Genomic DNA, 141,339 nt, shown 5'->3' with positions numbered 1-141,339 from the left:
TCACATTGATCTGACGGAGACGAGGAAAACATGAAACTTTATTCAAAAGCTGAAAAGACAAAATGAGAAAAAGAAGTTTAACATGTGTCTCTGTTGCTTAGCAACGCATTAGATTAGCAGAGGGTCTGAATTGAGCTTTTAGATTAAATCTTACATTTTAATCAAAGAAAGAACTGAAGGCTTTTCTTTGAACAGTGTTGAGCTGCTGAATAACACAAGTTATTAATGGCTCATTTAAACTTACAATGGGCAGCATCACTCCATGCGTGTTCAGCTTCGGCTCTTCTGCTCGGCTCCTGGTCGTCACTTCACTTGCAGCTTCTTTGGAGGCTTCAGCCTGTCTGGGTTCTGCTTCAGTTGTGCTTTTAGCCTTTTCTTTACTCGCTGTGGTTTCACCCACTGAAGCTTTGACCGCTCCTGTCTGAGAAAAAGAAGAAAAAGAAGAAACAAAAGTTTATTTGTAAGCATTTAATGTCAACAGTTCACCATGCTCTTCCCCACTGAGCTCTAATAAAAGAAGAAGCTCCAGTTTCTTCCATAAACTAGAGGATGAGGCGAGCCATGGATTGCTGGTGTTCTCATGAAGGTGTGTTAGAGCAGAATGAACCAGACACTTTTTTCCTGTTGCAGGAAAAACTGGAAAAAGCCTTCAAAGGCGGTGACGTGAGCCCGAGACCGTCGTCCACACAGATTTGTTGGTGCTTTGGAAGCTTCTGCATGGGAGCTTCAAGCTTCAATTCAATCCTCCAATTTCGAGCACACAGAGACGGATCTCCGTCGCCCTGCTTTACTAATCTATATATCCAGAAAACAGGAAAATATCCACAGAAATATCCGCAGGTGCAAAGCCAAAAAAACAATATCAAGCAAAACCTTTATTCTCTCTCCACTGTAGGTCCACGTCATTATCTGTGATCTACAGATGCAGAAATGTGCTCAAATCTCCATGAAAATGTTTAATCTGTGACATCCAACTACTCCACAGCATCACCCGTTGAGACAGACACTGATGGACACATGGATGGGATAAACATTAAGAAGATGAAACTATTCTACTTGTGTTTATGTCTCGAGTTTCCCACATCCCCCTCCTCTGCAGACAACTCCTCCGTGCTTCTGAATCCCCCCCCCCAAAAAAAGAAAGAAAAAAAATATATATATATTTTTTAAATATATATAAAATATATATAAAAAAAATTATATATATATATATATATTTTTTTTTTTTCCCCTCACTTTGCAGCTTTCAAGTTCAATCTCACAACAGACAGTGAAACACCAGCACCCAACAAGGAGCTTAATCCTTCTAAATCCCTCCCTGCAGCACACTCTGAGGATGTGATTTTTCCAAGTTCACAGAGCACATACAGAGTGGGTCCAGTGCTCCACAACCAGGATGGTAACCCTCACTGTCCGACTGACAGGCACCATCTCCAGCCCCCTGGTATAGTTGTTGCAGGGAGGCTGAGAGACCCCAGAACCACTGCTGAACCACTGCCAGTCCAGAGGCCCTGTCTCCAAATGGAACAGCCCCACAGCTTTAAAACATTTAACCTCTCACCTCTTTGTCTGTCTTGGCCAAGGCGGTGCGTTCACCTGCACTCCCTCCTGCAGACGGACCGCCGCTTGCCGACCTTCTGGTTCGAGCAGTCGCAACGGTCTCTGCAGTGTCTGCAGCAGGGGTGGAAGCCTGCTTGGACTCCTCACTTTGCTCTGCAGCCAATCTTGATGAAACTCGTGTGGGAGTTTTAACAGCAGCTTCCTTTTCGCCTCCTGTGCGCCGCCTGTCGGCGGCAGCTTTACTGGCCGACTCGGATCTGCTGGGGGAAGATTTAGTGACAGCGCTTGGAGTTGGACTTTTAGCAGCAGACGTCGGTTTAGAGGGTGTAGATTTGGTCGCTGGTGCGGACTTGGCAGGTGTAGCCTTGGGTGATTTGGCAGGTGTAGTTTTAGGTGCTGGGGTTGGTTTAGCTGGAGTAGCTTTGGTTGCAGAAGCCGGTTTTGCTGGTGTACTTTCTGTGTTTGTCTTCCCCGGTACCTGAACAGAAGATAGAACGAAGAACCTTTATTAGAACCGAAACATGCCTCACTCATGGGCTATAAACATTTATGAAGCAGAGGTGCCAGCAGTGTGAGAAATATGTTGGAAATAGCCTTTAAAGCCCCCTATCCATGCCTTTGACCCTAGTCTGTTCTGATTGGTCAGCTTCCAAAACAAATGTAACTAGTTGAGATGATGCTGCACGTGAAACATTTACTCTTTCATGTCTGTCACATGAGGTCATCCTGAACCTGCTCACATCTGTGAAGAGAACCAGCCCACCTCTGTGAAGAGAACCAGCCCTCACTGTTGGACCTGTCACTTCAGGTGATGATCTGACCCAACTGGACAGACTGATACTACTGAAGTAAAGCTGTGCCACATCAAATCACCCAATATAATTGTTTAGGTGATGTAAGAGTGTCTGATCAATCACAGCAGCTAACTGGAGAAGGTGGAAAATGCCCTGAATTCACTGACATTAATAAAAGCGGCAGCATCAATGAAAGCATCAATAAAACACTGTTCAGTATTTTTATATACCAGATACATCATCACAAATATAATTTTAAAGCTATATAAGCTTTTTTTAAGCAGTGCGTCAGAAATATTACAAACACATCATTAGAAAATGCTTTTAGCAGTTCATTCATAACCATTCAATTACATAAAAATGAACTGAAGCGATTACGTAGCATTTTCATTGCAACTGATGAGTGATCTTTAAAGAGAGACTGACTTTGAGTTTACTCCCGACTCCAGGCGTGTTCTGGATCTCCCACATGCCCTCGGTGAAGCCTTTGATGCGAACGCCGCTGCCATACTTCATCTTGTTTCCCACATAAGGGACGATGTTCTCCGGCGGCAGGAAGCCTCTGGGGAGGGGAGATTAATCACAGTTCGATCAATGCTGCTCAGAAAATGATACGATCGATCTGCAGCTGCACGTACGTACATCTGATGGGTGCCGAAAAAGAAGACGGGGACTCGCTTCTTGTACCCCTCGTCCGACTTACAGATCTGTAAAACACAGAAGAAGAGTTAAAGCGCGTACACACAAACAGCTGCATGCAGGTATTTACAGCTGAGGTGTGAGCGCACCCTCGCCGGCCAGTGAGGGAAGCCCTTCATCTTGGCGAACACCAGGTCTCCGGGTTTGAACTGGTCGCCGTTTTTTCCCGGCATCCTGTTGCTTCAGAGCTCGGTCGCACAGCAGGAATCAAACACTGAAAGACAAGCAGACCATTTAGACCACAGCAGCTGCTTCACACACTTTACCGTGTTTCATTTAAGGAGGTAAATGTGGGTAAGAGTGAGAGTAAATGAACAGATGTTGATTCGAGCTGTTCTTCAGCCTGTAGTAACCCCACACAGCTGTGACATACGTTGTAGTCAGAGGATTACAAACACTCATTAGCATGAATGTGATGGTCGTTTGGGGGTTTTTAATGACTTATTGAATCCACTCTTTCTCCAGGGTGAAATGACCGTACATCCATCTTTAATAACTTAAATAAAACAAGAAATGGATGCACAAGTTTGAATTCATTTTGGACTCTCTCCAAACAGGGTCAAACATACACACAATCACTTAATCTTTTATTGATTCATTGATTGATTGATAATACTTTATTCATCCTGAGGGAAAGGGTGGAAAGATCTCATTTCTAAACAAATGCAGATTCAAAGATCATCAGTTCAAACAACTGTATTCAAGTACAAGTTATTCAGATCTGTCACCACTTTTGGTCTAGAAGCCCCATGATGTGACCCTCAGATGATGTTCTCAGTTAGGATGTTTGGGAACCACCAAGAGCTGGAAACAGAACACCAGTGAAACCAGTTTTATATCACCATGGACTGAGAGGGTGAGAAAGAAGAAATAAGCCTCCAAATAAGCCTCCAAATCAAACTCCTTCAAGCCAAGCAGCCGTCTCGTCTGAAACTGTGCTCTGTAGCAGAACACAGTTTCAGACGAGACGGCTGCTTGGCCTTGTGTGTCAAACAGAAATAAAGACTTCATTGTGTCAGCTGACGTCAGCATGAAGATAAAATATCTCTGGTAACATTTATAAGGTGGGGATGGGTTTTCTTATACAGGACAAGATCCCTGACTTGAGGTTAATTCCGCTGTGGCCAAGTGGAAGGACGACGAGGAGAACAAATCAGCAAGCACTAAGTCTAAACCACAGCATCTCCCCATCAATAACCAACCACAAATATGTTTGTTTGCATGTGTCTAATAAATTCTTCTCTGTAAGCAGACTGAGAGTCCACAGCTGTGCAACCCAAACCTTTAACTGCCTGATAATAAAATAGTGTGAACTCCTGAACTTCTCTCAGCAAAAAAGAAAACCACTCAAACCTAAGAACACAGAGCAACTGTACAGCACGGTGGTAGCATCACACCCTGGGGCTGTTTAGCTGTGAGTGGTACTAGTAACATTACACATTAAGGAATAAAGAAGAAGAGAACTACCTCAAAAATCTTCACCTTAAATAAACATCTAGGTGGTTGAAACATAGACAGTCAGGTGTTCCAACAGGACAAGAGCTGCTTTTTATGAGATAAAGCAGGTGAACACTGAGCTTCTGGTCTTCTTAAAGCCTTTCTCGAGTTTAAAGAAACGACCAATTCTGCCAAGAAGATATCCATCCTGAATTATGAGGAAGCTTGTTAATCCAAATTGTGCACCCAATTCTCGTTTTTTAGCTGTGCAAAGATTCCACAGTTCAAAGAAATCATCAAACGCCTAAAATTATCATGACATTCATGGGTGGGTGTGAACTTCTGACCACAGAATACATGGACTGTGACATTTTTTTTAAGTATTACTTTGCTCCGTGTTTTGTTCACTGTGCGTGTCCAGCCCTGATCTTACCAAGTGCATAAAATCGTCTGTAGGAAACAATTAAAGCGGAAACCCCAACTGTTTCCTTTCTCTTCTTTTTAAATATGAATGTCAGGCCTGAGTTAGAGGGCTTTTCCACTAGTTGGGGATTTGAATATTTCCTCAACTCAATTTCAAACTCAAACACACCACCACACAAAGAATTAATACATTTAACGTAAACTTGGAGATTAACGATAACGTGGCAGCAATACTTCAATCAATACACCCAACATGTGCTAAACCTGAGAGGATGCATAAGCAGGGCCAGACTTGAAGTCTGTAAGTAAAACATTTCACTTCCTGGACCTGAATCGTCCCACCAGCTGACCTTTGCGTGTGCAAAGTATAATCTTTCACACTAGCTCATCAGTTTCGCTCTCGTCTGCGTGTTTACGCTTTGTTTACAAATACAGGCTAACCACTGAAAGCTCGCGCTAACATGCCGACTCGCGCACCCTTACTCCGTGTTCGTGGCATGCACCGTGGATGTGACGTGGACTCACCTGCACACGGAACGACTGCCGCCTGGCACCGCGGACAAAAAACACGAAACAACAAGGCTTCTTGTTACTAAGCTATCCTCTAATGCACGTCGCCATATTGACCTCTGTGTTCGTGTCACGTGATCCACAATGGTTTTTCCCGCCGCTAGAGGACCGTTCCAACCACACGGGAGCTTTTGGACCGTACCACCTTAGGGTACAAAGGTTTTGTTTGTTTGTTTGTTTTTTTAAATCTGAATTTAGATTCCTTTCTTTATAATCACCATAATGATGTCATCAATGCACACCTTAAGAAATAAAGCACTACTTTGAACTAATAATTCTGTCGTCATTTCCGACTTTCGGCATTGAGCGTCTGCCCGTTGCTACGATACCTCAGCGCGTGGATTGGTCTGCCCTCAATATAAAGTACTGAACTTCGTAATAAGTTCATAACTTCATTCACATATTCACGCGTGCACTAATGTGTTTTTGGGGAAAAATAAATGTAACGAACGTAAAGTTCACTGATAATTATAAATGAGAACTACTCGGTGTATGTTTAGAGTGCAGACAGGTACCACACCAAGGTGAATTTTTCTAATGATTTTTTTATATGGTTACGTCTTGCATTGTTAGTAACATAGTAAATAGTTAGTATCTTTGTTGGGGTCACTGTTAGTAACAGTAACTCCAACAACTTTTAAAAGTCAAAATAAGACACTGTAATTGGCAGTGATCTACTCCATCTTCTCATAGCAGTGACACTATATGAAAAAAAATGTAGATCCTCGTTTTTTTGTATAAATTAAAATTTCATGGTTAAAGTAATAATAAAAAAAGAGAGCTAGTTTCAACAGTTGCTTTGCAAATGCAAAGTGTGCCAGAAATTAAATGCACTACTATATCGTTCTAAACCTTGTGGAAGGCTTTCCACAAGGTTTAGAACTAATAAATCAATCAAGCTTTATTAACAGACTTAATTCGATGCTTACACAGATTAAAAATGAACACAAAATCTAAAAATAATTAGAGCAGTCTCTGCTCTAATTCATCCTGAAGGTGTTTTGTCAGGTTTCGATCAGGACTCTGTGCAGGCCTTTATGGACCTGTCAGTCATGTTGGAACAGGAAGGGGCCATCCCCAAACTGTTGCCGCAAAGTTAGGAACATTAAATTATCCAAAATGTCTTATGTCAGTGCTCTAGAGTCCAGTGGTGGCATGCTGTACACAACTGCGTATGACATGTTGCATTGTGTTTGCTGATATAATGCTTGGATGCTGCTGTTTCTGTGGAAATCCATTCCATGACACTCTCTAAGCTAATCTGAATGCCACGTGAAGTTTGGAGGTCCGTAGTGACTTACTCTGCAGAAAGCTGCTGGCCTCTGCACACTATGTGCCTCAGCATCTGCCGACCCGCTCTGTGATTTTACGTGGCCCACCACTTTATGGGTGAGCTGAAGTATATGTCAGTGGGACTCGAGTGAAGGTGATATGGGCAAGAATGTCCCTGGTCACAGTCAGCTGAGAGTTACCTCATTGGTATCACTGTGATCTAAAAGCTCTAAAAGAAAAAAAAAAATCTTAATACCAGTTGCAAGTGAACAGCAGATTAAAAGCCCTGCTGCTGATCTTCAGTCACCTTAGCGTTGAGGATAACAGAAAACATCCAACCTGCAGTCAGGTTCTGACCGTCTCAAGTTCTGGCAAACTTTTTAATAATTTTCATTATACTGGAGAACGACTGTCAAATTACAGTGTTCACTCTAATATTAGGTTTTACCTAAAGTTTTACATCCATTCACAACTATGAACAATTAGGAATCACTAATTAATTGAACACACTAAGTGCATGTGTTTGGACTTTCGAAGTTGGAGCACACCACATCCACAGATGGTGGTGTCAAACCCAGGAGCTTCTTCTTGTGAGGCAACAGTGCTTAACTGTTTTTTTAAAGTTATTTTTTTATTTATTTTATATTTAAATTGTGTTAAATAATAATAACAATAATAATAATAAAAAAATTATAAATCACTAATCATAACAAATCTAATAAATACAATAAAACCCCTCTTTAATCAGCTTTTGATGTCCATGTTTTAGAATGGTTCGTATATAACAGAAACCATCTAGAATTGTATTTTTTTTAAAATAAGAACCTCTTTACCATCAAACATTCTGTGAAACAAAAAGCATAAACAATTGTGTGTCTGAACTACCACTAACTGTTATGGAAATATGAAATAAATTGAATCACACAAGAACAGGTCGTCTTTGTGAGGTTTAATCTGTTTTGCAAAGAGACAAACGACAGTACAGAGTACTGCAGTCTGCATCACATCTGACCAACAAGAACAACAAGCACCAAATCATTTATAGACACAAGTTATTTATCATGGTGAGAAAAGCAGAGCTGTACATGTGGGAATATTTAGTACTGAAAGATTATATGGAGGCAGAGCGTGACACTGTGGAGCCTTTCATTCAGCCAGGTTAGCCTGACACAGAGAAGAGCAGAAACTTTCCATCACACAACTGGCTACAGAGCTTTGTACACAAATATAGTTATATTAAAAAAATAAATTAAATATAATTTAGAATTCAAACAGTTGTTGTTTTGAGCCACCAGATGTCAGTAAAGAGCTTCTATGCATCCTGCAGGTTCTTTCTATAAAGTGCAGGCAGGCAAACCTGCTGCTACTAACTGTTAGAAACATTTAACAACAGACAGAATTTAACAAAGATTTTTTGTTTGTATTCTTAAACAAAAGGCCTTTAATGTGAAAGGATCGAGAAAGTGTTGAGAGTGCAAACGACCAGAGAGTACTGTAATATTGTAATAATTATTATTTTTTCATTTCTTGTGTTTTAAATGTATTTTCATCCATGATTTCATTTTTAATTAATATAGTTGTTGATCTTTGATCGTTGGATCTAAAGAAACTCTCGTCTCTTTGATGGTGTAACGTGTAGTAACTCAGCCTGGGCTCTGTCTGAGTTTCTCCTGTGGATGTCAAATACTCAAGGATATTATGACACAGTGAGAGTGCATAGCTGGTCATGCACATCACATATGTTGCTGCTTTGTTTGAGGTATTATTACAAGGGTTAATTTGTTTCCAGTGTGGAAATTTACAGGAACAGCAACAGGACCTGAATGCAATATGAGACTGCAGGTCTCTGCTTAATTTCAGGTCAGAAGTGATGCTCTGTAGTGACATCATCATAGTGGGCATCTAATCCCTGCTCAGCCTGACTGGGTTGCATCTTTTCCACTGATGCATGAGGTTCATTTCCTGAAAGATAAGTTTTAAAATGTATCTGCTGTTAACTTATGAGGAGTTCAGACAGAGAGATGAGTTAATCATCACCATATTGATTGTTCAGTGAGTGATTCAGAGTGTTACCTTTGGCTCTGAGTTGATATAAAGATATCATGAGAAGAGTGGACATGAAGTATGGAAAGAACACCACCAGGTGGAGGAGCACTCTGAACGCAAGCTGGAGGGAGCTGTAGTCAGGGGGTAGTGCTGAGGTGGTAGGTGGAGGTGTGGTTGTATGTTTGTCTGCAGAGAGAATCCCACCTGTTCAGGTGAATATGTGGATGAAGTAAGAGGTGAAATCAGAGTGAAGCTCCTCACCTGTGACAGTGATCCAGCTGGATGGAGACTCTCCATGACCGCTGATGTCACACTTGTAGAGGCCTTCATCAGACCTGGAAACATGCTGGATGGTCATGTGACCTGTAGGCTGCTTCCTGATGAGGGAGCCATCTTTATAGAAAGCAGCTGGGAGGTTGGAGGGAGTGGTCTTTGTTTTACAGAGCAGAGTGACGTCATCTCCCTCCATCACAGGGAGGACAGGACTCTGCAGGATCACTGATTCACCTCAACACAGAGACAAACTACAGCATTTCATCCATTTACACACAGCTTCATCAACACTAACTCCACACACTCAGCTTACCAGTGACTGTCAGGTTAACCATGTTACTGATGGGACCCTCTCTGGACTCACACCAGTAAACTCCACTGTCCCACATGAAGATATAGGTGATGTTACAGGATGAACCAGCTGGTTTTTCCCACCCATCTCTACACTGAATCCTCTGTTGTTTGCTTGTGTTTCTCCACAGAGTCCATCCAGCAGAGCTGTCGTCCTCCTCACAGCTCAGAGACACAAAGTCTCCTTCAAAGAACTGAGAGCTGCTGGGACTCACAGTCAGACGAGCTGTGATAGAGAGAGCAGGATATTTATTGTCTATGTTTTTTGATCATGAGACAGTTGCCAGTTGTCTCCTCTGCTGTGACATATGGTCCTGAAAGTAACTGGTTGTCTGTATTCACAGCTTTAAGAATCTCCCCAAGTGTTTCAAATTTGCCCATTTTGAAACAGTGAAAGATGAAACTGTTCAGTTTAGAAAAGATAGTTGGGTTTTAAATGTTTCTACTTTTCAGAGCTTTGTTTTCTTTGATTCAAGGGTGGGGTATCTAAACAACATATGTGCTACACATAAAACATTCTTCCTAAAGAAAGAAAGAAAGAAAGAAAGAAAGAAAGAAAGAAAGAAAGAAAGAAAGAAAGAAAGAAAGAAAGAAAGAAAGAAAGAAAGACGGGTGTAGGTTTAGCTCAGTTGGATGAGCATGTAGTCATATATCGAATCGCTCTGAGAGCGGCCGGCCCATGTTCTAGTACGACCGTTCTTTAAAAAGAAAGAAAGAAAGAAAACTTGATGTTGCTGTCATTTAGGTTAGGTTTTTTTAAACATATAAATTCCCCTCTCGCCCCTGCGGGGGGTCTACCCTTCAAGCTCAGGCGAATGAGGCGTTGACAGATAGTTTTTTTCTTTCTATCAATTTTGTTTTTCTTTACTCAAAGAGATCAAATTATTGGTGGGGACAATTCAATAATCGCTGGATATTGGTGGGGACATGTCCCTTCCATCCTTGCCAAATCACTCTTGCATTTTTTATTCTAACAACCAATGATTTATACAGGAAAATAATGACTATTAGCAAGGTTGCCCAAACTTTTGCATCCCATTGTAGTTGCCTGTGTATGGTGACAACTTTAATAATCTCTTCAAGTGAGTCAAAAAATACTTTCATCTTTAAACAGCCAAAATGTTTATGCAGACTTGCTAATGAAAAGAAAATGGAGAATTCATATCCATGAAAACAGACAAAAAGGTTATTTTTTAAAAACTATTTCACATTTTGCTAAGTCTGCCAGATTTACAGTGTGACAGAAGAAGGTTACTGACCTTGGTTTGTGGTGCAGCTCAGCAGTGAGATCAGAACTAAAGAGAAATTAAACTCAGGTTAGTTCAGAGTTTCACATTCAACAAGACAGCAGAGGCATGAAAAACACAGAGTGAGCTTACAGAGCAGACACAGCAGAGACGTTTCCTCCATCCTGCTGCTCAATGACATCAGACCAACACTGAGATCAGCTCACAGTCATATAAAGTAAAACCCGCCTCCCTCTCCTCCTCTTCCTCTTCCTCTTCCTCTTTGATAGGATGTCAGTATTGTGGTTTCCTTTGTAGTGATCATCATGAAAAGGTTTCTTTGTTTGTTTGTAGAAAATGAGTTTTAAAGTAATAAAAAAAAGTCGTAGGTGAGAAAACTGAACCAGAAAATAAAGCACAATGGATAATAAATTACAGCTGACCCAGCATCTGTAGCTGTGGGATGCTTTCACTGACAATCACTAAGGTAGTGGTTTTGAACGTGCTTTCGTTTCCTTAGACTCCTATATTAAAATCCTATTCCTAATCCTAAAATTTCCATCAAGACTAATAAACCTCACTGACAGACCCTTCTGTAAAGGATGTTAGCGGTAGCTTTTGTTCACCTGTACAGGTAAAAATTCTCTAGTCACCAGGTTTCTGGGGTCGATGAGATTCACCTGTATATCTCATCTTTCGGGTTGGTCACTGGACTGGCACCTTTCAAACACTTTTCATGTCAAATTGCGCTCTCCAAACATTCACCAATCACACACACACACGTTCATACTGTACTTTATTCTCTACCTAAGCACTTTGTCTAGCATTCACACACACTCACTCTCAAGGTTCAGCCACCTTCCCCATGGATACTCCAACATGCAGACTCAAGTAATCGGGAATCAAACTACGGACATTCTGATTAGTATTCAATTGAATTGAATTCACTTTTATTTATACAGCGCCAAATCACAACGACAGTCGCCTTAAGGCGCTTTGTAAGGTAGACCCTACAATAAGACATACAGAGAAAAACCCAACAATCATATGATCCCCTATGAACAAGCACTTTGGCAACAGTAGGAAGAAAAAACGCATTAGGAAGAAACCTCCGGCAGAACCAGGCTCAGGGAGGGGCGACCTCTGCTGTGACCGGCTGGGGTGAGAGAAGAGAGACAGGATAAAGACATGCTGTGGAAGAGATTAATAACAAGCATCACTCAATGCAGAGAGGTCTGTTAATACATAGTGAGTGGTGACTGGAAAGGAAATACTCAATGCATCATGGGAATCCCCCGGCAGCCTACGTCTATTGCAGCATAACTAAGGGAGGATTCAGGGTCACCTGGTCCAGCCCTAACTATATGCTTTAGCAAAAAGGAAAGTTTTAAGCCTAATCTTGAAAGTAGAGATAGTGTCTGTCTCCCGAATCCAAACTGGAAGCTGGTTCCACAGAAGAGGGGCCTGAAAACTGAAGGCTCTCCCTCCCATTCTACTTTTAAATACTCTAGGAACAACAAGTAGGCCTGCAGTAATCTTGTTGCAGCATTTTGGATTAGCTGAAGGCTTTTCAGTGAGTTTTTAGGACATCCTGATAATAATGAATTACAGTAGTCCAGCCTGGAAGTAATAATGAGAATCAGAATACTTTATTGATCCCTACACAGCAAAATCTCCAGTGTTAAATTAACACTGGAGATTTTGCTGTGTAGGGGAAATTCTTTTTCGTTACAGTGCTCCATTATAAAAAAACATTAACAAAGACAGACAATACACAAACTAAGAATAGCACACTATATACAGGCATATATATACACGTAAAGGTCACTTATTAATAAATAGCTGAAAGAGGAAGAACATGTGCAAAAAGGGTGTAGCTGTTGCAGTAAACAATGTGTTAGATGGAGGAGTTGTACAGGGAGATGGCCACAGGCAGGAATGATTTCCTGTGTCGTTCAGTGGTGCTTTTCGGTAATCTCAGTCTCTCACTGAACGAGCTCCTGTGACTGACCAGCATGTCATGGAGTGGGTGGGAGGTGTTATCCAACATTGTCTTTATCTTGGACAACATAATAAATGCATGAACTAGTTTTTCTGCATCACTCTGGGACGGGATATTTCTAATTTTAGAGATGTTGCGCAAATGGAAGAAAGAACTCCTACGAGTACAATAACCTCAGTTTTATCTGAATTAAGGAGCAGAAAGTTAGCGGCCATCCAGGTCTTTGTGTCTTTAAGAAATTCCTGCAGCTTAACTAATTGGTGTGTGAATAGGGAAGCATGTATAATGTAAACAGAACTGGTCCTGGCACTGCACCCTGTGGAACTATGAGTGGAACTAATTAACTTTAGTATGTGAAGAGGACTCTCCATTTACACGAACAAATCAGAGTCTGTTAGATCAGTGATTCTCCAACTGTGGTACACGTACTACTAGTGGTACTTGGGCTCTCTCTGGTGGTACGCAGTTAATCTCCAATTTCTTTAAGATTAAACAATATACTATTGTGGAATTATGCAAAGACGAGTTCCCGAGGCTCTTCTGGGAGCCGGAATCAACCAGAAAACATCTCCCCGAGCGTGAGTCCTCTATGAAGAGCAGCCTTTCCTAGTACAGAGCAGTACTATCACCCAGGTCCGAGAGAGAGACGAGTTTCTCGGCCGCTCTGCGTCGGAGAGGGAGTAGCCCCACACCAGCAGCGCCTTCAGAGCAGTTTATTTTATTTTATTTAATTAACAAAAGCTGACTCAACACTTTGATTCAGCAAAGACAAAAGTCACTACGTCTGATTACCTTCCTCTTTCTTTTGTGAAGGATTTCACTGGCAGGGTAGGTTCAGCTTGCCATGTGAAAGAGGTGGCGTTCCTTGAGGGTTACACAGGAAACCTCTGACATATGCCTTTTTTTTGCTGAAGATAGCTCCCATCAACACTCTGTCATGGTTTTGGCATGGGTAACACCAAGATGGAGGTTGCTTCCAGTAGCGGCAGGTATCGACCACCCTGTTATTTCTCCAGAAAGTTCTCACAGACCCACAGAAACTACAGCACTATTGTTGTTGATGCTCTGTCTGACATTTATGAGTGCCATCACCTTCATGACGATGAGTGTTACATCCTGTTTTATTTTAGAGTTTCCTGTTTCCCTCGCCTTCTTGATGAGATGATTGGCTACAGAACGTTCTGGCTCATGGGCTGTTCTGATATCAGTTTATCTTTTGTTTGCAGCTCTCCATCCTGCTGCAGCAGAGGGTTTGAAGTGCATTGCATATCATTTTCAGTTATTGGCTCATTTACGGTAAAATTAATCTTGGTGCATTAAACTTTCAGTCTGGTGTTGTGTCCAGTTGTTTGCTGACCTGCAAAAAACTCAGAAAGAACCAAACCCACAGCTGTGTTGTTAATGATTTAGGTATAGTGAAGCCATCACATCATCTCAGTGGGTGTAGTTTGATGTCATTTAACCACAAAGTTTATTTCTAACAACATGTTAGAAATAAACTTTGTGGCTAAATGACATCATTTAGCCACATCATGTAACAGAAGCTCAGACACCCCAGCACCTCCACCACCTCCAGCTCTCTTCCTCTCAGCTGACCTGCTGTCAGTAACAGTAACAGTCTTTATATTTAAGATTTGACACCTTCAAAGAAACTCCTCCATCTTTCTGATGAAGCCTCAACTTTACGTTCACATGGAGGAAACATCTCTGCTTTTGCTGCTCTGTAAGTTCAGTCTGTGTGAAGATTCAGCTGAGGAAATCTAACAAAAAACCCTCAAAAAACAGTCTGTAGTTTGTTTTTAGTGATGTTTGTCTGTAAGATGAATCTTCTGTACATGTTTCAGCTGAACAATCTTCCTCCTTTCTGCTCCGATTCTTAGCAAACAGAGATGTTGCGTCTGCTCTGCTCTCTGATCACTTCATTAAACACCACAAACCCTAAACTAACCTGAGTCTTGTTTCTCTTTAATTCTGATCTCACTGCTGAGCTGCAACAAAAACTAAGGTCAGTAACCTCCTTTACTCAGTCTGAAACTCCCTGATTGTGTCTGCTAAACTCAGGCTACATCCACATGTATAGAGGTATTTATGAAAAAAAAAAATCCCATACACATGTGCAAAGATGTCTCCGTCCACATGTAAACGCTAAAAACCCAGTCAAATGCTGTCATTTAGCCGTGTAGAAATGTTGGCCAATTAGAAGTCTAGAAGCATGGGAGGTAAAGAGTAAACAGGGTTCTTAAGTACTCCGGAATAGTTTTTGTATTTTTCTGGAAAGGCAGCTAATTTTGTGTTACTTTTGAAGTGCCTTTGTAGAAATTCATCTCATGTAAACAATGACGTGTCTTAGACTGGGATAGTAAAAAAAGGCGCACACCTTTGATGTTGCATGACTAAATCCCCATTTTCCTTGTCCACATGTAAACGCAAAAACTGAGTTTTTAAAAAGCAGTTTTTAGTGATCAAAAACGCTGTTTAAGTGTGGATGAAAGGTAGGAAAAACTGCGCTTTCAAAAATACCCATGTATGTTTGGACGTAGCCTCAGGCTTGGTTTGATTTTGTGTTTGCAGGTCTCCTCCCTGTTATACTCTGGTGGCTTTTAATGTGGGCACAAATATAAAAGATCACTGTTGTATCATTTTAACCCTCACAGCTCGTCTGTGAGTCCCAGCAGCTCTCAGTTCTTTAAAAGGAGACTTTGTGTCTCTGAGCTGTGAGGAGGACGACAGCTCTGCTGGATGGACTCTGAGGAGAAACACAAGCAAACGACAGAGAGATGGGTGGGGAAAACCAGCTGGTTCGTCCTGTAACATTAGCTACATCGACCCATTGGACAGTGGAGTTTACTGGTGTGAGTCCAGAGAGGGTCCCATCAGTAACATGGTTAACCTGACAGTCGCTGGTAAGCTGAGTGTGTGGAGTTAGTGTTGATGAAGCTGTGTGTAAATGGATGAAATGCTGTAGTTTGTCTCTGTGTTGAGGTGGATCAGTGATCCTGCAGAGTCCTGTCCTCCCTGTGATGGAGGGAGATGATGTCACTCTGCTCTGTAAAACAAAGACCACTCCCTCCAACCTCCCAGCTGCTTTCTATAAAGATGGCTCCCTCATCAGGAAGCAGCCTACAGGTCACATGACCATCCAGCATGTTTCCAGGTCTGATGAAGGCCTCTACAAGTGTGACATCAGCGGTCATGGAGAGTCTCCATCCAGCTGGATCACTGTCACAGGTGAGGAGCTTCACTCTGATTTCAGCTCTTATTTCATCCACATATTCACCTGAACAGGTGGGATTCTCTCTGCAGGTAAACCTACAACTACAGCTTCATCTTTCATTTCTTCTCCCTTCAGCCTTGTGTTCAGAGTGGTCTTCTACCTGGTGGTGCTCTGTCCATACTTAATTTTCGCTGTCCTCACAGTGTCTTTATAATGACACGTACCCACAGGTGACCCACAGACACCACATGTTCATCAGGTTTCACTCACCACAGAGCATCACTTCTGAAGCAGACCTCATGTTCTGTCAGATTTCATATTTCTTATTAATGATTCTATTGTGTCTCTGTGGTTCTCACTTGCCTTCATCTGTCATCTTTATTCTGGAGATGATTCAGATACATGGACTCTAAAGTACTCTAAATGTACTTATGTGGTCAATTGAACTATATTGGTATTTACTCTGTACTACACTATACTGAAATCACATATTGGGTTAAATTGAGATATATACCATAAAATTATAGTGAAACACGAGCATTCTGTTTTCAATATTTTTAATCATATTATAAAATTATTAAAATTTTTAGTCATGTTACTGAGAAATTATTCTTTATTAGCCTCTCTGATTCTTCTTCATACTTGTTCAAACTCTGCAGAAGAATCTATTCTGTAAGTCTCTCTGAGGCCTGTACAATAACTCAGAGATAAGAAATTCCATTGTTATCACGCTGCAATTGTTTTTTCTGTATTTGTTCTTTCACAAAAAGTTTACTTCTGAATATAAACTTTGAACAGCAACTCTGTGGCTCTTCAGTACTCCTCTTCATTCTCGTTTCTCCTCCGCTCCACCATCTCTCTTTCTATTTTCACTGGCATGCTTGACTTCCTGGGCTTCTTCTTTGGCACGGGGTCAATTGACTCCGGCTGCCACTGATTTCCTTCGTAGTAATGGGATGCTCTCGGAGTGTCACAACTTTCTTGGGAAATTGGGGTGGTGCTGGAAGAATGGTTAGTCAGAAGGGGGTGTTTGATTTTGTCTGTTGCAGAACTGACTACAGGGATCAGAGAGGGAGGGGAACCTAGCGAAGAAGCAGTATGAACTGAATGGAGGTGGGGTGGAAGCGGAGGCAAGACCTGGGGGTTATTTAGGGCAAAGGTGGGATTGGTGTGTTGGTTCTGGTGCTGAAGAGGGGAAGAAACAGGAGTTGAGTCAGAGTGATGTGGCATGCTCTGGAGAAAGCAATGTTGGAGGTTTTTGTGACCATTTAAGCCACTCCCCACAATGTGCACATGTGCCTGTGAATCCTTAGTATGTTTCCAAAATGTGTTGGCATTTCCCTTTTTCCTATACACATACATGTGACTGTCTTGTGTGCTTTTGCGAGCCTGTTTAGAGCCATGTATCTGTGTATCAGTGTGAACGCTTGTGTGGTCAGAGTGTAAGCTGCTGTAGGTGTCTCTGCTGCTGCTCGTGTGAAGTCTTGGGTTTGGGTTGGCGCTGTGTCGGTTTCGACTACGCAGCGAGCTGAAGACCATGGTGCAGCCTGCCACTGTACAGCGATGTTTGATCTTCAGATGGACAGCGTTGTAGTGGATCTTCAGTGTTCCTGCACAAATTAAAATGGGATTTTTATTAGGTTGCTACCGAGCTACAAATAAAAACTTTTCAGGGCTGAAAATTAAATGGTATTAAATTAAATTCAAAGTTTCTTTTCATTAATGCTGGTGTATGATTCAAAAATGAGATCATTAATAGACAAGAGTAGTAGACCTTGAATTAAATCTTCTGGATCTCCATCGGACAGACACAGGTCATTTTTATAGGCTGCTTTACTGGCAGAAAAAAGACTCTCTAAGTATACCATGAAGTAAGGGATAGAGTCTAAAGATAGAGTAAGGAAATAGAGAATATTCAATTGGAGTAAGGGGAACCACAAGAAAACAAGATAAACTATATAGGACCCAAAACAGAACCCTGTGGTACTCCAAAAAATACTTTGTTATCCAAATTTATAACTAACTGCATGTCTGTAGCAGTACTTGTACATAACCCTCACAGACATGAGTAGAACATGCAAACTTTACAAAATGAGGCCCCAACCAGATGGTGGATTCAAACCAAGGACCTTCTTGCTTGGAGATAACAGTGCCAACCACCACACCACCATGCTGCAGTTAGCGGGGTTAGGTTAATTAGCGATTCTGAATTGTCCAAAGAGGGTTAGGGTTAGGGGAATGGTTGCCTGTCTCTCTGGGTTTGTCCTGTGACAGACTGGTGACCTGCCAAGGGTGTGCCCTGCCTCTCGCCCTAAGAGAGCTGGGATAGGCTCCAGCCCAACCCGCGACTCTGAATTGGATAAGCAGAAGAAAATGGTGGGATGGATGTTATACGTAATACTATCATGTTTAATGTTAGTCTTGTTTAAGCTGTCAGTAAACCATTTAAGGATGCATAACTAACATTTACTTTCTATAGTAACAGCATAGATTAGGCAGTTAGCCAGCTAGCTGTAACTTAGTTACACAATATCCATCTGATGTTTTTAACTTTGTCCAAGTAAATTTTGTTATCAGTATAGTGATACTGAGGTATACATTACACATTCTGGTCTCTCATTTTGCACAAGACACTTGATATACAGCACATATAAAAGTGCAACACAAAAATTAAGTCCTATATTTATACTATAGGATAATTTATAGTATATATATACATATATATATATTTTTTTTCTTTCAGACTCTATTATTGCACACACACACTCACAAAGGCCTGAGGATCCATACCTTTGTCATAGAAGCTTTTCCCGCAAACGCCACAGCAGACCCTCCCTTTCCGACCTCCTGCAGCAGATGAAGGGACAGAGCAGAGGGTGGAGGGGAGTGGATGGAGGGTGGTAGATGAGGAGGGGGGAGGATGCAGGGAGGAAGAAAGTGAGGCAGTGGGAAGAGGACAAAGGAAAGATGAGGAGAAGGAAGGGAGAGGATGTAGAGAAGAAGAATGGGAGCCTGGCACGTTTTGGGAAATCTTCAAAGGTGAGGACGGAGAGGGGGAGATGGGTGAAAAGACTGAAGAGGAAGAAATGATTGTCGATGGGTTTAAGGTAGGAGAAAGGGAAAAGTCACTCTCGTGTTTGGCTGTTCCCCTCTGAAGGTCATAGTCCTGCTCACTGTGGAAGGAGGGATACCACAGCGAGCGAGGCGGGCTTGGCTTATCGGGGTCTGCTTTGACTTTTACGGCCAGTTCTCCTATACACTGAGGTAAGATTGGATCAGTCTCTTGGTCTGTTCTTCCTCCTTCTGGCTTGTGCTTCTCAACCAATTTGCTGCAATGGGACTTTCGTAGAAACTGTGTCAGCTTACTGGGAGGAATAAGCTCCTGATAGAAAAAAAGATGGTAATTGTAAATGTAAGAAGCCTAAATCTGGAGGAACTTTAATGTAAGAGGTTTCGAGTATTTAAAAAACTTAATATCATTTGATTACCTTAGTGGGAGAAACCAAACAGTGGAAGGCCGAGCTTGGAAAATGGAATGGCAGCAGAAAAGAAAGTCCACCAGCAAACTTTTCAAAATGGCGGACATTATTGTTGTGGTCAGCAGGACTGCTTTTTTCTAAATGACAGACACTGGTCACCAGTCGTGAATCTCCTCTTGAACTCCTTAACATCATCATCGTTCCTTCTTTCGTGCTTGACTGGCAGCTGCTGTGTGTGGGTTTCAGCTCAGGATCAGAGAGGATTTCAGCACCGTCTGCAGTCTGAAGCATCAACTCGACTATGGGTCGCGTCTCTCCAAAGCGAAGGAACTGTTTGAAGATGAGCACTTCTTCTTCTGGAGTCACCATAAACCAGCGGTCCAAAACTTTTCCACTGGGAAACTGCAGAGAACGAAAGCTCTTTTAAGTTTGGTTGTTGGAAAACGTCCATCATGCACTGCTTTTAATCAGTTAATTACTGTAAATCTAAAGTGATGCTTTGAGAGCACGTGAGGAGAGGTTCCTACTGGCACGAAAAGTCAAAAAGCTTGCTAAGCTGGATGGACTTATTTTTAAACAGTTGTTTTCTAGTCTTACTGACTACTCAAAGTATTTTAGGCTCAAGTCATATTTACACTGACATTCATACTTTTTACACATTTCAGCACTTCTTCATCTGAGGACAATTTAAAATCGACATGCAACAGTTGTTTTATAACTTCAGCAGAATGAGTGTACATTACGTGTGAATAGTGAAGAACTAGTCCAAATCTGCTAAAACAGAAGCAGGAGCAGTTTTAAAAACAGAAATTCAAGTTTTAGTTTTCTCATTAGTTTCTAAATATCATCCACCTTTTAATCCGAGCCACAGTTATAAAAGCAATTCTTGTTTGATTTTTCCTCTGGGATCTGGTGAAAGGTGTGTACTTCTTCTTACCTGGGTTTAGTAAATGCTTACATCTAATTGGTGCTTTTTGAATGCCCCCAAACTACAAACTCAATTTTGAGAATCCTTAACTTAAAAACCAAAAGGTAAAGAATATACTCATGCTTGCTGGTTTACAATTAATTTGTAATTATTTAATGTTAATCATATATTCGTTTTAGCTGTTACTTCTTCATATGGTATCACAAAGTACAGGTTATTTTAATGTCAGACATTAGATGTTCATATTCACTCAGTCACTACTGTGAGTAGTTTACCTGCAGCATGTAGCCTCTAACATAATCCCCCAAATTCCAGCCCAAAGTGTGAAGTATGTGTCCGACCTGGAAAAGAGAAAAAGCAAATTCAAACGGCTTCTCTGCATTACTACCAATCACAGAGGTGCACTTACTTACCTGCTCTGGGGTCAGGATGCTGTAGAGGCGGTCCAGCAATATCTTGAGACGAACAGGAATGGCCTGAGCTCCGTACAAGACCAGGGAGCTCAGGTCGAACACCACCCCAGGAAGAGCCACCTCCACTGGACCACAGCTGGAGGGAGGCTGGGCCTGGAGCTTCTCCAGTGCTGAAGGGGCAAATACAGTTTCCAAGTTTTGTATTTATACAAATGAAAAATGAGTTACATCAGTGATAATCTGGTGATTAAAAAATATACAAAAAGGTCAACAGTGATAAGATGCCTCTGAAGGCCAGCCACAGGTACGACTCACCTGTTTGTCAAAGCAACAGATGTGTGTTTACCATCTACACACTGCAACATTTGTGTGTGCGAGTGTACAGATGCTTACTCCAGATGCTCACACTGATGTGATGACAGCGACACCTGACTCCATGTCACCATAGTGACAGCACACATCTGCACTCTGAGGGCTAACATGACTACTGACATTTTGTCAAGAAGTTTGTTTTCCACAACTTCACGTTACAAAAAGAAGCCGACTCTGACTCAATACTTAGCTTCGTCAGACACATGACCTCTGTTTTACATATCAAAAAGCACAGTTTTATTTATTGAAATTTATTTAACACAGTTTAATTAAATATTGCCATTTGGGGACTCAAATTTTATTAAACCTATATAAACATTTTTTTTCAGTCTCCAGGACTTTGCAATACACACATCTGTTCGAATACCTGCATCACGGGGACATTAACCTGTCACCTATATTATGGAGACAGTTTTTTATTATCAATAATCATTAAGGCTAATGTTACTGTCCTCTCAAATACAAACAGTGTATGTAACAGTGTAATATAAAATGTGTATCCATGGTATTACCATGTGCCACCCAGCCGTGTCCACAGCAATCACATGACCTGAGCTGTACACTTCCTGGTCTGAAACACACGCAGCTGCAGCAGGATAAAGTGCACCTGATGGACTGCCGAAGCACGACACATTTGAGACTTAAACATTTGCATTTTCCACTTTGACATATTTGTAATAAAACACAAACGTGTTTGCCTCATTAACAGAGTCGGTACCTCCTCTGGGTCTGGAGTCATCCTCACGTCTCGGTCCTGCAGTCAGAACAGAAACATCAGCTCAGGCCTCTGATTGGTCAAATACAACGTAACCTCTATCTGACTGGTCACTGTGATTATTTAAAACTTTTATGAATATTTATCATAAATGTGCTGATGACTTCTTTTTTGCAGACATGATTTACCACTGTTTTAAGTACCAATGCAATTGGGAGTAATTGTGAGTGTGATTAATGATAATCAGTTAGTGAAATTCCTTTTTGATAACTGGGTTTTGATCACAACTTATTAAGATTCATATGAAGTACTGTTTTAACATAATATATAATATTATATAGCATTATATAGTAATATCTTTATTATTATTATATTCTTATTAATCATTAATGTACAATTTCTTTTCCTTCTTTCTCAGAAATGGTCAGACTTATTATATATTTTATTTTGTTATATACTTAATATAATTTTAAATGATGTTAAACAATCTGTTTTAAAAAATATTTCTATTTTATGCTCATTTAAATTCATTTAATTTAGTGTGTTTCCAACTTTCTTGTTTAACAAATCAGATTTTTTTTTATTATTGTTGAGTGAAATCGTTTTTATATATTTGAGATATAATTTTTTCCCTGATATAGACACTGTATATTTTCTTGAAAATGTAGTGAAATTAATATTTAGATGTTCTTTCTTCATGGTTTAAAGTTATTAGAATGTTTATATTATATAAAAAAAAAGACATACTGACCTTTTTTGCCGATGTTAAATTCTCCACTGATGAACAAAAAAAGCTCTTCTTTCTATTTTGAACCTTTTCCTTTTTTTATTAGGATTCTTGGTTTTTATTTTCCTTTCCTTGTGGTTCTTCTTGTCTTTTTATTTCTTCATTTCTTTTTTCCGTCTTTCCCTCCTCCTACTCACTCTGTCTTCTCATTTCTTTCTATCTCTCCAGTACAAAACTCCACTTTTCTCTCTCCCTCATGTATTTATTTTCCTTTTTAGGGCGCTCCATCCTTTGACTCCACCCTCTAGCTACACTCACTGGATGTGATTGGGCCCTTTTGTTCTTTGTCTCCCACCCTGACAGAATATCATGATTATAATAATGGCAATGATGCTGATGGTAGTTTCATGTTTCTGATGCTTTTCAAAACAGAAGTTGGAAAACTATCTGAAATAAGCAAATAATAATAACAATCATGTGTTGTTGTTTTTTTGTTGAAAACCTGTAAGCCACACACCCAGCATCCCCACCACAAAAACAGAGGTTAGAAGTTTCAAATACAAAAATTAAACAAATTTGGTATGGATAATCAGAATCATAATAATTAATTAATCCAAGGAGAAATTGTATTATTACAGACACTCAGCCCTTTAAAGCCCAAATCATGATATAGTTGCCAAATTTATTGAAATTATTGTGTTTATTGAATCATCTGACATTTTTGTAAAATAATGTAAGTCATATATAAAAAAAAATAGGGCCAAATGGAAATGAAATATTTCAAAGTTAAAAAAAAACCCAACAGTATTTACAAAATGTTACAAGTGAAAACAATCCAGATGTCACAAGGAGGAGTTAAACTTTGATACTCACAGGTGGGAATAATTTCCTGTGATATTTTGTGATGCATCACATGATGTTGATTGAGTCTTTTACCGAATGCGCTTCTGTGGCTGTCCAGCATGATTTTAAGAGAATATGAAACAGTATCTACTGACTGACGCTTGGACAGCTTCCTCCTTTCTGAAACCTGGTGCATTACTGGCGTTGGGGATCAGTTTAATTAGTCTGTTGTTATCTGCTGCACCACCACAGCCTCATCAAACATCCTGAGCATCATCTAGCACATGTTAAAATACCTCGGTCACATCAGAAAATGATTTTTGCAAGTGTTTTTCTTTTTGCAGCATTTTTCTTTTTGCAAGTGTTTTCTGAAGTTGCAGTCCGTTTGGCTTCTCAGGGCCACCGTAGAAGAGGGCCATGTGACACATCAAACTTATTGGTAATGTCACAAGAAAAACAATGGTGTGCTTGGTTTCAACGTAACTTTATTCTTTCATGAGTTATTTACAAGTTTCTGACCACTTATAAAATGTGTTCAATGTGCTGCCCATTGTGTTGGGTTGTCAATGCAACCCTCTTCTCCCACTCTTCACACACTGATAGCAACACCGCAGGAGAAATGCCAGCACAGGCATCCAGTATCCGTAGTTTCAGGTGCTGCACATCTCGTATCTTCACACCATAGACAATTGCCTTCAGATGACCCCAAAGATAAAAGTCTAAGGGGGTCAGATCGGGAGACCTTGGGGGCCATTCAACTGGCCCACGACGACCAATCCACTTTCCAGGAAACTTTTCATCTAGGAATGCTCGGACCTGGCACCCATAATGTGGCGGTGCACCATCTTGCTGGAAAAACTCAGGGAACGTGCCAGCTTCAGTGCATAAAGAGGGAAACACATCATCATGTAGCAATTTCAAATATCCAGTGGCCTTGAGGTTTCCATTGATGAAGAATGGACCCACTATCGTTGTACCCCATATACCACACCAAACCATCACTTTTGTTGCTCCAACAGTCTTGGAGGGATCCGTCCAATGTGGGTTAGTGTCAGACCAATAGCGGTGGTTTTGTTTGTTAACTTCACCATTCACATAAAAGTTTGCCTCATCACTGAACAAAATCTTCTGCGTGAACTGAGCGTCCTGTTCCAATTTTTGTTTTGCCCATTCTGCAGATTCTGTGCCGATCTGAGTCATCCTCGTTGAGATGCTGCAGTAGCTGGAGTTTGTAAGGCTGCCATTTGTGAGTAGCTAATATCCGCCGAAGGGATGTTCGACTAATGCCACTCTCCAGTGACATGCGGCGAGTGCTACACTGTGGGCTCTTGCTGAATGAAGCTAGGACAGCCACTGATGTTTCTTCATTAGTGACAGTTTTCTTGCGTCCACATTTTGGCAAATCCAACACTCAACCAGTTTCACGAAACTTAGCAAGCAGTTTGCTAACTGTAGCATGGGAGATGGGTGGTCTCGTAGGGTGTCTTGCATTGAAATCTGCTGCAATGACCCGGTTACTGCGTTCACCAGATATCGACACAATTTCGATCCGCTCCTCACGTGTCAACCTCTTCGACATGTCAATGGCTGTGAACAAAGAGAAACTTGTAAATAACTCATGAAAGAATAAAGTTACGTTGAAACCAAGCACACCATTGTTTTTCTTGTGACATTACCAATAAGTTTGATGTGTCACATGGCCCTCTTCCTATTGAAAAAACAAAAGTTGTACCCAAGATGGCCGACTTCTAAATGGCCACCATGGCCACCACCCATCTTGAGGAGTTTGCCCCCTCACATATACTAATGTGCCACAAACAGGACTTTAATATCACCAACCATTCCCATGTTATTACGGTGTATCCATATAAATGGCCCACCCTGTATATTTCTGCATGTGCAAAACAAACAAAAAAAAATTAATTGCAAAGAAACTCAGAAGCTAGTCAAAAAGAGAATAAAGTACACAACAGTATGTGCATTTAGAAAGGATAAGCAAGCCATGTAGTGCTTGCCCAGAAATCTAAAAATCAATTAAAATGTTTTATCTGTTAAAACGAAAATTGTTTCCACCTTCTTTTAGCCATAGTCCTGGTTGCAGATTTAAAAACTGATTATTACTTTGTTTCTTTCACAGGTCATCTAATGTGAGAGACACCGCTCTAAGACTACTAAATAAATAAGGCTGCCCTTGGTGTGTCCATCAGCATCTGTGTCCCCTGAGAAACAGCTTCCCCCAGGGAGGAAGGTTCCCCACCCGAGGGTCAGATTGAATCAGGGTGACAGTGGGACTTCTGCCCTGCAGTTAGAAACAGCAACAAGGTTAAATTGATTATATCGTCCTGAGAGTTTTGTTCTCTCAGAGCTTTAATGAAGCAGTCAAGTTCTCTTGTGAATAAAAAGAAAGAAAGAAATGTCACACTGTTCCAACTAAAGGAAGTTAAAGTGTTTTTCTTTTTAAAGAATCTGATCTGATCGTCAGCTAAATCTGAGGCATTGGGAGATAATAATAAATGTTTCTGCTGCACAAATATGTAATTTTCTCTTGTTAAGGACTAAGTTTAGTTATTACCTTTCTCTGTGCGTTTCTCAATAATCTTATCTCTGTATAGATCTTTAAAATAACTAAAATTTTTAAATACTTTCCTCTGTTGAGGAAACAGTGAAGGTAGGGCTGTTGGACAGGCTGTCTGTCTGCTGGGATCCAATGGACCTCTTTCCCGTTTTGATGTCGTACTAATTAAAATATCAGACGATAACTCCCCGTTAGCGCGTGATCATCGCCGCTCCCTGACATACTTCCTGAGCAGAACCTCTCTGAGGGGTGGTGTTTGAAACACAGCAGCGGACCACCCCCTCTTTCTCCTCGTCCTGATGTGTGTTTGTAAGTCCTGGTCCTGTACTCTTGGCTCAGTCTACAGGAAACTCAGTGAACCAGGTTACACTGGCTCTCCGACACTTTAACATTAAAGTATGTTTGAAACAACACTTTAACTCAAGGTGTTTAAAAATACTTTAGGTGCTTTTGTGAATGAACTTTTTGGTAGTTGCAAATGTTGCTTTTACAGCTTTTTGTTGCCATGTCCTCCTAACTTGTTTGAGATGTGTTGCTGCCATCAAAGTCAAAATGAACTAATATTTTTCTTTAAAAGGCTCATTTTCTTAGTTTAAACATTTAAAATGTTTCATGGATTCTATTGTGAATAAAATGTGGGTTTATGAGATTATTGGAAATTGGCCGGCATTTGTATACGCTGCACTAAGATGGCCTGTATTTGTATAGCGCTTTACTCAGTCCCTAAGGACCCCAAAGCGCTTTACGCTACATTCAGTCATTCACACACACACATTGGCAATGGCAAGCGACGTTGTAGCCACAGCCACCCTGGGGCGCACTGACAGAGGTGAGGCTGCCGGACACAGGCGCCACCGGGCCCTCTGACCACCACCAGTAGGCAAACATGGGGTTAGTATTTTGCCCAAGGATATTCGGCATGCAGCCAGGAGGCAGCCTGGGATCGAACCACCGACCTTCTGATTTGTGGCTGACCTGCTCTGCCACCTGAGCTACAGCCACCCAAATTGGTTTTGGTTTTTTTAATTCACATTTTACACAGTGTCCCAACTTTATTGATTACTTTAGATCAATTCATCTCTAAACATGTGATTCTGAGACGATGCAAATGCATGACGAAGTTGACATTCTGCTTCAAACTCAATTCAAATGATCTAAACAGGAATGAAGAATGTGTGGCCCCTTGGTGTGATCCAACCTGACTTTCAGTTGTTCTAAAGAGTTTATTCAAACTAGCTCTTTCCTCAGGCCCCCTGCACATGTTTGGGTTTAGTATTCCTGATCTCCATTTAAACAGCTAATACATTAAAAATTTGCTCTGCTTCCAGCATGGCTTTTCCCCGTCTGTCACTTTTCTGCCATTTGTCACCTCAAACGTTGAGTTCAGCGGGCTCCAGAGGTGAATTTTACATGACACTAAAGACTCTGTGTGTGTTTTGTGGTAAACATATATTTAACAGGACATGTTGAGTGCCTGAGTGTGTCCTCTCTTTCCATCTTCGTTCCTCCCCCACTCTTTGCAGTCCCTTATCCCACCCCCTTTGTATCTGTGTCATTGCTCTGGAGAGTGAGAGGGTTTCTCTTTGTAGCGAGTCCAACTTGGCAGCAATGCAGTCACTGCTGGGAAAGTGTGTGTTTAAGTGTGGGCTTAAATGAAATGTGTGCGCTGTCACAGGTGGAACTAGGACAGCATGCTGGGAGGACTCGGAGATGGAGAAGAAAAGTTTGTGGAGTATTCATATGGGAGATCGAGAACAGAAACAGGACGCTGACACCTTTTAATTCATTCTTTTTGTACTGATGTTTTGTTTTCTTTCAGTGTTCCAGCCTTTAGTCGTATTATTATTTAATGAACAGGAGGCTCAAACTTGGAAGAAAGTTCCTATGATGTTGATAGAAAAACAAACCCATGAAAAGGCGGCTCTTTCAGGTCTTTAATCCTGTTACAGTTTGAGGATCGCGCTGTGGATTAACGTCTGTCATGTGTGTGAAAGGATAACATGGGATTAAGTTGCTGTTTGACATTTCGCGGTGTCACATCAGACTTCAGAGCAGAGGCCGATTCATCACATGAAATAAGTCAGGGCTTATTATCAATACTTTAATGTGGTTGCCGATGGGTAACGATACTCCACCCATCTGCAAACGGCAGGTTTGCAATCCTAAAGTCATCCTGCAAATGAAGTAGCTGTATTTACTGATCTTTAACAAGTTTCAGAGGAACGACTATGGTTAAGAAGAAAAACTGGACAGTTTTACAGATGATTTAAACCATTTGAGAAGGTAATTACCACACAGTTCTAGTGTTCTCTTGAATACTAAGGGCTTCGATTTTGGCACTCTCTAAAGAGAGAAATGGTATAACCTTCCAGAACCAAATTTCCACGACCAAAGAACAAACACAATCAGAACGAACTTGTAATATTTGAACCTCAAAACTGCAAACCAGTTACTTACTCAACAAATATCCAGATCACCATGAACAATATACCCAAGCACTTGGACTCATAGTCCATCAAACACCATTGAAACACTACTAACCATTATAGGCCTGGGGTTCTCAGATAATTCTTTAATATACCATCAAGGTGCACCTTTTGATTTGCCTTTGACTCTCTGGACTACCATTGAGCCAAAACAATTTTCCCCTTTCAGATCTTCACACCTGCAAATGTCTCAAACTGACTGTAAAGATAAAGTTTGTCAGTTTGTTTAGTTTTTGAAGTTCCTGATCTCATACACAGTATATTCTGCTATATTTCATGCATTTAAACATGAAAGTAGTCCTTAACAAATTTGCCTGAACTCTGTAGAGGTTTAAGAATTACAAATAAAAAGCGCAGAAACATTTTGCTTCATTGAAAACCTCCTGGATATTATTCCATGGAGGTTAGTGTTCTGTTATTGACATATGGCCACTCCGTCACATCCTTCCTTTGTAGACTGTGACATTTTAAAGCAAAGGCTTTAACTATGAGAAGAGCCAATATTGTGGATGGATACTATCAGGTTTTCGTCCCCAGTGGAAATACTTTTACTTCACAGATTCTAACAGTCACAGGAGACATTGTGTTTGTATGTAATTTTCTGGGAAACGCTGAGATAAGCAGCCTCGAGTGCAGCTGCTGGTCACTGTGGCACGAGTCGAAGCGGTTAAAGCTGGCGATCCTGTTGTGTCGCTGCATGCCGGAGCTTATCTTTGTTTCTGGATTACATTTTTTATCCTCTGAGGGAATTCACAGCTCCTCAGATTTGTCATTTGAATCTGGTTTTCTATGAGAGAAGCTGCTGCTTCATCAGGAATTAAACTTAATCTGTCGTTTGAGAGCGGGACAAACTCTGACCGCTGCCTCCTGTTCAATGAACCTGTCACTTTTCTATTGGTGGAAAACACTAACCCAGCTGTCCTCTCTGTGATGCTAAGCTAAGCTACCCACTCCTTTCAAAGCAAATGACAGAGGAGTCAACAGCTGAAGGAGGGAGACAGCTTTTACCCGATTCCAGTGACTGTCAAGGAAAAAGCTTTCTGTGCACACCAGCAGTTTCTTTGATAGAGACTTTAAAGCTTGCATGCTAAATAAAACTAAAACTGTGTAATCTGTGACAAATAAATACTCTAAAAAAAGTAAGCTGGGAAGGACTGGCCACCAGGACTCATAACTGAAAAGGTGAGAGCAGGTCATGTTACGCCCACTGAAAACGGTCTTTGTATTGATAAGAGCTGAAGTTTCATTAGGACTGAGTGGCACTTATGTGTATTTTTTCTTTTCTCTTTGAGTTAATTTTGTTTCTCTTTGAGTGCAAAGAAGAACTCAAGACAACAGTAAAAAGCAGAGAATATAAGTTGGATATAAGTATGAAAGGAAGAGTGTAAGACAGGAGGGGGAGCTCAAAGGGACTCCTCAGAGACAGAGAAAAAAAAAACGACGAACTCCTCCAGAGGAAAGAGAGTCGCGTTCAGCTGAATCAGCGCGGCTCTCTGTGTGTCAGCAGCTTAAGTCGCTTTGTAAAGACGTCACACACTCAGAGCCCGAGGACATTTCTTTGGCCGTCTCATGGTAATGCCAAATAAAAAAAAGAAGCACACACCGCCTGAGGCTTCACACACACACAGAGTTATTGTGCTGATGCAGTAGTTATGAAATGTTTGTCTTGATTGCTTTTCCTGCTGAAAACTTTTGTTTTCACAACTTCAGTTTTGATCTTTAATGTTTTTTATTTTTGCAATATTTTGTTTGGAGGAATTTGTTTCTCTCTGAGGTCATGTATGTTTAAACTTAGTGGTCATTCAGTGTTCCTGAGATTATTATTTTTTGCTTAGTTTATTTATTTAATTGTATAATTTTAATTTTCCTTTAAGTCATTTGTTTTCTACTTTTTCCTCTTAAGGACTCATTTTGTGTCTGTGATGATGTCCTGTGTCCTTAGAGATTATTTGGGGTTATTTTTTTGTTTGTGATCATTTTGCTCCTTTAAAAATTATTTGCTGTGTTCAGTTCAGATTAGTAAAATGAAAATGCTGCCGTCACTCCTTAGTGTTTTATTTTTTATTTTTAATTCCTAACAGTGAAAATCTGACAATAAATAAGTAAAAACAAATACAATAAACAAAAAAACATACATTTATATTTCTTTAGTTTTTCTGCTTTAGCTGGACATGTATCTGCTCGTGAGTTCTGTGTGCAAACAAACAAAATTTCAGCTCACACGAGAGTGAAAAAGTAACACGAACAGAAAATCTGCAGTGAGGTAACTGAGTAAAACCGACTGAACACACTAAAGAAGAATTTTCACGCTTTCTCTGTGATGTTTTCTTTCACATGAATCCTTTGAGAACGCACTCGGCCACAGCACACGAGCAGTAGCGTCTGAGTGACAGCAGCTCTGGTGGCAGCGGCAGCTGCTGATCCGTCACCGAGTCGCCGTCGTAACGCTCGACCATCTGGCCTTCAGGCGTCTGTCACCAGACAGCTGTGGAGAGAGCATGTTTGCCCGCTACTGCAGATGAATAAAGTTTTGGTTATTTGAAGGAGAAGTTTCTAAAATCAGAATGCCTCCACAACTTCAAAAAAGTGTTTCTTCTTCTGTGGTTTGTATCATTATATATGTGATCATTTCCGCCCTCCGCTCTTCACGTGGCCTCTGGTTTTTTTTGTGGCTTTCTTCAACTTCGTTTGACCCACGGTGACTTTGCAAGAAGCCGATGTAGGGGAGGAACTTGCTTTTGATGGAGGGGTGGGGTTTACCTTAGAGGGGGAGTGGTTTACAGTGATCATCGGGTTCTTTGACAAATCACAGAGGGGAACAGCTTGAGGTATTTCCAAGTCAGCGACAGGAAAGGTTTCTGTGAAATCAGACACCTGAAGAGAAACAAAGGTAATATTTATTGTAAACAGGAATTGTTGCATGTATAAAAATAATTCATTACACTAAAGATAGAGGCTTATAGAGACCAGTATTTAAAGGAGAGGGAGTCTTACAGGAACAAAGGCCAAGTTGTCACGGAGACAGGCATCCTGCAGCTCGCTACGCAGTGCTGTCACATGACTGCGGTGGGCAGAGACTTCCTGCTCAAGCCAATCAATCCTGGAGCTGCAGGTGTGGCAGAGCTGAGAGACGGCGGAGAGAAAACTCTGCACAGGAAGAGAAACATGAAGGGATGAACTGAGAGCGGCGAGGGGTGGAGGCTAAAGAGGAGAGAAAGGTGTAGAAGGAAGGAAGGAAAGAAGGAAGGAAGAAGAAAGGAGGGAAAACATAAGAAAAGAAAGACACTTCCTTCCTCGCTCTGCTACCTGGCACGCTGTCGCCTCAGGAGCTCCCATGATGCTCTCTGCTCCACTCAACTCTAGGTTCTCGTGAGGTAACAGCAAGGGGCGGGGCTTGGCCTTCAGAGAGTGTTGTGATTGGACGAGACTGTCCCTGAACTGAAGAGCACACTGCATTGTTTCAACAACTGTGAGGCCCAGAGTGAGTTTTCAGCAGTCAAAGTGAGGTCACCTCACTGTGTGTGTGTGTTTGTGCGCATGTGTTCACCTGCTTGCAACTCGCCTCTGCAGCCTTCATGAAGCTGACCACACCGTCCCGACGTCTGAGAAACAACAACGTCAACAACCAACAATCTCACAGTAAACAAACTTCTGGGCGGAGGGAAAGAAGGCCCGCTACCTGCTGGCATCGCTCAGCTCTTCCTCAGCTCGCTGCAGCCTCTCCTCCACCTGCTTCTTCCCCTTCTGAATCCCTGATAGGTGCTTACCCAGAATCCTCAGTGAGCGCTCTTTCCGATTCACCTCCTGCCGAGCCTCTGACAGCACCTGGTGAGAGAGAGAGAGACCTAGAGTTACCTGAAAGTAACCATCACTGCACCAGGGCTAAGGTGTCCACTGTGCAGGCTTGCAGGCATCTTTTCCACATTAACTGTGAAGGTAAATTATTGACAACATCACCATTAAACAGCTCACAGTAAACAACTCTAGGTTCTCGTAAGGTAACAGCAAGGAGTGGGGCTTGCTCCTCCTGTTGGTTATTAATGTAGAATATTAATGCTAGATTTTTGATTTGTACCTTTTTGTATATTTAAAATCCGTGCAGTTTGACATTAAACATGATAGCATCAGAGAGAGCGTCTCACTTTCTAAGTTCCAGTTCACCCAGTTCTTACATTGGTTTTGAAATGTGTTTAAAGCTTTATCTACCCACCTATTTGTGGAAACAGATGATGAATTGTTTTCCACCAAACTCCACTAACTAAACTTTAACTTTTCTCTGACAGGATGACGGGGCTGCGGTCAGACTTTTCTAGTTTGTGTCTGAACCAAAGGATCAAAACACCAAAGTCACGTAACAGGGCAAACTTGCCTGATCAATCGAAGCAGCAGGAGACAGTTCTGTGTTCTGTGAGGTAAAATTACTCTTTTTATGAATGGAGTCTGGTGGACAGCAATTTGGGTGACTTCCTGCTTACTGTAGAAAGGGCTGTTTGACAGAAGGCAAAGTGGTGAACATGTTCTCAATAGAGCGTCCATCAAACCCAGGTCGAGTCAGATTCTGTGTGGGCGTGGCCTAATCCCACCTGCTGCAAGTAACACACTTGTTGATGTTCAAAAAGAGCAGAGTGAATATTTGTGTGTGGCGTACCTGTGTGGTCTGTCTCAGTGTGCGCTGTGTTTCAGCTTGCCCGGCAGCATTTTCGTCGACTCGCCGCTGCAGCGTGTGCAGCTGGTTGGACTGTTCCTGGATCAGCATCTGAGCCTCCTGCTCTCTGCTCAGAGCCTGACGGAGCTCCACGCACACACTCTGGAAACGCTCGTCTGGTACCTGAACACACACACACGTACGTCATGAAGGTGTTTAGCATGCAGGTGTGTGTGTGTTTTGCCTCACCATTCTGCTCGTCTCCTTCCGGAGTCCTTTCCTCAGATTGGCCACCTCCAGCCGCAGGCTCCGCCTCTCCACCTCTGCCGAATGCAGCCGCTGGCTGAAGACCAGGAAATGCTGCTGGAGGACCGACACCAAACTCTGCTGGCGCACAGAGGTCAAAGGTCAGCAGAGGGAGACAGTTTCTCAGATAAAATTGAGTTTCTTTTGTGTTTAGCGACCTTTGTGTCAGACTGCAAAGACGTCAGGCTACTCAGACCGAGCCTCATTCGGCTGCTCAGTGTCTCCTCCTTCACGCCACAGGATGATAGGCTGGACTCTGATTGGTCGAGGAGGAGATCAAGGAGGCGGGACAAGCCTGCGCAAGCCACTGAGAGCAAGAGTGGAGGGGACGAATCTCGAGAAACAAAAGAAACAAGATTTTTTTGAGGAAGTCTGTGTGTGTGTGTGTGTGTTTGTTTGTGTGTGTGTGTGTGTGTGTTTGTGGTTACCAGAGTCTCCCAGAGCCTCCTGCAGGTCAGACATGGAGGTCAGGATGGTGGATGAGAGACGTTTAGATCCAAACAAACGAGCACAAAGACCTTCACGACCGTCAGTCAGCTTTTTGTCTAAATAAAAAAAAAAGAAAAGTTTCTCAGTTTCCTTTTGTTTTTTAAACACACTCCACCAAACATTTATCATGAATGAAACACTTATTAATGTCTGCCAATGAACTAACTGTGCCAAAACTCTAAGGTTTTATAAATCAGGACATGAAAATCCTTCAATCTTAAAATTTGGGAAATCCCAAACCAACTACAAAACACAACATATCACACTGTGTCATTATTTACTTTTTAAAAATGGCGTCTAAATCCAGGAGTGACGTGTGAAAAACTAAGTCCACCCTTACTGCTCCCACAGGAATTCAGAGGCTAAGCAGCAGCCACGTGCTGATAATCAAAAGCACTCAATTAAACTCACGATCATGTGTGAGCGCCTCTATGACAGCAGGAGAAAGCCATTGTTAAACAATCTGAACTCCACCTCTACAGTCAGAACAGATTAATCCCACATGGAAAACATTGGAGGCTGCTGCCAAACTTCCTGCTGCTGCTGCAGTGGACCTCCCCGCAAATTCACTTGAAGGTCGGAGTGTAATTTGAGGCTCTACGGTCCTCAGTTAGCACGCTAAATGCTCGAGTTCTCGACGGTACAATTAGAAAACAACAGAACAAGTGTGGCTTGTTGGGTATTTCAAGACCCTGCCTCTTCTCTCTTAAATAAGGTAGCATGGTTTAATTGCATCTGAAGAAACCGTAAGACTTCTGGAACGATGTGACCGATGGGCACATGAGAGCAAAGCAGAGATGTTTGTCCATAATGCCCAACACCATGTTTGGAGAAAACTAAACACCTCATACCAACTGTCTGTTTGTTATTTAAGATTCAAATGTGAGGAGATGCATCCGACGGCTAAAGCTTGGCTGAAACCAGGTCATACGACAGGACGACGATCCCACCAAACTAACCAAGTCCACACTTCAACTTGATTGAAATGCTGTGGAAGGACTTTAAGAGATCTGTGCACAAACCTCAATCATCTGAAGCAATGCTGTGAAGCAGAGTGGGACAAATTTCCTCCACAGAGATGTGAGAGATCGATAGTCATACAGGAAGTGATGACTTCAACTTCTTGCTGCTAAAGATCGTTCCACAAGCGACTGAATCGTGGGCTGAACTGTTTTTCACAGGACCGCAGCTCCACAGCATGTATGTGAGTCTGGTAGCTTGTCATTACACTGACACTCAGATACACAGTATTTACGCTGCTCTCTCAGCTGCTGCACAACATCAGTGACACACAGCAGTGCAGCACAGTCTGTGTGTGCCTCAGCACCATCTCTAACATCAGTGTGTTACCTTCTGAAGACGGTGTTTCCTTGAGCTGCTACAAACACACTGAAAGTGTTTCCTTTCTTGTTTGTGGAGGTGTGTGTACCTGCTGTGTCTCGACCCTTCTGTGTCGCCGTATCCGCCCCTCCACAGACGCAGACAGCTGGAGCTCCGCCTCCTCTCTCCAGACGAAGCAACACTGTCGTGTTCCTGGCCAGCGAACACCACCTCCTCACTGCCAGCACAGCGCACACAGTCCTCCTCCACCTCTTCGTTGCCCTCCTCGTCCTCTCTCTCTTCTTCTCTTCCTCCTTCTCTTGGTCTTTCTCTCCTTCCAGAGCATCAACCAGCCTCCTCACCTCCTCCTCCAGCTGCTCCCGCTCTGCCAGCTGCCAGCACAGGAATTTCTTCTGCTCAGAAAGCCCACACAGACGGTGGTGAGCGTGCCTCAGCGCTCCACCCAGCAGGGCGCAGGCTAAGAAGAAGGACGAGGACTCCTTGCGACTTCGAGAGAGGAGGCCTCTGAGCTGGGAGAGGTCAGAGGTCAGCGAAGAACAGCGTTGCTCCAGAGAGGAGGTGCGATCACGGAGAGAGTCGCACTGAGAGCGGCAGAGCTGGAACAAAACGTGGAGGCGTTAGCATCCAAAATCAGAAACACGCTGGTTCAGCAAAGAGAAGGAAGTGGGCGGAGCTGATGTGTATGCCGCCTCCAACGTAAAAACACACAAACAAACAAAATCTGCCATTTTCAGATCTTAGGTAACTGTGCACGTCTGGTATTAACACGGAGTGTGAGTATTTATTACACGGCGTGCTGCGGGGAAAAGCCTGTTTGAGTCTAAGGTTTATTTTTTAGCACCTGGCGGCTCTTTTTTGCTTCTCATCCGTAAACTCTCTGCATTCTCTTTTACGTGATTCGGTTTATTTTGAAGCAGACGATGGAGCCACACAATGGTTTTACCGTCGTTGTTGCTAACGACAACGCATAAAAACAGGCGCTTGTCCGTCTGTAGTGTGGTTATATTACATATAAGAGAAAGAGAGAACTTTAAGAAATTAATATAGCCACTACAGTGACCATCAAAACGATAAAAAAATATTGCCGTAAACAGTTTATTTTGCGACACCACGAAACAAACGATAGCGTAAAATGAAACGATAGATGTTTTTATATCGTCATCCGATATATATCGTTATATCGAACAGCCCTAATGCTGGGTGTCACGGTATTTTTAATGGTGACAGTTGTTTACACGGTTAAACAAAGCTACTTATTTTCTTTTACATTAAACATGAAATGTGTTAACATGTCTTTTCTTCTCTGCTTTCGCATTTATTGCGTTTTCATGAGAAAAAACGTGTAAAGTGTGACGCTGCTCAGTGACACAAAGGTTGTAATAACTTTGTAACAAATCCCTATTAAGCTTTGCCTTTTTCTGCTCTTCACTCTTCGGTGAACTTTTTCTGTTGTTGTAAATGTTGCTGCAGAGAATTTTATGCTTTCGGAGACAACAAAGTTGGAAGTGAACAGATGATTTTTGTATCTGTCGTCTCGTCTCTTCGGAGAATCTGACCAAAGGGACTGATAACTGAAATCTTTCTGCTTCCATCCTGCTGATTCAGCTCACAGTGCCTCTGTCGCTGCAGGGCGACGTGACTGACGTACACGAGGCGCCGAAACACCCCAGAGATGAGTGTGTGTGTATGTGTTACCTGCAGCTCGCTCTGCAGCCCCCTCACAGTGTGCGTGTGCTGTCTGCTCCACTCCTCCTCCCTCCTCCTCACGCTCTCCTCCAGACGGGACAACACACACTCCTGATTCCGCTGCAGCTCGCGCACACACACACTCTTCTTGTCGCACACGCTCTGCAAGTGGGCGATCTGCAGCGAGAGAGGAAAGAAAAACAGGGTGGGGGAGGGGCAACATTTTAGCCACATGGGAAATATAATGTTCACAGTCTGTCAGCAAACTGTTGCAGATGTGTCACAGCTGGCAGGTACAGGAAGTGAAACCTTGTAGCTCAGTGTCACCTCACCGGTTTGTGAAAATACTCTGGGGGTCTCAGGCCTCTGAATGACGCCACAGTCCTGGACAAGACCCCAATTTATTCATATAGTCAGGAAGCTAATGTTAGCCGGCTCGCTCCTATATTGCTTATCAACATGTTTGCTAGCATTAAACAAGATAAAGCCACTTTTATCAGATGAAGCCCATTTAAACAAACAGAAATTTGACTGGCATTCGAGTAAAGTTCTTTCACCATCAAAATATCAATTGATTCAAATTCAACACTCAGACTGTCTATATTTTGACTAACATGTTATCAAGTAGGCAAACACATATAAATGCAAGTTATCTACAGCTGTGACCACACAGGAACTGATTCCCTCTGACATGATAGCCAGAAACCATACACACTACGTCACTACTAGGCAGACCCTGGTCTATTACTAGATTTTAGATTTATTAACCTGGCGCAACTTCTCTTGTATTTACAGCACAGTAATTTTAATCTGTAAAACTGTAAAATGTAAATAAGGACAAAGAAAAAGGACGAACCTTAAACTACATCTTTGTGAAAAATAATTAAAACGCAATAATAAATAATTAAACATCGTTGAAATCTTGTAGAATTGTACTTTCTTTGTTTCATTTGACAGCCAGTTGCTGATTGTATGCAGTCACTGATGCAACTGTTAGGCTACTTCAAATTATAACTTGTCATCCTGCCATAGAAGGACAATGACATTCAGCATCTACAGGTGACTCTTGGTGACACAAAGTGGCTCTGAGATGTATTTTCTCAACATCAAGGAAAACCAGTGAAGCAGTGGGATTGACAGATACTGGTGAGTAACTCATGAAAGCAGAGTGAACACGTTTAAGGGCAACTAGAGTTTAAATAACCCTGTGCTGACCAGGTTTGGCACTTGCACCTAAACAATTTACCTTTTTTCTTAAGATCTGGCTGTGAAAGAAGTTAGTCAAGGCAAACAAAGTTCTCACTAACAACAAATTTTATTGGCTCTGTACCAAAGGAACAATCATCAGAGCTGCAGTGATTAGTCAATCATACTTTTATTCTTGGGGTCTGAAGAGTAGAGCTGAACAGAAAACACCTGAAACGAAACCTGGATTGTTTCTAATGACAAGCAGGGGGCGACTCATCTGGACTTCACTTAATCCTGGTTTCAGATTCTAGTTTCAAGTCTTATTAAATAAAACACATTTATTTTATAAATTGTGTTCATATGAAAGTAAAAAATGTTTTTGAGGTGAAGACAGGATGGGTATCAGTGGGTGAATTCAGCTTGGTTTACCTTGTTGTTGGCTTTCTTGAGGTCAGAGGTCAGCTGGTCCACCTGCTCGCTGATGACATCACACAGCTCCTTCCAGGTGAAGTTACCCAGAATGCTCTGAGATTGATCGAGGAGGACGCAGCCAGCCAGCAGGCGCTGGTAGAGGCAGTAGAGGAAGGACAGATGGGCCTGACACACAGACAGAGGCTCAGTATGAGGAGGCTGTAATGCATTTAAGCCTCAGCTGTAATGATATAATGACATCATGCTGCTGAGAGAGCAGGCTCAAACTGTGACTCTGCTGCCACACAACACACACAACACAAGTGTTTAACTGACAACGTTTCACTTTTTTCATTTAAATTGAGTCAACAGAAGATAAAAATAGTTTGAAAGTAACGGACAGATTAATGCAGCACCAGAATCATAACAAATGTTAAAAATCTCGATTCAGCACCGTCGACTCTTTCTTGTAGTGTTCAGTTATCTCCTGGACGTCTGCTGTCCTCTCCTCCCTCTCCTTCTCTAGTTCCCTCTTCCTCTCCTCCCTCTCTCTCTGCAGCTCGGCCTCCTGGCTTTGACTCTGTGTCGACCAATCAGAGCTCTCCTGGCGTAAGCGAGACACCTCCTCCTTCAGTTTCAGCGTCTCCTGCTGAGACTCCTGGAGAAGAAAAGAGAGAGAAAAACAGGTTGAGACATAAAAATGTCCTCACCTTCCAACAAACCAGAAAATGTCTTTGCAGATTACACAGAGATCCTGACCTTCCACCAACGTACTGAGAATCTTTAAATAAACGTCCTTTGAAAGTAACAGTCCCTGCTTCACAGAGACACACTTGTGTTAGTCCCATCTGTCCAAAAAAGCAAACTTGGTGTTTCCACTCTTATGTCTGCTTATATCACGTCATGTGATTTATATACATGCTGGATTCTGTCTATCAAGGAGCACTTTTATTTATTTTTACCATTATTTATTATGTAAAAAAGAAAACTCATCCAGTGCTCCTGACTTTTCCAGCACTGGCAGTCCACATTAGTCCTATCGTTGTCTGGGATTCCATTTAGGATAAAGACCTGTACTTACATCAATCTGACTCCTCTGATCTGAGGTCAGCTGCTGAAGAGTCTGGTTCTCCTCCTGCAGCTTCTCCGACACCAGCAGCAGATCCTGGAGCTGCCACAGAAGAAGAGCAGAGGAATAAAATCACAATTCACCAGAAGAAACGCAGAAATAAACGAGAGGAATCTGTACCTGTCTGTCAGCGTCTAACAGCCTCTGCTGGTATGAGCTGAGCGTGGTCCTCAGCAGCTGCAGGACTTCAGCAGGAAGACTCTGTTTCCCATCATCCTCTGCAGGTTGCGCTGATGGTTCGCTGATGTGCTGCTGCAGAGCGTCTCTGATCTGTTTCACACAGGTCACAAACGCCTCCTCTGTGTCGCACTGCCTCTGAACGGCCTAAACACAGTTCACAGAAATGAGCAAGAAGAATTCAGATATGATCGTAGCGCGACATGCACACGACACACAAACATGAACACACCAAGTTAAAGCATGTGTGTGTACGTTTTACCTGCTCCAGCAGTGAGTGTGTGTTTGCATGCTGTCGTTCCTCCTCCTCAAGTTTTTCTGAGAGGTCGTAGGTCGTCTTCCTCTCCGTTTCCAAAGCAGCGCTCATGACAGACTTGCACTGCTCGTACTCTAACTGCAACCTGTGCACATGTTAGAAATCCCAATTACAGACAACTAAAGAAAATACATCCAGCCTTTAGTGATGTGATTGGTTGATTAGATCAGATGACAGTTTATATATTTTTTTTAGCCGCATTTTCTGCAGTGACCTCACCGCTCCAGAGCGCGCTCAGTGCTGCTGCTCCTCTCTCTCTCCCGGCTGTAAGCGTTCTCCACCTCTCTGAACTGAGCTCTCAGCAGCTCCAGGCTGCTCTGTGCCTCCTGCTGGCCGGACCGCTCCACTGCCACCGCCGCCTCCAGGTCCCGCACACGCAGCTGGTGGTTACATAAACAGGGAGAGATATTGATAAGACTTCATTGATACTTCAGTGATTCTTTATGAGTTCCTTTAGTGAATCGTTTTTATTTTAACCTCCTAGGACCTGGCGTCCACATATGTGGACATCACATTTGGGTTATTTAGACCAAAATACTCAATTTTGCTCTACAGGGGCCTGATATCCACCTACGAGGACATTATACTGCTACTGTTCTATCAAAATTTTAAACGAATGTCCTCATATGTGGCTCTCATTTTTCTTAGAAACAAAAATCAAGTAAAAAACAAATCTGGTAATTCTTTGTTTTTACATTCATCAGGTCCCAATCTGTCCAAATATCAAAGAGAAATTAAAAATGCTGTGGAAGAGTTCGGGTCTTAGAAGGTTAAGAACTTTGGCTAGCACAGATAGATCAGATATTGGTCTATAATTAGTTACAACTGCTGGGTCACCTCCTTTGTTGTGGGAGGCTCTGCCACAAAATGTGCTGCCAGCGTCAAAAAGTAAGGATCTATTAAATCAGTCCTGAAGATTTTCTATGATCTAACACTTTAAGAGCATTATGGACAGAAAAAGGGACAAAGTTAAATGGCTGACTGATGTACACCGTATTGCACTACAAAGGGCCTAACTTTGACTCAAAGTGCTTGCTTTGAAGCCGGGATGTTGTTTTAAACCAAAGCGTTCACCTTGTTTGCATTTTTAACAGCTTCACAGGTTCTGAACTAGAGCTGGTCCTTGATTCGAGTTGTGGATCACACAGAGATTTTATCTGATCCTGGCGTTTAAAAAACTATTGATGTGTTTTCTCTGTTAGTGAAAACCTCTCTGCACTTTAATTGAATATGTTAAAGCTCCGACTCTGCGCGTTTGTTACCTGGACGATCTCAGAGTTGAACTTTGTCTCCAGGTGAGCACCTCGCTCTGCCTCGATGTTCGACTGAAGAGACTTCACCCTCTGCTCCAGCAGCTGGAGAGAGAAGACACACATCTGTTCTTTCTCCCGTTTCCCACCCAATGTTAAAAACAGGAACAGGGTCTGGCCTCACCTCCTTCTCCCTGCGGCTCCTCTCCTCTCTCTCCATCAGCTGCTTTAGCTCGTCGGCACGTCGTCTTTTCACCTCGGCCTCCTTCTCTCGCTCTGTCTGCAACTTGGCCAGCCTCGTCTCTGACTCCTCCAGAGCAACCTCCTGATCCTTGCAGACCAGAAGACACAAACCAAACCCCAAGAAACTTGTTTGAGGGTGAAGAAATACTGGATTCAATCTGTTTTTCAGCCTATTATTAGGCTGGTAAATGACATAATGTTTTAATCATGTTTAAGTTACATTTCTGAGTTTTTCTTTGTCACATGAAGACTAAAAACAGAGCTCTTTTCTGTTGTGACTCTAACCTTCAGCAGTTGGTGCAGTCTCTGGTTTTCAGAGCTGAAACTCTGAATCAGTCGATCTCGCTCCGCCACCTCACGCTGCGAAGCGTGCCGGTCTCCCTCGCTGGCCTGCCGCGTAATGTCCAGAGCTTTCTGCAGCTCCTCGACCGCCTGCTGGAGCTGCGCCGCTCGCTCTAACACACAAACACAAACATTGTCAGAGCTGTCGGTGCTCTAAGCCACGACGTTTATAGAGCAAGGGATTGATGCGGTCCTGCTGAGGACAGGATTTCTTGAGTACAGATGAAGAGTTCTTATATTTCTTTGACTTGTCGACATGAAAAACTCTACAAGGACAGAACTTTGTAGCACTTCATTTCACAGATCACGCTACAATCAAAAAGGAAGGACTATTAAAAGTCTGCTCTGTTAAAGTGACATCATGTGTTGCACTAAACTACACTGCCAGCTTTATTCTAATTGGCCGATTTCGGGAAGCCTGCTCCTGCGGGGGATCGCACGCAGCATGAAGCAGAAAGGTGCGTTGGATTCGTGTACCTGTGAGCGCCTGTTTGTCTCTGCTGAGCTCGGTGATTCGCTCGGCATCTCTGCGGCTCAGAGTCAGTTGGTACTGAAGCTCCACCCTCTGAGCCTCGCCGCGCTCCACCGAACACCGGAGCCGGGTCAGCTCTGCCTGCAGCCGACACACCTTAAACACCACAGTAACCACACACACACACTTACATTATTATTATTTATTTGTAGCTGATTATTTATCATTTGCTAATTATTAATTTCTGTCCAAAGTTTTGTCTTTCTATCTTGAACATTTTGGATTTTCGATGCATTATTTGCACTTTTTTGCCAAAACTCTGAACCTTCTTTCTCACTCCTTCATATCTTTTAATCATAATTATGATTTTCATCTTTGGTCACAATTTCAGGTGACTTTATTAAACGATTCACCTCTGTTTAGACTGTTTAGATGACATGAAGGGGGAAATTAGCTCTTGAGAGCCAAACCGTTTTTGTAGCAGGCTGTAAACATGTTTAAAGTTGGACATTTTGCTGCTGGAGCCTCAAGTGGACATTAGAGGAACTGCAGGTTATGATTGGCTGTAGCTCACCTCCTGGTTGTGGCTCGCCTTCAGCTGCAGTTTCTCTTTCTCCACATCGTTGACTCTCCACCTGAGCCTCCTGCAGTCCTCGCCCCCATCGTGCCCTTCTGACGCCACCCTCCTCCCTCCCCTCCCCCCATGTCCTCCGCTTCTGTCTTTCCCTCTTCCTCTCTCTTCCCACTCCTCTTCCTCCTCTCCTTTCCTCTCAGCCCTCCTTCTTCGTCGGTCTCCTACTGCCTGCTTCTGTTTCTGCTGCGGAGCGTCAAAGCTCAAATTTGACCTGAAGAAAGCAAGAAACTATTTTTTAATTTTTTTTATTAAATACCCACATAACAGCTTAACTTAATCTCAGAAATGTGATTTTTTTATGTAATAATTTTTAAATTTAGCTGATGCTGTGAACACCTTCAAAGAGCAGATTGTTTTTAATCAGCCTTCTGTCCAGATTCTTCAGATTCTTCAAAAAAAAAAAAAAAAAAATCGACATTTTTGTTTAATTTCCACCTTATCTTCTGACTTTTTATCTCAAAATTCACAGAATCTAAAGCTCATTTCCCCACATTTTTATGACTCATTTATACCATTCATAAAAGACTAATTTCAACATTTATAATGTCGTGTTGTGTTGTACGTGGGACAGTTTTCCAATGTACTATTGTACTATGTATGACTGTGCAATGACAATAAAGAGTTATCTTAAGTAAAAATTATAACTTCTTATATAGTAGCCTTTTTAAGATCTTTTTAAAAAATATGTCGAAGTATGCTTTTAACCCCCCCCCCCCCCCCCCCCCCTTCAAACTGTTCCCTTTTTGGCTGTTATTTTAGTTTAAATCTTAAAACTAAAGAAAAAACAGTCATTTAATTCTTCAATCATCCAAAGTTTACATTTTTAAGGCCAACTAGGTCTTAAAATTTGCCTGCACCCACCTTGCCTTGTCCTCCCCGGAGCTCCGGGCTCTGCTGCCCGCGGGTCTCTCTTCGATATCCCGCGGCTCTGCTCTCCTCTCCCCGCTCTCGCTTCGGTCAGGTTGTCTCCTCCTCTTTGCTGTTTCCGTCTGCATATCTGAGTTCAGTGAACCTGGAATTGCATTTAAATGTCTGTTACTGTCACGCCTGAAGCTGTCCGATTTCCTCTTTGTGACCCCGGAGACTCTTTTGGTTGCTTAGACGCTGCTGTTGCCCTGCCAGCAGACGCACACGAAATTACAGCGAGCTCTGTTTACAAATCGTCTAAGTTAATTATTGCCTACAAATAATAAAGCTTGCACAAGTTCTACAAAAACAGTTACGACTAGTGATGAATAAACGGACCAGGTGATCAATTCGGCATCAGTAACAGAGCCCCCCAAAAAACCGTATTTCCGCAAGATTTCTATTTTATAACTTAAATCTCTACGTATATCTTCAAGCGCTATAAATACTTGTCAGGTGTTTCCTGTTGGGATTTTTATCATTTTACATAAGTCTTTGTTGGCTTAAATGTGTACCGAATTATTTAAAATACTGTCTTCATCCTAACCAAATTGTTGAGTTTTCACTTACCTCTCTGACACTTGCTATCTATCGAGTCAGCGACGAACTCCATTGTTTTGTTAATGAAGCTTTGTTCTCGTACGATAAACAGTCCCGAAAAATACTCTTACTTAATAAATAACCAACATTGGAGGGTTTTTTTAGCTTCAAACCCGTGTTTAATCATTATGCGACGCTCAGTGGCATCTTATCTAAGCACACATTTAGAAAGAAAACGTTTAAAACACTGTTATTAACACTTACTGTCGCACTAAAACCGAAGCCGTTTGAATCTGACGCCATCTTTAGCGTCAGTACGTCGCTTCCGGATCAGCGCTGGATTGGCTGGTTAAAGTTTTTTTTATATACGTATTTATTTTTATTTGTTTTGAATGCATTTTATTTATCTTATACTCAATTTTAGAGCAGTTTATCAGATTAAATTATATTTCATTAAATTTAGTAATTTTGGTATAATTTAGTTATTTTTAGATGAACATCAAAGAGTACTCACAGGATTATATATATTAAAGAGTTACTTCATTATATTAAAGAGTTACAAATATTTCCATCAGAACACACAATATAAGCGAGTAAGCTTCAGCATATTTATTTTTAACTCTTGACCTTTAAATATATTAATTTGCTGAGTGTTCTCCTGCGTATGTGTGGTTTATTTAACTACAGCTTGGGGGCGGTATGAGGCTGGTTTTCACCTGCATCGCTTCTTTAATTCAACGTAAAAGAAGAAGAAAGGCAAAACAACATGGCAGCTACCACGGAACACGTTGAAGTAGCGTCAGAAAGTTCGGAAACTGAGCAAAAAGAAGCTCCGGAAACCACCCAAGACCCCGAAACGTCTGATTCTGAGCCGGCCGGCTCCGAGCCAGATCCGGACCCTGATGAGGACGAAGACGAGGATGCGGGCGAGCCGCAAGGACCGAGAATCCGAGATACCCCCATGGACCTCCAGCTGGAAGCGATTGCCAACACGGTTGCTCTGCACCCGACCAGGGACGTTTTGGCCTGCGGGGACGTGGACGGGGACGTGTACGCTTTCTCGTACTCGTGCACGGAGGGCGAGAACCGGGAGCTGTGGTCCTCGGGGCACCACCTGAAGTCCTGCCGCCAGCTTCGCTTCACGGCGGACGGAGAGAACCTGTACAGCGTGTCCCGAGACAAGGCCGTGCACCAACTGGACGTGGAGCGGGGGCAGCTGGTCACACGGATCCGAGGGGCCCACGGGGCGCCAATCAACAGTTTGCTCCTTGTAGACGAGAACATCGTGGCGACCGGAGACGATGGAGGCACCTTAAAGGTCTGAACAGGGTCTCGCTCCGTCTTTACCCCGAATTTGAATCTGTGTTTTTAGAACACACCCAGTTACCAGAAAGAGATTTAAGAGATCTTTTTGTGCCAGATTCAGTCATTAATACACAACAATTCAAAATTTAAACACTGAGGATGTTGAGTGTTGGAGGGGTCATAATTTGAAGAGGTGCACTGGTTCTGATGTTTAGAAGCAACTGAAGCAAAGCCTCTGTCTCCTCTGTTCTTGAGTCTGCTTCTTGGAACAACCAGAAGCATCAGGTCAGCTGCCCTTAAAGATCTGTTTGCAGCGTGCTTAGTTAAAAGTTGACAAAGGTAAGAGGGTGAGACTGCAGTTGGTGACTTAAAACAGACATTTTCAAATTAAATCTAAAATGTACTGGAAGCCAAAACAGGTCAAATATGGTCTCGTTTACCTGTGCCTGTCAGGAGTCAAGTTGCTGCATCCTGAGCGAGGATTAGATGAGAAAGCAGAGCCTGGAAGGTTCCCTGAACCAGACCTCTTGAAGTAGAGCACATTGCACCTCTGCGCCCCCGTCAGACTTCACCATTCTCCACTCCTTCAGTTTGCGGCCGCAGTCATCGCTCTGCTCGCCGTAACATGCCGTGAACCTGTTCTTCACCTTCTGTCGGTTCTGTTTGTAGTGACCCATGAGCTCACAGAGGACCTCTGGAGTAGAAAAGAACGACTACAATTGTAAGCTGCAGTCCAACCATGCTGGACGATTGGGCTCCGTGATCCTTTGACATAGACATGCAGTCTATGGAGCAAGTTGTGTAAAGCACATTCAGAGTTCAGAGTGAAAAACCGTGCATAACAACTAGTCCATTCATTATTTACATCTTGTAAGCAAGTGGCAGCCGTTGTTGCCATTTATGCTTATACTGGTGCATCATGTGCTAATTACCATGTAGTGCTGTCCGGATGTTTCATATGCAGTGCCAGCCATGATGGAAACAAAGTGTTGTAATGTTTGTTCCCTGCAGGGTTCTCACTCTCTGTTGTAAAAAGTATTCATTCACTCATCCAAAACATTACATTCAGGTGTTTGATTCACTTCCACTGCCACGCTGAGGCATACAGACTGCTTCCACAAACATTTGTGAAAGAATGGGTCGCTCTCAGGAGCTCAGTGAAATCCAGCGTGGTACCGTCATGAGATGCTACTTGTTCAACAGGTCCGGTCATAAAGTTTCCTCAACACGAAATATTCCACAGTCAGCTGTTCGTGGTATTATAACAAGCTGGAAGTGATTGGGAATGACAGCAACTCAGCCATGAAGTGGTAAAATGCCAGAGTGGGGTCAGCGGATGTTGAGGCACATAGTGTGCAGAGGTCGCTGACTTTGTGCAGAGTCAGTTACTGCAGACCTCCAAGCCTCATGTGACCTTCATATCAGCTCAACAACAGTGCGTAGAGAGCTCCATGGAATGGGTTCAAATCAGCTGCGTCTAAGCCTTACATTAACCAGCTCAATACAAAGCATTGCAGTGATGTTAAGCACACCGCCACTGGAGCACTGGAGATGGGTTCTGCTGTATTGATTGATGCTGTCGCCCTGTTTCTTCTGGTCTTTGGTGGCCACAATGTCCCCTTTCAGTGAGTTCATTTTTTAAATTCAGGCTTACCTCCCTGTCGTTTGTTTCCTCTCCGAAGGTGTGGGATATGAGGAAGGGGACTGCCATCATGGACCTGAAACACCACGAGGATTACATCAGTGACATCACTGTGGACCAAGCCAAGAGGATCCTGCTCACAGCCAGGTAACAACAACTACTGATCAACTATAGACAAAATCTACTGAACAATTCAAAAATCTCTCTGGATCACTTGGATCTTTTCACATCCAACAACCATGCAAACTTTACATTCACTTAATACTTTATTTTCTGAGAGTCTCTTTTCTGAAGAGCATAAGCTCTGAAAACTTGATAAATACTGGAAATATTCCCAAACAAATCATATTTACACAGCCTCCAAGTGTCACAGTGGTGTAGGTGTAGCTCCGGAGGTAGAAGGTTGGTGGTTCGATTCCTTGATGCTCCAGTCTGCATGCAAAATTAACCTTGTGAAATATACTAAACCCCAAGTTGCAACTTTTTGTCTCTATCCAGCTTTGACAATAAGGTAAGTTTAACAACGTGCATAACTGAATGTAGAAAATAAGAAAACTCCTCCATAGTTTGCTGCTCTAGAAGTTATACCACCGTGGCAGGTCTCGTCTTTACCTCTCAGCTGTGATAGGCCGACGGCGTGACCACCAAAATATGTGAATATGACAGGCCTCAAAAGGTCATGGTCAGAGGTCAAGTTTTTCTAAACATCACCTGTCAAATTTAATAACACAGGTGTGCTGCTACGAGGCTGAGGAGCAGCACTGGTGGCTGTCAGCACTTTGTTTTGAACGTACATTTGACTGAAGGCTCACGTCTAACTTGGATCTTCTTCTGATGTTTTGATAATCACAGTGTCATTGATGTCGAGTTTTCCCAACTTGGCATCAAGCGCGTGTGCTGCTCAGCTGCTACTATAAAGTGAATCAAGATACAGTTCTGTGCAAAGTGCTGAGGCAGCCCTCATTTCTTTATATTTGCCAGAAAAATGGCAAATGTGCAGGCATTTATGAAAATATAGTATAGAAGAGCAAAAGAGTTTGTATGGTTCTAACAAGCTTGCAAGTCAATAGTTGCTATGACCACCTTCTAGATATGTTTTTGCTGCATTGGCAGTGTGCTTAAGATCATTATAATGCTGTAAAATAAAGCTCTTTCCCAAATGTGAAGCGTCTGATTGCTCCAAACTGCTTCCAAAATGACAAGAAAGCCTGACTCATTGGAAGGAAAATATGAAGACGTGACGGGTGACTCAAGACTTCTGTACAGAGCTATAGCAATAAAATGAAGAGTTGACATCCAACTGAAAACAACATTAATTTAGATCCTGGTACAGTTTTCACGAGAAATAAGTTCCACAAGAAGTCAGTCATGGCAGCAGCTCACCTGATGGAATTGGACGACTCATTTAAAATTCAAAAGGCTTGAAGCCTGAGCCAGTTTGCAGCCCACCATCAGCGATCAAACCCTGACCCAGCAGCAACTCTTTGACTCATCTTAACTTAAGCTTCTTTTTTTGTTTTTACATCAGTAAGACACTCAAGATACTCCAAGGAAACCCAAAACCATTACAGACTGTGACGCTTGGGGTGGTTGCAGTTTTTTGCAGAGCTTCGATATGTTTTTAGCCTTGGAGTTTTCACCTGGACGTCACGTGCAGCTATAAAAAAAATCACATGAATTTTAAAGTTTCCCAAATTTCAACCGAACTTTATGCGCTTAGGTGTTCTTAGTGAAAACATAAAGTTTCAGGGTTTTATTAGATATGATGGAGTTAAGGTACAGAAAAAAGCCAGAAATGGTGATCCTGAGCTCACCATCTGAGCTCCAATCTGATTTGCTGTGATTTGTCACAGTGGCGATGGCACCATGGGCGTCTTCAACATCAAAAGGCGGCGGTTTGAGCTGCTGTCAGAGTACCAGAGTGGTGATCTGACCTCAGTGGCGCTGATGAAACGGGGCAAGAAGGTGGTTTGCGGCTCCAGCGAGGGGACGATCTACATCTTCAACTGGAACGGCTTTGGAGCCACCAGTGACCGCTTCGCTCTCAAGGCTGAGTCCATAGACCAAATCCTCCCAATCACTGACAGCATCATGTGCACCGCCTCCACAGACGGGTACATCAGGTGAGTTGTGTTAACATTGAAGGTTTAATACAAAATACAGTGTGATATACAGCTGGAAATATCTGCCAGTTTGAGCAGATTATGAAAGTTCTTCTTGCTTTTGACATTACTATCGATTAAAAGCCCTGTTAGCCGTCTGTTAGCCTTTACTGCAGAATCACTAAAACACAGAGTGTTACTCAGGTAATTTAGCATCTGTGCAACATGTTGGTGACAAGAAAAAATCATCTACCAGCAGGGCTCTAGACTAACTTTTTGCCACAGTTGCACTGGGTGCGCCTAGCACAAAAGTTAGGCGCACCCAGATTTTTCAACCACATTGCTCAACACCGCAGTTTTACATGTGCACATTTTTGGGGGGGAAATTGATGTCAATACAGACAATATTGATTTGTAAATGATTAACTAACAATCTTGTGCTTGTGCTTAAAGTGCTTTGGTATTCTTTGGCAATATTGTAGAAAATCTTAAACTTAATCATCACATCGGCCTCCTCTGTTTGCTGCTGTCGCTGAAAGGCAGTGGGGAGAGGGGACACTTGGGCAGTGCATTTACCACAACATATAGTGTTCTCTGGATACACTGGGCTTTTTCAGCGTTCAGAGGTTGATGGCTCTGTGTCAGAGCAGTGGCTGTGAATTTCAGACTGATCAGGCCTTAAGTTAACAAAAAAGTTAGCAATAGTTCTTTTCCTATTACAGCTACATCCACTTCTCTCAGGCCTAGGCTGCTCACTAGGGCTGGGTATCATCACTGATTTCTATAATCCATTCAATTCCAATTCACAAGGTCCCGATTAGATTCAATTTAGCCTCAGACAGTCAGAAATAATATAATTCTGATCGTTTATCAGTACTGACACATGTGAGACTTCATCAGAGGTGTGAACATCACAGCAGATGCCTTTGTGTGAAAGTAACTGAGAATAAAACACAGAAAAACATGAAGGAGATTTTCCTGGTCTGGCTTTTTATAGCAGATAACCTTGAAAATATTCTACAATGTTCTGCAATTTTGCATAATTTTAAAAAGTTTAAATGTCTTCAGTATTGAACAGCAGAAATTAGACTTTCTTGTCCATTTAAGTTAAAAAAAAACCCCACAGTGGCCGACAGCGCTGTAAACAACGGTAGACTGGTGGGTTACTCACCTCTCTCTCTCCGCCCACCCTGCACTTTCAAACGTACACACCGACTACATGAATATCTGGACCACGACCAATCAGAGAGGTCCCGCCCCTGACTATCTCTGATTGGTTTAGACCACGATAGGGGCACAATGTGTGTCTGCTGTTGACCACACGAAGACTTTCAGAGTTGCAAAGACTTTTTTTTTAATTTGTTTTGTTACTCGAACAGTTGGTCGCACCGTCGTGCCATTGGAAAAAAATTGGTCTCATTTGTGACCAAATTGGTGGCACTCTGACCAATGAGCCCTGACCAATGATTCCTCTGATCTTGGTTTTGGACTTCAGGCCATTTTCAAAAATTATCGTCATCCTAAGTGAAATATTAGCATTTTAAACCAGCTTACTTTCAGTAATCTCGAAGACCTTAACCATCAGTTCCTGGGCTGCTGCGATTGGTCAGCACACCATCTGTAAAGTTGTCAGTACACGTTTGTCTGATCATCTGTGAAACTGCATTGAGTCAGAGTTGTTTTATGTTGAAGCTGATAAACAAATGGTACTCGTTAAGACTCATCAGACATCAGATTGTCAATATAACTTACTAACACACTCTGTCTCTCCACCATCAGAGCCGTCAACCTCCTTCCCAACCGAGTCATCGGCTGCATCGGGCAGCATGTTGGTGAACCCATTGAAGAGCTCGCTAAGTCTTGGGACTCACGTTTCCTGGTCAGCTGCGCCCAAGACCAGCTCATAAAGTTCTGGGATATTTCCAGTTTACCCAACACGACTGTCGATGAGTACCGCAAGAGAAAGAAGAAAAACGGTCGGATGAAGTCTCTCACCAAGAAGGCCCATGGTGACAATGACTTCTTCTCAGGACTTGTAGAGGAAACTGAGAAGGAGGAGGAAGAGGAACAGGAGGAACAGGAGGATGACAGTGACAGTGATTGAAAATGGTAGTCATTAAGCCTTCGGACAGATTAGTCCTAGAGAATGGGTGTGTCTGCTGTTTGAGTCGGGCCTTTGCCTTTGGTGGATTCCAGTATTGTTAGAAACAAACAACCACTGAGGACTAAACAGAGGTTTATTTTCTCTTGAAATGTGCCGGGATTAAATGTGAACGTCTCAGAGGAGAAAATGCTCTTCAACATTAATACTGTACATCAGTTCTGGCTATTTAGTGGTTGGTTGTGCATGTTGAAACTCAGTGCTTCCATGAAACAGTTTGTTAAATGTTTATATACTTTGTGTGAAAATTTGAGGATGTCTGTTGTCAATCATATTAAAATAATTTATAAGAACTTTAATATTAGATGTTGTGGTATCAGTACCAGAAGTCGGGTGATGTGGCGATGAACCTGATCCAGAGTAACGCTAAGATCCAAAAACAGACTTTGCTGTTACATTAAACGTCTGCAGGATATCCTGTAAATCTGCTGAAAGTTGTGTTGTATCAAACTCATTTCTCTCAATAAAAGTGTTGTTTATATTTAACGAATTACTCATTTGAACTCTTAAAATTTAAAAAGGAAGTATTCATTTTGTATTGACGGATCTCAGCCATCCGACTGATGGTAGTCTAAGGAGCTTGGAAAGAAAAGTTACTGGACTTGTTTAAGCTACTTGAAGAGGTTTCATTTCTCATCCAAGAAGCTTCTTCAGTTCCGAAACAAAATGGTGGAGAGTCCCAGGAATGTAAAGGCCAGTGGGGGTCGTGCCTTAAGAGGGTCATTGACTTATGATCGATAACAACCCCTGTTTCTTTGTAACATTGCTGTGACAGGGTTGTGTTTGTGTATAATTTGACACATTAAACACTTAAAACTACAATAACTGATTGTTGTGTTCTTGTTTTCAGCAGAATCACAAACAGCACAGGTTGGTTTTCCACAGAAACACAGCTCATGTTTATGCTCGAGGCAAACACTGAACTGTATATGTCAAAAGGAAATAATGTTTGGTATTTATGCCTCCATGAATGAAGTGAACTTACGACAAACGGGTTTACAACACATGAGCATGTTTTATTCTCTGGATGGTGAAGGCTTCAAACTTTGCATTTGTGAGGTTGAACTTTTAAAAAATTGTGTTTTGTTGCTGTTTAGAGAGCAAATCTGTCAAATGTCAGTGTGATGACTCCAATTTCACAGATGGATGAGGAAGCATGAAGACATTTGTTTTCTCTTTGTTTGTTTGACAATGTACACATTTCACATATCGTGCTGTTTTTTGCCCAATCAGAGGTGTTGAAATGTCAGCTGACTGACCCTCTCCAACATGCTCCGCCCTCTGCTCTGCCTGTCTGTAAAACAATGATTTGCACATATCTCATCAGTCTTGCACAAAATATAAAAATCTATTCATTTGATCAGAGCATTGATCCATGTTTGTGCAGTGTTTTGTTTTTGCATTAACCCCAAATATTTCCCTACAAAATAAGTGACAAAGTGAAACATCACATCAACCATTATGGAGTCGCCCCTGATATAAAACCATGATGTGATCCAAACTGAGGATTATGGTTATTATGAAGGAGAAAACCACAGAGAGATGCTCAAACTGTTTTTATGTCAGGCTGTAAAACATGTTAACTTCTGCTATGAGTTTAATATTGAACATTAAATGCTGGGACACTTTTACCTGAATAACCAGTGACTTCTGAGTGAGATCAGAGCACAGCCTCATAAAAGGGAGCTGTACAAGTTCTTGACGCACCACATGTAGCAGACCTAGTTCCAGGAACCAACGCTGCATCATGTGACTTCCTCTTCAGCACTAAAGAATGCTGCTGCTCAGGTCCTGTGAAGACAAATGAATAAACAAATCTTAAAAATTTTTAAAAATGGGTACGTTTTTGCATTAAATGCATCACTGGGTGAGGCCAAATGTCTTTTTACATTACACCACAGTCATGAAGAGTGTGAACAAAATGTAGATGCAGTTGTATCACAGCTGTTAGCAGGACAAAGAGCTTTAAGAAGACATAAAAAGCATTATTGTTGAATGTCTTTAATCCTGCAGTGACAAACTTTTTTCAGTGTTTCTTGTTGCTGTTGTCCTGTTTGTGTAAGAAGAGGCTGAATAAGCATCCGTCAGTGGGAGGTTCCCATCAGGTGTCTCCACCATGGACTCCACCTCCAACCCCATTCTTGAGGTTGGAGGTGGAGTCCACGTCCGTCTCTCTTTATTCACATATGGTGAGACGGACGGAGAGAGCAGCGTCTTTTTCACAGAGACACCACCTGCAGAATCACCAGAGAGCCTCCTGAGCAGCAGCCTTCATCCTCCTCATCCTCCATCAGAGCTGCAGGTAAGACGAGCTGCACACCTGGACTCTTGCTCTGCCTCTTGTAACACACATCAGGACGGCTCAGTGGACACATTTCAGAGCTGAACAACACATCAGTGTTAGGACTGTTAACAGACTGCACAACAAACACATCACAGACAGATGAAGGTGTGAAAGCCGACTTTTAGTGTTTTATCCAGATGTTAAAAGCTGAGTTCAGTGTTTTGGGGCTGGTGGTCATCATTCCTCCTGTTCTTACTGGACGTCAGGAGATCCTTTCCTGATGTGCTTGGAGCACAAAGCTCCACAGAGAATAGATTTGAATGTTTGTCTAATTTATCATTGTTGGAGACAAACTTCCTCAAACTGAACTAAAGTAAAACAGAAACATTTTATTTGAACATCCCAACCTGTTGCATGGATACGACAGTGCCGTTGGTCTGTTAGTGTTTCCTGTCAGGAACCTCGCTTACTTTCAGCTCAAGCTGAGCTCAATATCCTGGCTTTTTATGCACTCACACTTTTATTTACTTGTTTTATCTGATTTATTGTTTATTTACTGACTGTTTGTATGCAGTGTATATTTCTATAACTTCTACAGCACTTTGGTCAACAGGTTGTTTTAAACGTGCTGTATAAATAAGCTTTGACTGACACATAAAGTAAAGCCAGCTTTGCATTGTTGGAATAATTTGGTGAATTTCCAACAAGCTGGTGACTCGCCCTCCTGCCCCTCCCTCACTTTTCTTTCTAATAAAGCTTCTCATGTCCATGGTTGATGAGCTTCAGCTGGTTAGCAAACACCAGTTTGTCAGACCTGGACCAATCAACACTGTCAGCTTACAGGTGCTGTCGGAGGAATGCAGTGCTGTGATTGGTTGGTGATGATTGGGTAGTCTGGTCAGAGACGTGAGTGTGACTTCTGCCCAGATAAACTGTGACACCTGAACACATCTTTACTTTAATAAACATTTATTTTTACTCTGGAGCCCCGAACGCCTCAGGCTGAAGACACGCCCACTTTTATTTAACCTTATCTAAAGGAAGCTGCTGCTCAGGTCCTGGTGACAGAAACCTGTGAACACGTCAAAGCTGACAAAGAGTCCGAACACAGCGTCACATGACAGGGTTTTTGTGTTTTTACAGAATAAAGTGTTTTGTATTTTGTTAATGTGTGATGTTATATAGAGCTGATAATGTATTATGCCATCTATAAGTTTGTCTTTGCATGATTGCTGTGACAGAGTTTGTGTTTGTGTATAATTTGATACATTAAACACTTCAAACTACAATAACTGATTTTTGTCTTGTTTTCAGCAGAATCACAAACAGCACAGGTTGGTTTTCCACAGAAACAAAGCTCATGTTTATGTTTATGCTCGGGGCAAATACTGAACTCTGTAAGTCAAAACAGAAATAATGTTGGGTTTGATGAGTCCATACACTACAAGTGAAGTGAACTTAATACAAACCGGCTTACAACACATGATCATGTTGTATTCTCTGGATGGTGAAGGCTTCAAACTTTATATTTGTGAAGTTAAACTTTACAGAAAAGTTCAAAGTATAAATAAACTGACTATAAATGTTAGAATTTCATGCAGTTTTCTCAAAATGTGTTTGTGTTTCAGGGATCTGTCAGCTGATTGGCCCTCTCCAACATGCTCCGCCCTCTGCTCTGCCTGTGTGCTCTCATTGCACTGACAGGTAAACGCACACACCTGGGCCCTGTTTCAGGAAGCCGGTTTAGTGGAAAAACTGAGTAAGTATACCCTGAGTTAACGAAAACTCTGGGTTTTCGGTTTCACAAAGCGAGTTCAGCTGCAGCCTGAGTGAGTCACTATGACGACACACTCCGTGAAGCTAACCTGCCCCCTAGCAGGTTTACTACAACTAACCCTGACTGTCTCCGCCCCTTTGTCGGAAACCTGACAGTAGGAAGTGTCAGACATGGCGTGCCACTTCCTTGAAGAGCCAGTAGATCGTGAAGCCCAAATTCTCCGCAGAGCTCTCCGCCGGGAGAGAGTGATCAGAGCGCGTTTGGACATTTTATCATTTCCTGATGATTTTCTGTGCGAACGTTACCGTTTCTCAGCACAATCTATAATTTATTTGGATAACATCCTCAGGCCATATATTACGCATGTGACACATCGCGGACATGCTCTCAGTTCATTGCATATTATTTGTATTGCACTTCGGTTTCTTGCAAACGGGAGCTTTCTGTATAATATTGGTGACGCTGAGCACGTTTCCAAGGCTACCGTCTGTCGGGCAGTCAGGAATGTTACAGTTGCACTGAAACGTCTCCTGCACTCGTTTGTGGTGTTCCCCGGTCATAGACCCACAAGATTTATCAAAGAGGGATGCCACAAAATTGCAGGTATCAGGATGAACAAAACTTAATGTATGATGTGGTGATACTTGGACTACTACTTAAATTGCACATTTATTTTCAGGGTTCCCAGGCGTGATTGGCTGTACAGATGGCACTCACATTCCAATCATTGCTCCTTCAGTAAATGAAGGAGACTATGTGAACAGGAAGTCTTTCCACAGCATTAATGTACAGGTACATAGTTCCCTGTAGCATGTCAAACTAACAAATTATTTCATTATAGTAATGGATGCTAATTTGTGTTCTCTGCACTGTGAAGATCATATGTGATGCTGCCAACATTATCACAAATGTGGAAGCCAAGTGGCCAGGCTCTGTCCATGACTCACAAATATTCCGTGAATGTACACTGAGCACAAAATTTGGACATGGTGAGTTGAGAATACTTTAAAATATATAAAGACCAATTGCTTCAGGGACATTTGAACTGAAGTGTACCCTTCTGTCTTAGGAGAGTTCACTGGCTACTTGCTTGGTGATAGGGGGTATCCATGTTTACCCTATTTGCTTACCCCTTACCCTGACCCTGAACCGGGCCCACAGCAGCGATATAATCTGGCTAATTGCAGGACAAGAGCCAGAATTGAAATGACTATCGGAATGCTTAAGGCCCGGTTCCAGTGCCTGCAAAGACTCAGGGTCACCCCAGAAAGGGCATGTGACATTATTGTGGCATGTGTGATTCTTCACAACATTGCCACAATTAGAGGAGAACACTGTCCTTCTGAACCAAACATCAGCAGTGATCCAAACCATGAACATCCTGACCCTCCCATGGACATACAAGATGGAAGCGCAGTCAGAGACACCATATGTCACAATCATTTCTTTTGACCCATCACCTCAACATGTTGAAAGAAGAATAAACAGATTTTTTGTTCAACTGGCTTTATTGGTCGCCTGTATTTCCTGTACACAAAGTATTAAAAGATGTAAACCTCATAAAGTGTCTCTGTTGCTTCCTCCTCTGTAACAGCTGTCAATGTTTCTTCATTATTTTCCTGTAGTAAAGAAATAAACAACATTGCTGTTCTACTGTAAACTCATATAATCTGTGGAGTATTAAGAGTACTCACAACTGCATGTTGGTCTGGCTCAACAGGAGGCTGCACCAGATGCAGTACACCACCACCATCAACTGATAGAATATGAGGTTTATACAGGTCACTTATAACTTACAAGGGACCAAATGGCAATTAACAAACATACCAAGCACCTTACACTTCATTGTCATTATGCTCTCAAAGACAACCAAGGCTGAGGGAAGGCAAAATCAGTCGGAAAATAACTTCACTACAAAATAATCCATTATGGTAAAGAGTTTATCAAATGAATGAGTAGCACTGCAAAGGTGACTGTGAAGAAAGGATGTATGCACATCATGTATTATTTTGAATTTACCCCCTATGTAGGCACTTGTGTCTTGCGGGGTTATTGACTCAGAGGATGTCCCCGCAGAGATGCCTTCGGCCACAGGGCGCCCACTGTTTTGGCTGAGGGCCAACTGCTCAGCCTCTGTGAGTGGTGGAGGACCCCCACCTGTTTTTCGGGCCTCCGCTTTTTTTCTGTTGGCTATAACGGGCCACATTTGAGCATACAGAGTAAGCAAATATGTACTTGTAATGTGCTCAGATAATTTCAATAAGTGCTTACAGAAAGAAAATTAATGTAGCCTCTAACTGCAATTGATTTACATGGGACAAACAGACCAAGCACTATGGCTCATAATACAATTACACCACCTGTTTGGACTATATTTTTATATTTCATTTTTACTTGCTGCCAGGAACGTTTGGGGCCTGTTGGGTTGCACCTGCGCTCACATCACATCACAAAATAAAATGTATAAAATAACAAATAAAATAACATATGATAAAATAACGTGTTAAATGGGTGGAAATCCCTCGATCAATGTTTAAATTAACACTCACGCATTGACTCTGTCGGCTATGTTTTGCCATGCATGCTCCCTTTCTTTTGCAGCTGTGGCTGTGTTACTTTTTTCCGCGGAATTTGCATGTTATCGGCATATGCTGCCATCAGAATTTCGGCCTCAAGCGCTGTGAAATACATTGACCGCGCCTTCTTTCCCTCCGTCTCCATGGTGACTCGCTTAATCTGTGCTCCGCTTATCAGGGCTTTATGTATCCTCGTCCGCGCGCTTCACTTGGGGTTAAAGCAACTCCGCGTTGACTGAACTAATTGTTATCAGCCTTTCTGAAACGGAATATTCCGAGTTGGACAGTTCGGGGTTACTCAACCGTGAGTGTCGTTTTTCACTCTGAGTTTTCCAAACCGGCTTCCTGAAACAGGGCCCTGGCAGCCATTTTGCAAGTGTCCTCAAAATACTCGAGTACAAAAACATGAGAGTGACGATGAAGAAAGCTTTAAGTACAAATAATCTGACATCGTCAGCAAAGTTTTATCTTTTTCTTTTTTATTATTGTTTAACAATAAAGCAAAACAAAAAGCCCTTTTCAATTGAACTTCTCATCTTTGCAGTTTTATTACCTTCAGTATCCAGAAGTCTATCAAGCTGTCGTTTCCTGTTATCTTTGTTTCCAAGAAAGCTAACTGATGATGTCATAGTAAAGCTTTACACTGATTGGTGAACAAACGCTGTTTAATCCATTCATGAAGGCAGTTTTTCAGCCTGCAGCTCTCCCTGTTTGTCCGACCAGCTAACAGACTGTAGCTCACAGCTCTCATGTGTCTCTGTGTCTTCAGGTGCTCAGTGGTCCTATCAGCAGACATTCACTGAGTCTTCAGTGGTCAACATCAGCTCATGTCCCATCACGTATTATGGACAGCAGTACGAGCAGCTCTATGTGAGTAGGATGAAGCCTGATGTTTTAGCAGATCTTTGTGTTTCCATCACTGTTGCTGTTTAGTCTCCACCTGTGGCAGAGATCATGTTTGCAGACTGAGTGAACATCAGCAGTTAATGAAGGTCACACACTCTCTGTTCACGGGTTCAGGCCCTCAGAGGGCAGCTGGCTTTAAGCTCAGAGTCTCATTAATGTCCTCTGCAGTGATGCTGAGTATGTGAACATCACCTGATGCAGCTTCCTGAAGCAGAGTGAGAGCTCTGACTGAAACCTGAGCAGCTCTGACACCAACAGTTCAGCTGTAAATGACTCAAAGCACAAAAGATGTTGATGTTTGACTCGTTGTGTCTCTGATTTTCCACAGGTGAACATAACATCTGGAAATGTTACCGTCTGTTTCAACGGCTTTTTCAGTCCTGAAACTGGAGGCGACTGTGTTGTGGAGCGTTTACTGGGAGCAGAGCAATTTCAATTTTTCATAACGCTACAACCTTCCACTGGTGATGTGGATTATGTTCGTCAAAATTTTCCAACCATTCAGAACAGTTTGGAATGCTATTTTTTGCTAAGTTTTCTTCGTGTGAGTGTTTTTCTTTATCACATTGTTAAATCTGACTGGTGTCACTTTTTAATGTTTTACCTCAAATTAATTGTATAAACACTGAAAACCAAAAATAAAATTTAAGGTTTTATCACATCAAACAGTTTTGTAAAAGCTTTTAGAGGAAACTTCCTGACAGTGTCTGAAACTTTTCTGTTTGCTGGTTACAGTTTGGTTTCTATCCTTTAAACTTTGGGAGCAGCTCACAAGCAGCTCTGGTGTTGGACACCTCTGATCCAGTGGTGAGTCTCTGAGTGTTTGTAAACAACTATCCACCAGAGGTGGGACCAAGTCATTGTTTTGCAAGTCTCAAGTCAGTCTCAAGTCTTTATCCTCAAGTCACAAGTCAAGCCTCAAGTAATGTCAGGCAAGTCAGAGTCGAGTCTCAAGTCACTGGTGTAAAAGTCCGAGTAAAGTCACAAGTCTGAAATTTTGAATTTCAAGTCCTTTCGAGTCTTTAAAAAAAAAAAAAAACGAAAAAAATAATGTTGCAGTTATGCTAAATGTAAATATTAGACCATGTAATTTTAAAATCTGTGTTTTTCTCAACACATGACAAAATAGTGAACTTAGAAAATATACACAAGTTGTGAAATTGCACCTCTATAAAATGCAGCTCAATTAAACCTAGCTCCAAGAATAATTTTCACCGACAGTTCTGAGATAAGCTGCATGTTATTCTTGGATGCGGTTGTAGGACTGGCTTTAAAATCGCATGACAAAAATATCATACACATTAAAAAAAACTGCATCACCAACGTAGCCTGGAAAACATTTGCTAGTTAGATGAAGTCAACTATCTCATCTTAGCATATTTATATGCATATTTATAATTATACGGTTCTTGGAGTGAGTGCATACACTCATGAAGTTTAGTAACTTCAGGTCACTGCAACAAGCCCAGGTACAGTTTACCGACGGATGGGTACAGGACCTTGAAATGCACCGTGTAGAACGAAAGACCATCGTACGTATCGTAAGTTTACCAGTCTCACAAATTGTCTTCATAAATACAGATTCGTTAACCGTTTATTAATAGGACCTTTAAGCTCAACGGTAATTAATTAGCAGTGGAAATAATTTCTGGTAGCATCACAGAAATGTAGCAGTGACAATAATACTGTATGCTGTAATCGTACTGGGCAATTAGTGATACAAAAAACCTGTTTTATCCTGTGAATAAAAGTATATGTTTTTGTCAATGTACCATAATAACAGAAGCGAAACGCAATATTGTGTCAGGACAATTCACTATTTATGCACAATAAATAAAGGAGCATAGCGCGACAATTTCTGTTCAGCGCCAGACTTGCTTGTAACCTATATCACCAATAGGGATGGGTACTGGTGTCCGGTGCCATGATGGCACCGGTTCTGACATAAACGGTAGTAACCAGACCGAAAAGCAGCGCACATTTCGGTGCTTTATTTCGGTGCTTTTTTTTCCTGAGCTGTGATACACTTTAGATTCTAGCCAATAATTTTACGTTTCCGAGGATAGTAGGCGGGCCCAGGTACGTACGTTCTTTTAGAGCAGAGCTACAGATTAAAAAAGTCCAAGGCGAAGCGGTCAAAAGTCTGGCTGTACTTCACAGCAAAATATGCAAACTCAGCAGCAACAAGTGCTTTAAGCTGATACTGTGATATTGTCAAAGGAGGTAACAACTCAAATCCGATGAAACACCTGGCGACGCATAGCGTTTTTTTTAAAAGCCCAGAAATGCGCCATATGATAGCTTGCTGCGAGATCTCACACCGAGCGCATCTACTGCGGGTGGGTTGCCTGTTATCGGACCCGGAGTTAGCAATATCCCCCGAAAAACCCCGAAGAGGAGAGTCCTGGCCCCTAGCCCTGCCAGTGTAGCAGAAATGATGAGGATGATGATGCAGCAGCAGCCGTTCTTCTCTGCGTGAGTAGCTTAATGTTGTTCGTGTGTAATTTACGTTGAGTAGGCTAACCACGTTATTACATTAATGCATGTAAGGTGAACTAGCAAACCTCATCATAGCTACATGCGGCTGTCTTCTTGTTTGATGGCAGATACTCCCTTCACCCTGGCCATGTTTACATACTACATGAAATAGACAAAAATTATTGTTTTCATCTTGACCTGTCTGCTTTGTGGTCATAACATTGATTGTGTTTGTTTCTGTCCAGGTGTATGAGCTTCAGGTTGGTGGAACCACAGTTGATACAGTCAATCTTACTTCCTCATCTCGAGGTTTCTTGGACATCAGTGGATGCAGACACTCAGGTAAGTGAATCTAAAGCTCCAAACTTGACTTTGGGATTCTGTAAAATGTAACTATTTGAATGTTACAGAGATGTTTGTGCTCACAGTTGTTAATACCCTCTGTTGTGTGCACCCCTTACTGTAGTGTTACCGGTCACAAGTGACCATTCGGCTTTAACAGCTCTTAAATTAACATAAGAAACATTTTTCACAACCAAATTCAGCTCAGTGGGTTGTTCAGTAGGTCTTAAAATTGGATCTTTCATTTGGTCATTCAGTGGGCCATTCAGGGGGTCAGCATAGTGTGGAGGATGTCATAAAGCCATTGGAGCAATCAGATGTAAAACACAATATTTATGAGTTTTTTAAAAAACACGACAGAAAGGTGATCTGTTAGTGTTTAAACTAAAATAAACTCTTCTTCAATCCTCAGGTCAGATGTATCGACCTGGTACAGTGATCAACTCTCCACAAACCTGTTTCAGCTTCACCTGTAATGAGACTGCACACCTCAACACCTCCAGCTGTGGTGCGCTGGAGCGTTGTCAAGGCAACGGCATGTAAATATATCCTCTTTGTATTTCAAAAAAATGCTGTGATGACAGAGTTTAATAAACAGAATTATATGAACAGCAAGACAACACATAGCAAATCAATCTGCTCCACTTCAGCAGCATCAGGTGCTGAAAACCATGTGAATGTTGATTCGTGGTTTTCTTTAGTGTTTGATCTACTGCAGAATATTTTTAAGGTCATCTGCTGTAAAAAGCCAGGCCAGGAAAATCTCCTTCATGTTTTTCTGAGTTTTATTCTCAGTCACTTTGACACATCTGCTGCGATGCTCACAGAACTATTTGTGACTGTCTGAGTCAAAATTGAATCGAATCAATTTGAATCAGGGATTGATAAAATCAGGATCTTATGAATCGAATAGAATGAGTTGCAGAAGTCACTGATGACTCAGCCCAACATAACCTTTGTTGGCAATAACAGAGGTCAAACGTTTACTATAGGTCTTTACCAGGTTTGCACACACAGTAGCTGGTATTTTGGCCCATTCCTCCATGCAGATCTTCTCGAGAGCAGTGATGTTTTGGGGCTGTCGCCGAGCAACACGGACTTTCAACTCCCGCCACAGATTTTCTATGGGGTTGAGGTCTGGAGACTGGCTAGGCCACTCCAGGACGTTCAAATGCTTCTTACGGAGCCACTCCTTTGTTGCCCGGGCGGTGTGTTTTGGATCATTGTCATGTTGGAAGACCCAGCCTCGTTTCATCTTCAAAGTTCTCACTGATGGAAGGAGGTTTTGGCTCAAAATCTCACGATACATGGCCCCATTCATTCTGTCCTTAACACGGATCAGTCGTCCTGTCCCCTTGGCAGAAAAACAGCCCCATAGCATGTTTCCACCCCCATGCTTCACAGTAGGTATGGTGTTCTTGGGATGCAACTCAGTATTCTTCGTCCTCCAAACACGACGAGTTGAGTTTATACCAAAAAGTTCTACTTTGGTTTCATCTGACCACATGACATTCTCCCAATCCTCTGCTGTATCATCCATGTGCTCTCTGGCAAACTTCAGACGGGCCTGGACATGCACTGGCTTCAGCAGCGGAACACGTCTGACAGTGCGGGATTTGATTCCCTGCCGTTGTAGTGTGTTACTGATGGTGACCTTTGTTACTTTGGTCCCAGCTCTCTGCAGGTCATTCACCAGGTCCCCCCGTGTGGTTCTGGGATCTTTGCTCACCGTTCTCATGATCATTTTGACCCCACGGGATGAGATCTTGCGTGGAGCCCCAGATCGAGGGAGATTATCAGTGGTCTTGTATGTCTTCCATTTTCTGATGATTGCTCCCACAGTTGATTTTTTCACACCAAGCTGCTTGCCTATTGTAGATTCACTCTTCCCAGTCTGGTGCAGGTCTACAATACTTTTCCTGGTGTCCTTCGAAAGCTCTTTGGTCTTGGCCATGGCGGAGTTTGGAGTCTGACTGTTTGAGGCTGTGGACAGGTGTCTTTTATACAGATGATGAGTTCAAACAGGTGCCATTCATACAGGTAACGAGTGGGGGACAGAAAAGCTTCTTACAGAAGACGTTACAGGTCTGTGAGAGCCAGAGATTTTCCATGTTTGAGGTGACCAAATACTTATTTTCCACCCTAATTTACGAATAAATTCTTTACAAATCATACCATGTGAATTCATGGATTTTTTTTTCACATTATATATATATATATATATATATATATATATATATATATATATATATCTATATATATATATATATATATATATATATATATCTATATATATATATATATATATATATATATATCTATATATATATATATATAGATAGATATATAATTAGGGGTGCAACGATATTCGTATCGATATTGAACCGTTCGATACAGTGCTTTCGGTTCGGTACGCATATGTATCGAACAATTATAAACGACAATAATTTCTTCCACACTATGAACTTTAGCATATAAAAGTGATGATTACCTCGTTCATTGAATTTTGAGTGTTCTAATCTATCTTGTTACATCTGTGGTGTTCCCGATCAAAAGTCACTGCCATAGGAAATGATTGGGAATTCATTTATTCCCCCCACCCAGTTGACTAAACGACCACTGAAAAACCCACTGAACTGAATGTCACGGTGAAAAATGTTTGATATGCTAATTTAAGAGCTGTTAAAACAGACCGGTTAATTGACCAGGAACACTAAAGGAACAATGCCAGAATCTATCACTAATTAGCACATATTCCAAAGGTAGGGTAGGGTAGGCAGGTAGGTATAGATAGATAAACACAAACAGTATACCAAGAATCTCCAAATGCTAATTCTGTTCATCTGGACATAGCATTTTCAGTGGCAGAAACGTTTCATCACTCCTCCAAGTGACTTCTTCAGTCTCAGCTGACTGCAGGTTTCTCCAATCTTATAAACAGTACATTTGCATAAAGACTGAAACCAGCCCAAGTATACCAAGAATATTAAGTAAAGAAATACAAAATAAAAAAGGTAATACACTATATACAACGAGCTAGAACCAATATGCACAAAAGTAGTAGGGTGCAGCATCTTAAACATGGAACATGAACTCATGTTTATGTGATGCACACCATTCATAATAAACAGGATGGATTATTCGCTTTGGTTCCCAGCAGCTCTCTCCAGCATCATCAGCCCAGTAACTAAGTCAGGCTCTCCAGCTCAGGAGCGAATCCCACAACTGCACAAAGGCTGCTTGGTAATGTAGTCCATGCAAACACTGACTTTTCTACATAAACACTCCAGTCTAAGTATATAGTTTATGTGTGTGTGTATGATTATATAGTATTGTAATGATCCTTAAGGTGATGTTATTGTGATGTGTTCACTATTGGTTTCTTTAAAAGACATACTTTGGTTATGCTGCATAACAAATGTAGAGTGTGTGCTGTGTGGGGGGAGTTAGTTATTGGACCTGGAAATGGAGTTGTTCGTCTCTACCTGGCATTAACTGCTCTGTTACTGTACCGGCTCAATAATCTGGGGAGAGAGCAAAACATCTTTTGCTTAAGAGTCTTACAGGATATTTACTCAGTGCAGATCGATATATCGTGTATATAGGTATACGTGTCATCCCAAAAAATCCACAAGAGTTTCTTCCTGACCATTTTTCATTCCCACTGTTGCCAAAGTGGTTGCACACAGGGGGTCATATGATTGTTGCGTTTTCTCTCTAATATTTACGTTGAGGTGACTGCTGTTGTGATTTGGTGAACATAAAGTTGAATGAAGCGGAATTTTCTGCATTTGTCAGCTGCGTGTTGGACACCATGTTGGCCTCCACCTGCACTGTGACTGGCCCCACTGTCATTGACGTCCACGGCCAGATTAACTCCATCCAGGATCGCTGTGCATACTCTCTGTTCTCGACTCCGTTACTCCCAGATTTCCTTGTTCTGGGGAACTTCAGGGACAGACGTCGTAAAGATGTGAGCTTTTTGGACAGTGTGACGCTGCGTGTGGACGGGCATGACATTCACCTGGAACAAGGTGGGAGAGTTCAGGTAAGCGACCTACAGCCACAGTTCATGTGTCAGAGTGGAGTCTGATCCAAAGTCCTCCCTCATCCTCTGCTGTGTCTCCTCGCATCGTTCTTCTCAGGGCTGTTAGAAGCAGTTCTTTCAGAGCTGCTGGACTCAGTGGTTGTTGCTGTGAAATCAGCCTGTTTGTGTGTTTGACATGTTTCACTCAGTGTTTCCTCCACTTTGTCTCTGCTGTGATGCAGCTGGACGACTCCACACTGACCCTCAGCAGCTCACCTCAGCTGGTTCATGGTGTGCAGCTCTCTAAGGACCAAACTGGAGTCACTGCCGAACTCTCCAACCTCATCATCTCTGTCTTCTTTGATGGCAACACCGCACAGATCCTCTTAGAAGGTGCAGAAGATAAAGTTTAATTCATGTAACATAAACTGTAAACTGTGCTGTTATTTATTGAGCTGTTGTGTGTGTCCAGTTTAAATATTGATGCTGATCTGACTCATTCTGTCCTGATCCTGTGCAGGACCTGCTGGTTCATCTGTGGAGGGTCTGTGTGGAAACTCCAGCAGCTCTCTGAGTGACCTGAGGCTCTCTGAGTACAGCTCCACCAGGTAAGACCTCATCACAAGCTCCGAGTCCCTCTGACTGCTGCTGCTGCTGATGTTGCAGATATTCTGTTTGTATGAATGAGCCTGAACTTTGTTGTTTGTCGCCCCCTAGCTGTGAGATGCAGTACAGTGAGACTGCTGACAGCACGATCAACTGCACCAGTGTGACTGAACGGTAAGCAGATCCACACAGTAGGAAACATCTGTGTTGTACCTTGATCTCTGTGGTACATCACATATAACTGCAGCACAGATAGAAGATAACACATCTGATTACAGATGATCATTTTATTATCTTCAACTTCTTCTTATGTCTGTGGTACAGCTGTAATCTCCTGAAGGAGGCGCCCTTCTCCTCCTGTAACAGTGACATCGACCCAGAGCCCTACATAACCGCCTGCACCGACACTTTGTGTAAATATCCTGCAGTGGACGGACTCAACTGTCAGTTCCTGAAGGCCTACGCCAGAGCCTGCAGTCTACACAACCACGCTCAGGATGGCTGGACATCAAAGACCGGCTGCTGTAAGACCTTATTAAGACCTTAATAAGACATTAATAAGGTCTCCTTTGTTAAAGACCTGAACTCTGGAGTTTTAGAGCTCCCATGTTTTCAGGATAATACATCAGTGTGTTCCTCTGTAGCCTCTGAGGCCTTCTGTCAGGACAGGACCTGCAGCGATCACGAGTTCTGTGGTGAGAAGACGGTCGGTGGTGACACTCGCTGCTTCTGTCGGGACATTTTTGCCTCCAAGTACCAAGAAAACAACTCTTTGGGTACGACAGCTGTGACATCACCATGACAACAGGGCTGAATAATGGAGGAAAACTTCTAACTGTGATTTTTCTGACTGATATTGTGATGTTCAGGTGATGCAACAGTCTGCATGCAGGACTCTGCTTCAGTCACTCTGGTCGGTTGTCTCCTGGCGGACAAAGGCATCGACTACTCTGCCTTACACCTCAACGACCCGACCTGCAGGGGTCAGGTGGACGAGCTCACCCACATGGTGACCTTCAGCTTCAACAGCAGCAACAGCTGTGGGACGGTGGTCACGGTGGGTTTCATCTCCTCCTCTTTACCTTCTACAAGCAGCCAAACATCTTCCATCATCTGCTGAGCTTCTCCTGCTCTGCTGCAGTTTGAGATCTTTCTGTGGGATCAGCTTCACCTCTGAGCTCTGAGGCTTCTCATCACGTTGACGATCTGTGTAGTTCATACACAGAAACATCAGAGTAGGAGTTTGATTCAGTACAAGGAGAAACTCTCTAATGTTTGTGCTGTGTCAAAATAATGTGACTTCATTTGATGTGCTCGACTCGTCTGCGTGACACGAGCGGTCAAAGGCAGAGACAGAAAGGAGACTAAAGCTGCTGTTGTTGCTTTTAAGAACAAAGTGAATGAGTTTGATGTTTTTGACGTGTCTATTTAGCAGATTGTTTCTGATGAAATCTGTGATTATAATCAATGACAAGATGTCATAAACATTGGACTGAAAAAACAAGGACACTTTCTTAACTTACTTAACTTCATACGTCTGAGTTAGAGGTCCATCATCTTCAAAGTGTTGATGTTCTCAGATTAAAATCACTGTAAAGAGACTGAAAATAAAGTTAACGTGGCTTCATGTGTCTGTGCAAATAAAGCAAACAGAGCATGATTTACATTCACTTTTTCTAATTGAATAAAACTGATTCAGTGCACTTTGGGATTAATAAAGTGAATTGTCAGATGTTAACAGTCAGTAACAACATCTGATTGTGTGACTCTGCAGACCAACAACAGCCAAGTGATCTACAAAAACACCATCATGACCCAGAGCAGCTCCTCTGACATCATCAATGGTCACGACCAAGTCTTCATCGACTTCTCCTGCGTCCAAACACAAGCAGACATCAAGACTGCCACCTTCAGGATCAGAGACAGGTGTGTGGTTGAATTACTTTAAGATGTGAAGCTTCTCATGAGGTTTGTGAGTCAGAGAAACCTGAAGTGTGTTTGTGTTCTGCAGCTCTGTGATCCAGCACATCACATCTGGAGTTTGGGATTACACTCTCACCATGTGTGCGACCACTGATGTTGGACACACACAAGCTGTGCAGTCCAGCACTGAAGTGCAGCTGATCCAGAAGATCAGGGTGCAGCTGAAGACTGATGGGCTGGATGGCGACGTGGTCGTCATGGTAACCGACTCCTGCTGGGCAACTGACCAGCCATCAACTAACAGCACTCCGAGATACGACCTGATCATAAATGGGTGAGACAGACTCAGAGAGTCATGTGGTTTTGATCTCTCTCATGCACTCCTGAACAAAGTGTGTTTTCCTGTCTGTGAGCAGCTGTGCCAACCCTGCTGACCAGACGGTGCAGGTGGAGGACAACGGACTGGGAACCTCCAACTACTTCTCCTTCAGTATGTTCCAGTTTACTGGTAGCTCTGGTGAAGTTTTCCTGCACTGCGAACTGCACCTGTGCCCCAAACAGAACAACTGTGTCCCGGTACAGCTTTGTTACCAAACACATCACACACAATCAAATGTATCTCTCTTCTGTTACGATCATTAAACAGGTTATTTTCACTTATTCTTGTTTCTATTCTGACACAAAAACTCAAATGTTCTCAGCAGATTCAGTTCTGAATGAAAGGATCAGTGTTGATCTTCTAAAGTCTGGACTTTGTCTCTCGTTGTCTTTAGACTTGTCCTGCAGGTGCTCGCAGACGCAGATCTGCCAGGTCCAAATATGAAGGTGAAGCCTTCATCAGCATGGCCTGGACTCATTAGGTAAGAAACAGTCTGCTGTTTTAATAGTGCTGAGAAGTGTTTGTATACAAAGTTCTGATTGTTAGTGGTGTAGCAAACATGTTTCCCACAGAGAAATGTCTCCATTCAATTTAAGAGAAAGATATTCTCTGAGTTCCTACCAATGAGATTGTTTCCAACTGTCTTCGTGTAATAAATTTAATGTACTGCCAAGTGAGTGAAAAGCCCTGGCTTAAGGTAAATGTCCATCTCAATACCAACGATAAACATTTAAGAGAAGGAAGTGACACCACAGAGAGGATGAAGGGTTGTTCAGCAGTCACAGTGGGGTCTGGTTTATCTTCTCAGGTAGTTTCCACGGTGACTCGGACTGACCGACAGGTTATTGACCTCCATGATCATCCTTGACTTCTGATTGGTCCTGATCCAGATCCTGTGTTGGGCCTGCGTCCTTGACCCAGCATTTTGAGTTATTGTGTTTTTTTTTTCTCTTATGAGATAATGTTAAGTTCTGGGGTTATTATTAGCTCGTCTTAGTTGAAGTTTAGTCTAGTTTATGTTGTTGTCCATGTCTCGTTGTTTATGAGTCTTTTTCCTTTTTTTCATGTGTTATCTCCTTGTCTATAAAGGTTCCCCTTGTGTCTCTCTCCTCTGTGTCCTTCTCCTTCTCTCTGTCTCTTGTCTCAAGCTTGCGTGTCCCAGTTCATGTCTCTCCAGGTTTCTTGTTTTATTTTAAAGGTCTGGTTTCCCTGTTCAGTGTGTTTAGTTTTGCTTCCCCTGTGGCATAATAGGTCGTGTCCAAATTCATGGGCTGCATCCTCCTGAGGCTGCATTTGTAGACCGATTACGTCACAGCGACGCGCCGAAGGCTGTCCAAATTCGTAGACTCCTCCGAATGCAGCCGACAAATGCGTCCTCCTTTTCCCCGAATTTGAAGGATGGGTCGGGTGTGTCCTTCGTGGCCTACCACATCCCAGAATTCATAGCGCGGCCCAGCCAAACTCCAGTTTCCAATAATGGCGGCCGCTACTAAGTTTTAAGATTACGCTTACTAATCTTTCTGGGTCACAAAATAAACTTTTAACATATTTTCAGGCGAGAAAGTAGCTGTGTAAACATCAAATATCTGCTCGGTTTATCAAGATATCGCATATTTGCAAAAGTGCTTCGACGTTTTCGGAGACGTCTGCTACCCACCAGCTCGATAGCTAGCCGGGAGCTCGAGGGTTACTGATGCGGCCGAGAACGGCACAACTCCCAGCACATCATTTTCAGATCACCGCGGACTTTCGCTACTCAGGTTAAACGTGATATATAAGTTACTTAGACAACCTAAAAATATTATTGTTGGGCTTTTTTCAGTGTTTTGTTTGTTTGTGAGTAAATCGGTTTGGCTGAGATTAAAGTTATTAGATTAGATTAGATAAAATAAAACTTTATTAACCACCCGGGTGGGTTCCTCCTTGGTTTTTACACAGCTGACTAAACGTCAAACAGAAAACTGATTAAAGAGAAGTATGAGACGGTCGAGAATTTACGCCAGTGTCCTGTTATATTTTAGATAGCAAGGAGCAGACGGCTGAGTTTATTAAACTCCACCGAGACAGCGGTGACGCTAATCAGAAGGCTAGACCGTCCAATTTCACAGCAGTTTACTTCCGGCCTACCCGACCTTCTGAGGACCCGGCCCACGTAGACCGCGAAGGCCGGGTCCTCAGGAGGATGCAGCCCATGAATTTGGACACAACCATATTCATTTGTGTCAGCTGTTTTTCCCCAGGTGTTTCCACTTCCTTCACTGCTCTCCTATGTATTGAAGTCCTCTGGCTCCGTTTGTTCAGTGTCGGTTCATCTGTTTGTATTTCTTCATGTCATGTCAGGTCTTAGAGTTTTTCATGCTCCTGCTCCTGCTCATGTTCTCATGTCATAGTTTTTGTAGTTAGTGTTAGCTTTCCCCAATTTAGTTTCTTGTTTAGTTATGCCCCAGTTTCCCTTGTATTTGTTTTGTGTTTTTTTTTCCTATCAGCCAAATAAACAGCTCACTTTTTGTTCTCCCGTTCCTACTTTTTCATCCGCTATGCAAACACACTGGCCACCCTGCCTTGACAGATCCTGGATGTTAAAAGGCTGAGCTCAGTGCTGCTGTGAACTCCCACAGCTGGAACAAGCCGATGTTTACACTCACTTGTCACATGACTGCATCAGGATGTTCAGTAGATGTCTCTTGGGAAGTTCATGGGTTAAAAGTTAATGTTGAAACTTTAACATGAACTCTCCTCAATGTTTAAATGGGCGATGACAACTGCCTCACAGTGAGATATAATGGATTAAATACATATCATTTATTAATACAATGAATTTAATTTTGGACATATTATATCTACATTATATTACCAAAGTGCGATAGGCACTAGTTTTATGAAGTACACTGGGTAACTGTTGTTTAGTAGCTCATCTTAAAATTACTTCATAGACATATACAGGGTGAACCATTTATATGGATACACCGTAATAACATGGGAATGGTTGGTGATATTAAAGTCCTGTTTGTGGCACATTAGCATATGTGAGGGGGCAAACTCCTCAAGGGTTTGAGACAATCCAGCACATAACAGCAGGGTGCAAGATGCTAGCAGGCAAGGGATACATGGAACGCCATAACCAAGTGGTGTTTCATGTATCCCTTGCCTGTATAGTGTACAGGAACATCTGTGGCAAATATTACCTGGAAGTCCTGAGGTCAAAATGGGAGATGCCCCCAAGGGTGATGGGGAATGACCGAGCTAAGATCCTGTGGGACTTCCAGATACAGACGGTAGAGGACCCCAGCTTATGTATGTATGTACGTATATATATATATATATATATATATATATATATTAGGGGTGCAACGATACACAAAATTCACGGTTCGATACTTTGGTGTCACGGTTCAATATTTTTTCGATACAAAAAAATGTTCATGTCTTTTTAATTTGTCATTTATTAAAATTATAAATATATATTTTAACTCAAAAGTACAGTTTTTAAATTTAACCCTAACCCTTGTGCGTGTTTTTTATTTTGACAGCGAATGCGCACCTGCGGACCACTTATGTGCAGCCCTGGTTATTTAGCTCGTCATATTGCAGCCACAGAAATTCTTTTGTCCATGAACCGGCGAAAGCAAATGCCTCTCTCTTTCAAAACTCGTTGAAGACAGGCATTGGTCCAGTCCGAGACCTTCGACGGTAAAGAATCTTCGGGAGACCTCACCCGGGCGTGGGAACAGCGGCGTTTCCTCGGAGTTGGACACTGAGATGGTTTTGATTTCCGGGGTGCTCCGCAGTGCTGGAGACGTGTCTCAGAGTGATCCGGTGTGGAGCTCCGCTTTGAACTTTTGCTGGAGGTGGGTCGACCTCTAATAGTGGTTTGGAGGTCGTAGTTTCGCTGGGATGAAGAGCAACCAGAGCCGTTGTATTGCTGAAGCGAGCGGAGAGAGGAGTTCGGAGCAATGGATACAGCCGAGCGGCGAGAATGGCCGCTGGAGCGCTCCCCGGACGGGCCGGTGGTAATCGGGCTTTCCACGGCTGCCCCGCTTGGAAATACAGGCTGCGGATCCAGGACTGCCAGGGGAAATTCAGGCGGAGAAAGAATGAGGTCTTCGTTCAATGGGCTGAGCGACAGGGAATCCATGGTAATGAGCCGAAAGGGTGAGTAGGATTTTAAGCTCTTAGAAAGTTCGCCAGAGAACAGCGGGTATTGGAGAAGGGGGCATTTATAGTCTGAGGTGAAGTGTTCTCTTCAGGAGTGTTCTCTCTCCTGAATTTCAGATGATATCTCCACTTAATTCAAGGCATAATTAAAGAAAAATAGGCATGAAAAGCTTATGAAACTATTAAAAGGTGTGACACACGTGGCTGTTTCACGAGTTTAGCCTAAGACAAACGGTGACATTGAAAGACATTCCTTTCCTGTGTGAAGCGCATCACATTTCTCACAGTTGCTGGTGTTTGGATTGACTTTGCAATATTTGCAATGACCCTTTTGTCACACTTCTTGATCTCATCCTCCTGAGCAGCTGAACCTCAAGACAAAGTTTGATGATGGAGCAAATCAGACAACGTATTTGTGAAGGTCCATGGGGCACACATTGTGAAACAGTACGACACATATATGCATCAAGGACGGACTGACATGAAAGAAATGTGCTTTTGATCTTATAATCTTAGAACTGAAAGAGAAATGGACCTGGAAACAGCTGGAAACACCTGGAAACAGCTGATGGCAACAAACAGTTTCTGAGTGGAAGTGACAAAGAAGAGAAAAAACAAACTGGTTATTTTATTACCCATGTCCTTTATTTATTTTTTTGGTCTTTTGGAACAAACAGTAAAGCGTGAAGGCGACAAAGCAGAGCATCAAGTCTCAGTTTCATGTGCTGTTATCAACACTGCTGCCTCCAAAAACAACACAGAAAGGAAAAAGTCACCATGAAATCATGCTCACTTTGTACTGTGTGTTTTCTAAAAGGAAAGATGTAACTTCCATATGTTCTTGAGCTTATCAGAGCACTAAAGATCACAGTAAAGGTGATGCTGTCCTGCAACTTTAAGTGCCAATCAGCAGCTCAAATGGGAAACACATAAACCAACTGTTTTGTTTTACTGTGACACAGTTGTTTAAAGATACGACCACAGATCAGCTGACTGCAGCTTTGGTTACAGCTGGTCAGTTTTCTGTCACATGGACTCCAGCACTGGTTTGTTTTACCTGCCTTAAAGAGACCAAATTACAACTTTGATAACTCAGCTGTGGTCCTCTCTTGGTTCTTTCGCTAATAACAGTTCAGCAGCTGTGTCCACTTTGAGCTGCATCCGGCTTGTTTTATAAGACAATCGGAGTTAAAGAGACTCTGCTTGCATACTTCACATGATTGTAATGGTCTGATAACAGGTGAAAAAGAAATCCACACACCTTCACCTTTACAACATTCAGCTACAAAACAAAGAGTAAGAAACCAGATGATCCCCTTTAAATATTTTACCCTGATTACCACCTTCTTAAAGAGATGATTTTCATATTTACTTTTGAATCACTTCATGTTCACAGCATAAACCATTTTTTACTTGATTCACTGGAAATTTTCATCATTTTGTACCTAAATCATTTTAAATTACAACAACCTGAGAAAGAAAGATACCGCTTTGGTTAAGGCCTCACTGTTCATGGATGCGTTGGACCTGTGTTCATATATTTCTTTCTATGAATATAGCCAAGAAATAAATATGTCCGGTATCCTTAACTCAAGTAAAATATCTGACAGTGTTAGTGAGATCTGATTCTGTTAAGTTTCAGGAGTGTAGATTTACCCCAGATTTATTTATATGGTTAGGCTGGAAATCACATGCAGCTCACACTCTTCCCTTTCACCAAGTTACTAATGAAACTGAAAAAAAAAAACCATCATCTGAACTTTATCATGTGTCAAAGACGACAGTTTGGTCCTGCTCTAAAAAAACATCTGCTTATTCCAGCTGTGGGAGTTTGCCGCAGAACTGAGCTCAGTCTTTCCAACATCCAAAATCTGGCTTAGGACCAATCAGAAGTCAAGGATCATCGTGGAGGTCAGTAAGTTGTAAGTCAGTCCGAGTCACCATGGAAACCACCTGAGAAGATAAACCAGACCCCACTGTGACTGCTGAACAACCCTCAGTCCTCTCTGTCATGTCACTTCTTCCTCTCATCTGATCATCATCAGAGCTGAGATGGGCCTTGTATTGTCCTAAAGCATTTTTCTGAATAAATAAGTTCATACGTTTAAAATAAATAATTCTAAACATGTTTGTCATAAAAAAAAATAAATACATGTTGTTAAAATGTGTAATTCATGCTTAGGAAGAAATCACTTGATGAAAGGAAGGCCTTCCTTAAAGAGAAAAGAAATATGCTTCAGATGCTGTTCTTCAGACACTCATATTGCGAAGGAATGCAAATCTTCAGCAAAGTGTTCTGAATGTGAAAGCACAGGTCACGACACAGTCCTCCACCACAGACCAACAAGCCTCCACTTCCAGCACAAGAGAATGGCGGGGAGAGAGCAAGCAGTCATGACCAATGTTCCCTCTAAGCTGCGCGTGTTCGCAATTGCGCACTGCTGGCATGGTCTCTGTGCACAAAAAAGCTGTATTGCACACACAAAAAAAAACTAACCTGAATTGAAATTAAAGTAAATACGTTAACAATTCTGTTTTGCAGTGTTAGTCAGCAAGTGACTGGCTGCTCCAGTATGTGATAAGAACGATGCCACCTTATCCCATAGTCCAGCCAATGATGCTATTCACATTCGTATACACGCAGCTAATCAACGTCGTTGACAGGCTGTGACAGCGTCCTTATGTGCCGACACCGGTGTTTTAGCTAGCAAAGCGGCGTGGCTGATGTGGAGTGAAGCCAGGTTAATGACAACGTGTTATGATAAAAACATATGTAATGCTTGGTTTTCTTCCTGAATACTATTGTTGTTTATATTTACTGCGAGAAGAAACGGTAAAAACAGCATTTTAAAAGGAAAACGCTCGAAAGCACTCTCCGCCTGTGAGCAAAAACAAAATAAAAAAAAACCTCACCCTTTCCTATTGTTCGAAAAATGTCGACCAATCAAAAAATGATATGGCAACATGGCTTTTAGTTGTTTAGGAAAGGGGGGAAGTTTTAAGAGTGACTACGGTGTTTTGATTTGCTACGTTTAGCGCAAATCTTGTATGGTTAGTGTGTAGTCAATAGTTGTGTTGTGTGTGAGAACAATGAGGTGAGTGTTACGGGTGTTACAGGAGTGATACATCTCCTGTTGTCAGGCCTGCAGGTATCAGGCTTTTGATGTTCTCCTTTATCTCATAGTGGACACAAATAATTTTTTGGAGTGGCACAAATAATTTGTGTGGCATCAGATTTGATGCAGAACACCTGATTGTTCTGTAAATAAATACATATTTTGAAATGTTTGTTTAAAAAAACGACTTGGCAGCATTTTAAGTAAACAGCTGCAAAAACTTTGTTGTTTTCAAAACTCAGTAAGTTTTTTTGAAGAACTAACTATATAATTATTTGCCCAACATTGGTCATTATATGCTGTATTTTGCAGACAGAGTTACAGGAGTCTCTCCCAGACCACAGACTCAGACTCATAATACAAGTCAGAGCTCTATTAAAAAAAATAATAACTGTGTTTTCAAAATTAGAGTTGAAGTTATTTTTTTTTACTTCCAATGGTGTTAACATACTACACAGGTCATGAACAAGATATATTTTAATTTTCTTTCTTTTTTTTTAATTTTAATTTTCATTGTAAGTGGGTTAAAGCAGTTAATTAAAAGTAGTCTAACATAAATGTAAATGCTGTAATTTGATTATTTTAATAAACCATGTAACTTGGATGGATTTGATGCCGGCGTGACCACAGTGCACACGTCTGCTGTTGCTCACAGTGGTCCAAGGGATCGCTCAGGGAGTTTGTGTGTTTGCTCAGACACATGAAAAATTAGAGGGAACATTGGTCACGACACAGTTGATGTCACAACAAGCTGCACAGACGTGTGCGGTCCAGGTCAGTGGGGACGTTCATGTTCCATGTCTTGTATTGGTGTACCCTAAAGGTTACAAAGACAGAGCTGTTAAGGCATATGTAATACTAGACGATCAGAGCATTTGTTCTTTAGCCAAGCCTGAGTTCTTCGAACTTTTTGACATTAAAAGTGAACCTTTCTCCTGCAATCTTAGAACATGCTCTGGTGTAGTAGAAACATGGGGTAAAACAGCTGAAGGCTTCCATATCGAGTCACTGGATAGGTCAGTAGTTATCCCTCTACCATTGCTCATAGAGTGTCAGGACATTCCTAACAATAGGAGTGAAATCCCAACTCCCAGCGTAGTGCTACACCAGCCACACCTCCAAACCATAGCAAAGTACATCCCAGAACTAGACCCTAAAGCCAAAATACTCCTGCTACTAGGGATGTGTTTTACATGGCAGATGTTTTACCGGCACAGAAGGTCAGGCAGAGAATTAATGGCCCCCATAATGCCCCCTTTGCCCAGTGCCTAGACCTAGGGTGGGTTGTAGTTGTTTGGGTCTGTCTGGGTAATGTTCATAGGCCTACAGTCAGCACCCTGAAGACAGTTGTTCTAGAAAATGGCCGCCCTTCAGTTTTTGAACCATGCAGCAGCCTTCTGCAACTCAAAGAAGTGTCACACACAAATAGGCCAGGTAAAGCGCCCAAACAAACTCTGGGTCAAACATTTTTTTAACCAGACAGATAACGACAATAAACCAGCTCACTTAATACAGGACACTTTCTAAAAATAATGGACCAAGCTATGTACAGAGATGTGGAAAACAGTTGGGTTTCCCCACTTCCGTTTAAGGAACCCCACCAGCAATTACCAAAAAACAGAAAACAGGTAGCCACAAGGTTCTCATCCTCAAAACGGACGCTAAATAGGAAACCTGAAACACAGCAGCATTATGTGGCCTTTATAGAAAAGATCCTCTCCAATGGTCATGCTGAGGTCCCACACCCACACACACACTGAAAAGAGGAGAAGAGTGCTGGTATCTTCCAACATTTGGAGTCTACCACCCACAAAAACCTTTACTTAACCATGTCCTCCTTACTGGCCCCGATTTAAGTAACACACTCGTCGGAGTTCTTCTCATCTTCCGGACAGAAAATGTTGCAATCATGGCAGATATACAGCAAATGTTTCACTGTTTAATGGTGCGTGATGACCACAGCAACTTCCTCCGTTTTCTGTGGCACAGGGACAACGATCTAAACAAAGAAGTTATCGAGTGAATGAAAGTCCACGTGTTTGGCAACTCAACATCTGCTGCTGTTGCCATTTATGGACTACGCAAGGCCTCAGAGTAGGTTCAAAGGACTATGGTGCAGATGTAGTAAAGTTCGTGGAGAGGCACTTTTATGTAGATGATGGCTTGATTTCTGTTTCCTCTCCTGCTGAGGCTATAGATTTTCTTCAAAGAGCACAAGCCCCACTCGCTGGACCCAACCTGCACCTGCATAAGTTTGTTTCTAACTCTCAGGCTGTTTTGCAGGCCTTCTGCCCAAAAGATTGTGCTCCTGTCATTAAAAATTTAGATTTAAGTGGTGAAGAGACACAATCCCAGTGAAGCCTTGGACTAATTTTAATTTGGGAAATAACAAGAGACATTCACTTACTCAGTCGCCAACTGAAACAAGCCAATTACTCGCCATGGTGTATTGTCCTCTGTCAATAGCATCTTCGATCCTGTGGGCCTATTGGCACCTGTTACAATCCAAGGAAGGGCCCTACTCAGAGAGCTTACTTCAGAATGTTCAGATTGGGACGTACCCCTTCCAGAGGATAAACAAAGCAGATGGGAAATGTGGAGAAATTCCCTTCAGAACCTAAAAGAACTACATGTTCCCAGAACCTACACATCCACCTCACTAAGTTGAGCAAAGCGCAAGGAACTGTGTTTTTTCTCAGATGCCTCTACTAAGGCCATAGGAGCCATAGCCTTCTTAAAGGCAAATCAAACAGATGGGAACGTCGAGGTAGGCTTCGTAATAGGCAAAGCAAAACTAGCCCCCCTGTCAGAACCTACAATACCAAGGCTTGAACTATGTGCAGCCAGCTTGTCAGCAGAAATGGCCGACCTCATTCAAAATGAGTTGGACTTAAACTTTGATGCAGTGCACTTCTATACAGACAGTAAGGTAGTGCTTGGCTACATCTGTAGTCAAAAAGGTTTTACGCATATGTTCACAACAGAGTACGGCGCATTCGCCAGTCATCAAGCCAGAATAGTGGCATTATGTGCACACAGAGGAAAATCCACCAGACCATGCATCTAGGTCAGGGCTGCCCAATCCCAGTCCTCGAGAGCTACTATCCTGCAGCTTTTAGATGCATCCCTACTCCAACACAGCTGAATCAAATGGTTTGATTACCTCTTCAGCATGCCATCATGTTTGGCAAAGGCCTGATAACAAGCCATTCATTTGATTCGGGTGTGTGGGAACAAGGATGCATCTAAAAGCTGCAGGACGGTAGCTCTTGAGGACCGGGATTGGGCACCCCTGATCTAGGTCATTGTCAGCATTCCAACTGAAAAAGTCCACCTGGTTCCCCGGACCACCCTTCATCCACCATCCAGCCGCAGATACAACAAAAGTGAGTGGAATGTTTGACCTGATTGAACCAGATAAGGACTCAGAAATTAGACCACAAGTAAAAACTTAAGTCACTCACCTCCAAGTACTCATCTGGACACTCATGGCTGAAGTTACAGCCATAATAAATGCAAGGTCGCTCGTCCCAGTGTCCACTGATACAGAGAAACCTTTCGTCCTATCCCCTATCCACGCTGGAGGTGAGAGTATCTACCCACATTGCAGCTAATGCAGAAATGGACTGGGTCACGCAGAAACCTCCAAGTTGGTGACCTGTTTCTGCTCAAGGACAAGCAGGTTGCATGAAACAGCTGGCCCATGGCCAGGATCACTGCCAAATTCCCAAGCAATGACAATCGAGTAAGGAAGATTGAGGTAAAGACATGCGATCAAGGGTATGTAAAGACATTTATGAGACCAGTTACAGAATTTATCCTCCTCCTGCCAAAGGACTGATTGCATAATGTTTGTTTAACATAGTGGCCTCCTGAGGCCAGGCATGGAGTATGTTGCCCTAAGGCATTTTTCTGAATAAATAAGTTAATACGTTTAAAATAAATAATTCTAAACATATTTGTCATTAAAAAAAAATTAATACATGTTAAAATGTATAATTCATGCTTTAGATACGTTTTTGTTAAAAGGAAAAGAGCTAAAATGTATTTCCGGTTCAGGACAAGTACTTCCGGCAGCTCGGTTTTTGCTGGGTAACTAGCTCCACATGCTAAAGGCAGTATAGAAATGTAATCAGATGCCATCTACTCTGAATTATTCAGGCTGGAAGTTTCTTTATACGATAGTTTACACAGATAGGTTTGGATATTGATGTATAGTTTGCTGAAATGAATGTTTTAGTGAGCGTTATGCACTTTATTGATGTAAACATGCTTCTACCTGTTGAGATGGAGTTTATTATCTGTCATTTCAGTTTTCCCCAGATGTTCATGGAGACAATTAAACAAGCTGCAACTAATCTCCAGGGTCTTGATTTGTGGTTTAACTCAGTGTCACCAACATCCTTGTTGAAAACACTACAGGCCTTCACCCTGATCCTGGACTGTCAGGCTACAGATGACACACCAAGAGTTTTCACTCACTCAGCAGTTCATTTAGTTTATCACATGAGGACAGTTCGAAACACAAACTCATTGGTGAGGAACTTAGTAAATATCTTTCTGTTGAATTAAATAAAACATTTTTCTATGGGAAGCATATTTGCTACAGCACTAACAATCAGCACTTTGTCTACAAACACTTCTCAGCACTAGCAGACTGTGTCTTACCTAATGAGTCCAGGCCATGCTGATGAAGGCTTCACCTTCATATTTGGACCTGGCATATCTGCGTCTGCGAGCACCTGCAGGACAAGTCTAAAGACAACGAGAGACAAAGTCCAGACTTTAGAAGATCAACACTGATCCTTTCATTCAGGACTGAATCTGCTGAGAACATTTGAGCTTTTGTGTCAGAATAGAAACAAGAATAAGTGAAAATAACCTGTTTAATGATCGTAACAGAAGAGAGATACATTTGATTGTGTGTGATGTGTTTGGTAACAAAGCTGTACCGGGACACAGTTGTTCTGTTTGGGACACACGTGGAGTTTGCAGTGCAGGAAAACTTCACCAGAGCCCCCGGTGAACTCGAACATGTTGAAGGAGAAGTAGTTGGAGGTTCCCAGTCCGTTGTCCTCCACCTGCACCGTCTGGTCAGCAGGGTTGGCACAGCTGCTCACAGACAGGAAAACACACTTTGTTCAGGAGTCCATGAGAGAGATCAAAACCACATGACTCTCTGAGTCTGTCTCACCCGTTTATGATCAGGTCGTATCTCGGAGTGCTGTCGGGTGATGGCTGGTCAGTTGCCCAGCAGGAGTCGGTTACCATGATGACCATGTCTCCATCCAGTCCGTCAGTCTTCAGCTCCACCCAGATCTTCTGGTTCAGCTGCACTTCAGTGCTGGACTGCACAGCTTGTGTGCGGCCGGCGTCGGTGAAAGCCTTCATGGTCAGAGTGTAATCCCAAACTCCAGATGTGATGTGCTGGATCACAGAGCTGCAGAACACAAACACACTTCAGGTTTCTCTGACTCACAAACCTCATGAGAAGCTTCACATCTTAAAGTAACTCAACCACACACCTGTCTCTGATCCTGAAGGTGGCAGTCTTGATGTCCGGCTGAGTTTGGACGCAGGAGAAGTCGATGTAGACTTGGTCGTGACGAGTGATGATGTCAGAGGAGCTGTTCTGGTTCATGATGGTGTTTTTGTAGATGAGTTCACTGTTGTTGGTCTGTGGAGTCACACAATCAGATGTTGTTACTGACTTTTAACTTTTAACATTCACTTTATTAATCCCAAAGTGCACTGAATCAGTTTTATTCAATTAGAAAAAGTGAATGTAAATCATGCTCTGTTTGCTTTATTTGCACAGACACATGAAGCCACGTTAACTTTATTTTCAGTCTCTTTACAGTGATTTTAATCTGAGAACATCAACACTTTGAAGATGATGGACCTCTAACTCAGACGTATGAAGTTAAGAAAGTGTCCTTGTTTTTTCAGTCCAATGTTTATGACATCTTGTCATTGATTATAATCACAGATTTCATCAGAAACAATCTGCTAAATAGACACGTCAAAAACATCAAACTCATTCACTTTGTTCTTAAAAGCAACAACAACAGCTTTAGTCTCCTTTCTGTCTCTGCCTTTGACCGCTCGTGTCACGCAGACGAGTCGAGCACATCAAATGAAGTCACATTATTTTGACACAGCACAAACATTAGAGAGTTTCTTCCTGTACTGAATCAAACTCCTACTCTGATGTTTCTGTGTATGAACTTCACAGATCATCAACGTGATGAGAAGCCACAGAGCTCAGAGGTGAAGCTGATCTCACAGAAAGATCTCAAACTGCAGCAGAGCAGGAGAAGCTCAGCAGATGCTGGAAGATGTTTGGCTGCTTGTAGAAGGTAAAGAGGAGGAGATGAAACCCACCGTGACCACCGTCCCACAGCTGTTGCTGCTGTTGAAGCTGAAGGTCACCATGTGGGTGAGCTCATCCACCTGACCCCTGCAGGTCGGGTCGTTGAGGTGTAAGGCAGAGTAGTTGATGTCTTTGTCCTCCAGGAGACAACCGACCAGAGTGACTGAAGCAGAGTCCTGCATGCAGACCGTTGGGTCACCTGAACGTCACAATATCAGTCAGAAAAATCACAGTTAGAAGTTTTCCTCCATTATTCAGCCCTGTTTTCATGGTGATGTCACAGCTGTCGTACCAAAAGAGTTGTTTGCTTGGTACTTGGAGGCAAAAATGTCCCGACAGAAGCAGCGAGTGTCACCACCGACCGTCTTCTCACCACAGAACTCGTGATCGCTGCAGGTCCTGTCCTGACAGAAGGCCTCAGAGGCTACAGAGGAACACACTGATGTATTATCCTGAAAACATGGGAGCTCTAAAACTCCAGAGTTCAGGTCTTTAACAAAGGAGAGCTTATTAAGGTCTTATTAAGGTCTTACAGCAGCCGGTCTTTGATTTCCAGCCATCCAGAGTGTGGTTGTGTAGACTGCAGGCTCTGGCGTAGGCCTTCAGGAACTGACAGTTGAGTCCGTCCACTGCAGGATATTTACACAAAGTGTCGGTGCAGGCGGTTATGTAGGGCTCTGGGTCAATGTCACTGTTACAGGAGGAGAAGGGCGCCTCCTTCAGGAGATTACAGCTGTACCACAGATAAAAAAACAAAAAAAAAACCTTAATGAGAATAAAATAAGCATCTGTGATCAGGTGTTTTTATCTTCCATCTGTGCTGAAGTCACATTGTTAGGTTAATTTTGATAATAGTTGTCATTTTTCTACTTAAATTTGTAAGCCTTGGTTCAAACTGTATGATCAACAACATTCTTCTGTTTCCATCCTCCTCCCGGCCTACATCTAGGTGGGGGAGGTAATTGGTTATAGTGTTTAACTGCAGAAACCCTATGTGAAGGTTCTCTGTTTACTTCTTGCCATTTATGACCTCACCTGTGCTTGTGTACCATTAGAGGGGTTAAGCCATACACAGGGTGAGGGGAGATGATCATTTGTGATCAGGAAGTTACATACACATGCTCAGTGCCTTAGTTTAATGACATTTTATGGCGCACCATAGGGGGGTTTAACAGTGGCTGTTTGGGAAACTGTGTGTGAGAGAATAAAAGGCTGCAGGGGAGGCTGGTTCTTTTGGAGTCGTCTGAGGTCGAGGGCAAAAGTGCTGCTCTGAGGATCCGACCAGACTCCCCTTACTAGCAAGTAAAGAACGGTTAAGCTGTTTGTCTTGCTTTGTTAACGGGTGATAAGTCTTTGAACCAGCGGGGTCTGCGAGGTGCAGACACAACACACATAATTTAAGTATAATACAGAAAGATGGTGGATGGCACTCAACCTTTTTAATTTTAATGAAAAAAGAAGAAAGACAGAGGTCATGATTTTAGATCTTTCCTCTTTGGTCCTGCATAAAAAGTCCAGCATCACCAATTTAGTTGTGAAAATAGACCCCAGCCTTAAACATGACTCATATGTCAACCCTGTGGTTAAGTCCCCCTCCTAGAAACCACCTAGACACTTTGATCCATGTGTTCGTGACCTGTCGTCTGGATTATTGTAATTCTCTTTTGACTGGAATTAGACAGGCCCCCCTCTCATTCTACAATTGTTACAAAATAGCGCTGCATGATTTTTAACTGGTACAAATAAACAAGGGCACAGAAAGAAAAAGAGTCTGGACTTTTTTAAGTTGCTTGAGGACGTTTGACCTCACATTCAAAAAGGTTCTTCAGTTCTAGGGTCAAGCGGTGGAGAGTCCCAGATTTAAGACCTGTGGGAGTATCCCCCAAGAGGGACAATCGACCCCCTAATGATCCTCTACCTAATCACATGAGCCAAGGTGTGAAAACGGGTGTGGGTCACAATCAGCCAGGGTTTTGGGTGAGCTCATTGTGAAACCTGGTGTGAAGACCAGTGCTGGGCAAGTTACTTTGAAAAAGTAATTAATTATAGTCAGTATTAGTCAAGTTAAGTGAAAAAATTAATCAGTAACTAATTACTGATTTCTTCCCCCCAAAAATAATCCCGTTACTTTACTGATTACTTATTTTCAAAAGTAATTAATTACTTAGTTACTTGGTTATTTTTTTAAAAACACGATTTACAACCTGAAGAGGTGATAAAGCGATAGATCTTTCAGCCCAATTCTACTTTTTCTGCATAATCCATCATACAAAATGTAATCAAATGGAAAAGTCTCTTTTTTTAACTTGTTTTATCAGTTTTAATCTTTTAACTTTATGCATCAAGCAAAAATTTAATTATATGCACCATTCTCTGACTGGAAGAAATTAGTTTAACATTTAAACCTATTTTCTGCACATTCCAGCACATAAAATGAAATATTTTTTGTGTGTTTACACTCACTCTTTCAAATAGATGCAAGTAAAACACAGCAGAACATAAATAAAACCAAAGACTAGCGGTCCTGTTGCTCTATTTTCACCTGTAAAGCAGGACTGCGGTAGGCGGATTTTACCCTGGTGTAAGTGTGCCGCAGCAGTCAGTGGAAGAATCCGCGAGTTTGAATCCGTGAATTTCCCATTACGTCGTTGCGTACTCTGTGCTTGCTTGGAAGTTTAGGGATTTTGTTTTCGCTGTAAAAAGAAGTTTTCTTCCCACGCACAACGGACGCTAATGTTTTTGTCACTTTTTATGGAATCAAACTCAAAGTAAGGTCAGTACTTCCACGCTCATACACTCTCCGCACTCAATATATTATCCATTGTTGATCTGCACACAGCTGTTGTCGCACTCGCTTATGTCACTGTCATGAGACATTCTCGCAAAAAAATCGCGGTTTTAGTAACGCAGTAACGCAGCGTTCCTACGGGAAAGTAACGGTAATCTAATTACCGTTTTTGCATTACCGTTACAAGTAACGCGGTACTGCCCATTTCTGATTATAGTTACTAGTTACATCTTCAAAAAAGTAACAGAGTTAGTAACTGAGTTACAAGATTCTAAAAGTAATGAATTACTTGAAAAGCAAATATTGCGATACTTTAAAAAGGTTATAACTGGACATTTTAACTACTTTTGATTTTACTTCTACATTTCACCTTTAAAAACTATTTACTTTGTCTTGTTTAGTATCATCCTTTTCAGCACAGCCTCAAGTGTCTGAATTTACAGTTGTTTTCTATTTGTATTAACACAATTGATCTAAAATCATACAAAAATCATAAAATCTGAGTAGAAAAATCTATATTATTTACTGTAACAACCGCAAACAATTCTGTTGAATCATATTTCATAACTTTAAATGCAAATATAAATTGGCAATTTTAAAATCATATGCACAGTTACTTGCAGCCATTTACCCAGATTAATTATGTAGACCGCTACTTCCGTGCAGCTGATAGAAGGTGTGGTAAGCTGAACACAGCTTCAACCGATGTTTGTTGAAAAATAGTAACATGACTGCATTTTCTTGTTAGTAACAGTAACGGCGTTGTAACAATAGAAATAGTAATTAGTTAGATTACTCGTTACTGAAAAAAGTAACGCCGCTAGTAATGCCGTCATTTCCATCACTGGTGAAGGCGAGTGTAGGAAAAGAAAAAAGCCAAGGTTTCGGGTGAGTTCGCTGTGAAACCTGGCCCCACCCTATCATGTAATTTCTTAGGGTCAAAAGGCCCAGGATGTGAGTGGGCGTTAAGGCGTCTGGGAAGGGATGTCAGAACTGGATTATAGATGGCAGACAGTTGGTATCGTAAACCACCGCCTCTGTTCAAAGATGGTCGCTCACAGTGGACATAAATGGCTTCTTTCACTCCTCTTTCAAACCATTTGTCCTCTCTGTCCAAAATGTGAACATGTTCAGATCTGAGCATTCCTCACTGCACTGTACAGCACACACTACATTATTAAGTTTGTGTTTACGAGTTCTTGCATTTGGGAAGAACCAGTTTTTGTCTGAGTGTGTTGCTGGGCCTGAAGTACATTGAAGTACATCTCTCTCCTTTCACTCTCTACACGCTGCCTGGGCGCAGCTCATTGTGGGCTCCCGTCCGTGGCCTTCACCACCTGCAAGCAATCACCTGTGGCTCCTCACCTCGTTTGCTCTCACTACTTAAGGCAGTGATTGAGAGCACCTCGTCTGGACTATTGAGTAACGCTCGTCAGTGCTACTTTAGCCTAAGCCAATTTTGAGTACTCTTCTCATTGTTAATTCCTCATCTCTGTGTGCAGATCCTTCGTGCTCTGTTTGGAAGTTTGGACACCGAAGCCTATTTGTGAGTACGGCAGTGAGAGTGGCGTGTGTGAGAAAAGGACCATTCCAAGAGAATTGTGCTGTTCGTGTGGAGCTGTGCGAGAGAGGACGTTTCCTGATTCTTCCCTGTACCCCTGGGAACCTTGGACCCTTTCCCCTCACCTGTATATAGTGCACCGGGAGTGTGTAAATAAAATTTAAGTTTTCTGTAATTTTTCAGTCTGCGCCTGAGTCCTCCCTGTTCCATCGTGACAAAGTTCAAGTAATGTATTCTTATTTCTTAATTTAAAATAATGCAAAATCAGACTTTAGTTTGCAGTACCGTATTTTTCGGACCACAAGGCACACCGGATTGCAAGGCGCATTAAGTGAAACAAAGCAGTCAGATAAGTCAAACTTTACTCAACTCATTCTTCTTGCTTCCTCCACTTCCGTACCATTCATTCATTAATATTGAAGTCTCTCGCAGCTGCTCTATTCCCATGTTGTTGAAGTATATTATTTTCACAGCACGTAGATTGTCTCTGGACATTTTCTCTCGTCTTGCAAGAGTTTGCTGCAGCGTGGGTTGTGTTGGTTTAGAAGTGTGGGTAAACTCCTTGTACTCATTGTCATGTTGGGATTTTAGGTGCTTGATTAAATTGCTTGTGTTAAATGCGCTACCTTTCGAGCTTCCTCTGGACAATTTCGCTGAGCACAATTTGCAGTCCGCCTTTATTTTGTCGTCTTCATTCACTTTGAAATAGTTCCACACGGCTGACATGTCTTGCCTCCCCTTCTCCCCCGCTCTGAGCTGCAGCCGGGGCCTGGGGGCGGGCACTCGGCGCGGGCACTCGGCGCCTGTGATTAACCCCTTACACGCCGCTCAAACAGACTTTTCTCAGACCGTGGTATTGGTCCCCGGTATCGGGGGACTTTTAACGAGTACTATATAGATAGATAGATAGATAGATAGATGGGGAGATAGATATCTATCTATACACACACACACACACACACACACACACACACACACACACACACACACACACACCTGTGTGTCATTTCCTCTTTAGGTCAGTTACGATTGTTTGGGCAGTTGTTTGGTTTGTTAAGATTGCAGTTCTCTGCCCGAGTTCAGTTTTGTTTCTTTGACCTCTTTTATGAGTTCAACATTTATTACTTTTGTAATTAAAATTGTGGGGGTTAAATGAAAACCCTACCTTTCTAATAAACCTTTGACTCCTGCTTTTTTAACTCGGTCCATCACAATGTTGTTTTATTTTTTATAGTATGTAATTATGTCTCATCTTATCCTATTGTTTTTTTCTTAATTTTTACTGCTCTTAACTTGTGCTTTCTGCCGTGACCAAAAATATTTCCCACGTGTGGGACTAATAAAAGTTTATTTTATCTTAACTTACAGCGATTTGATGTTTTGTTCTGGTTCTCTTATGTTTTTATACATGACTTTGTTCAGCTGTTATGATGTTTTAAAGTGAATTAGAAATAAAGTGGTAAGATGTTTCCTGCTGTGTGGATCAGTCTGCTCACCGTTCAGTCACACTGGTGCAGTCGATCGTGCTGTCAGCAGTCTCACTGTACTGCATCTCACAGCTAGGGGGCGACAAACAACAAAGTTCAGGCTCATTCATACAAACAGAATATCTGCAGCAGCAGCAGTCAGAGGGACTCTGAGCTTGTGATGAGGTCTTACCTGGTGGAGCTGTACTCAGAGAGCCTCAGGTCACTCAGAGAGCTGCTGGAGTTTCCACACAGACCCTCCACAGATGAACCAGCAGGTCCTGCACAGGATCAGGACAGAATGAGTCAGATCAGCATCAATATTCAAAATGGATGAACACAGCAGCTCAATTAATAACAGCACAGTTTACAGTTTGTTACATGAATTAAACTTTATCTTCTGTACCTTCTAAGAGGATCTGTGCGGTGTCGCCGTCAAAGAAGACAGAGATGTTGAGGTTGGTGAGTTCAGCAGTGACTCCAGTTTGGTCCTTAGAGAGCTGCACACCATGAACCAGCTGAGATGAGCTGCTGAGGGTCAGTGTGGAGTCGTCCAGCTGCATCACAGCAGAGACAAAGTGGAGGAAACACTGAGTGAAACATGTCAAACACACAAACAGGCTGATTTCACAGCAACAACCACTGAGTTCAGCAGCTCTGAAAGAACTGCTTCTAACAGCCCTGAGAAGAACGATGAGAGGAGACACAGCAGAGGATGAGGGAGGACTTTGGATCAGACTCCACTCTGACACATGAACTGTGGCTGTAGGTCGCTTACCTGAACTCTCCCACCTTGTTCCAGGTGAATGTAATGCCCGTCCACACGCAGCGTCACACTGTTCAAAAAGCTCACATCTTTACGACGTCTGTCCCTGAAGTTCCCCAAAACATGGAAGTCTGGGAGTGACGGAGTCGAGAACAGAGAGTACGCACAGCGATCCTGGATGGAGTTAATCTGGCCGTGGACGTCAATGATAGTGGGGCCGGTCACAGTGCAGGTGGAGGCCGACACACAGCTGATAAAGGCAGAAAATTCAACATTATTCAGTTTTGTTTTGTTTTTATAGCCTTAAATCACAACAACAGTTTACCAGCTGTCAGCTACTTAGAAAAGGATCCTGGTGTTATTTGTCAGAAACAGTTCATAACTTCTCTCCAACTCATTCATGTCACCTAAAAGGTAAACCTGTTTCTCCATCACCTGTTCAGCTCTGATGATTCAGTAAGGACATCTCATGGTTTCATCTTCATGTTTCCCTCTCACCAGATATACAAACCGATATCATGACCAGCAGCTTTACAGCTGTGGCTCCAGCAAACATCAGCTGATACTAGAAATTAATATTAAATAAATTCTAACAACAGCTGATCAAGCTTAAACGTGCTGCTGTTGTTTAGCGCAACATCTGCTGGTTTCCTCTTTCTGGCGCAAAGTGGGCGATAAACAAACAAGAGAGAAAAGCCGATCAGCTGATCATTGATCAGTTTTCATGATTGAAGTAGAAACAGGAGAGGGAGGGGGGAGAATGAGAGAAGAAGAGGCAGCTGTGCAGCAAAGACACAGAATAACTCCAGCTTTGTGTCTTTTTCATTGCAGCTGAAGTCCGGGACAAACTGTTCCTTTTCACCTCAATACCAAACGCGAAATATTTTCTCTGAATACGAGACGATTCCGTTTTTTAGGGAACGGTTGGCAACTCTAATAATTAACCTTATGAACAAAATAAAGTTCAACATCAGTAACACCCAGCTGTATAGAAACTCCGTCATGCTAGCTAGCACGCAGTTCGGAAAAAGTCAGAATAAGGAAAGTAAACTCCACCTAAACTTGGTTCATATCTGACCCAGATGGACTGCAGGTCATAACTTCTTACCTGAAGTTCAGTTCACCTGACACTCTCGGACCAGCGGCCACTTCGGGTCTCTCCTCTTGCCTCCCTTTTCCTTCATCCACCTGCTGGCCTCCACCACTTGCTAATGTTACTGAATCTGTGGAAGCTCCGCGATAGCCACCACACGAAGTAACGAATAACGAGCCTATCTAAATCCCAGTAACGAGTAACGCGTTCCTGGTTTTGGCATAATAACTAGTTACCGTGCTCGTTACCACAATAATAACGTAGTTACTGTAACGCGTTACTTAATAACGCGTTAGTCCCAACACTGGTGGCTACACAAGCCAGGAAGTACTAATAACTGGATTTGGTGTGTGGTAGTAACAGGTAAATGAACCTTTTTTTTTAAATTATTTGACTATATATGAAGGCTTGTGTATAAATACACAAACAATACACACATGCTTTCAATTGTGTAATTTAAGTGATCTAGTAGCTCTGCTTTGGAAGTTCAGTTCATGCTAGAAATGTGTTTTGGAGTTTGTACGTGTTTTGTCTCTAGGGGCCACCGTATATATTTATATATAAACATATATAAATAAAACTACTTTTTTTTTACATTAGTAATTCCTTTTGTGCATAATTTTATATTATTGTTAATAATAAATTAATTAAAGCAACAAAACAACCTGAAGAGCCGGTTCGGAGCCGAAACAGCCGGCTCTTTTTAGTGAGCCGAACCGAAAGAGCCGGTTCTCTAAAAACAGACGGAAATCCCATCACTAATGGAGACGCTGTCGGGGCTGAAAAAGCTCACAGATTCTGAGCTGCAGGTTTTTTTTACTCTCCAACCAAAATTCACTGAGCCAGCAGCAAAAGAAGATCCAAACTGCTGTTCCCGTTTGATAACATCCTCATTAATTCACTCTTACCTTTGCTGTTTTGCTTCCACCAAGATAAAATCACACTTCCAGCACAGCTCTCTCTCTCTCCCCCATTCATTTGCTTATTTCACACTATTGTGTACAAGCACTGACAGCAGCTGTTTCTTTTTCAAAAATGACAAGAAAGGCTTATTTCTGCTGTTTAATACTGAAGAAAGTTTTAAAATGATGCCACATTGCAAAATGCTTAGCAAGTTTTTAATAAAACCTCTGTAACATTCACTTCAGCAGCATCAGGTAATTTTATATGTTGAGTCATGTTTTTCTTCAGTTTTCAATCTACTGCAGAATGTTTTTAAGGTTATCTGCTATAAAAATCCAGGCCAGGAAAATCTCCTTCATGTTTTTCTGTGTTTCATCCTCAGTTACTTTGACACAAAGGCATCTGCTGTGATGTTCACACCTCTGATGAAGCCTCACAAGTGTCAGCACTGATAAATGATCAGAATTATAATATTTCTGACTGTCTGAGGCAAAATTGAATTGAATCAAATAGGGAATTGAAGCAAATCTGAACATTGTGAATTGGAATCAGATCGATTATTGAAACCAGTGACGTCTCATTCTCAAACATGTAGAGAATGAGAAGTGTTGTTTTTGTGGTTTATATTTAGCCCGAGTGAGCAGCTTAGGCCTGACAGAAGTGGATGCAGCTGTGGGCATTAAGAAAAGATGAAAAGGACGATTAATAACTTTTTTGTTGAGTTAAGGCCTGATCCATCTGAAATGTATAACCAGTGCTCTGACTCGCAGCCACCAACCTCTCAGGTTATGTCTAACACTGGTCCTGAGACGGCTTCAGATAATGAGCCACAGCCAGAGCCAGAGCCCACTGAACGTGAAAGGGGGACATTTATACATTTGGAAGAGAGTGGCTTGACCAGTTTCCCTGGCTAAGATACAATAAAGTTAACAACATGATGCACTGCCTGTACGGTTGTGAGTGTGGAAAGCCCATGGCCGACAATACTGCATTTGTGAACTGTGCTAATATGTTTCGAATTGAAACGCTGAAAAAGCACCAGTGTATCCAGAAAACACATTATATGCTGTGATAAATGCACCGCCCAAGTGTCCCCTCTCCTCACTGTCCTTCAGCAAACAGGTCGTCAGAGGAGCCGAGATGATGATTCAGTTTAACATTGCCTACAATATTGCTAAAGAGTGCCAAAGTGCCAACGCACTTTAAGCACAAGCACTTTTTCAGTAACTTATCTTTCGTGTAGAACTTTGCTCTAAATAAAGAACTTTGTCTTGACGAGATTGTTAGTTAATCATTCACGAATCAATATTGTCTGTATGGACAGCAATTAAAAAAAGTGAACATTTAAAACAGTGGTGTTAAGCAATGCAGTTGAAAAAACAAGTTGGGCGCACCAGTGCAACCGTGGCAAAAAGTTAGTCTAGAGCCCTATGAAGGGAAGCCAATACAGGAGAAATCTGCTCTCTCTTTCTAGTCCCTGTCAGGACTCTTGCTGCAGCATTTTGGATTAGCTGAAGGCTTTTCAGGGAGGTTTTAGGACTTCCTGATAATAATGAATTACAGTCGTCCAGCCTGGAAGTAATAAATGCATGAACTAGTTTTTCAGCGTCACTCTGAGACAGGATATTTCTAATTTTAGAGATGTTGCGCAAATGGAAGAAAATACATGTTTACATATTTGTTTAATATGTAAGGACATATCCTGGTCATCAAAAAAAAAAAAAAAATCCAACCATGAACATCTTAATGAGCTGCTGTTGGGAGCTGCAGCCACCAGTGGGAGCTCTCATTTTTCAAGACATCTCAGAGAAAAACCTGATGGTGGCACTACAGTAAACACCAGCCAGACAAACAGAAGGGGTTTAATTGATATGTGATTCATCAAATAATCCAGCTGTGAATCAGCAGCTGTGTGTGAAGTTTGAGCATTTTATCAAACTCACTGTTCACTGAGAAGAAGAAGAAGAAGAAGAAGAAGAAGGAGAAGCTCTTTGCTCTGATCAAAATGAGTTCAGTCACTGCTGATGTAATACTAACACTTCCTGCTTTCTTTTAAATACAAAGAAGACATATTTACATGTTGTTGCCTTGACAACGCTCCAGTGGACCACAGCTGGAGGTGTTGAGGACTGCAGTCTCATGACAGGTGAGACTGAAGCAGGTTTCTGGATCAGAGCTGATCACTGTACCAGGTCGATACATCTGACCTGAGGATTGAAGGAATTCAAACACTCACAGATCACTGACTCGTTTAACAACTGTGAGCACAAACATCACCGTAACATTCAAATAGTTACATTTTACAGAATCCCAAAGTTGAGTTTGGAGCTTTAGATTCACTTACCTGAGTGTCTGCATCCACTGATGCTGAAGTAATAAGCTGTATATGCAGAAGTAACATTCACTGTATCAACTGTGGTTCCACCGACCTGAAGCTCAAACACCTGGACAGAAACAAACACAATCAATGTTACGACTACAAAGCAGAGACAACGATGTTTGTGTTAGAAAGTATTTAATGTAGTATTTAAACATTAACAGACGTGTAAAGTTGTTTATAAACACTCAGAGACTCACCGTTGGATCAGAGTTTTGAATGAACGAGTACAGATATCGTTGTGTCCTATACATTTGATGAACCAAATACGTCTGTAACGAGCAAACAGAAAAGTTTCAGACACTGTCAGGAAGTTTCCTCTAAAAGCTTTTACAAAAGTTTTTGATGTGATAAAACCTCAAATTTTATTTTTGGTTTACAGTGTTTATAAAATTAATTTGTGGTAAAACAGTGAAAAGTGACACTAGTCGGATTTAACTGTGTGATACAGAAAAACACTCACATTATTGCAAGATATATAGAAGTAGCAATAATCATAATAATAATTATATGAATATGTCTGAAAGTAAAAACTCTCTGCGCCCCGTGAACGCTCCACAACACAGTCGCCTCCAGTTTCAGGACTGAAAAAGCCGTTGAAACAGGCGGTAACATTTCCAGATGTTATGTTCACCTGCGGAAAATCAGAGACACAACGAGTCAAACATCAACATCTTTTGTGCTTTGAGTCATTTACAGCTGAACTGTTGGTGTCAGAGCTGCTCAGGTTTCAGTCAGAGCTCTCGCTCTGCTTCAGGAAGCTGCATCAGGTGATGTTCACATACTCAGCATCACTGCAGAGGACATTAATGAGACTCTGAGTTCAAAGCCAGCTGCCCTCTGAGGGCCTGAACCCGTGAACAGAGAGTGTGTGACCTTCATTAACTGCTGATGTTCACTCAGTCTGCAAACATGATCTCTGCCACAGGTGGAGACTAAACAGCAACAGTGATGGAAACACAAAGATCTGCTAAAACATCAGGCTTCATCCTACTCACATAGAGCTGCTCGTACTGCTGTCCATAATACGTGATGGGACATGAGCTGATGTCCAACACTGAAGACTCAGTGAATGTCTGCTGATAGGACCACTGAGCACCTGAAGACACAGAGACACATGAGAGCTGTGAGCTACAGTCTGTTAGCTGGTCGGACAAACAGGGAGAGCTGCAGGCTGAATAACTGACTTCATGAATGGATTAAACAGCGTTTATTCACCAATCAGTGTAAAGCTTTACTATGACATCATCAGTTAGCTTTCTTGGAAACAAAGATAACAGGAAACGACAGCTTGATAGACTTCTGGATACTGAAGGTAATAAAACTGCAAAGATGAGAAGTTCAATTGAAAAGGGCTTTTTGTTTTGCTTTATTGTTAAAGAATAATAAAAAAAAGATAAAACTTTGCTGACGATGTCAGATTATTTGTACTTAAAGCTTTCTTCATCGTCACTCTCATGTTTTTGTACTCGAGTATTTTGAGGACACTTGCAAAATGGCTGCCAGGTGTGTGCGTTTACCTGTCAGTGCAATGAGAGCACACAGGCAGAGCAGAGGGCGGAGCATGTTGGAGAGGGCCAATCAGCTGACAGATCCCTGAAACACAAACACATTTTGAGAAAACTGCATGAAATTCTAACATTTATAGTCAGTTTATTTATACTTTAAACTTTTCTGTAAAGTTTAACTTCACAAATATAAAGTTTGAAGCCTTCACCATCCAGAGAATACAACATGATCATGTGTTGTAAGCCGGTTTATATTAAGTTCACTTCACTTGTAGTGTATGGACTCATCAAACCCAACATTATTTCTGTTTTGACTTATAGAGTTCAGTGTTTGCCTCCAGCATAAACATAAACATGAGCTTTGTTTCTGTGGAAAACCAACCTGTGCTGTTTGTGATTCTGCTGAAAACAAGACAAAAATCAGTTATTGAAGTGTTTAATGTGTCAAATTATACACAAACACAAAGTCACAGCAGTGATACAAAGACAAACTTATAGATGGCATAAAACATTATCAGCTCTATATAACATCACACATTAACAAAATACAAAAAACTTTATTCTGTAAAAACACAAAAACCCTGTCATGTGACGCTGTGTTCGGACTCTTTGTCAGCTTTGACGTGTTCACAGGTTTCTGTCACCAGGACCTGAGCAGCAGCTTCCTTTAGATAAGGTTAAATAAAAGTGGGCGTGTCTTCAGCCTGAGGCGTTCGGGGCTCCAGAATAAAAATAAATGTTTATTAAAGTAAAGATGTGTTCAGGCCTCACAATTTATCTGGGCAGAAGTCACACTCACGTCTCTGACCAGACTACCCAATCATCACCAACCAATCACAGCACTGCATTCCTCCGACAGCACCTGTAAGCTGACAGTGTTGATTGGTCCAGGTCTGACAAACTGGTGTTTGCTAACCAGCTGAAGCTCATCAACCATGGACATGAGAAGCTTTATTAGAAAGAAAAGTGAGGGAGGGGCAGGAGGGCGAGTCACCAGCTTGTTGGAAATTCACCAAATTATTCCAACAATGCAAAGCTGGCTTTACTTTATGTGTCAGTCAAAGTTTATTTATACAGCACGTTTAAAACAACCTGTTGACCAAAGTGCTGTAGAAGTTATACAAATATACACTGCATACAAACAGTCAGTAAATAAATAATAAATCAGATAAAACAAGTAAATAAAAGTGTGAGTGCATAAAAAGCCAGGATATTGAGCTCAGCTTGAGCTGAAAGTAAGCGAGGTTCCTGACAGGAAACACTAACAGACCAACGGCACTGTCGTATCCATGCAACAGGTTGGGATGTTCAAATAAAATGTTTCTGTTTTACTTTAGTTCAGTTTGAGGAAGTTTGTCTCCAACAATGATAAATTAGACAAACATTCAAATCTATTCTCTGTGGAGCTTTGTGCTCCAAGCACATCAGGAAAGGATCTCCTGACGTCCAGTAAGAACAGGAGGAATGATGACCACCAGCCCCAAAACACTGAACTCAGCTTTTAACATCTGGATAAAACACTAAAAGTCGGCTTTCACACCTTCATCTGTCTGTGATGTGTTTGTGTCTGTTAACAGTCCTAACACTGATGTGTTGTTCAGCTCTGAAATGTGTCCACTGAGCCGTCCTGATGTGTGTTACAAGAGGCAGAGCAAGAGTCCAGGTGTGCAGCTCGTCTTACCTGCAGCTCTGATGGAGGATGAGGAGGATGAAGGCTGCTGCTCAGGAGGCTCTCTGGTGATTCTGCAGGTGGTGTCTCTGTGAAAAAGACGCTGCTCTCTCCGTCCGTCTCTCTTTATGTGGATCCTGGAGAGCGGGGATGGAGGTGGAGTCCATGGTGGAGCCACCTGATGGGAACCTCCCACTGATGGATGCTTATTCAGCCTCTTCTTACACAAACAGGACAACAGCAACAGGAAACACTGAAATAAGTTTGTCACTGCAGGATTAAAGACATTCAACAATAATGCTCTTCATGTCTTCTTAAAGCTCTTTGTCCTGCTAACAGCTGTGATGCAACTGCGTCTACATTTTGTCTCACACTCTTCTTGACTGTGGTGTAATGTAAAAAGACATTTGACCTCACCTATGGGCTCAAAATGTGGTCATAAATATTTTGTACTTTTTGTAAATCAGTTTTGTATGTGTAAAAAGATTTGGATCATATCATAGTTTTATATCAGAGACTCCATAATGGTTAATGGGATGTTGAACCTTTCACATAGACGGAGTCAGAGTTTCTGTTTCACTCATGTTGAACTTGTGTTGATGTGGAGGCAGCTGTGACTATGGGCTCTTTAAAGAAACGGCTCACATTTCAACAGTAACACATCATTACTAACAGAAGCTGGAGTCACATTAGAAATCTTTTTGAGAAGACACAAAAACAATGCGTCTTCTTCACGGTGCCATGTTCCATTATGTAAAGGTTCTTTGTCAGTTTGACGTATGTCAGATGTAAGAGCTTTACTGAACTCGTGAAGCTTTCAAAGGATCAGAGTTATGAAATGTGTGTTTTCATAATACAGAAAAAAGAAGTGTCAAATGTAACAGAGCAGGAAGATCTGTGCTTTTCTCTGAGCTAATGAGGAACAGCAGGTTGGTAAATGTGTAAATACCTCTTTAGTTCCAGGTAGAAAGTCACTGAGACCTGCAGCAACCGAGAACCAGAACTTTCTTTCCTCAGTGCACTATTACTTCTGTATTGTACTCCAGACACAATTATTGATAAAGCTAAAATCAATAAAAATAAATGAAAAATGAAAACACTGCATGATAATTGATCAATACTCTGTCCAGATAAATAGATTTTTATATGGATAATGGTGAAGGGACTGGTTCCTATATAGCACTTTTCTAATGTATCTGAGCACTCAAAGCACTTTACACAACTTTCTTTCTATGCTTGTTCTCAGTGCTACCTATCTAACACTGACACACATTCATATGTGAGCAACATGAAATTATTATCTTGACCAAGGTCACTTGGCATGAAGACCTGAGCAGACTAGGATCGACCAGCCCACCTTTCAGTTAGTAAGTGACCTGCACAACCTCCTGAGGTACAGCCTATATAGTGTGCAAGATTGATGAGATATGTGTAAGCATGTTGGACAGGGTCAGTCAGCTGACATTTCAATACCTCTGACTGGACAGAAAGCTGCATGATATGTGAAATTTGTAAAACATATGCAGTGTTGTACATTGTTATACAATATAAAACAAATGTCGTCATGCTTCTTCATTCATCCGTGAAAATGGAGTCATCACACTGACATTTAAAAGATTTTGCTCTCCAAACTGCAACAAAACACAATTTTCTATAAATATAGCTTGAAGCCTTGAAGCCATGTGTTGTAACCGTGTTTGTAACAAGTTCACTTAATTTATAGTGTATGGAATCATGAATACCAAACACTATTTCCTTTTGACGTAACTGTGAGCAGTTGTGCCCTACATTAATGGCACTGTGATTATCAAAACATCAAGTTAGACCTGAGTGTTCAGTCAAATGTATGTAGCCTATCACAGCATATGTAAAGAGGAGACCTTACATGTTGCACAATTTGTTTAGAGGAGCCAACTATCCCAGATCTGACTCTTTAAAGCTTACCTAAAGTGCAGTTTGATAAAATTTCACAGATAACGCCCACGTGAGCTGTGTGACTGTTCACCACTACACTGAAATAAGTAGGCTATTACTGAAATACACGTGCTATATCATAAACTATGATATAAATGTGGAGGTGCTAATAACATCTTTAGTTGTAAAGGACACCGTTCTACCTTTAGTCTCATTCATGAGGAGTGTTAGTTTTCTTAGTTTCTAACAAGCCTTTGACAGTTAAACATAACATGACTGAAACACCAACATTAAAAAAAACACCACACACAAATCAGATGTTACTCTGCTTTTATTTTTTATCTTAGTAAACTTTCTCTTTCCTTCTTTTAGCTGTAGTGCCTCTTCACCTCACTGTACAATACCTTTGTGCAATACTTTTGTAAATAGTCAATGGTGCAAATAGACCTCAATACTTGAAATGTGCAAACTTCACTTGTATTTTTATTTCACTTGTATTTTTATTTTTTATTCCTATTTATTCTATTTATCCCCTTCGTATATTTTATTTTTATTTATATTTGTCTCTGTATTTATATATGTGTGTGTGTATGTATATATATATATATAACATTCTGTAACTGTAACTTCTGTCGGTGCTGTGCTTTTTTGGAAACCGAATTTCCCAGAGGAACCCACCCGAGGGATTAATAAAGTTCTATCTTATCTTATCTTTTATAAAAATGATTTTTAATGTTAGTTTTATCTCAAAATTCATGGTTAAGAAAAAAATCCAACACATATGAACACCAGGTAATAAAGCAAAGCGAATGGCTCAGTCTAACATGTGCTCTGGTGAGACATTAAACTTCACTAAAACAATGCAGTTATGAAACGTAACTTTAATCTGAGCCAAACCGATTTGCTCAGTTGTAAATAAAACAGTGAAGTTAACGTGACCCGACAGACAGAACCTGAGTGAATTAAGTCCAGTAATAGTGTTCAGGCTGTATGGAAGAGTAAAGGTGATCGTGCATATTTTTCACTTTCAAGTTCATTGTACAAACTGTTTTACCCTGTATACTGTATTTCCATATATGTTTGCACATTTCAATAAATCACTGCACATATTCCCTATCCTCATAGCAACATGTAAAGAAATAAGCCATGGCTCAAAGGTAAACTTACAAACAGAAACTTCAGTGATGTTAAAAATGTTGTTATTATTCTTGACTCAGCTACATGCCTCTTCTTCAGTGTTGTATTTGTTTTACTAGTAACAATAATAAAACCTTTATGTTCAAGACACTTTATAATACCATGCTGTTAAAACCCATCATCTGTTCTTTGACCATAACAGAGGATTACTGTATCAATTTTAATGTTAACAGCGTTAGCATCATTGCTAATTAAAGCTATTCTCACAGGTGAGCTACTATACATGCTGATATTTAGATTTGTCTTTACAATCTTGCTGTTTGTCTGTATCATGATTGTTAATAGCTGTTCTTTATCTTCTTGTTTTTCATGTTTTGTTTTGTTTTTTGCTCTTTTAGCTGTCAGTGACTCTGCATCCACAGTTTCAGTTTCTGCTCCTGTTTGTTTTTTTAGTTCTTTGTACTGTGAGGGTTTAAGTATGAACAGTATGTGATGTTTGAAGTACTTTGCATTGTTGTTCTGCTAACAGGTGCAGTGCAAATGACTCCACATCATCTTGTCTTAGACTCTTCATGACTCTTCGTGACTTCTAAACGAAACAAAGTTGTTTTGTGCCAGATCAGATTTGATGCTAATGACTCACACATGCTCTGAATTCTGTTCTCACACATTGAGAGTTTCGATGTGTTTACAAATGTGTGTTCTCATCGATACTTGCAGCGTTAGAATCAAAACGTTAACTTTCCTTCAAAATTTTACTATTACTGCCATCATAAAGCAAACTGCAACTTACTGAAACATTTAGTGGTAAAAATAACCATTAATTAAAAGCTTCTCGGAGTGATGAATAAACATTTGACATTTTCAGTTTAAATTTTCAGGATTTGGGGCTTCATTTCAGCCAGTGCTGTTGAGAATCCTGTCAAAATTGATACAACTGGAAATACAGAAAAATACTGTCAGGTTCTGATGCACCAAAGTGTTTGATTGGCAATTGTTTGATTTTTCAGCATGAAAATGAAGTAGAGCTCTAAATGTCCTACAGGAAAATATTTCTGAAAAAGAAATTACAGAAATACAGTTCAGGCTGTGTATGAACTTTGTTTTTCCATGTACTGTACTTCCATATATGTTTCAATAAATCACTGCACCTATTTCCTCTTCTCAGCAACATGTAAAGAAATGAACGGTTGCTCAAGACTTTTGCACATTACTGTACATCATGGTAAACTTACAAACAGAAACTGAAGTGATGTTAAAAATGTTGTTATGATTCTTGACATTGTAGACTCAGCTACACACCTCTTCTTCAGCGTGCCATGTTTTAGTTTGTATTGGAAACTTTTATGTTCAAGGCATCTCACCTCAGAGAACAGAACAAATGAAAAAATATGTCAAATGTGCCAGAGCATGAAATTCCACTTCAAATGTTTCACTGAGCTGATGCAGGTTGGTAAAGGAGTCTTTGCAATCTACTTGCAACCAGCAGCATGAAAAAAAAAGTAAATCTTCCTTTCTAATAATAATAATAATAATAATGGATTGGATTTATATAGCGCTTTTCTAGGCACCCAAAGCGCTTTACAATACTTACTTTCTAAGTAACTATTATTATTATTATTATTATTATTCCCATCATAATGCTACTGCAACAGTAACAAATACTGAAAACGTTTAATCATGAAGATAAAAATGAAAAGATTTCAAACTTGTCTTAAACTATTTATTTCAACAGACATTTTGAACATTGTCAACAAGTTTGAACGATTTCAAGAAAGAAAGAAAAGAAAGAAAAAAACTGTAGCAGTAATGTCCTGATGCTCAGCTGTGTGACGTCAGTGTTTTATTTACAGTTTGTTTTTTTTTTTCCCCAATGCAGTGTTGGCAGCTTTTCAGGTCCTTGTCCCAGTTCTGCACTCCTCTCCTGCACCTGCTCCTGCTCCTCTCTTCCCTCTCCATGCTTCACATAGAAATTTGAGGCTGTGATTAGTGATGACTGCCAGCCTTACCTGATGCAGTCCTCTGAACATGTCCCTCCACCCCTCTCCTTAACACCCCTCACGCCTCTTTGCCTTCAGATGTTCATAGTAAGAAAACAAGTACTAAAAACAAACATATAAAGTATATATTTAAACTGAAAGTCAGAGAAACAAACATCAACAACCAGGAAGCAGCTTCACCTCTGATCACACATCATTGAACTTTTACAGCCCTGTGTCCCTAGTAGGTCCCTGAGGTCATGTGATCAGGGCCTACTTGTTATTCAGCATACAAGGCTGAAAACCAAGGGAGATAGAGCTTTTGCCACTGTGGCTGCCAGACTGTGGAACTCTCTTCCTCACAACTTAAGATCTGCGGACTCAGTGATCACTTTTAAAAAACAACTAAAAACACATCTTTTTAGAATTGCATTTTGTTAACTTTTGTCTGCTTTTTGTTTTATACCTTGTGAAGAACTTTGTGATCTTTTATCTAGAAATGTGCTAAATAAATAAAATTTTGCTTACTTACTTACTTATACACTCAACTCTACTCACTCACCTGGAGGATCAACTCTCAGGTAGATGATGCTGATCGAGGAGTCTTCAGATGAGCTCTCCTGCGGCCTGTTAGTCTGTTGACACGACACTCGTATGTTCCAGTGTCATTAATCGTCACATTCTTCAGAATCAAAGACACGTCTCCCTCCTTCATCTGTCTGTCCTGCAGATCCACCCAGTTCTCAAAAGATGGATGCTGTTTAGCTAGATCAGGATGATCATCCAAGTAAAAAAACACATATTGTTCTTCTATTTCAGCCCTGCTCCACTCTACAGCTGTGTGCTGGGTTGTTTGGAGCTCAACATGGTAGAGTGACATTCTGTCCGATGGTGGCTGTGAGGTTCACGTGGACTGAAGGAGAGAGAAAACAACACAGAGCAGAGAGGACGGATTCACAGCTTCAACGATATTAAAGACATCAGAATCACGTGTTTTCTGAATGAAACAAACAAACTAAAAACACATGATGGGAGAGATGAGCAAGCATTTTCTTTTCAGCAAGTGGATGAGTAACATTGCTGCCTTATTCAGACATAGATCTCTTATAGGTTGATCACATATTAGGCTAATGTTCCTCACAGCTTCATTCAAACATTTCAGCAGATAGTCTTTAAAACACCCTGAGCAAACTGTTACTGTACGTTTGTGTTCTGATGTGGAAACTCTAGAAATATGTCCACTCTTCAAACAAAGCCTTAAAAAGAAGTATGACTATATATATATATTAGGGGTGCAACGATACACAAAATTCACGGTTCGGTTCGATACTTTGGTGTCACGGTTCGATATTTTTTCGATACAAAAAAATGTTCATGCCTTTTTAATTTGTCATTTATTAAAATTATAAATATATATTTTAACTGAAAAGTACAGTTTTTAAATTTAACCCTAACCCTTGTGCGCGTTTTTTATTTTGACAGCGAATGCGCACCTGCGGACCACTTATGTGCACCCCTGGTTATTTAGCTCGTCATATTGCAGCCACAGAAATTCTTTTGTCCATGAAACCATAAAGCTGCACTTTCTTTTTGCCTTATAGTCTGATTTGTCATAACTTCTCCGTTTTGTGGTAAGCTTTTCTTTGGCTGTCACTTCTTCACCCTGACCTGTCTTATTTGGCTCACCAGAACTAAAATATATATCCTGCTGCTTTTACACACGCACTCACATAAGCTCAGCGATTCTCTGCGCGATCAACCTCTCACATTTTTAAGCTTGCTGAGGGAGATTTCACTTGTCATGTTTGCGTAGTAAGCTAACGATTAATAGGACGATGTCAGAGGAATTGGTGCACAAATTATCATCACTCACAGATCAGTGCTGTCGCTCTCTACACACAGTTCGCTTGATTGCAAAGTGAAAACAAAAAACCAGCGCAAATTCAAACGCGATTTCAATATGTCACATATTGACAGTGGCTCACCGATGCCAATGACATAATTACCCAGCTACATTTCTGAAAGAATGCAAAAGCATTGACATATATTTTTCCTTCCTACAATAGCCCGACGGGCAGGGCAGAGATAGATTTTGGTAGCCCGACTGGAAAAATCGCTAGCCCCAGGACGTCGGGCTAGCGATATTGCGAGCCCTGTATCTGATTGAGGAATCACTCATCTTTGGAAAAGAGAGTTTATTACAGAGAAATGGTTATACTATAAGCTTCTTCTGGGCTATATTCTCAGCAGCATATTAAACATATCAGGTCCCCATAAGGAGAATCATGTGCTAACAGCTGTCTAAATGACTCGGGTAAAGTTTGTCGCATGCATGCTTGTTGTTTTTGTCTGCTTCCACTTGTCTTTGCACTAGGATGATGTAAATGTGCAGTCATATTCGTTGTGTTCCCACTAGTGCTTTCAGGTTAATCTCGTTGAAATGACCTTAACGCCACAACACGGCAAATCTCCGTTAACGAGCTACCACCGATCGCCCCGTGCATGGGGCTAGACGGCCAACACGTTAACTAGCAAACTGCGCTAACGCACTAGTTCCCACCAGAGATGGGCAGTAACGCGTTGCTTGTAACACGTTACTGTAATCTGATTACTTTTTTCAAGTAACGAGTAAAGTAAGGGATTACTATTGCAAAATCGGTAATTAGATCACCGTTACTTTCCCGTAGGAACGCTGCGTTAGTTACTGCGTTACTAAAACCGTGATTTTTTTGCGAGAATGTCTCATGACAGTGACGTAAGTGAGTGCGCCGTTGGTGACAACAGCTGTGTGCAGATCAACAATGGATCATATATCGATTGTGGGAGAGAGTATGAGCGTGCAGCGTTTAAAGCGTGGAAGTACTGACCTTATTTTGAGTTTGATTCCATAAAAAGTGACAAAAACATTAGCGTCCGTTGTGCGTGGGAAGAAAACTTTTTACAGCGAAAAAAACCCCTAAACTTCCAAGCAAGCGCCGAGTTCGCAACGACGTAATGGGAAACTCACAGAGAAACTCGCGGATTCTTCAACTGACCGCAGCACACCTGCACCAGGGTAAACCTCCGCCAAACCCATCATCTGTTCTTTGACCATAACAGAGGATTACTGTATCAATTTTAATGTTAACAGCGTTAGCATCATTGCTAATTAAAGCTATTCTCACAGGTGAGCTACTATACATGCTGATATTTAGATTTGTCTTTACAATCTTGCTGTTTGTCTGTATCATGATTGTTAATAGCTGTTCTTTATCTTCTTGTTTTTCATGTTTTGTTTTGTTTTTTGCTCTTTTAGCTGTCAGTGACTCTGCATCCACAGTTTCAGTTTCTGCTCCTGTTTGATTTTTTAGTGCTTTGTACTGTGAGGGTTTAAGTATGAACAGTATGTGATGTTTGAAGTACTTTGCATTGTTGTTCTGCTAACAGGTGCAGTGCAAATGACTCCACATCATCTTGTCTTAGACTCTTAATGACTCTTCGTGACTTCTAAACGAAACAAAGTTGTTTTGTGCCAGATCAGATTTGATGCTAATGACTCACACATGCTCTGAATTCTGTTCTCACACATTGAGAGTTTCGATGTGTTTACAAATGTGTGTTCTCATCGATACTTGCAGCGTTAGAATCAAAACGTTAACTTTCCTTCAAAATTTTACTATTACTGCCATCATAAAGCAAACTGCAACTTACTGAAACATTTAGTGGTAAAAATAACCATTAATTAAAAGCTTCTCGGAGTGATGAATAAACATTTGACATTTTCAGTTTAAATTTTCAGGATTTGGGGCTTCATTTCAGCCAGTGCTGTTGAGAATCCTGTCAAAATTGATACAACTGGAAATACAGAAAAATACTGTCAGGTTCTGATGCACCAAAGTGTTTGATTGGCAATTGTTTGATTTTTCAGCATGAAAATGAAGTAGAGCTCTAAATGTCCTACAGGAAAATATTTCTGAAAAAGAAATTACAGAAATACAGTTCAGGCTGTGTATGAACTTTGTTTTTCCATGTACTGTACTTCCATATATGTTTCAATAAATCACTGCACCTATTTCCTCTTCTCAGCAACATGTAAAGAAATGAACGGTTGCTCAAGACTTTTGCACATTACTGTACATCATGGTAAACTTACAAACAGAAACTGAAGTGATGTTAAAAATGTTGTTATGATTCTTGACATTGTAGACTCAGCTACACACCTCTTCTTCAGCGTGCCATGTTTTAGTTTGTATTGGAAACTTTTATGTTCAAGGCATCTCACCTCAGAGAACAGAACAAATGAAAAAATATGTCAAATGTGCCAGAGCATGAAATTCCACTTCAAATGTTTCACTGAGCTGATGCAGGTTGGTAAAGGAGTCTTTGCAATCTACTTGCAACCAGCAGCATGAAAAAAAAAGTAAATCTTCCTTTCTAATAATAATAATAATAATAATGGATTGGATTTATATAGCGCTTTTCTAGGCACCCAAAGCGCTTTACAATACTTACTTTCTAAGTAACTATTATTATTATTATTATTATTATTCCCATCATAATGCTACTGCAACAGTAACAAATACTGAAAACGTTTAATCATGAAGATAAAAATGAAAAGATTTCAAACTTGTCTTAAACTATTTATTTCAACAGACATTTTGAACATTGTCAACAAGTTTGAACGATTTCAAGAAAGAAAGAAAAGAAAGAAAAAAACTGTAGCAGTAATGTCCTGATGCTCAGCTGTGTGACGTCAGTGTTTTATTTACAGTTTGTTTTTTTTTTTCCCCAATGCAGTGTTGGCAGCTTTTCAGGTCCTTGTCCCAGTTCTGCACTCCTCTCCTGCACCTGCTCCTGCTCCTCTCTTCCCTCTCCATGCTTCACATAGAAATTTGAGGCTGTGATTAGTGATGACTGCCAGCCTTACCTGATGCAGTCCTCTGAACATGTCCCTCCACCCCTCTCCTTAACACCCCTCACGCCTCTTTGCCTTCAGATGTTCATAGTAAGAAAACAAGTACTAAAAACAAACATATAAAGTATATATTTAAACTGAAAGTCAGAGAAACAAACATCAACAACCAGGAAGCAGCTTCACCTCTGATCACACATCATTGAACTTTTACAGCCCTGTGTCCCTAGTAGGTCCCTGAGGTCATGTGATCAGGGCCTACTTGTTATTCAGCATACAAGGCTGAAAACCAAGGGAGATAGAGCTTTTGCCACTGTGGCTGCCAGACTGTGGAACTCTCTTCCTCACAACTTAAGATCTGCGGACTCAGTGATCACTTTTAAAAAACAACTAAAAACACATCTTTTTAGAATTGCATTTTGTTAACTTTTGTCTGCTTTTTGTTTTATACCTTGTGAAGAACTTTGTGATCTTTTATCTAGAAATGTGCTAAATAAATAAAATTTTGCTTACTTACTTACTTATACACTCAACTCTACTCACTCACCTGGAGGATCAACTCTCAGGTAGATGATGCTGATCGAGGAGTCTTCAGATGAGCTCTCCTGCGGCCTGTTAGTCTGTTGACACGACACTCGTATGTTCCAGTGTCATTAATCGTCACATTCTTCAGAATCAAAGACACGTCTCCCTCCTTCATCTGTCTGTCCTGCAGATCCACCCAGTTCTCAAAAGATGGATGCTGTTTAGCTAGATCAGGATGATCATCCAAGTAAAAAAACACATATTGTTCTTCTATTTCAGCCCTGCTCCACTCTACAGCTGTGTGCTGGGTTGTTTGGAGCTCAACATGGTAGAGTGACATTCTGTCCGATGGTGGCTGTGAGGTTCACGTGGACTGAAGGAGAGAGAAAACAACACAGAGCAGAGAGGACGGATTCACAGCTTCAACGATATTAAAGACATCAGAATCACGTGTTTTCTGAATGAAACAAACAAACTAAAAACACATGATGGGAGAGATGAGCAAGCATTTTCTTTTCAGCAAGTGGATGAGTAACATTGCTGCCTTATTCAGACATAGATCTCTTATAGGTTGATCACATATTAGGCTAATGTTCCTCACAGCTTCATTCAAACATTTCAGCAGATAGTCTTTAAAACACCCTGAGCAAACTGTTACTGTACGTTTGTGTTCTGATGTGGAAACTCTAGAAATATGTCCACTCTTCAAACAAAGCCTTAAAAAGAAGTATGACTATATATATATATTAGGGGTGCAACGATACACAAAATTCACGGTTCGGTTCGATACTTTGGTGTCACGGTTCGATATTTTTTCGATACAAAAAAATGTTCATGCCTTTTTAATTTGTCATTTATTAAAATTATAAATATATATTTTAACTGAAAAGTACAGTTTTTAAATTTAACCCTAACCCTTGTGCGCGTTTTTTATTTTGACAGCGAATGCGCACCTGCGGACCACTTATGTGCACCCCTGGTTATTTAGCTCGTCATATTGCAGCCACAGAAATTCTTTTGTCCATGAAACCATAAAGCTGCACTTTCTTTTTGCCTTATAGTCTCATTTGTCATAACTTCTCCGTTTTGTGGTAAGCTTTTCTTTGGCTGTCACTTCTTCACCCTGACCTGTCTTATTTGGCTCACCAGAACTAAAATATATATCCTGCTGCTTTTACACACGCACTCACATAAGCTCAGCGATTCTCTGCGCGATCAACCTCTCACATTTTTAAGCTTGCTGAGGGAGATTTCACTTGTCATGTTTGCGTAGTAAGCTAACGATTAATAGGACGATGTCAGAGGAATTGGTGCACAAATTATCATCACTCACAGATCAGTGCTGTCGCTCTCTACACACAGTTCGCTTGATTGCAAAGTGAAAACAAAAAACCAGCGCAAATTCAAACGCGATTTCAATATGTCACATATTGACAGTGGCTCACCGATGCCAATGACATAATTACCCAGCTACATTTCTGAAAGAATGCAAAAGCATTGACATATATTTTTCCTTCCTACAATAGCCCGACGGGCAGGGCAGAGATAGATTTTGGTAGCCCGACTGGAAAAATCGCTAGCCCCAGGACGTCGGGCTAGCGATATTGCGAGCCCTGTATCTGATTGAGGAATCACTCATCTTTGGAAAAGAGAGTTTATTACAGAGAAATGGTTATACTATAAGCTTCTTCTGGGCTATATTCTCAGCAGCATATTAAACATATCAGGTCCCCATAAGGAGAATCATGTGCTAACAGCTGTCTAAATGACTCGGGTAAAGTTTGTCGCATGCATGCTTGTTGTTTTTGTCTGCTTCCACTTGTCTTTGCACTAGGATGATGTAAATGTGCAGTCATATTCGTTGTGTTCCCACTAGTGCTTTCAGGTTAATCTCGTTGAAATGACCTTAACGCCACAACACGGCAAATCTCCGTTAACGAGCTACCACCGATCGCCCCGTGCATGGGGCTAGACGGCCAACACGTTAACTAGCAAACTGCGCTAACGCACTAGTTCCCACCAGAGATGGGCAGTAACGCGTTGCTTGTAACACGTTACTGTAATCTGATTACTTTTTTCAAGTAACGAGTAAAGTAAGGGATTACTATTGCAAAATCGGTAATTAGATCACCGTTACTTTCCCGTAGGAACGCTGCGTTAGTTACTGCGTTACTAAAACCGTGATTTTTTTGCGAGAATGTCTCATGACAGTGACGTAAGTGAGTGCGCCGTTGGTGACAACAGCTGTGTGCAGATCAACAATGGATCATATATCGATTGTGGGAGAGAGTATGAGCGTGCAGCGTTTAAAGCGTGGAAGTACTGACCTTATTTTGAGTTTGATTCCATAAAAAGTGACAAAAACATTAGCGTCCGTTGTGCGTGGGAAGAAAACTTTTTACAGCGAAAAAAACCCCTAAACTTCCAAGCAAGCGCCGAGTTCGCAACGACGTAATGGGAAACTCACAGAGAAACTCGCGGATTCTTCAACTGACCGCAGCACACCTGCACCAGGGTAAACCTCCGCCAAACCCATCATCTGTTCTTTGACCATAACAGAGGATTACTGTATCAATTTTAATGTTAACAGCGTTAGCATCATTGCTAATTAAAGCTATTCTCACAGGTGAGCTACTATACATGCTGATATTTATATTTGTCTTTACAATCTTGCTGTTTGTCTGTATCATGATTGTTAATAGCTGTTCTTTATCTTCTTGTTTTTCATGTTTTGTTTTGTTTTTTGCTCTTTTAGCTGTCAGTGACTCTGCATCCACAGTTTCAGTTTCTGCTCCTGTTTGATTTTTTAGTGCTTTGTACTGTGAGGGTTTAAGTATGAACAGTATGTGATGTTTGAAGTACTTTGCATTGTTGTTCTGCTAACAGGTGCAGTGCAAATGACTCCACATCATCTTGTCTTAGACTCTTAATGACTCTTCGTGACTTCTAAACGAAACAAAGTTGTTTTGTGCCAGATCAGATTTGATGCTAATGACTCACACATGCTCTGAATTCTGTTCTCACACATTGAGAGTTTCGATGTGTTTACAAATGTGTGTTCTCATCGATACTTGAGCAGCAGCTTTCTGTAGCCTTGAAGATGACTTACAGTCAGGTCATAGAGTGCAGTGCTGATTACCAGGACTGTGTGCTACGTGTCTCTCATAGAGCACTCATACAGCTCCCCATTATAAGTCTGTGCCCACTGCACATACCCAGATTTCAATCATTAATCGAGTTATATGATCCCAGGAAAGACTGTAAAATGTCCTAATTATTTACAGCAAAATATAAATCTTTTACAGTCTGCAACAAAGCAGTTTTTGCCTTTATGGGTAGTTTTCCTCCTCATTATCAATTGTGTTGTGAGTTGATGAGCAATAACAACGAGTACTAATCAGTAAAGGTGTCTTTGCAACATACTTACAACTAGCAGCGTTAGAATCAAAACGTGAACTTTCCTTCAAAATTTTACTATTACTGCCATCATAAAGCAAACTGCAACTTACTGAAACATTTAGTGGTAAAAATAACCATTAATTAAAAGCTTCTCGGAGTGATGAATAAACATTTGACATTTTCAGTTTAAATTTTCAGGATTTGGGGCTTCATTTCAGCCAGTGCTGTTGAGAATCCTGTCAAAATTGATACAATTGGAAATACAGAAAAATACTGTCAGGTTCTGATGCACCAAAGTGTTTGATTGGCAATTGTTTGATTTTTCAGCATAAAAATTATTATTATTCCCATCATAATGCTACTGCAACAGTAACAAATACTGAAGACGTTTAATCATGAAGATAAAAATGAAAAGATTTCAAACTTGTCTTAAACTATTTATTTCAACAGACATTTTGAACATTGTCAACAAGTTTGAACGATTTCAAGAAAGAAAGAAAAGAAAGAAAAAAACTGTAGCAGTAATGTCCTGATGCTCAGCTGTGTGACGTCAGTGTTTTATTTACAGTTTGTTTGTTTTTTTCCCCAATGCAGTGTTGGCAGCTTTTCAGGTCCTTGTCCCAGTTCTGCACTCCTCTCCTGCACCTGCTCCTGCTCCTCTCTTCCCTCTCCATGCTTCACATAGAAATTTGAGGCTGTTATTAGTGATGACTGCCAGCCTTACCTGATGCAGTCCTCTGAACATGTCCCTCCACCCCTCTCCTTAACACCCCTCACGCCTCTTTGCCTTCAGATGTTCATAGTAAGAAAACAAGTACTAAAAACAAACATATAAAGTATATATTTAAACTGAAAGTCAGAGAAACAAACATCAACAACCAGGAAGCAGCTTCACCTCTGATCACACATCATTGAACTTTTACAGCCCTGTGTCCCTAGTAGGTCCCTGAGGTCATGTGATCAGGGCCTACTTGTTATTCAGCATACAAGGCTGAAAACCAAGGGAGATAGAGCTTTTGCCACTGTGGCTGCCAGACTGTGGAACTCTCTTCCTCACAACTTAAGATCTGCGGACTCAGTGATCACTTTTAAAAAACAACTAAAAACACATCTTTTTAGAATTGCATTTTGTTAACTTTTGTCTGCTTTTTGTTTTATACCTTGTGAAGAACTTTGTGATCTTTTATCTAGAAATGTGCTAAATAAATAAAATTTTGCTTACTTACTTACTTATACACTCAACTCTACTCACTCACCTGGAGGATCAACTCTCAGGTAGATGATGCTGATCGAGGAGTCTTCAGATGAGCTCTCCTGCGGCCTGTTAGTCTGTTGACACGACACTCGTATGTTCCAGTGTCATTAATCGTCACATTCTTCAGAATCAAAGACACGTCTCCCTCCTTCATCTGTCTGTCCTGCAGATCCACCCAGTTCTCAAAAGATGGATGCTGTTTAGCTAGATCAGGATGATCATCCAAGTAAAAAAACACATATTGTTCTTCTATTTCAGCCCTGCTCCACTCTACAGCTGTGTGCTGGGTTGTTTGGAGCTCAACATGGTAGAGTGACATTCTGTCCGATGGTGGCTGTGAGGTTCACGTGGACTGAAGGAGAGAGAAAACAACACAGAGCAGAGAGGACGGATTCACAGCTTCAACGATATTAAAGACATCAGAATCACGTGTTTTCTGAATGAAACAAACAAACTAAAAACACATGATGGGAGAGATGAGCAAGCATTTTCTTTTCAGCAAGTGGATGAGTAACATTGCTGCCTTATTCAGACATAGATCTCTTATAGGTTGATCACATATTAGGCTAATGTTCCTCACAGCTTCATTCAAACATTTCAGCAGATAGTCTTTAAAACACCCTGAGCAAACTGTTACTGTACGTTTGTGTTCTGATGTGGAAACTCTAGAAATATGTCCACTCTTCAAACAAAGCCTTAAAAAGAAGTATGACTATATATATATATTAGGGGTGCAACGATACACAAAATTCACGGTTCGGTTCGATACTTTGGTGTCACGGTTCGATATTTTTTCGATACAAAAAAATGTTCATGCCTTTTTAATTTGTCATTTATTAAAATTATAAATATATATTTTAACTGAAAAGTACAGTTTTTAAATTTAACCCTAACCCTTGTGCGTGTTTTTTATTTTGACAGCGAATGCGCACCTGCGGACCACTTATGTGCACCCCTGGTTATTTAGCTCGTCATATTGCAGCCACAGAAATTCTTTTGTCCATGAAACCATAAAGCTGCACTTTCTTTTTGCCTTATAGTCTCATTTGTCATAACTTCTCCGTTTTGTGGTAAGCTTTTCTTTGGCTGTCACTTCTTCACCCTGACCTGTCTTATTTGGCTCACCAGAACTAAAATATATATCCTGCTGCTTTTAGAACAATTTTGATCTGTTGAATGGTATGTTTAATGACGTCAAAAGGTTTAAGTAATGAGAAGCACTAACTCAGAATGATAACACATTGAAACATAATTTGGATGAAACACATTTCATGCTGCAGCTGAAATGTGGTAATGAGTAGGCGTAACAAAGCAAGAGAAAAACAAAAGAAAACATGCCCAAACTGGAAAGACTGGGAAAATTACACGGTAGGTATTTGCAATTATCACATTTGGGCACTGCAGAAGAAAGCGCTAGCAGCTTTCCTAATCATGTGTTACGACTGTGACCATAATCATGTGTGAATTTGAGTGTCCAGGTGCTCCTCCGGGATTGGTGCATCCAGGGTGGATGGCTCACACCAATTGGCTGAGGACTGGGAGGCAGCGGATAAGAAGAGACCGCCAGGGACTGCCAATTCATTCATCCTCGGCCCAACCCAACCGGCAGACCGTTCACTGTGTCAAAATATTATGTTAATGTAAGAGCATGTAGGGGTGGACCGCCTTTTTGGTTGATCAGTTTTCTCCTGTTTTTGTTAGGCAGGGAGGAAAGTGATTGTCATTTGGTTTAGTTCTTTTGAGTAGGTAAGTTGTGTTTATCCCTGAGATAGGTTACTTTTTGTTTGTTGTTTTGGCCTCGGGTTCACCCTGAAGTTATGATATGCTCCCTTCCTTTGTTTAAGTCAAAGTCAAAGTCAACTTTATTGTCAATTCTGCCACATGTACAGGACATACAGAGAATAGAAACTTCGTTACTCTCAATCCCTAGATAAAATAGCAAATGAACATTTAAATATAAGAGTGATTAAAAATGCAAGTAAAATAATTAAAGTAAAAATTTAAATAAATACAATACAATTTTACATATAACAAGAAAGCTATACAATATACAATATAATGGGTAAATGACAATGAGTGCAAACCAGGCAGAGTAGTGCAAATAGGCAAATAGTGCAAATGGAGATTTAGTAATGTACGGTATGAGATAGTGTAACAACAAAGTCTTATGAGGTAATGGCAGTCCAATGCTCCACAAAGTGACTGGTAACTGGTGCAGGCCAGTGAGTGAGTCAGAGAGTGTGTGTGTGTGTGTGTGTGTGTGTGTGTGTGTGTGTGTGTGTGTGTGTGTGTGTGTGTGTGTGTGTGTGTGTGTGTGACAGAGTTCAGTGAGACCGTGGAGGAGAGAGGGGAGAGGGGGCAGAATCGGGAGGGAGTTAAGCTTCCTGACAGCCTGATGGATGAAGCTGTCCTTCAGCCTGCTGGTCCTGGCCTGGAGACTCCGCAGTCTCCTCCCCGACGGCAGCAGCTTGAAGAAGCTTTGCATTGGGTGCGTGGGATCAGCCGCTATGCAAAGGGCTTTTTTAGTGAGACGGGTGCTGTAAATGTCCTGGAGGGAGGGGAGAGAGACACCAATGATCCTCTCTGCAGCTCTCACTATGCGTTGGAGGGTTCTATGACAGGACGCATTACAGGCTCCAAACCACACAGTGATGCAGCTCGACAGGATGCTCTCGATGGTGCCTCTGTAGAAAGTGTACATGATGGGGGCTGGTGCTCCTGCTCTTCTTAGTTTGCGGAGAAAGAAGAGACGCTGCTGTGATTTCTTGGCCAGTGCTGTGGTGTTGTACGTCCAGGAGAGATCCTCTGTGATGTGCACACCCAAGAACTTGGTGCTGCTCACTCTCTCCACAGACGCTCCGTCAATGGTCAGAGGAGCATGTTGGGTGTGCATTCTCCTGAAGTCCACAACAATCTCCTTCGTCTTCTCCACATTCAGAGAGAGATTGTTGTCAGCACACCACGTGGCCAGGCGTCTCACCTCACTTCTGTAGTCGGTCTCATCCCTGTTGCTAATGAGACCCACCACCGTTGTGTCGTCCGCAAACTTGATGAAGAGGTTGGAGCTGTATGATGGAGTGCAGTCATGGGTCAGCAGAGTGAAGAGGAGGGGGCTCAGCACACATCCCTGCGGGGCCCCCGTGTTTAAAATGATGGTGCTGGATGTATTACTGCCGACCCGTACTGTTTGAGGTCTTCCGGTGAGGAAATCCAACAGCCAGTTGCACAGTGAGGTGTTGAGCCCCAGCTGGACCAGTTTTTGAGTGAGCTGTTGGGGGATTATAGTGTTGAATGCTGAACTGAAATCTATGAACAGCATTCGAACATATGAGTCTTTTTTGTCCAGGTGTGTGAGTGCCGAGTGGAGTGCAGTGGAGATGGCATCATCGGTTGAGCGGTTGGGCCAATACGCAAACTGGAAGGGATCCAGGGAGGGGGGCAGGACAGTCTTGATGTGTTGCATGACTAGTCGTTCGAAGCACTTCATCAGGATGGGAGTAAGTGCAACAGGACGGTAGTCATTAAAGCAGGAGGGAGATGACTTTTTTGGAACCGGAATGATTGTGGTGGCTTTAAAACATGTGGGGACGACAGCCTGGATGAGTGATATGTTGAAGATGTCTGTGAAGACATCAGTGAGTTCCACTGCACAGTCTCTCAGTACACGACCAGGAATGTTGTCAGGACCCGGAGCTTTACGTGCATTGATCCTGCTGAGGGATCTCCTCACGCTGTCCGGGGACAGAGTCATCACCTGGTCACCAGGAGGGGGTGGGGTCTTCTGTGCATTGGTGCTGTTTTGGACTTCAAAGCGAGCAAAGAAAGTGTTCAGCTCATTCAGCAGGGGGATAGTGCTATCACAGGTCTGTGGTGGGGGCTTGTAATCTGTGATGGTCTGAATGCCCCGCCACAGGCTCCGTGAGTCTCTGCTGTCTTTGAAGTGATGCGATATTTTCCTGGAGTACTGTCTCTTAGCCTCTCTGATGCCACGGGAAAGGTTGGCCCTAGCTGTCCTCAGGCTTGCCTCGTCTCCATCTCTGAAGGCAACTGCACTTATTGTAAATAAATCACTGTCACAAAATATAAAGTGTGTGACATGCTGCTTGGGGTTGGACGGGGATGGATCACCCTTTATGTTGTGGTCTGGCCGCGCCTAGACAGGCCATAACATAATTGGGGGCTCGTCCGGGAAAAAGTTCTTTTCAAGGTTTAATTCAATTCAATTTTATTTATATAGCGCCGAATCACAACAAAAGTCGCCTGAAGGAGGGTTAGGGGTCAGTTATCTTTACTTTTAAGATAACTGAAAAAAATTTGTAACACAAGTAGCAATATAAATGTGATTTTTTTTGCCTGTCCCGTTTGGTTCTTTTGCCATCAGAATTATTGTCTAAAGGCGAAGAAAGATGCCCAACGGATTTACTTTACCAAATGGACCATCCCAGCCTTGCCGTAATGGTCTATTTGATTCACCTTTTATTGTTTATTTTATTTTGTATTTTCACTTGCTAGATACAGGACAAACTTGAATGAGGAAAAGAAAAGGGAAAAAGAAATAGGGAAAGAAAAACAGCACAGAAGAGGGATGGGGATAAAGGGCAAAAAAAAAACCCAACAAAATAAGCAGACAAAAAATGCATCTATCAATCACCTGGATCACCTGCTGAGAATGAAAAAAGAAAACAAGCAGAAGAAAACGAGAGCAATAGAATAAACAACATCACAATGATATATGGGAATATAACAGTAATTACTAAATATTAAACATTATTGTGCAGCACGTAAGATCGACAGCGCACAGTGTGCTTTGAGGTAGGAGACAAAAGGGTGTCGTTTGTGTGTGTGAGCACCCGTGTGTACACCTGTGAGCATGAACGCGCTTGTTTTTGAAAGTTCCTTCATGTAATGATCTGCTAGAGGGTGTGGGGAGCCACTGCCCTGTCCACCAGGGTATGAAGCATGTATGGAGGGGATCAAAACTCCAGACATCCAGAGGCCCCCAGAACACAAGAGACCAAGGAAGACCAACAGAGGGGCAGCCGCGCCACTATCCCAGAAAGAGCTGAGAAGAGCCCCAGATGAGGGGTCACTCAGCTGCCGTGGAGTAGAAGCCAGGGGAGGTTGCAGTGACGTGCCCGTGAGCTCCGCCGGCAGCCAGCTGTGCCAGAGTGACTGAGCCCAAGGCCGAGAGGCCGGGGGCACCCCACCCCCAAAGGGGCCCGAGCGAGCCCCAGGCTCCAGGCCCTGATAAGCAGCCGCCAAGGAGTGAGCCGGTGGGTACCCGGACGCCCATCCCCGGACACAAAGAGCCACCAACGCACCGATGTCTGAGGGCGTCTGCCACTGGCAGGGGGAAGTGGTGGGGGAGATACTGTAGCCTTGTTGTACAAACAAGCCTGCATAATGTAATAAATATAAAATTTGTAAAATAGTAAACCTAAAAAGAAACACTAGGTACAAGATACATGAGTACCTATGATACGGTGATACTTTTGGTAAACAACCATTTGACTAACATGTGTGTCTCACCTGCTCTTGTTCCATCTCTGTTCTGTCCTCATTCTTCATCTCCCTCTCTGTTCCTCTCTCTCCCTCTTTGTGCTGACAATCAAGCCATACACCAACATCATCAAATATACAGTTGAAACCAGATATTTATGTACTCTTCAGATAAAAACGCAAACACTTTTTTAATTGTAACATCAAATCAGACTAAATGTTAATTTTTTTAGATTGATAAATATAAAAAACATATTTGTTAACTTTAAGAGTAAAGTGAGAAACTGTCTGTATTTCTTAATTGCAAATGGCACCAAATTGTATTCAACATTGAGCCACACTTAAGGAACTCCACAATTCTTTTCCTGGTGTTTTGGTTGATATCTCTTGATTTTCCCATGTCAAAGAAACAGGCTCTGTGTTTTGCCTTATATGCATCCACAGCTGTGCCACCAATTTACTCACATGGACTCTACTAACCTATCAGAAGCTTCTTCAGCTCAGAATGGAATCGTCTGGAGTTTTCTTATTAATTAACAATAAACTTAGTGTACATGTACTCCTAAATTTGATGAAAGTGATAAAAAATAGAAGCTCTGTCTCTCTTTATTCTGACATTTAACTAATTCAAAAGATATTTCAATATTTATTTATCCAAAACAAAACAAGTTTACTCTAAATTGATGTTGTACAGTAAAAAATGGTCTTGTGTTTTCCATAAAGTGTATGTAAATATCTGTTTTAAACTGTGAATATACTGCTGTATTGAAATTCTTCTTGTTTTGCATAGAAATATACTGAACAACATACAAAGCATAATATATAAAATAACATCTACCTGAGTTTTTTTCTTTGAAAGAAGCTCCTAATGTCCATTCTTGTATATCAGTGCATTACTGAAACCGATTTATTTATCCGTGGAGGGTAAGAACTGAAAATATGAAATAAACACACATGTAAGCTAAGACTCTCTAAAGAAAAAGCATTGTTGTTGTTCGGCTTTTCATTTCGCCATTTGTTAATTCACTTGAAGAGCAAGTAACGTAATATTGCTCAAGCGATCAGTTTGATATCAATCTTTCGTGATGCACCATCATATTTACATTATTTGTACGGTACGAATGATTTGTTTTGGTACCTGGTCAAACTTAAGCTCTCCTTAGTATGCCTGGCTCCGTTTCTCCAACAGCGCACTCACAGGCAGCAGCTGGCCCGCCCCCTCGCTCGGTCGCTTAGTACTTAGTACTGCTTCTTACTGTATTTACTTCCTCTTCAACACTTATTGAGCACTTTCAAGGACATTTCGTATCACTGCTATGCAGATGATATTCACGTATATATCTCCTTTAAGCCCCATGATGTTTCCAAGCTACAGATTTTGCACAAGTGCATAGACTCCATTAGATGTTGGATGGCTGGAAACTTTCTTCAACTAAATGAGGAGAAGACTGAAGTTCTTGTTTGTGCTCCTAAAAATTTTGTACCTAGTGTTATGGAAAACTTGGGTCCACTTGCTATATTTGCAAAACCGTCTATCAGGAGCCTTGGTGTTAGTATTGACTCAGCTCTGACTTTGGATGCCCATGTAAAATCTTTGGTTCGCTCCTGTTTTTATCATTTGAGAAACATTGCTAAGCTGAGTCCAATTGTATCGCGCTCCGAATTAGAAATTATCATTCATGCATTTGTTTCATCTCGTCTGGACTACTGTAATTCTTTGTTTACTTGTTTATGTAAAGCCTCTTTGGAGCGTCTGCAAGTTGTTCAGAACGCTGCTGCAAAGCTTCTGACCAAGTCCTCCAAGTTTTCACATGTCACACCCCTGCTGATTCAGCTGCACTGGCTCCCCGTTAAATTCAGGATCCAGTTTAAGATTTTGATCTTGACTTCCAGGGCCCTGCATGGAAAAGCACCAACATATATAAGTGAACTTTTGCATCCATACATTCCCAGCAGGTCCCTGAGGTCATGTGACCTGGGCTTGCTTGCTGCCCAGCACACGAGGCTGAAAACAAAAGGCGACAAAGCTTTTGGAACTGTGGCCCCCAGATTGTGGAACTCTCTCCCTTTGAGCCTGAGATCTGTGGACTCAGTGGTCGCTTTTAAAAAACAGCTAAAAACCCATCTTTTTAAACTTGCTTTTGGTTGATTTTTATTTTTAGGTTTTAGCTTCTGTGAAGCATTTTGTGATTTTTATCTTGAAAGGTGCTATATAAATAAAGTTTTACTTACTTTACTTACTCTTTTTGGGACAGTGGCGCGGCTGCCCCTCTGTTGGTCTTCCTTGGTCTCTTCTGTTCTGGGGGGCCTCTGTATGTCTGGAGTTTTGATCTCCTCCATACCTGCTTCATGCCCTGGAGGACGGGGCAGTGGCTCCCCACACCCTCTAGCAGAACATTACATGAAGGAACCTTTTAAAAAGAAGTGCGTTCATGCTCACAGGTGTACACACGGGTGCTCACACAAACAAACTACACCCTTTTTGGCTCCTACCTCAAAGCACACTGTGTTCTGTTGATCTTATGTGCTGCACAATAATGTTTAATATTTAGTATTTACTGTCATATTCCCATATATCATTGTGATGTTGTTTATTCCATTACTCTCGTTTTCTTCTGCTTGTTTTCTTTTTTCATTCTCAACTGATCCAGGTGATCGATATATGTATTTTTTTTGTTTATTCTGTTGGTTTTTGTTTTTTGCCCTTCTCCCCCTTCCCTCTTCTCAGCTGTTTTTCTTTCCCTCTTTCTTTCTCCCCTTCTTTCCCGCAGTCAAGTCTGTCCCGTATTCAGCAACTGAAAATAAAATAAACATTAAAAGGTGAATCAAATGGACCATTACGGCAAGGCTGGGATGATCAATTTGGTAAAGTAAATCCGTTGGGCATCTTTCTTCGCCTTTAGACAATAATTCTGATGGCAAAAGAGCCAAACGGGACAGGCAGAAAAAAAAAAAAAAAAAAGGAACAGCTAGCGGGGCCTACACTTTCTTCGGCTGCACCAGCTATAGGGGCCTGGCTAGCTACGGGTGAATGAAGGGTGCGAAGCCAAGTCTCCAATTCAGTAATCCTGGCTTCCAGAGCTGCAAATATGCAAATATTCATCCATGAGAAAAGTGATTCTCGAGTATTGAACGATTTGTTCATGAATCGCGCATCACTATTTCATACAGAACTTTCTACATAACATTCTATGTTATGTCACTCTGACTGTGATGTGATACTACACTATCATGCTTTATGCTATCAAGCTAGAACAGTGTAGGTATAAAACAATATCTTTAGTGATGGGGATTTTTAAAGTCAAATTATAGTACAAATATATGTAATCTATTGGTATCACTTGACTGGTTTTAAACAGTAATACATTGGAATAGTTTTATGGTGATTGTTTTATACTTTCTGTTCTACCATACAGGATACTCTACTGCACACACAACTGAAGTCACAGAATTTTTTTTTTCATATTTTGCAATTCCAGGAGCCAGACTTTCTTGCAATTCTTAATCTGGAATCTGGTCTTGTGTGACCCTAGCTCAGGGGTCGGAAACCTGCGGCTCCGGAGCCGCATGCGGATCTTTAGTCCTTTTAGTGCGGCTCCGCGTGGTTTGGGAAAATAAATTGTTTTTTTTAAGAAATTAGCTGAAGTGTATTTTATTTATGTTACTTCTTTTTTTAACTTGTAGTTCTAAATTGGAAGATTATTGTGATATTGAAATATAAATATAAAATTTTATTCAATTTTTTCAATTTGTTTTTTAATCGCTCAAAATAAGCGTCACACTTGCGGAAGCCGATATACCCGCTGAAACACCGTGCATTTATCGAGACTTCCAACCCCAGGTAAGACAATTCTGGATCTTCGGATGCACATTATGTCAGTGGGTCCACTGTGAACTATGTAAAAAACAAACGCCGCTCAACTTAAAAATGCCCTGCCAAGTTAGCTCTGTAGCTGACATGGAGTTTAGCTGCAAACAAATGTCCTTGCATGATTCACCTGTGTGCTCCATCCCCCATAAAGAAGTAGCACACCTTTTTTGGTTGTGTGTTGACAGCCATAATCTCTGAATTCCTCGGCTCAAACAAGTACACGTACTGATTCAAGATCACACACTGAAAGAGGATTTTTAAAATTGTAGTTAAGGGCAGGGTTCAGCAGTCTTTGTGAGAACATGCACATTGTTTATTTTATTTTTTATTTTCACTTGCTAGATACAGGACAAACTTGAATGAGGAAAAGAAAAGGGAAAAAGAAAGAGGGAAAGAAAAACAGCAGAGAAGAGGGACGGGGATAAAGGGCAAAAAAAAAAACCCAACAAAATAAGCAGACAAAAATGCATCTATCAATCACCTGGATCACCTGCTGAGAATGAAAAAAGAAAACAAGCAGAAGAAAACGAGAGAAATAGAATAAACAACATCACAATGATATATGGGAATATAACAGTAATTACTAAATATTAAACATTATTGTGCAGCACGTAAGATCGACAGCGCACAGTGTGCTTTGAGGTAGGAGCCAAAAAGGGTGTCGTTTGTGTGTGTGAGCACCCGTGTGTACACCTGTGAGCATGAACGCACTTCTTTTTAAAAGGTTCCTTCATGTAACGATCTGTTAGAGGGTGTGGGGAGCGACAGCCCCGTCCACCAGGGCATGAAACAGGTATGGAGGAGATCAAAACTCCAGACATCCAGAGGCCCCTAGAACACAAGAGACCAAAAGAGGGGCAGCCGCGCCACTATCCCAGAAAGAGCTGAGAAGAGCCCCAGATGAGGGGTCACTCAGCAGCCGTGGAGCAGAAGCCAGGGGAGGTTGCAGTGACATGCCCGTGAGCTCCGCCGGCAGCCAGCTGTGCCAGAGTGACTGAACCCCAGGCCGAGAGGCCGAGGGCACCCCACCCCCGAAGGGGCCCAGGCTCCAGGCCCTGATAAGCAGCCACCAAGGAGTGAGCCGGTGGGTACCCGGACGCCCATCCCCGGACACAAAAAACCACCAACGCACCGATGTCTGAGGGCGTCTGCCACTGGCAGAGAAGTGGTGGTGGGGGGAGATAGTCCTCCAAACCTTGGAGGGCCTGAGATGTCCCCAGAGAGGTGGCGTCTGATACCCGACCTGACATATAGACTGTATATTATACATATAGCTCCAATTCACAACCTCTTCTTCCTTTAAATGAAGCTACAACTAAGCATAATCACAAAATTAAAAATCTTTCATCAACAGGGGACCATTATCTAGTGGAAAGTTACTGAAACACTGTTGTTTAGACTGGAATGGGACAGCTTCTTATAAAACTGTTGGTCGTCCGTTACCATTTTGAGATTCACGGCAACATGTCATGCAGGATGCATCTCCCTTCTAGAAGTATTTTGTAAGAGAATAAAAATGTGAAATGGTCTACTGAGCAGTGTGTTGTCTTCCATTGGATGCCTATGAGGAGTCAAAGGAACTCAGTGAAGTGTTGATATTTAACAATTGGTGGCTCATCTGGGGTTTCCAGTAGGAGGCTGAGGAAGACAGATTGGGTGGTCTGGGGTTCGGCCAGCAAAGCGAACAGCGACCCGGGTCATCTTAAAAAGGTAAGTGCCACCTTTAATCAAAAGTGTGCATATTGGAGCTTATCTAAATTGTCTGTTTGCTAAGTTGATTGAATACTCAGTGTCAATTTGCTGCAGTAGACAAAGAGGATGTATTTTCCACCCTGATTTACGAATAAATTCTTTACAAATCCTACCATGTGAATTCATGGATTTTTTTTTTCACATTCTGTTTCTCACAGTTGAAGTGTACCTCTGGTGCAAATTACTGACCTCTGTCATCATTTTAAGTGGGGGAACTTGCACAATCGGTGGCTGACTAAATACTTTTTTGCCCCACTGTATAAACATCCACATTCCAATGTAAGGAACAAACACCCACTGATGTATAAAATAAAGACCAGCGAGTCTCTGTGCCCTCACTCTCGTGCGAGCGCTCTAGTGGCTGCCCTTGATAGCAAGAAAACCTGTGTTTCTCCTCTCTGATTCTCTGCTGAAGAAGGGTTTTAGAATACATCTCTTGACAAAGTAACTTACCCAACACTGCTAACAACAAATTAAAACATTAACTTCAAGTATAAAGGTTTTTTAAAACTATTTACAGCGACTCAAATATCAAATTCCAGCTCGCAGAGGGCAGGAGAGCAGCATGCACCTCATCGGATGAACGGAAGGCTGTGGTGTGTTCAATGACTACCAAATCATCAGAAATCCCACACTCAAAAAATACCTGGGTTACACTGGCAGCACAGATTACACAACAGCTGGTCTCAGTGAGTGTGACAGCAAACACCTTATCCGATCACGTGGTCTCTCTAGCTGTGCCACGGAACCAGCAGAGCCAGACACTGGTTTTGCGATGCAAGCTATGAGGACACAGCGGTAAGGCCCAAATCAACAGAATCCAGAGCATCACAAAAGAAAAGGCCAGGCTGCAGTGGCTGTGAGTGCATGTTTCCAACTACATCCGGAAGGGTAACTGGCAGCAAAATTCAGGACACCTCCAGTCCACTCATAGAGTCTCTGATCTGGAGGCTCATCTAATATGTACCTGGATGCCAACCCTACAGCCTCTTTTCCTTGATTTCTTCTTAGGATTTCCTGAGGCACTTTTTGTAATTAGCTCCTTTTCCTATCAGGAAAAGCACACAAATAGTAGGGGGAAAGTTTCCTTGAACTATCCCAATCATCATAAAGGCGTTCCATAGACTTTTTGATGTGGAGCAGGGGAGAACAGTCATACGTCACAGCGGCAGAGGTGCATTTATTAAACGTCAGGGTTGATATAATAGCATAAAATGTAATAGGAAATTGCAGACAGGTAGAAGCCAAGCACAGGCATCATCTTGCTTGTCATCAGAAGCTATGAAGCTATGATTTTAATCATTTTACATCTCACCAAGAGATGTAAGAGATACTGTGTGTGTGTGTGTGTGTGTGTGTGTGTGTGTGTGTGTGTGTGTGTGTGTGTGTGTGTGTGTGTGTGTGTGTGTGTGATTAATATATCAGTGGAACAGCTCAGATAGGGTAGCTAGAGAGACAAGACTGAAATGGTTTCAACATGTGCAGAGGACAGATAGTGGATATACTGGACAAAATATGATGAAGAATAAGTTGCCGAAGGGGAGTAAAACTGTTTTATGAACAAAATGGACAAGATCTTTTGTATGGTGGTATACTGAAAGGACTTTATTGTATGTAAACACTTCCAAAAATAAGTAATCTCTGATACCCAACATGCAACTAATGAACAAAACTACACATTTTTTTTTCTTTTTAGATCTACTATTCTTAAGTATTTTAATTCTACAGTTCTGGGGGCTGCTTATCTTAATGCCCCTGAGAGACACCAAAAGCCAGATTACCATCCTCTGAAAAAATGGATTTTCCGTTGCTTATGAAGTTTCTCGATATATTGATATTCCAGCTTTCCAGGATGTTGTCCAGTTCTCAGACGTGTGTTTTTGATTTCCTCATAGTAATGATTCCAGTTTCCATTCTTGTCTGCTCCAAATCCAAACACATTAACCTGAAGACACAAAAATGTGGATTATTAATCACAAATGAAATTAACATAAAATAATTATGGATTATAGATTTCATTAACATGCTTTAGCTCAGGGGTGTTGAACTCCAGGCCTCGAGGGCCGGTGTTCTGCAGGTTTTAGATATCACCCTGGGTCAACACACCCTAATCAAATGATAAATTCATTAACAGGCTTCTGGAGAACCCCAAGACATGTTAAGGAGGTAATTTAGCCATTTAAATCAGCTGTTTTGGCAGAAAGTAAACTGAAGCCTAAACAGGAAAACTAACTGAGATAACTATGAATGGACTATGAGGACGTTACTAAAAAGACATAGAATAACCTAAACTACTCTTAAAACTCAAGGCAACCTGAAAATAATACTGGAACATCCTTTCAACATCCATAAGGAATCACAAATATAACAACAAACTCAAAGTGCTGGGTTGAGTTTTTAGACCTGGAGCTTTGATGAGAACCCCATTTCCATCTTCTGATGGCTCAAATTCTTGAAGGAGATACTTTCAAAAAGAGAACTAATTTCAAGCTCGCTGCAGTCATTTCTTCCAGTTTCTTGTCATTGTAGTAGAAACTTAATAACAGATATAACCTATAACAGACCGAAATATAATGAGTTCAGATCTACTTTACTTTATCCAGCTAACTCGTTTATGCCTACATCTAAAGAATACTTTGCATCACATCACAGTTTTTCTCTATTTATCTTAAGCTTCAAAGATATTCTAGTGCTCAAATTACTTGTGGATGTGAAAGCTCAAAGTTCAGAATCTTTACTTCTCACGGCTAGCCATGGTGCTTCAGAGTAACCCAAGGTTGGTACACCTGTTATATATTTATGCTGCCAAACCCTGTTCAGTCTGAGGGCAACCTGTCAGCACAGCCACCTTAGGGATTTTGCCCGTGCAGCTGGTTTCCTTAAAAGTTTGACCTTTTCCACTAGCCTCCCAAATAGGCCCCTGTGCTCCTAACACAGACTACTCATCCTGAAGTGCATAGCAAACAGAAGCTTGCGTAATAAAATTGAAACAGGAATATAAACAACCCTGAACTGTGTAAATGGAAAACAATAGAGAGGAACCACAGCAAAAAAGAAAAAGAACAAACAGAAGTTGAGAAAAAGTCACTCCATTCATGGCCCTAACCAAATGAATCTGACGCTAATAGAAACATGTATTTGTCTCCATGAGAAAATTGGGTTGAAGCAAAACACTTTCTAGGCTTAAATACTTTCTAGGCTTGGTAAGGAAGTTCCCGACAATTTCCTGGTTATTTCTAATGGATTTCTTCTGTGCCTCAGAGGCATTTCCAAACCAACAAATAACAAGAAAAAGTCAGCACACTTTTAATAAAACCCCACTGGAACATGTGGAGCACTTTGGAGTTCACATTATCACATGAAATATATTCTCTGTTATGCCTTACTGCTCAGGCAGTCAATCTAATTTCAGTCTGTGTTCAAAGCACCACTCCATTAATGTAAGTGGGCATGGCTGATTGCATTCGCAGTTATAACATCTTTTCCTCAGAAACAGCTTAAAATGTATTATATTAGGCTAAAAACCTTGAGTTTATCTTTGGAGACACTGCTGGCCTCCATGAATGGAAAAACATACATTTTGTCCCATTTCAGCATTTAACTTTTCATCTCTAAGAATGATTGAGACATGCCGACAATGCAGACTATCACTGCAGTGTGAGCTCAAGTCAATGGGGACACAGTGTGATTAAAGCTGAGCATCGGGTCTGGGATGTGATTAGATGCCTCCAGCTGTATGTAGTGTCTCTCCTCTGATCAGCAAGAGACACAAGAGTCACAGTTTATTTGACAGGTTTGAGAGAGGCTTGAAATATGCTGGTGTCATCAGGGGTTTATAGGTCTGACTCTGTAGTCCTTTATGTTTTCTGCAGAGCTTAAAACCAGCCACAACACAACCAAGAACAACAGTAGGATAAATCAAACAGGCTCTGCTTTTTTTTCGCCAGTGTTTCTCTTATTTGCAGCGACAGTGTTGCAGTTTACGATTGCATTTTTTCTATCCTCTTATAATTCACAGCTCTCATGTGGGTCAAATGGTGTGTGGAAAAACATTGATTCAGACACCTCTTTTTATGTGAGCAGGCACAAGCAGACAGCCCGATTTAACAGATAAAGTTAATAACATGTTTTAATGCCTGTAATCTCTGCCTGGAGTTTGAATCTTTTGCATAAAGCAGTTAAGCATAAAGCAAGATTCACAAATGTATACCATTTAATTTGAGTGCTTCCAAATGTGCTTTAATCGACACGATTGCAGCGTTATTTACACACACAGAAAACTTTTTTTTAAAAACTAACTTCCTTCCTGATAATTGTAAAGAATACTGTGTAGCCAGCACAGTACTATGAGATGTAGCCACACGTGACACAAGTGGTGGCAACTATAGCACAACGCAGGAAAGGGGTGAAGATATAAGGTGCTAGGGTCAGAAACTTTGAGAGCAGGTTGGAGGAAGCAGGAGGGCAGGCAGGCGGAGCAAGTAATCTGAGTGGCGGAGTGACCAACAGTGAAAAGGGAGGCGAAACTGCACAAAGTGAGTGAATGTTTCGAGAGGTACTATCACACAAGAAATTAGTATAATGAGAATGAATAACGAGATAACGAGAATAACGAGAATAACTCTCCAGCATTATTCAAACCAGATGTTAGCTGAAAGCTGTTAATTCAGTATGAATTCAGATCACAAAATACTTAGTTAGCAGCCCTCCCTTAGTTATGCTGCAATAGCCCAAGGCTGCCGGAGAATGCACTGTTTCTTCTTTAATCATCGTTTTCACTCTCTATGTGTTTATACACCTCTCTGCATTTTTAATGCTTTTTAGGGAAGACTATATGGTCAGAAAGGAGTCATAACAAAACATATCACCTGTCAAATTAAAAGAGGAAGTAACCAAAAGATGACTAATACAGAAACATGAGAAACGCAGGCAAAACAGAGAAAGCAGAAGGATATGGAGAATCTGGAAACACAAAGCAACAAAGGATAAAGATATAATATTAACACTAACAATTGGAGTATAATCCACTGTTTTGTTAATGTATTCAATAAGTTCTCCCTTTTGCAATCTGTAAGTATGTAGCAAACACAAACACCATTAGACATTACATGATCTATGATCACCTTCTGATACTATAATTGATCCAAGAGTAGATGTTTGGTTCAGCTTTCTCTACTATCAAAAGCAAACATACCATTAAACATGTTTTAAACAAACATTAAGAGGAATAGCAAAACAAAATTATACAATGTGCGACTGTTCTTTGTACAAAGCACAGGTTATTTCATTACCTAATTCATAGTTTCTGGGCAAATTATGACAAAATTCTGTCTTCCTTCAGTGCAGTGGGGCTTGGCCTGATAACAACCTATGCTGCTGGTATCCTGCCTTTTGTTGTTGAGACTATCCAGTATGATCCCAGATCAAAGTTTCTGTCAGTATAAATCTCTCTCCTTCTCTTTATACACACACACACACACACACACACACAAACACACACATATATATATATATATATATATATATATATATATATATATATATATATATACTCGTATTGATATTGAACGCATGACCCTGAAGGTAACCGCGTCATGGACAAAAGTAAAACAGTATGTCGGATGTGCCACGCAATGCTCAATTACATTGGTGGAAACTAGTGCGTTAGCACAGTTTGCTAGTTAACGTGTTGGCCGTCCAGCCCCACGCACGGGGCGATCATGGATCTCTTACTTAGAGATCATGGAGGGGTCTACAATTTTCATTTCCACTGTGAGAGACAGAATCTAAAAAGAACAATCCGGAAATCACATTGTATGATTTTTGAACAATTTATTTGTGAATTACTGTGTCAAATAAGTAGTTGATCACTTGCTTATTAGCCAGATTCCTGACCATCAGCGACCTGTTATTTTGTTTTTAAATAGTCCATCTACATTCTGCTCATGATTCTAAATTGGTAGCACCTGTTTGAGGTCGTTAGCTGTCATAAAGACACCTGTGCACCCCACAACCAGTCAAAGTAGCAACATGGGTAAAACCAAAAAGCTGTCAAAAGACACAAGAGACAAAATTGTAGACCTTCACAAAGCTGGAAAGGGCTACGGGGCAATTGCCAAGCAGCTTGGTGAAAAAAGAACAACTGTTGGCGCAATTGTCAGAAAATCAAAGAGGCTGATGATGACTGTCAATGTCCCTCGGACTGGGGCCCCACGGAAGAACTCTCCTCGTGGGGTATCACTGATTCTAAGAATGGTGAAGAATCAGCCCAGAATTACACGGGCGGAGCTGGTCAATGCCGTGAAGAGAGCTGGGACCATCGTTTCCAAGGCTAGTATCAGTAATACACTAAGATGTCATGGTTTAAAATCTTACATTGCACACAAGGTTCCCCTGCTTAAGTCAGCCTATGTCCAGGCATGGCTGAAGTTTGCCAGGGACCATCTGGATGATCCAGAGCAGTCATGGGAGAAAGTCATGTGGTCAGATGAGACCAAAGTAGAACTTTGTGGTCTTAACTCAATTTGCCGTGTTTGGAGGAAGAAGAATGATGAGAAGAATAATGATATGCTGTGATATCATACCTACAGTGAAGCATGGGGTTGGAAGCATCATGCTCTGGGGGTGTTTTTCTGCACAAGGGATAGGACGACTGCACTGTATTAACGAGAGGATGAACGGGGCCACGTATTGTGACATACTGGGCAAAAACCTCCTTCTGTCATGGTCCTGGGTCTTTTGACCCAGCGTTTTAAGTTTGAGTTTATTTTGTTCATTAGGTTATCTAAGTTCATTTGGTTATTAGACTCCTTGTGTTTTCTTCCCCTGTATTTAAGCTTCCCCTCACCCTTCGTGTTTCATGCTGCGTGTCTTATGTTATCAAGTTTGTATTATTATGCCTAAGTGTTTCTAGTTATTATTTTCCCCTCGTGTTTCCAACCATGTTAAATCTCCCCTGCTCTTCATGCGTTTCATGTCTGTGTCTTACGTTGTCAAGTTCGGGTTGTCATGTCTATGTCTCATTATGTTTCCTGTTTTATTGTGAAGAGGTCTGGTGTTCTGTGTTCATCATGTTCAGTTTTACTCTCCCACTGTGACGTCATTATGTTCATGTGTGCCAGCTGTTTCCTCATGTGTCTCCACTTCCCCTAATCACCTCCTGTGTATTTAAGTCCTCTGTTTTCAGTGTGTGATTGTCAGGTCGTCTGTTGTCCACGCCATGTTTCCTATGCCATGCTTCCAAGTTTCTTGTCTAGGTTTTTCTTATTGTTTGTTTAGATTTCCCAGTTTAGGTTTGTGTTAATTTTGCTTCAGTTTGCCTTGCCCTTTGTTTGTACCTTTTTTTCCAGCCATATTAAACGGCTCGCTTTTTGTTAACATTCAAGTTTTGTTCCCTGTTCCTTGGAGTCTGCATTTTGGGTCCTTTTTCAATTCATACAGTCTGCCCTCGCCAGACTGTGACAGAACGACCTGACCATGCTGGACCCAGCGGACATTTATTTCAGTGACTTTTTTGAATTCAAGATTCGTGTTACACAGCTTCGTGGACTTTGGATTATCTCCTGTGCAGGGAAGCAGGGGGAGGAGAAGGAGGCTATTCGGGCTCAGTTGACCCGGATAGCCACGGCTAACCCAGGTTTTATGGACTGCCTGCCTGCAGATTTAAAGAAGTTTGCTACAGCCACGAACTCCTCTGCCTCACCATCATCGTCTGAGCAGGTGCCCAGTGTGCAGGCTGAATCACACCAGCCCTGCGGTGATGCAGCTCTTCCTTCACCGGCTACAGGAGTAAGAGTCGGCTTATTCAGTCTCTCACCTGTCTCCATGTCGCCACTGCAGCAGAGAAGTGCTGCGTTTCCCTCACCTCAACCGGTGGCTGCTTCCAGTGCTACATTCATCTCAGCTGTAGCGGCGCCGGCCTCCACAACCACCGCTTCCAGGAGGAGGCGGCGTCCAGGTCGTCACCACGGCTCACAGCAACATGAGGTGGGTGATTGTATTCTGAATCCACGCGTTTTTTCTAAGGACAATATTGGAACAAACACTGCCTTAAAGGTTCATGGGCATGTTTATGAAATGACTAAGACTGCAAAATCACCAGCCAAGTCTTCCACGGAATATCTTATCCCTCTGCACAATTACCTAGCATCCCTGTGTATTGATCATGCTACGAACTTTGCTTCCAAGAAGCCAAATTATAAGACTGTTTGCACTGGAAGTGCTAGCCATGAGGCTCAGCTAAGCCACTGTGGGACCGAGATCCGGGCCAGGTTGGAGCCAGGGGCTAAGTTGGAGTTTGTGCAGCCTTTTCCTGTGTCTGCTGGAGGGCCCGAGGAGCCCGTCCAGCACCATGCCGCGTCGGTTGGGGGGCCCGAGGAGCCCATCCAGCCTCACGCCTCGTCAGCTGGCGGGCCCGAGGAGCCCGTCCAGCCTCACGCTTCGTCAGCTGGCGGGCCCGAGGAGCCCGTCCAGCCTCACGCTTCGTCAGCTGGCGGGCCCGAGGAGCCCGTCCAGCCTCACGCTTCGTCAGCTGGCGGGCCCGAGGAGCCCGTTCAGCCTCATGCTTCGTCAGCTGGAGGGCCTGAGGAGCCCGTCTGGCCACCTTCTGCTTCACCACCTGTGGCTGCAGCGCCACCTCCTGCGGCTCCCGTGCCGCCGCCTGCAGGACCACCACCTGCTGCGCTACTGCTTGCTGCTTCTACGCCTCAGCCTGAGAACTCATACAAACTCATTTCACCCACTATAGACTGTGTGTTGCTGCAACTTGAAAAGCAACCTGCCTCGTCAGCTGGAGGGCCCGAGGAGCCCGTCCAGCCTCATGCCTCGTCAGCTGGAGGGTCCGAGGGGACCGTTCAGCCGCCATCTGCGGCCGCCTCGTCATCGGCTGGTCCAGCTTCAGCCTGTGCCTCGCCAGGCCCAGCCTCATCAGAGCCTTCAGCCTCGCCAGGCCCAGCCTCATCAGAGCCTTCAGTCTCGCCGGGTCCAGCTTCTGCCTGTGCTTCGCCTGGTCCGGCCCCGCCGTCGTCTGGTCCAGCCTCAGAGTCTTCAGCCTCGCCATGTCCGGCCTCATCAGAGTCTTCAGCCTCGCCATGTCCGGCCTAATCAGAGTCTTCAGCCTCGCCGGGTCCAGCTTCGTCAGAGTCTTCAGCCTCGCCGGGTCCAGCTTCGTCAGAGTCTTCAGCCTCGTCGGGTCCAGCTTCGTCAGAGTCTTCAGCCTCGTCGGGTCCGGCCTCTGCCTCTGCTACGCCTGGTCCTGCCTCTGCTGCGTCTGGCCCTGCCTCGCCTCAGCCAGAGGTCTCCGCACCTGCTGGCCCTGCCTCGCCTGGTCCTGTTGTGCCAGCTGGAGGTTCAGCCAAGCGCGCCCAGCATCCTTCCACGCCATCGCCTGCAGCGCCGCCACCTGCGGCTTCCACGCCGTCGCCTGCAGCGCCATTATCTGTGCCTGCCACGCCTCAGCCTTGTCTCCTTCCACCTGCCAAGCCACGTCCAGGTCCAGCACGGCTGTTTCCGGAGCCTGTCAGGACAGCCGGTCGACGGAAACCAACCAAACCATCCAAGGATTATCGTCCACGCCGTCGACCACCCGCCAAGCCGCCCGACAGGTCTCGTCCACGTCACCGCCGGCCGCGAGCCAAGCCACCCGAGTGTGGCCAGCCATGCTTGCTTCGCCACTGCCGCCTTCCACATGGCCGGCCCCCTGAACCCTTGAACTATGGACTACTGTGCCATCGGCCTCCAGGTCGGCCACCTGAACTCCTTTTCTGCCGAGATCATGGTCGCCCTCCTGAAACAGGGTCTCGGACTCTCAAGCCCTTGTGTTTGGACTGAGTGCTTCAGATTCTTTGTTTTTGTGGTTTTGTTTCAGGCCCTCCGTCCTGGACCCCCGCCGCCCGCCCTGGGTGGGTTGTTTTGGTTTTGTTTCATGTTTGTTTTCTTGTTGCTGCATTTCTTTGTTCATGGTTTTGGGCGTCTGGAATCCGCCCTTGAAGGGGGGGCTCTGTCATGGTCCTGGGTCTTTTGACCCAGCGTTTTAAGTTTGAGTTTATTTTGTTCATTAGGTTATCTAAGTTCATTTGGTTATTAGACTCCTTGTGTTTTCTTCCCCTGTATTTAAGCTTCCCCTCACCCTTCGTGTTTCATGCTGCGTGTCTTATGTTATCAAGTTTGTATTATTATGCCTAAGTGTTTCTAGTTATTATTTTCCCCTCGTGTTTCCAACCATGTTAAATCTCCCCTGCTCTTCATGCGTTTCATGTCTGTGTCTTACGTTGTCAAGTTCGGGTTGTCATGTCTATGTCTCATTATGTTTCCTGTTTTATTGTGAAGAGGTCTGGTGTTCTGTGTTCATCATGTTCAGTTTTACTCTCCCACTGTGACGTCATTATGTTCATGTGTGCCAGCTGTTTCCTCATGTGTCTCCACTTCCCCTAATCACCTCCTGTGTATTTAAGTCCTCTGTTTTCAGTGTGTGATTGTCAGGTCATCTGTTGTCCACGCCATGTTTCCTATGCCATGCTTCCAAGTTTCTTGTCTAGGTTTTTCTTATTGTTTGTTTAGATTTCCCAGTTTAGGTTTGTGTTAATTTTGCTTCACTTTGCCTTGCCCTTTGTTTGTACCTTTTTTCCAGCCATATTAAACGGCTCGCTTTTTGTTAACATTCAAGTTTTGTTCCCTGTTCCTTGGAGTCTGCATTTTGGGTCCTTTTTCAATTCATACAGTCTGCCCTCGCCAGACTGTGACACCTTCCCTCAGTCAGAGCATTAAAGATGGGTCGTAGCTGGGTCTTCCAACATGACAATGACCCAATGCACACAGCATTCCATCTGTATGGAGGAGTGGGCAAAAATCCCTCCTGCAGTGTGTGCAAACCTGGTGAAGAACTACGGGAACCGTTTGACCTCTGTAATTGCTAACAAAGACTTCTGTACCAAATATTAAAATTTTTTGATTTAAGTGATCAAATACTTATTTGACACAGTAGTTCACAAATAAATTGTTCACAAATCATACAATGTGATTTCTCTCTGGATTTTTCTTTTTAGATTGTGTCTCTCACAGTGGAAATGCACCTATGCTGAAAGTTGTAGACCCCTCCATGATCTCTAAGTAAGAGAACTTTCAAAATTACAGGGTGATCAAATACTTATTGACCTCACTGTGTGTGTGTATGTATGTATGTATGTATGTATGTATGTATGTATATATATATATATATATATATATATCTATCTCAGAATACTTTATTGATCCCTGGGGGAAATTATTTTTTGTTACAGTGCTCCATTTTAAACCAACATTAAGACAAGACAGACAATACGCTAACTAAGAATAGTACTATATATATATATATATATATATATAAGTCACTTATAAATAAATATTTGGAAAAGAAACATGTGTAGTTGTAGCAGCAAACAGTGTGTTAAGTGGATGCGTTGTACAGGGAGATGGCCACAGGCAGGAATGATTTCCTGTGTCGTTCAGTGGTGCTTTTCGGTAATCTCAGTCTCTCACTGAACGAGCTCCTGTGACTGACCAACATGTCATGGAGTGGGTGGGAGGTGTTATCCAACATTGTCTTTATCTTGGACAGCATCCGCCTCTCCGACACCACCTTGAGGGAGTCCAGCTCCATCCCCACAACATTGCTGGCCTTACGGATCAGTTTATTAAGTCTGTTGGCATCTGCGACCCTCAGCCTGCTCCCCCAGCATGCAACAGCATAGAGGATCGCACTGGCCACAACAGACTCATAGAAAATCCTCAGCATTTTCTGGCAGATGTTGAAGGACCTCAGTCGCCTCAAAAAATAGAGACGACTCTGGCCCTTCCTGTAAAGTGCTGTGGTGTTTTTAGCCCAGTCCAGTTTATTGTCAATGTGTACTCCAAGGTATTTATAGTCCTCCACAATGTCAACACTGACCCCCTGGATTGAAACAGGGGTCAAGTGTTTCCTGGTCTTCCTGAAGTCCACGATCAGTTCCTTGGTCTTTGCCACGTTGAGCTGCAGATGATTCTGCTCACACCACGTGACAAAGGAGTCGACCACAGCCCGGTACTCTGTCTCATCATCCCTGCTGATGCATCCAACCACCGCAGAGTCATCAGAAAACTTCTGAAGATGGCAGGTCTCTGTGCAGTGGCTGAAGTCTGTGGTGTAGAGGGTGAAGAGGAAGGGGGAGAGGACAGTCCCCTGTGGTGCCCCTGTGTTGCTGATCACCTTGTCAGACACACACTGTGGGAGACGTACATATTGTGGTCTTCCTGTCAGGTAATCAACAATCCAGGACACCAGAGAAGCATCCACCTGCATCGCTGCTAACTTATCACCCAGGAGGGTCGGCCTGATGGTGTTGAAAGCACTGGAAAAGTCAAAAAACATGACCCTCACAGTGCTCGCCGGCTGGTCCAGATGGGTGTAGACACGATTGAGCAGGTAGATGATGGCGTCCTCTGTTCCGAGACGAGGCTGATAAGCGAACTGAAGGGGATCCAGATGTGGTCTTACTATGGGTCGCAGCTGGTCCAGGATGAGCCTTTCCAGGGTCTTCATGATGTGGGAGGTCAGTGCCACAGGCCTGTAATCCTGGGGGCCACTGGGACGAGGCGTCTTTGGTACAGGGACGAGGCATGATGTCTTCCACATCACCGGGACCCTCTGCAGACTCAGACTCAGCATAAACAGTTTATGAAAGACTCCACACAGCTGGGGGGCACAGGTCTTGAGGACAAGGGGACTCACTCCGTCTGGTCCAGCAGACTTGCCTGAGTGAAGTCTCCTCATTTGCATCTCAACCTGGTATTGAGTGAAGGTGATGGGTGGGGGAGGGGTGTCAGGAATCTCACAGGAGGCAACATGTGAAGAGAGAGGCTGGCACAGTGGTGTGGTTCTGGATTCCAGGCTGACTGCAGGTGAGGTTGTGGGGGTGGGAGCAGACACTGTGGTGTCGAATCTATTGAAAAACAGATTCAACTCGTCGGCTCTATTCTCACCTCCCTCAGCTCCCCTGCTGTTGGTTGGCCTGAATCCAGTGATGGTCTTCATGCCCCTCCACACCTCTCTCATGCTGTTCTGCTGGAGTTTCCACTCCAGCTTCCTCCTGTAATTGTCCTTAGCCTCTCTGATCTTGTCCTTTAGTAACACCTGGATCTTCCTCACCTCCTCTTTGTTGCCCCCTCTGAAAGCCCTCTTCTTGTTGTTGAGGAGGGCTTTGATGTCCTTAGTCACCCACGGCTTGTTATTTGGGTAACAATGAACAATCTGAGCTGGAACAATGGAGTCGGTGCAGAAAGTTATGTAGCCTGTGATACACTCAGTAAGCCCATTGATGTCCTCGGCGTGAGGCTCACAGAGTGTTTCCCAGTCGGTCACCTCGAAACAGCCCTGTAGTTCCGCTATTGCCTCCTCTGACCACCTCCTAACAGTCCTGGTGGTCACAGGTTCCCTCCTCACAATTGGCACATAGCGGGGGGTGAGGTGAATCAGGTTATGATCTGACCTACCAAGTGGGGGGAGGGAGGAGGAGCTGTATGCATCCTTGACGTTAGCATACAGTAAGTCTAAAGTTTTCTCTCCCCTGGTGGGACAGTCCACATATTGTTTGAATGTTGGTAGTGTATTGTCCAGTGATACATGGTTGAAGTCACCCGAGATCACAATAAAGGCACTCGGGTGCTGAGTCTGTAGCCGAGCTATGGCAGAGTGGATAGTGTCACATGCAGCTGTGAGGTTAGCAGAGGGGGGAACATAGACAGCCACCAAGATGACGTGAGAGAATTCCCTGGGTAAATAATACGGCCTGAGTCCAACAGCACACAGTTCAGTGTCCGGGCAACAAATCCTTTCTTTGATTGTTATGTTGGCAGGGTTACACCACCGGTTGTTAACTAAAACAGCAAGCCCACCTCCTTTACGCTTACCGCTAGCGATGCTGTCCCTGTCCGCCCGAACAGTGTGGAAGCCTTCCACGGAAGCATTCTCATCGGGAATGTCCTGGTGCAGCCATGATTCGGTGAAACACATCAGGCTACACTCTCGGTATTCCCTCTGACTCCGTACCAGTGCTGAGAGCTCGTCGATTTTAATTGCCAACGATCGCACATTTCCCATCACGATAGACGGCAGACACGGTTTAAACCTCCTCCTCGCTTCGAGCCTCCGCTGTCTCACTGTCACCTTTTTTCTTCTCTTCTGTCCTTGACCTCTGCATCCCCGATGTGTTTTCCTCCAAATTTCAGCTGGTACTTCTGCGGGCCTGGCCAGCGAGCCGGCCGGCATCAGGGCGATCAGCTGATCTCTGGAGTAAACAGTCCGTGCGTGTAGGAGATGTGCCGCGGTCCCGTTCCATGATAAAAGTAACAGTTCCACGGCCACCAGAAGAACAAAAACTCTCTCAATCCACATGATTGAGTAAGAGATAGAAAACGGAGGAAAATACAAGTCAGAAAAAAAAAAGAATACGTAAGAAAAAAGAGCTAAACTAAGAGAAAAGCAGGAGCGACTGTAACAGGCTGCACGCTGGTTGGCGCATGCGCACTAAAAAATATATATATATATATATATATATACATATATACACTGAACAAAAATATAAACGCAACACCTTTGTTACTGCTCCCATTCCCCATGGGATGGACGTAGAGACCTAAAATTCATTCCAGATACACAATATAACCATCCCTCCCAAACAGTGGTCACAAATCAGTCCAAATGTGTGGTAGTGGGCACATCTGCTATATTGAGATAATCCATCCCACCTCACAGGTGTGCCACATCAGGATGCTGATCTGACATCATGAGTAGTGCACAGGTGTACCTCAGACTGCCCACAACAAAAGGCCACCCTGGAATGTGCAGTTTTTTGCGCTACTGGGGGTCTGGGGACCCAGAACCGGTCAGTATCTGGTGTGACCACCATTTGCCTCATGCAGTGCAACACATCGTCGCATGGAGTCTATCAGATTGTCAATTGTGGCCTGTGGAATGTTGGTCCACTCCACTTCAATGGCTGTGCGAGGTTGTTGGATATTCGTGGGAACTGGTACACGCTGTCGTATACGCCGGTCAAGCACATCCCGAACATGCTCAATGGGTGACATGTCCGGTGAGTATGCTGGCCATGCAAGAACTGGGACATTCTCAGCTGCCATCTGCCCTGAACAATGTGAACCATGATTCATCCGTGAAGCGCACACCTCTCCAACGTGCCAGACGCCATCGAATGTGAGCATTTGCCCACACAAGTCTGTTACGGCGACGAGCTGGAGTCAGGTCAAGACCCCAATGAGGACGACGGGCATGCAGTTGAGCGTCCCTGAGACGGTTTCTGACAGTTTGTGCAGAAATTGTTTGGTTGTGCAAACCAATTGTTCCAGCAGCTGTCTGGGTGGCTGGTCTCAGACGATCTTGGAGGTGAACCTGCTGGATGTGGAGGTCCTGGGCTGGTGTGGTTACACGAGGTCTGCGGTTGTGAGGCCGGTTGGATGTGCTGCCATATTCTCTGAAACGCCTGTGGAGACGGCTTATGGTTGAGAAATGAACATTCAATGCACGGGCGACAGATCTGGTTGACATTCCTGCTGTCAGCATGCCAGTTGCACGCTCCCTCATTGCTTGTGGCATCTGTGGCATTTTGCTGTGAGACAAAACTGCACATTCCAGGGTGGCCTTTTGTTGTGGGCAGTCTGAGGTACACCTGTGCACTACTCATGATGTCAGATCAGCATCCTGATGTGGCACACCTGTGAGGTGGGATGGATTATCTCAATATAGCAGATGTGCCCACTACCACACATTTGGACTGATTTGTGACCACTGTTTGGGAGGGATGGTTATATTGTGTATCTGGAATGAATTTTAGGTCTCTACGTCCATCCCATGGGGAATGGGAGCAGTAACAAAGGTGTTGCGTTTATATTTTTGTTCAGTGTATATATGTATGTACATGTCGGCTCGGACGTCACCCGGATCAACAAGGTCCGCGTCAGGTGATGAGGAACCAGGGCACCCTGACGAGAAGTGGGCTACTTGAACAAGAAGGCATCGGTGGGCAAGAGACGAAAACAGGGCATTCTTGGAAGGGGTTACATGAATAGGATGAGGGACCTATGGATTCTTTGAACATCCACAATGACGGAAAAACAACTAGTAGCTCAGTGTTCCAACATTCGAAAGAAGGGACTGCTCTCACAGCTAGAGATTGACGAGGTACAACAAAAATGCTACGGCAAGGGGGAGCCAGGATGCCAGGTCCGGGGGGAGATATCATCACCCCCACCTGAGATTGGGTACCAAGCCCCAAGTGCGATAGGAGAAGGATTGTTGAGTGCGAGAGGAACTGACCTGAAAGATAGGATGATGGCCAAGCTTGAAACCTGGACCCCCCGTAGCCAGTTACCAAGATTACGTGAAATACCCTCAGAAGGTCTGCTAGATGATGTTAATGCAGCACTACGGACGATACCTACAGCCACGATTACCGAGACTAACAAGCTGATCTACAATACGGCTCATATCTCATATCAGTGAGATGTTATGTTATATATATACATTTGAAAACAATAATGTAAAATCAAAAGAAAATGAATCATAAACAACAACTGCAAAACAAAACTGGAGGATCACTGAAGAAAAATCAACAAGCTAAGCAGAGATCAGTTCAGCTTAGAGGTGATGCCCTCTGGTGGCATAATTATTGTTCAATCCCTGCTCAGTCTGGACACGTGGGGTTGTCACCATTTCATTTCCTGCAGCTACAGCAGGTGACAAAGACAAGATACAAAATGTATCAGCTGTTAACACATAAAGTATTCAGACAGAAAAAGGTATTAATCATCAGTGTATTGATTGACCAGTAAATGATTCAGCGTTACCTGCAGCCCTTTGTTGATATAAAGACACTATTAGTAGGGTGCAGACGAAGAACAGACAGAACATCCCTCGGAACACACTGATCACTCTGAACCAAAGCTGGAGGGAGGAGGAGTCAGGGGGTGGAGTGGAGGAAAGGGGCACAGTTGTGATGTCGAGTTTCATTGTAAAAGTGGGTGGGCCTCTGGTAATAGCACCTGGGGCTGTTGTAATGGTGGCTGGGGTTTTGTTGGAGGTTGGTTGGTCGGTGGCATCAGTAGAAGTGATGGACCTAGTGCGGTTGGAGTTGTTGGCTGTGGTGATAGTATTGGTTGGAGGGGATCTGGTGGAGGTGTTCATGGTAGTGGTGGTTGGGGCTCTGGTGGAGGTGGTGAAGGTGGTAGTGGGTGTAACTCTAGAGATATGCAAACCACTGGTGGGGTTGGTGGTAGTAGACAGTGTTGTAGGTTTACCTGCGGAGAGAATCTGACCTGTTCAGGTTATTATAGCTTCTTTTCCACTAGTACCTACTCATCCTCACTCAACTCTTCTCTACTCAGCTGCCATCATTTTCCATTACAACTGAGTATCACCTTATGTGTGTGATATCGATACAGCAACAAGGCTATGATGACATTTGTATGCGACACAGACACAACACTAACAAATGGGTGATCATATACCTGCTGCTTGGTCAATGGCTTCTTGCAGACTCAGGTGGCATGCAGTCTGTTGACCTCACAGACTGCATGTGACTCCGGTCACTTGGAACCCCAGCCAAGCAGGTACTAAAAAAACCACAGGGTACCAGAAACTAAAACCCTAAAATTCGAGTTGAGCAAGTCGAGCTGAACTGAGTAGGTGCTAGTGGAATAGGGCAATTATTGGTTAAAAAAAGGAGTGATGCTCCTCACCTGTGACAGTGATCCAGCTGGATGGAGACTCTCCATGACCGCTGATGTCACACTTGTAGAGGCCTTCATCAGACCTGGAAACATGCTGGATGATCATGTGACCTGTAGGCTGCTTCCTGATGAGGGAGCCATCTTTATAGAAAGCAGCTGGGAGGTTGGAGGGAGTGGTCTTTGTTTTACAGAGCAGAGTGACGTCATCTCCCTCCATCACAGGGAGGACAGGACTCTGCAGGATCACTGATCCACCTCAACACAGAGACAAACTACAGCATTTCATCCATTTACACACAGCTTCATCAACACTAACTCCACACACTCAGCTTACCAGTGACTGTCAGGTTAACCATGTTGCTGATGGTACTCTGATTGGACTCGCACCAGTAAACGCCAGTGTGCCATGGAAAGATATAGCTGATTTCGCAGGAATTCCCAGTAGATTTCCCCCACTTAACTCCACATTGGGTCCTGGTTTCTTTGCTTGTGTTTCTCCTCAGAGTCCATACAGCAGAGCTGTCATCTTCTTCACAGCTCAGAGACACAAAGTCTGCTTCAAAGATTTGAGAGCTGCTGGGATTCACAGTCAGACGAGCT

General features: G+C 42.3%; 6 protein-coding genes across 9 annotated transcripts in view; 2 read left to right on the top strand and 4 right to left on the bottom strand.

The window, feature by feature from the left end:
- The window catches only part of psip1b (PC4 and SFRS1 interacting protein 1b), a 9,887-nt gene extending 4,290 nt beyond the window's left edge, over positions 1 to 5,597 (bottom strand). The window contains exons 1-7 of the mRNA XM_080901417.1: positions 5,439 to 5,597; positions 3,143 to 3,267; positions 2,997 to 3,061; positions 2,781 to 2,916; positions 1,562 to 2,038; positions 245 to 421; positions 5 to 49 (exon numbers count right to left, since the gene is read on the bottom strand). Of these exons, the coding sequence (XP_080757543.1) occupies positions 5 to 49; positions 245 to 421; positions 1,562 to 2,038; positions 2,781 to 2,916; positions 2,997 to 3,061; positions 3,143 to 3,226 (984 nt within the window). The 5' untranslated portion in view covers positions 3,227 to 3,267; positions 5,439 to 5,597. The remainder of the gene's footprint in view (positions 1 to 4; positions 50 to 244; positions 422 to 1,561; positions 2,039 to 2,780; positions 2,917 to 2,996; positions 3,062 to 3,142; positions 3,268 to 5,438) is intronic.
- A 2,106-nt stretch (positions 5,598 to 7,703) lies between these two features.
- LOC308387256 (Fc receptor-like protein 5) lies at positions 7,704 to 10,848 on the bottom strand. 2 transcript variants are annotated; one of them, XM_080867206.1, is made up of 6 exons: positions 10,805 to 10,848; positions 10,685 to 10,720; positions 9,388 to 9,651; positions 9,063 to 9,308; positions 8,829 to 8,987; positions 7,704 to 8,717 (listed from the first exon to the last, which is right to left on the bottom strand). In XM_080867206.1, the coding sequence occupies exons 1-6, from the start codon at positions 10,833 to 10,835 to the stop codon at positions 8,617 to 8,619; spliced, it is 837 nt and encodes a 278-aa protein (XP_080723332.1). In that variant the 5' UTR covers positions 10,836 to 10,848; the 3' UTR covers positions 7,704 to 8,616. The 2 variants fall into 2 exon arrangements, with proteins under 2 accessions (XP_080723332.1, XP_080723333.1); XM_080867207.1 differs by having other exon boundaries at positions 7,704 to 7,919.
- Positions 10,849 to 30,451: 19,603 nt separating this feature from the next.
- Positions 30,452 to 44,803, bottom strand: ccdc171 (coiled-coil domain containing 171). Of its 3 annotated transcripts, none has more exons than XM_080903850.1 (24): positions 44,511 to 44,803; positions 43,896 to 44,046; positions 42,975 to 43,245; positions 42,406 to 42,556; positions 41,872 to 42,041; positions 41,528 to 41,674; positions 41,356 to 41,448; positions 40,313 to 40,473; positions 40,040 to 40,178; positions 39,721 to 39,924; positions 39,553 to 39,642; positions 38,926 to 39,129; positions 38,490 to 38,657; positions 36,882 to 37,049; positions 35,275 to 35,782; positions 33,785 to 33,901; positions 33,515 to 33,690; positions 33,300 to 33,434; positions 33,054 to 33,233; positions 32,085 to 32,230; positions 31,953 to 32,007; positions 31,712 to 31,843; positions 31,400 to 31,552; positions 30,452 to 31,279 (listed from the first exon to the last, which is right to left on the bottom strand). In XM_080903850.1, exons 1-24 carry the CDS (start codon positions 44,551 to 44,553, stop codon positions 31,031 to 31,033), a joined length of 4,011 nt encoding a protein of 1,336 aa, XP_080759976.1. In that variant the 5' UTR covers positions 44,554 to 44,803; the 3' UTR covers positions 30,452 to 31,030. The 3 variants fall into 3 exon arrangements, with proteins under 3 accessions (XP_080759976.1, XP_080759977.1, XP_080759978.1); XM_080903851.1 differs by having other exon boundaries at positions 33,515 to 33,663; XM_080903852.1 differs by having other exon boundaries at positions 44,745 to 44,803.
- Positions 44,804 to 45,231: 428 nt separating this feature from the next.
- On the top strand, positions 45,232 to 52,176 carry wdr55 (WD repeat domain 55). Its single transcript, XM_080891464.1, has 4 exons — positions 45,232 to 45,798; positions 47,468 to 47,574; positions 49,281 to 49,550; positions 51,309 to 52,176. The coding sequence occupies exons 1-4, from the start codon at positions 45,247 to 45,249 to the stop codon at positions 51,631 to 51,633; spliced, it is 1,254 nt and encodes a 417-aa protein (XP_080747590.1). The 5' UTR covers positions 45,232 to 45,246; the 3' UTR covers positions 51,634 to 52,176.
- A 1,710-nt stretch (positions 52,177 to 53,886) lies between these two features.
- Positions 53,887 to 71,478, top strand: LOC308392738 (alpha-tectorin-like). The gene is made up of 19 exons (XM_080875942.1): positions 53,887 to 53,992; positions 55,603 to 55,678; positions 59,097 to 59,197; positions 59,562 to 59,777; positions 59,969 to 60,040; positions 61,957 to 62,053; positions 62,466 to 62,592; positions 65,852 to 66,101; positions 66,323 to 66,473; positions 66,601 to 66,688; positions 66,798 to 66,860; positions 67,011 to 67,210; positions 67,331 to 67,462; positions 67,556 to 67,743; positions 68,461 to 68,612; positions 68,698 to 68,943; positions 69,026 to 69,185; positions 69,383 to 69,469; positions 69,797 to 71,478. Exons 2-18 carry the CDS (start codon positions 55,633 to 55,635, stop codon positions 69,467 to 69,469), a joined length of 2,376 nt encoding a protein of 791 aa, XP_080732068.1. The 5' UTR covers positions 53,887 to 53,992; positions 55,603 to 55,632; the 3' UTR covers positions 69,797 to 71,478.
- A 2,218-nt stretch (positions 71,479 to 73,696) lies between these two features.
- Positions 73,697 to 96,874, bottom strand: LOC308406190 (alpha-tectorin-like). The gene is made up of 20 exons (XM_080897052.1): positions 96,776 to 96,874; positions 95,477 to 95,496; positions 95,107 to 95,182; positions 94,585 to 94,685; positions 94,050 to 94,220; positions 93,787 to 93,858; positions 93,554 to 93,653; positions 93,287 to 93,416; positions 89,226 to 89,463; positions 88,854 to 89,004; positions 88,641 to 88,728; positions 88,478 to 88,540; positions 83,166 to 83,365; positions 82,925 to 83,056; positions 82,644 to 82,831; positions 81,785 to 81,936; positions 81,454 to 81,699; positions 81,212 to 81,371; positions 80,928 to 81,014; positions 73,697 to 75,096 (listed from the first exon to the last, which is right to left on the bottom strand). The coding sequence occupies exons 3-19, from the start codon at positions 95,150 to 95,152 to the stop codon at positions 80,928 to 80,930; spliced, it is 2,325 nt and encodes a 774-aa protein (XP_080753178.1). The 5' UTR covers positions 95,153 to 95,182; positions 95,477 to 95,496; positions 96,776 to 96,874; the 3' UTR covers positions 73,697 to 75,096.
- Between the last annotated feature and the right edge of the window lie 44,465 nt (positions 96,875 to 141,339).

Source organism: Rhamphochromis sp. 'chilingali', assembly GCF_963969265.1.
Source record: "Rhamphochromis sp. 'chilingali' genome assembly, chromosome: 1".
NCBI lineage: Eukaryota > Metazoa > Chordata > Actinopteri > Cichliformes > Cichlidae > Rhamphochromis > Rhamphochromis sp. 'chilingali'.
This window is presented reverse-complemented; position numbering and strand designations above follow the sequence as displayed.

Coding starts and splice junctions, on each gene's coding strand:
- LOC308406190 (XM_080897052.1), bottom strand. CDS start 95,152: ATGCTCCGCCCTCTGCTCTGCCTGTGTGCTCTCATTGCACTGACAG. Junction 93,654..93,786: donor TTCAAAACTCTGATCCAACG/GTGAGTCTCTGA, acceptor GTTTCTGTCCAG/GTGTTTGAGCTTCAGGTCGG. Junction 88,541..88,640: donor TCTGAGTACAGCTCCACCAG/GTAAGACCTCAT, acceptor GTCGCCCCCTAG/CTGTGAGATGCAGTACAGTG.
- wdr55 (XM_080891464.1), top strand. CDS start 45,247: ATGGCAGCTACCACGGAACACGTTGAAGTAGCGTCAGAAAGTTCGGAA. Junction 45,799..47,467: donor ACGATGGAGGCACCTTAAAG/GTCTGAACAGGG, acceptor TCCTCTCCGAAG/GTGTGGGATATGAGGAAGGG. Junction 47,575..49,280: donor AGGATCCTGCTCACAGCCAG/GTAACAACAACT, acceptor GATTTGTCACAG/TGGCGATGGCACCATGGGCG.
- LOC308387256 (XM_080867206.1), bottom strand. CDS start 10,835: ATGGAGGAAACGTCTCTGCTGTGTCTGCTCT. Junction 9,652..10,684: donor GAGCTGCACCACAAACCAAG/GTCAGTAACCTT, acceptor TCTCTATCACAG/CTCGTCTGACTGTGAGTCCC. Junction 8,988..9,062: donor CAGCTGGATCACTGTCACAG/GTGAGGAGCTTC, acceptor TTCTCTCTGCAG/ACAAACATACAACCACACCT.
- LOC308392738 (XM_080875942.1), top strand. CDS start 55,633: ATGCTCCGCCCTCTGCTCTGCCTGTGTGCTCTCATTGCACTGACAG. Junction 62,054..62,465: donor CAGTGGATGCAGACACTCAG/GTAAGTGAATCT, acceptor TTCAATCCTCAG/GTCAGATGTATCGACCTGGT. Junction 69,186..69,382: donor AACAGAACAACTGTGTCCCG/GTACAGCTTTGT, acceptor CGTTGTCTTTAG/ACTTGTCCTGCAGGTGCTCG.
- ccdc171 (XM_080903850.1), bottom strand. CDS start 44,553: ATGGAGTTCGTCGCTGACTCGATAGATAGCAAGTGTCAGAGAG. Junction 35,783..36,881: donor GGCTGCAGAGCGAGCTGCAG/GTAACACATACA, acceptor GTTTTGTTCCAG/CTCTGCCGCTCTCAGTGCGA. Junction 33,902..35,274: donor GAAGGGTCGAGACACAGCAG/GTACACACACCT, acceptor TTTTTTATTTAG/ACAAAAAGCTGACTGACGGT.